At 37.6% G+C, this 144,179-nt stretch overlaps 3 protein-coding genes across 7 annotated transcripts; all 3 read left to right on the plus strand.

Moving 5' to 3' along the window:
- Window positions 1–18,598: 18,598 nt before the first annotated feature.
- LOC139966697 (KAT8 regulatory NSL complex subunit 1-like) lies at window positions 18,599–33,432 on the plus strand. 2 transcript variants are annotated; one of them, XM_071969981.1, is made up of 8 exons: window positions 18,599–19,346; window positions 19,997–21,349; window positions 24,856–25,631; window positions 26,545–26,620; window positions 27,568–27,737; window positions 28,613–28,759; window positions 31,041–31,402; window positions 32,554–33,432. In XM_071969981.1, the coding sequence occupies exons 2-8, from the start codon at window positions 20,004–20,006 to the stop codon at window positions 33,286–33,288; spliced, it is 3,612 nt and encodes a 1,203-aa protein (XP_071826082.1). In that variant the 5' UTR covers window positions 18,599–19,346; window positions 19,997–20,003; the 3' UTR covers window positions 33,289–33,432. The 2 variants fall into 2 exon arrangements, with proteins under 2 accessions (XP_071826082.1, XP_071826083.1); XM_071969982.1 differs by having other exon boundaries at window positions 18,599–18,831.
- A 4,391-nt stretch (window positions 33,433–37,823) lies between these two features.
- On the plus strand, window positions 37,824–70,709 carry LOC139966699 (probable N-acetyl-LL-diaminopimelate aminotransferase). 3 transcript variants are annotated; one of them, XM_071969984.1, is made up of 14 exons: window positions 37,824–37,998; window positions 39,718–39,783; window positions 48,491–48,772; window positions 49,944–50,081; window positions 51,175–51,302; window positions 55,498–55,561; window positions 56,604–56,643; window positions 61,683–61,773; window positions 62,944–63,009; window positions 63,521–63,634; window positions 64,752–64,834; window positions 65,314–65,467; window positions 68,215–68,391; window positions 69,188–70,709. In XM_071969984.1, the coding sequence occupies exons 3-14, from the start codon at window positions 48,514–48,516 to the stop codon at window positions 69,236–69,238; spliced, it is 1,365 nt and encodes a 454-aa protein (XP_071826085.1). In that variant the 5' UTR covers window positions 37,824–37,998; window positions 39,718–39,783; window positions 48,491–48,513; the 3' UTR covers window positions 69,239–70,709. The 3 variants fall into 3 exon arrangements, with proteins under 3 accessions (XP_071826085.1, XP_071826084.1, XP_071826086.1); XM_071969983.1 differs by having other exon boundaries at window positions 37,825–37,997; window positions 39,714–39,783; XM_071969985.1 differs by lacking the exon at window positions 37,824–37,998 and adding an exon at window positions 39,439–39,460.
- Window positions 70,710–78,122: 7,413 nt separating this feature from the next.
- LOC139966700 (uncharacterized) lies at window positions 78,123–113,119 on the plus strand. Of its 2 annotated transcripts, none has more exons than XM_071969987.1 (4): window positions 78,123–78,405; window positions 102,270–105,566; window positions 106,046–106,707; window positions 107,045–113,119. In XM_071969987.1, exons 2-4 carry the CDS (start codon window positions 102,371–102,373, stop codon window positions 108,023–108,025), a joined length of 4,839 nt encoding a protein of 1,612 aa, XP_071826088.1. In that variant the 5' UTR covers window positions 78,123–78,405; window positions 102,270–102,370; the 3' UTR covers window positions 108,026–113,119. The 2 variants fall into 2 exon arrangements, with proteins under 2 accessions (XP_071826088.1, XP_071826089.1); XM_071969988.1 differs by lacking the exon at window positions 78,123–78,405 and adding an exon at window positions 92,514–92,975.
- The last annotated feature ends 31,060 nt before the right edge of the window (window positions 113,120–144,179 follow it).

The following is a 144,179-nucleotide window of genomic DNA, read 5'->3' on the forward strand; positions in this document are numbered from 1 at the left end:
GTATATAAGGCGCCTTTTGGTTATATTTTTCAACTATCACAATCCAGTGTAGCAACGATCTTTATCTTTATGGTTCAAATGATCCTGATTCACATATGCACTTTATACCTAATTCCTGTCTTTTGTTACCTTCTTTAGTGTACACACTTACCTTTATACACATGTGTGATACGTGGAAAAGTTATTTGATCACCTTTACCATCTTTATATTCCATATGGTGTATATCTCATATAGAGTAGGTTTATTGTGGTTGTTTACTATGCATGGATTTGTCGCACACTAAGGGTAATTGTTATATAGAGGCTGGGAATCGGTATTGTTAACCTTTGTAGGTTGTAGATTTTACAAGCGTAGGCGTAATTATAAAGTTCTTTCACTATGTAGTCACCACAGACTCAATTGTACATAATCTGAAATGGGGATTAGATCATAACTATACAGCAAACATAAACGGTAATTAGGCTAATGGTGTAGTCCGTTGTCACAACTATAATTAACGTTGGGTGATATGCGTCATGGGGAGGGGGTACGAGGGTTCCCCTCCCGTTAAGAATATATGTATATATACATAAATATATATATATATATATATATATATATATATATATATATATATATATATATATATATATATATATATATATATATTCAAAGTATCTCTTTCGAGATCCGGCTTTAGGAATCACAAATGATTTCGAGTTGGTCAGCATCATGTTTGATCTCTAGAGTAAGGCAAAATATGTCACCAAAAACACAACTAGTATTGTTCGATACAGGTGACAAACGCCTACAGTGGAATTACGACCTTCCTTACCGGTTTCGAACCTCTGGACATACAATCAGCGTCCATAGCCTTGTGGTTAGGGTGTCCGCGTACAGAGCGGAAGGCCCGTGGTTCGAATCCCGGTGGAGGCTGAAAGTTTTTTCACTGTTCTTGATTTTCCAACTCATTACGATTTTCATTTATATATATATATATATATATATTCGAACCCGGGGCCTCCCGCTATATATATAGATATATATTAGTGCAGTAAAGGCTTTCATTTTTAGCTTGTGTTATTCAATATGAGCTATTTGGAAGAAAGTATGAAATTTCCGATGTCTCTGTTTGTCACCAAAGTATACATTTTCTTTTATGGTAGTTCTTGGATATATTTTGACTTAACGACTTCCATATGTTCTTCCCTACGCCGCAGTAACCCTCTTGCAGTTTTCGCGTAGACAGACCATGTTGGATGGGATTCATTGATACCCTGGCTATTGTATTTGGGGATTTTCTTTTTCTTTCAAGAGTTTAAATTAAAAGAACTTCAACTCCCTAGTTAATATAGTAGCCTACGTCATAAGTATAGTTAAAGAGATTACCTACTATACAACGCTTATATACTGATTACAATGATCGAAACATCACGTGGATTTCGAAACCACGCCGTTCGATGTATCATCCTCGTTACCAGTCTATTTAAATATGACGTCATCTATTTGAATAAAGGTTGGCTGAGCACTGAAGTGAGTTCGTCGTGCAGGTTATTGATTTACCAATAGAGAGCGCACAAAGCACTCCCATCCAATATGGTCTGTCGACGCGATACTATAATTAGTGTAGCATACGTACGCTGTACCTTAATAAATAAATAAGTTTGACCGTACGAAACACGTTACATCCGGCTGAAAAGCAATATATTGTGTAAATTTTCCACTGTTGTGTGTACACGTGCACTATACGTTGCATTTACCTGGCACTAGGTTAAACTGCGCGCCATAATGAAGTTCTCTTCTGCATTCGATATCCAGTATTTTCCATAAAACCTTCCTAGGTGGTTTGGGAAGTAAAGAATTTCGATTAAGAATACACATCGCTTTAATGAAGAAGGCTACACATATATAGGCCTACAAAGCGCGGCAGACGATGCTGCAGTGTATGACTACATTCGCTACAGTAAATTAATGACAATTCAAGGAGAATCAATCAACATTATACATGCTATAAGTGTAAGTCACTAAAGCGATAGTATAACAGACTGAACGGGAAACGACACTGATCGTTGTGTATAGCCTAATGAGCGGCCTAGCTATTAAGTATTACGTCATGTAGTGTTAATTTGGCTATAGTATTTGGAGATAAGACCGTACAACTTAACTTACAAATGAATTGCAACCTGCATGCATGCCCATGTATATATTTGTTTAGGTGGATAGGCTTAGTATATAAAGCACGGATCTTGACAAACCACGCCGTGATATATACTTAGTTATATATAGCTCATACATGCTACTCACTTGAAAACTACCACTCGCGCAGGGTGGGTACCAACAGGAAAAATGAATATCTACTGTAATAACTCTGTTTCCAAAACAAGATTGTCACACCTAAGTTAATATCACCTTGACCACTACGGTACCCCTTCGCTTCATTTCCAATTCCATAGAACTGATAATTGAGACATAAAACTATTTTGTGTCCGTATCGATCGGTCTTATGCATATTCAAATGTATAAACACAAAAATATGCCAGTAACCACTTCGTCCCCCTTCCACTCTCCCTCTATTCCCCTTTCTACCCACTCCCTTTTCCATCCTCCCATGTTGTCCCTCACCTTCCTCTATCCCTCTTCCTCCTCTTTTCCTTCCTCACACCACCTCTCCCTTTACTTACGCCTCAACCGTGATTCCTCTTTCAGACGAGCGCGGCATTGCAGCAAAATAGTTCCCCCCCCCCCCCCATCTTGTTTATGTACTGCCCTCACCGTGATCAGTGTACAATATTTACCCATCACTCATATAGTAAGCACTCATCATTTCCCGTACCGTCCTTTGTTGGTGTCGTCCTTTGTGTTAAACATATAAAATCTTTTAACAAAGCTTTAAATATTGCCAGAGTATATATGTCTGACGCGTTGTTTACGGCCCATTGTTTGATTGTAACAAAATGTCTACCAGCATATAAACTAATGAATGTTGATTGATGTCAGCATATAGGTTACAACGTGTATCATTGTAGAACTTTCTTCTGTTTTGGATATAAAACATCTCAGGCTGAATTTCATGTGAAAAGATACATACATCACTGATCTGTCCACTAGTCCACTCAATCGCACCAGCAAACGGGGACACTTTAGGCTACAATAACTTACTATAAACAGATTAAAATTTTCCATGTATGTATCAACAAATCATAATAGGAGTTGTGATTCTCGCAGTTTTCAGTGTTGGTTTAACTTCACGCAATTGTTAGTAGAAATAATGGGTTGTAACTATGTTGTATTAATATTATTATATTATGTCCAATCCAGTAGATGACTAAAGCATGCCATGGCTTCGTCAAAGTAATATTATTAGCTTTATAAATATTAACCCAAAGTCAGGCCATGAGGCCATTTTTCTTCATTCCCATACCACCTTGCGTTATCGAGAACTGTATAAGTCACGTTTATAATGTTATGATGATGTCATAGTTAAGCTTAGATCTCACTTGCAAACGCATACCTGCGGTTGAAACTCTGCCACTGCTTTGTCTCATGAATATTAATCACCTTTTGCTGGTATTGAGAATATTTCTCCTTTTTTTGTTTGTGTGTCACGGTGTCATGCGGCAATACAGTTTATATGCAAGCGCAAACGTGGCCTCGTAACTTGTATAGTACATATCATATACATTACTATGTGAGTCCTCGTTTTATGCAAATGAACACAGGTACTCACACAAGCTCTGGCATAGAAAGTGACTTCTCTTAAATACGCGTGCGTTCATAATGTGTATCAAATGGAATAATTCTGCAAGCAGCATTGTCAGGTTGTATAAGATATATGTTACATTAGTTTCAAAACGACATGAAGGGGATGAATGGTGATCAGAGATTCGGAAGCCAAGGTTTAGGTGTACTTAAAGTCCGTTTTGTATGCTAGTGTTTTCTTTTCTTCTATTTTTCTCCTTCTTCTACTTCTTCTTCTTTAACCCTATTTCTCATCAACAGGACTTAGTGCGTACAGAGGAAGGCCGCATGTTAGTGATTCATGTTCTGTGCGTGATCTCTACACTCATCTGAAAGATTTGCGGAAGCCGAGTATTTCGTACTACGTTTGTCACTATATAATTATGATAGAGTGCGTGTGCCATCACGAGTGCGTTTGTCACAATCCTGATTGTAGCTAATCCACTGCAACTATTTAGTGCACCTGCACGCATTGTGACGAAGCCACTGATTGTTGGCGAATGCATTTATTATTGTATACCCCAGATCCTCTCGGCCGCCGTATTGTATTGATCTCGTTGCATGAGAAACATATAGACTGTCGTTTACATTACGTCGCAACTATGTATATGTATGTGACTCAGTCGAGCCACGCAGGCAATAATGTCGTTGTACTCATAGTACGTAGGCCAATACTATATAAAGGCCCTATACACCACAACTAGCACATTTCTAAAAATTACAGTATTTGACCTATGAATTCATAGGTCAAGTGCTGTAATTTTTTTGTAGAAATGTGCACTTCGTTTACAGAATCTCTCGGAGGGGTCGATAAATACAGGGTAGCCTAAATGGTTTTCGATAGTTTAAAATTCAATGCCATATGTCGTTGGAGTATCGGAATACATAACTTGCTGACATCACGCACAGTCGCGGAACTCACCCTCGGTCTCTCACAAACCAATACATCAACGACATGACGGGATTGCAAAAATGGTGTGTAGACCACGTGTTTAGGTCTCTTAAGTGTCACAAATATGGTATATATCAATATGCATGGGGCAGGGTTACATGATTTTATAGGTCTATCGTTGCCACAAACGTGTAACACGCTAAATAATTAGCAGCATTTTATCAAACGTACTTTTCTTAGAAGTCTGAGTCTCTCCCAGATTCTAAAAAAGTACATGGTTCTGAAGGGACAGACGAGTTGCAGACTCAGCGTGTTCGTATAACACGACAACACGTCAAAAAATATATGATTTCTGTCGAGTTGACAAGTGACGTCAAGTCGGAAATACTCGCCAAGGTAAAACATGATCGTAACTTGTAAACTGGACAAAACTCATAATTTTGACGTGTTATGAAGTAACGCGCAACTCGACAATTTAATCATTTTTCGTCAAGATGTAACGTTAGCGTAATTCGTCAACTCGGATTTTTTTGTGCTGTGTTATACGAATGCGCTAAGTCTACAACTCGCCTGTCCTGTCAGAACCACGGTAAGAAAAAGGGATAAAATGTCATGACTTGAAAGAGGGAAAGTTTTTTGTTCGGATAAGAGATTTGTTCGATTTCATATATTAGTGACTATAAGTTTCCCTTCTCTCCCTTCTGTTACTGTAAAAGTCCCTTCTGTTACTGTTACCGTACTTGTCATTCAGCCTCTGGAGAAGATCCTTCTAGTATCGAAACGTCAGGCCCTCTTCATTTTACACATTCTCTTACACATGCTCTTTAGTGGTATACACAGTTTGCTATTATAAAAGTTTTGTTTTATTTTGACTATAATAGTGTCCTCTTCTAATAATTACCGTCTCCGTAATGAACTTTAAAGCGACGCGAATTGCGTTCTTCGCTACCATGGTTTGTATATACCCCATACTTCATACGTCTACCCAACATAAAGCGTGCACGGGCACGAAAAAAACCCAGACAAATTGATCATCTCTTAACTCCTGCAGTCCCATAACATCGAGACTGTATAACCCATGTGACCACGCCGGTCACACTTCAGGTGAAGTGGCCTATCTCGCGTCCCTTAGGAAAGTTAATAAATACTGCACATGAGGCTGCTTCCAGTTTGTAGGTCTGTGGTAGGTCCATAGCATAGAATGCTAAGCTGGATCGAAGCGCATCAGTAGTCCCGTGTGAGCATCTATATATAGAGAGATATACACCTCAGTATTTCTGCAATGAGGTGTAACAATGGTGTGATTAACAACAAATGTCCATTGAGAAGTTTTCCAGCGCAAATCGATATCCGGTCCACGCCGTGCACGTGGTGGATTTAATACGGTACATTGGGGTTACTTAAGCCTTTATACACACTGCACAAGGCAGCGTGGTCAATAATTCTCTGTGAAATGCTAAAAGTGTATACCACTCGACATGATGCCTGTATGTGATAATTATATCATCCGTATATTGGGGAAAGTATATGGGAACTGCGATATAGGGTTACATTGAATAAGTTCACTCCATAGGTGTAACAAATAAGTGAATAAATTAAACACATGCATGATAAATTAATCTCTAAATTGAAATGCAAAATTTCATTTTGGTCTTAAGATGGAACTACTTTTCTTTTAACCCTCTTTTTGTGGACTGGTATGTTCTTTGCCGAAATCGCCGACAGTGAACGGCAAACCTTAAAGTTTGTGTTCTTAACTAATATTCCAGAACAAAATGCACGGGTTGTTACAATCACGCATGTACCTCAGTGCCTGCACGTAGACCATATATATGTTATATACTGTTTAAGAAAAATTCGCCCTGGAAAGAACCTGGGCACGAAAACCAAACTACCGAACGCCTGATCCGCTCTCAACCCCAGTCCCCTTGCATCGGGACTGTGACTGTGTGATCATCGTCGGGTGTGTATCACCATTCCCCTCGAAAAGGAACAGATACAACACATACTACAGATACTACCATATATGTTATATACATATAGCCTACCTGAACAATAGTGATACTGTAGAAAAGTTGCGTGATTTCCCAGGTTCTCAATTTGCATGCTTTGGTGAACACACTATACCCCGGTGACCGTACAGGTTGTCTGATCTATATGCTTCGTTGATTCACAATGATGGCACTCAGAGTCACCGTCTGTAACGTCACGCCGATAAAGTATAGCCGGGAGTCTAGGTCCTTTCAAGTATAGACTTATGATGTCACTTCATTGTTTGAGTTTAGGCTCACAAAGGTTTATATAAATCGCGGAGAAAATTTCACCTTCACGACTTCGTTGTTACGATCAATTTTCACTTTTTTTTTTCTTTTTTTTTTCCTGAAAATCCTGACCAACGTCCAGGCTCGTTTAAATGTTCACTCAGTGTTGGAAAAAAGTTTTGATATCCAACGTGAAGGCTTTCCGTTCTGGAACTTGGGAAATTACCCTTACGTTTGATGCTGGTCGTCTCGTACACAATATCGTGAGTGACATGTAATGCCATGTGACAGGAAGTAATAAAGAATGAAACCAAAACAGGCTAAATAAACAAGCAATGCGGTACATCTTAATAACAATATTCTGGAATATAACCTTTCCCGTCTTATAAACAGCAATTATATCCTGTCTATCGTTTACTTAGTGTTGTTATTATCCTTCCATACGCCAAACGTGCAAGATATATGAACACAAGAGTTGATCACGGCGATCTCACCAAATATCGCTATTCAAAACTATATACGTATACATAAAGTTAAGGAGGTATTCCGCATACATCAGTCATATGAGTTAATTTTGGACAGAACGAGAGGCTTACGAAATAAACCCAAACAATCTATAATGATCATATTTATATATCCAGCTTTGTATAGTAGATGACAGGGGTAACAGTGAAGAATGCCCCGATCCCTCCCCGCGCGGCCCCGAGACCCCGCAACCCCGCGGCCCCGAGACCCCGCGGCCCGCGCTGTATATTTTATCTTGGGGATGTTTTCAACCAAAGTGACTGAAAAGCAATGACAATTGATTCATTGTCTACCAAAGTCAAAGAATTTCTCAGGTCGGAAACCTTGTCATTAACAGTGTTATATAGATACATCTTATGTGGAATACTATATGAGAAACGTTTCATGCATACCGGATACACTTTTATAGATGCAAAAATTGTAGGCTACAATTGTCCATCAAAATACCAATCATATGTATTCTGTAGAAATACAAAGATATCGAGAAGTCTATAAGTCATATGGAAATACCATCGGGACTGCATATGTTAAAATCACAGCACGTCATATGCAGCAAATACCATGAAACATTTTGCATACTGTGGACATACTGAGTGGACAGTGTAGCACATGAAGTACCGTACGTTTGCGACCATACATACCATGTGGACTTCATGTATATAATATATTTTTGTCAACTTTGTGAAAGTGAAAGAGATAACGCGGGGAATATTTGTGTATTTATAGACTGACCGCCTTTCATGCATGCTCTTATAGTGAGCTTAAAGTACATGATAGTTTATTCGATGGAAGACCGCCATTTTATATAGTCACATGGTTACTGCCTCAGCCTATAGTACGGGCATATTATATAAGGAGACATGCATGAGGCTGAGCCGTGTATCGTGTGGTTTAGCTTTCGTGTCTGAATGGCTATAGTCTTGGATCTATTTTCAACAAACCCCATTTTGTTTATAGGCATACAGGGTGCGGCATCCCACAATATACGTATACAGTTGCGGTTCATAACTAACATTGCATGTATAATTTAACCCACTTCCCACAACACAAATACCATATGTATACCTCTGTATCTATAACAAAATTCAATTTCACTACGAAAATTCTCAATTTCAGCGCATCCACTTGACCTTACCAGCTTTGATATTAACGATTCTCGCACGATAGCTATAGTTACGATTCAAGGGTGACGTTTTTGGCAGAAAATTATTTTTTTTCAAATATTGTATTCGTTTAAAGAACACTGCTGCCAGTCCGGTTTTTTTTTAAATATATACGGTAGATTGTCAGAATGGCCAGACCCTTTAAAGTTTAAACAGCTAATTTAGTCACATCCGATAATGTATAAGTGACAGGTTTTGCTCACACAGAGACCCGTTAGGTCTGAGTTCCTCCAGATGTGACATGAAACTCAACTCGGAAAAACATAAGAATTTTTATGATGGTCTCATGTAATATTTCGACAATTCAATACAACTTTGTCAAGGGCAAGTGTTGAATGTCATTACCCCCGATGCTTACTGTGCTGTTCAATTTATCTTAGCAGTTGGGGAGGATTGTTCTCCATATAAAGATCTGTGTCATATATAAGCCAAAGATATGTTGGTTGGGAAGATGTGTCTCCTTTAACCACTTCGCGCACTCTTAAAACAACCTCCGGGTGAGATATTCACAGGATCTGTGTTTATATGCCACCCACTATATCGTATCCTGGTTGCTGTTCATCAGGTTTCCTGGTGAATGAGAAGTTAACATCAATGAATGCGGTAGCACGAGATTATAGTGCAAACTTATAGACAATGGATAAGAGCAAAAGAACTTAACGGCTGAAAGCGGGATTCGAACCAGTGACGTCTGGTTCGACTATCGTTCTAATTTCTTTGTTCTTTTCCATTGTTTATAATTTCCCAGTCAGTTTTCCGACTTGTGTATTTACTGTGATATAAATTTGATAAATGATGAAATTAAACACAAAAGGATTGGTTGCGAAGGTTACCTTTTGCCGAGTAAATGTGCGTCGTACAAGTTGATCTGTTTTCCACTTTGTGTTTTTTTTTTCCAAGCCCACTTGTCTCCTCGTCCCTTACAGGCCCTCTCTCTGCAGGCCTACCTCCCTCCCCCCCTTCTCTGCCTCCCTCCCCCTGCCTGCCTCCCTCTGACTCCGTTAGTGTCCCGTCAAACTTAGTTGCATTGTTTTTAATTCGTCATATTACCTCGAAAATTGTTACCGATAGTTTTTTCCCGCTCAGCGTGTTAAACATGTATATACTAGAACTTCAATACCATTCCCAGCACATTCATGACTGTCGTTCGCAAGCCTATAGTTCATGAAGCTGGAAAGAATCGTATACAGAAAACATGCTATAGCTAGCCGGTAGTGGGCGTATACACTATAACAGCACACTGAGAACGTGGTAATGCATTCCATTGATCGTTACGTAGAAGTACACTATAGTCAATTCATTACTATGTAAATAGTCAACGGTATATGCATATTCACGAACCGGCTTCGTCATTAACGACACGTTGGAAGGTAAACTATTATCTTGGCGCGCTCAAAGGAATATATTGAATGTGTTGTCTAGACGCCCTGTGGACATTTATTTTTATCGTGATTCTCGACCCTTAGGGCTAAGATCATGTGTAAACTAGTAAGTATAGTAGTAGTATAGTAGTGTGTAAAGAGTATACTGAAGATAGCTGACCAACCTTAATCATGTGAAGAATCTAATCCCAGTTCCATGTGACTCGATGTAAGGTGCACGATTGGGGTTGAGAGTGTTGGGTCAGTCGGTCAGTCAGTCAGTCAGTAAAGCACATTTTAAAGGTGACTTTCTTGCAGACCAGAACAACTGACAGCGCTCAAAGTTCTCTCTTTTTCTTCTTGTATATTATAACATATGAAAGCTAGAATTCTGTTTAGAATCATAATCCTTTAATGTTTGAAACCTTGACATACTTTTGCAAGTTTAACATCACCGACTTCTATTTATAGAGACCTTCCTATGTGTTGAGCCTGTATTTGTAGTCGCTAATGCTTTCTTCGTATTTGTTTGTTTGTTTATTTATTTATTTATATACTTTTAAATGGCAGTTACCTGAACTGAAGACAAATTAAATTGTCAAAGAGAGTTTCTGTTACAGGCATGATTACTGTGCATCATAGGACAAAGTTTCATAATTCATCTAAATGGCTTGAAGCCAAGTTACGAAAAGGTCAGTTTACTCTGCGGCATGATTCAGCATATAATATGTAGTACAAAAGTACGGTATATATAGGTACGATTATATGAACCTATATCTGCATTATATACGTATCCAGGTGAAGGTTTGTATAAATTCAATAAACCATGCATGAGTGCAATCCAGAACGTTTTCAATTACATATATATATATATATATATATATATATATATAGGCTATATATATAGGCTATATATATAGGCTATATATATAGGCTATATATATATATATATATATACACTCACACACACACACATATATATATATATATATATATATATATACATATATATATATGTATATATATATATATTTATATTTATATTTATATTTATATATATATATATATATATATATACATATATATATATATATATATATATATATATATATATATATATATATATATATATATATATATATATATATATATATACATATATATATATATTTCGCGGTTCGCGGTCCGCAGTGATTATATACGTACCCAGTCTCAAGTCTCACATAATGCAGTTGCTATTCTACATATTCAAGTCGCTCTGTTATTATAGTAAATGTTCTCTTCCTTTACGGCAGCTAATCCATCTCATTTGATTTCCTGTGTATTGCATCAATACAGAAATGCCTAGTTATGTCTAGTTATGAACAGCTGTTTGCGTTCAAAGGTCTTAAATGATACCGAACCGAATATTAAAACTCAAATTTCCATATTAGACCTAAGTATTTACCATCGATATACAAAACTTAAAAGTAAGCTCGAAAATTGTAAAGGATTTATACTTTCTCACCGTAATTTATTGAAATACAAATTGATTAGCTAAGCTATAATCAATGTTTTTGTAGGTCAGTAATAAACAAGCATACGTTTCACGTACAAACTATCCTATCATATAATTTTCTGCTGATGTAAGGCACAAACTGATTTCGATATGTCGTATGACCGTTCAAAACCAATCCTTTTACTCCGGGTTTCATTTTTATCTCTTTTAAGCTGTGGGCAATGAGTCACTCTTTTAAACAGCTGAGCCTTCAGTCAATGCAAGAGTCTGGAATATAGGCTATATATATAATGTAATACACAGACAATTAATTGTATTCCTTACATAATTATGTAACATAAATCAATGGGAAATCAAAAACATTTTTATGGATGGCCCTCAAAATAATGTTTACAACGTGCTACAAATTAGTTTGTAACGGGACAAATTGTGTTGAAAACCATCTTATACAAGAATACTCTGTTGTTTATATGAAGTTAAACAGCATGTCTTGGTTGAGTTCTGCAGAATGTATAAAACAATGGCTTAGGAGCCGACGTCATCATCAATTAAGCCTTAAAGGAGCATTCCATGTTATTAATATCTCTTAAATGGTGAACTTCATGACAACCGAAGGAGGTTTATTGGAATAATATACTAACACCCAAATTGTTCCTCTTTTATTTTCTCTTGGTCTACAACATATCAAGACTGTGATTCTGCATAAATTAGGCCTTGTCCTTTAACTTACAATAAAGAACTGAACTATATTTAGTTTTGATGATTTTTAGAGCTTTTATTTCCTGCGAATCTCCTGCGAAAACCAAGTATATGTGCTTTATATATACCATACTGCATTCATATTCACTTGTTGCAAGTTTTACCTTTAAAAAAAATACGTTAATCAACTCAAAGAAAATTTTCTTTTTTTACGTTTACCAAAAGTGCCCAAATCTTTCTCGCCACAATCTCAATGGCCTAAATCGAAGGTATGAGGACGAGTGAGTGGGTGAGTGACTCATAAGTTAGTCATCCGGTAGTATACGTATACAAGATATGCCTGCAACTATAATATAAACTATATAATGGTTGGAAACATTTCGCAAAACAAAGAGCCGAGCAGCTGGTCAATTTAAGTTGACTATATAGTATACAAACCTTCAGATCTGCATGCACGCATCTAAGAACAAAAGATCTCATTGGTAATTAAATCACTGTTGTAGTGATATAATCGCTTTAATTACGTCAATATTATAATTATACGGTATTTTCAACATCGTTGCATATAGTCATATTTCAAAGTACAATGCCAAACTAATAACTTTCGGGGAAAGGAATACAATATCTACTTTTTCACCGGACCAGAGAGGATGAGTGCATGTATTATTCACGGAGATATGTCATTCTTAAAATTCAGTCAGAGGTTTATTTATTTAGAATTAGCGATATCTTTTTCCCCATTAGAGCTATCATTTATTCGAAATAGAACTATATTAGTTGGAAGTATAGATATCTCTTTAAGTATTGCAGATATTTCTAAATGAATTGAAGAATTATTTTGAAAATATTTTAAAGATAATCTAATTCACGATAAATAAAAAAGAGAGAAAGAAAGAAATAAACCTGACAAACTCTAGCCATCTGAAGATATTTTAAACCATTTACAGATATACCCAGCCCTGGTCATTGAAGATAATCTAAGTAATTGAAAAAAATATCTTTAATACTATTTAAGTTGTCTATAAATAAATGAAGAAATTTGTAATTAATTGTATACTCTGAAATATTTCACGATATATATATGTTTATTGTTAACGAATGGACGATATTTTCAATTACATGCATTATCAGACACCTTGAACGTTACAATGTATATGTATATATATATATTAAAAGTTGTATGGATTATCTTGACTCTACAGGAATAAACACACACGCATAGCTGCAGTTGGCTTATAAAGGGGTTCTAAGTTGATAATTAATATATTTACCATTGCAATTGGTAATTGCACAATGTGGTTACGGTTCACGTGCACGGTCGACAACGCAATGCAATGCACACTACATGCACACACACACACACGCACACACCCATCTTTGTCTCGTACATGTCTAATAACTTATTAACCGTCTTTACAACATGATCTGATAACGATATGCATATCATGTTTTAGACTATAAATTGCAGTATGGTATCTCTCTAATGTGCTAATTTTTCACAACGAGCCACAGTTTTATACAACGTACGTCTTTTAAGCATGCAGGATGACGCGTACCAGGATATGTTTGCATTGACAATACTCATTACTGCGTATACAACGAACGGGTCGGCCGTGTATACATATATATATATATATATATATATATATATATATATATATATATATATATATATATATTTATACATAGATATATATTTATATATATATATTATATATATATATATATATATATATATATATATATATATATATATATATATATATATATATATAAATATATAAATACATGGACGACCCGTTCGTAATAGTGACTATATGACGTTATCCATTGATATGATATATACCTTTAACGTAATTTAACAAAAAATGAAGGCTTTTGATGTACAAACTGATAGGCAGCCACGGTACCACTTATATGAAAATAAATATACATAGCATACAATAAATAAACAGTAGCGTGCACAAGCAATCCGTGGTAATTACATGTGGTCTTATTTTTCTAGACTACTCCTTGTTATTCCTGTCGATACTGATTAGTTTTAGTGTTAGTTTTTGAGAGGAGGGGGGGGGGGGGACGTCTGCGCACCATATAGGCCCTATGTCACTTGTAACTAAAAAAGTGTCCTGGTTTATTTAAGAAAGTGCTCTTTTGCTGAAAGTTAAATAAAATTGGACTTGTAATTGAAACGAGCCCTTTTGTTGAAAAACCTGCATTTAAATGCAGGAATTCATGGTACGGAATTCACAGAGAATCCATTTTTATCGAGGTTTTTGAGGTAAATTGTCGGTTTATCCCTCACATCAATGCGCACACCCACTGCTCCTCCCCACCCTCATCCCCACCCCACGCCTCTCTCCCTCATAATGTTGAAGCTCCTTTTCACAAAATAAAGACGTCAATTTTTAATCCCCCACCTTTGAAATCCTGTAGTGCACACCACTGATCACTGATCCCTTTGATTTACTTCTTCGTAGTCGGGGGACGTAAATTTAACAAAAAGCAAAGGGATCAGCACCCCCCCCCTTCCCCAACCCCTTGGCAGACAAAGTATCAGTCACAAGATATATCATCGAGTTCAGCCCGTACATATATACAACATATGTTAGACCTATGTCCAGTACAACCTATAGTCGAAATTGAATACCAAAAGTTGCAAAATATATAGCACCATTTTGCATCTATGTATATATCATCCATTTCACCAAAACTTCTGACACCCCTCCCTTTACACCCTTCGCTTACGTCCTTCCCATTACACCCCTCTCCTGCATGAACAACGTAACATCATCTTAATCATCCCTCCCCCCCCCCCCCCCCAGATAAAAGTTATATGATCGCCAACAGTTTAACTACGTCTTGGTGCGATATTCTGATCATAATTAGGCCTATGCTTGGAAACATTGACACTCTTCTGTGAATGGAGCATCTATATTGAATACGGTAGCCTACCATGGCTAAAGGAATGGGCGATTGCTGGAAAAAGTGCGGCCTGCTATGTGGAAATGCGCCAATAGACCAGGGAGTTGATATGGAACAACTCCCTGAATAGACCAACCCTGTAATGTATGACAGAGTATGACAACTATACGCATGTGTATGACATAATCCCTGTAACCCTATACACTGGTACACGCAATTGCACGGTGGATTGCATCAGCATTGCGCAATACACCAATTGCGTCTCGTGCAATACCTATATACACGTCGGTACTGTTTATAATATAAACAACATATCACGCAGCAGAATGATGAGCGTGTGTGTGTGTGTGTGTGTTTTGCGTAAGTCTGCATTCGTTTAACTTAAAGGTGATGATGGAGATGTACAGATGCCACTCATCAATATTCATTTATTATTCCCTATTTTGTAAGGGGCAGGAAAGAGGGGGGGTCAAAGTTCACCCAACTGATTTAGGTACAGGGGCATGGACCATTATGGAAGAGCCAGCGGCAAAGCAAGGATTTATAAGTAGGGTGTGTGGCACTTGGGCCATTGAAACCGAATCCTGTAATTGAGGGTATGGGGTTCTTCCCCAGAAAACATGAAAAGTTTAGCCGTCAATTGATGTACAATATGAGGCATATTTAGGCTACATGTAAGTAACCCTAAGCGCAGGATTGAGCTAATAAATACCTTGTGTAAAATTGAAAAAAAAAAGGGGGCCGGACGGGGTACACCCGTATAGCAGCGTGCTAGTCTTCCCGGCTGAATGTCAAATATCCCTCAAGTTTGCCCCGATTGACGAGATGTGAGATGTGTGTGTGGGGGGGGGGGGGTGGGGGGGGGGGTTACACACGTCACTGCACCTTTTGTTGAAAAGCAGGTATACTGAAATTTGTGGTATGTACAATGCAGAGTTTCCACTTTGACAGAGAGTTTTGAGGTATAATAGCTTTTGGGTGCACCCACTTTAAACAAAAGTTCCGTATTTCACTCACGTCTTTGCCCCTCCCCCCCCCTCACCTCCCCTCACCTCTCCAGATTGAAACGTCTAAAACATGAACATGTGTAACTGAAAAAAACGGATTAACATGAACGTTTAGACCTATACACCGAGGAGCTGATTTATCACATCATTCCAGAGATTTAGCAATTTACAAGTAAATATATTGAAGTTATTGAACGATACCGTTAAAATATGAAGACTAAAACATTTTATGTGAGGGCCTGTATATAAAAACCTGATCTGCCATTTTACCTTTGTGCATTGGTGAAAGTTTCATCACGCTCGACCGGTTGAACTACATGCCACGAAGCCGGAGGCAGAAATTTAGTCTCGGTATATCATGGTCCAAAGAAATTGGACTAATATTAATAACTCTCAATATTCAAGCTGTTTCAGTTTTAACTTTAAATATCTCGCATTGTCGCAGAGGGACATTTTGACTGATGTAATACACGGAAGATATTCTATATGCACAAGGTTGGTGAAAATGTCCTTACTGAACGTAGTAGCGATTTCAAGATATTAGCATTTGAAGTTGACACGTTTTGTATGACCCAATGTGAACTTGAAGCAAGCTGGTGTGATGTCATATAGCTGCACACTGGCAGTAAAAAGTTTTGCTTCTTCTTTCTTTCACTTAATTGTTTTGATCTTGGATTAGATATGCTTATATAGGCCTACTTCCAACTTTTTCTTTTCTTTCTAAATGTGATGTGAATGTATATAGCAACATGCATACCAATTACTGTATAAGTATATGTACATATCGAGATGTATATACGTATATTTTGAAGTAGCAATTTGGATGTAAATTTAATAAAAAAAATAGCAGAAATAATTTTGTCAGTGTACTTTTATGACATCACACCTGTTTGCTTCAAGTAGTTCACTTATGGAACAATCTGTGATAAATTCAATTTTCTGAAAATCTCGATAACGAGGTCGAGTATGTCGGATTTGCTTGCAGAGTTCACCATGCACAGGATGCTTAAAATATGTTCCTCTTTTATCTGTCGAAAATAAATTCTCCTCCGGACTATGTATAGGGGTGTGGTGTTCAAATTGGTTTCAAACGTCACATGGTGTAGGCATTCTGAGTTATACCTTGACTATAAATTATCAGGTCTATATAATTAGGTCTAAATAACTAGGTCTAAATAACTATCACGTACGGTAGGCCTATACGGTTTCTATGATATGTGGATCCGCGCCTGAGGGAGAAGGGAGCCATGCAGGGTGAAGGGGGTCGCCGAAGTCGTCACTTAGTGTTTGTGCAACATAGGTCAAATATGGAAGACCAGCACACCGTGTGGATAAAATGCCAGCCCCCCCCCCCCGTTTCCCGTGACTCCGTCGTCCCTGTTGTGCGTAGGTACGCCGCAGTTGCAGGTAGTTAATTGTCTGCGGTACCGATACAAGTGTGTGTAAAATACTCAATTTAGGCCTGTTGAAAGTTTGACTGATTTTAGCCTGTTGGTATTAGTTTTCTATGGTTTTTTTCCCCCCTTCAAAGCAAGTTTTTACACTTTGTACCTCCCACTCCCCTTCTACAACGTTACACCCATTGTTCATAATCCGTCATTTCACTATCGAGGCTTATAAACTCTTTCACAGAATCAGTGCGGCAAGCCTTGTGAACTCGCATTCTCAAATGACCTTTGACATCAAACATTTCATTCCATACAATCAATTAAAGGATTCTTGATTTCAATTTTAATGGTTGCTGATTTCATGCTCCGTTAGTTGGGATTATTTTACTATCGTATGTTGTGTGTTGTGTAGCACGTCTCTGTAAATTTACAATTAGCTCGTAACAACTCCCTGGTAGAACAATGAGACAGTAATCAGGGAGTTGGAACACAGCTCTTTGCAACGATACACATACAAATGAAGGTCATTGCTAGGATTCGGGACAAGTTGAACTTATCATCTTCAGTGAACTAGGACGAAACAAGCTGAATGATACGTTGTAAGAATAAAATATGAAATATTTGTTGATTTCCTGAAACGTACAACTTTTCAACAGAGTTGTATTACCTAGCCACATTGATATCGGTGTATAAGCTTCGTAATCTCTCAGTGGTTGTATCAACATTCTCGAAGCTAGGTGACTACTACGCAGGCCAGATGTGTTACAACTGCAGTGTTGCTTCAGTCAAAACTTCTCTTGTGGCGCGAAGTTTTTCCATTTTCGATTGAAAATACCTACTCCACATGTGTAAATAGGCATTGAATACATCTTTACATCCAATTGTCACATTAAAAATGGCTCAAACAATTTATAAATAATATCAATCACAGTATCCAGTAAACCATCGTATTTTTCATTGCAAAATATCGAACAATTTGATGAAAATATAAGACTTTACTCTTGCATAAGCGCAATTCTGCGTTACAATACTGGGAGTAAATAAACTAGAATGAACAGCTAAAATAAACCAATCAATGTATTTCTCCGGGAGGGTGTCCTATAATTGAGCTTCTCGATATGCTAATAGCTTTGCATCGGTAGTTTGTTGTGTTCATCTTTTCCACCATGTTTTTTTACAGAGCGCCATTTTATCCGGCTACACCTTCCACAACGATAGCATCGCCTGACTATTTTGAAGGATTAATAGTGGATTTATACCGTTTTGACGCACATAAGTAACGCATATCAATCCCATCAATGTGTGTTTTTTATTTACGTGGGATTGAAATCTTTTCTAGCTTGAATTTGTGGAAATATACGAATGAAGGGAGCGGTCGACGTTAACGTGGAGTGAAGGTCACGTGGTTACATTTTTTTTCTGTTTTTGTGAACCGCATGTGGGTCTGCTTCCCGTAACGTGAAAAGAACGATATTCTGATAGATTTTTTTTACAAATTCCTGGTCACACGAATAGCGAGTATTTTGAGTGGACGCATGGTCCATTATTTTATATTTGTCACCTATAGTAGCGGTTGTTTTTCATTGGGAACGATATTTTCCTACTCTTGAATACGAGCTTTCTTATGTTGTCGGCAGTGTCGTCACGTGCTAACGTATCGTTTATGCTTAAATGGTAGACATGACTGAATGTTTTGATTTTGGCATGCTTGTTGTAACGTTAGGCCTACGTTGTTACAATGTGTCCACTACTCTGTAGTCCGTGAATTGCATTAGGCCGAGGAAAGGCAACGAAATACATCATATCATAACCCGTCTTGTCGATTATGCAACCAAGTGGATTTCATAATTAAAGAACTGGACATAAGAAGTACTAATTAGACAACTCACTGTTAGACAACAGAACCATTTGGGTAAATCAGCTGAGCAAATTTTATTATGAATTTATGACTTAGTGTTACATAACATGCTATTTCTACCTGTTACCACTTAATGGTTATAACCTGGAAGTTACATTGTAAACACTACCCAATAATTCACTTGAGGAGATACTGAAGCCTTTACTGCAAGTGTAAATGTCACTGTCTGTAGGTGAGAGTCTGAAGCAGTTACTACTCACTGGCCATTACTTTGCAACTTTTTGTCAAGTCTTGAAGACTGTTTACCTGGCCTGATGTTATCAACTTAGGAAGATGAGGGCTGTGGATATACCATGAGTACTGTAACTTGACTCAATGAAAGTATTCACCCTGTGCCTTAGAATAAATGGCTCAGGGTGATTATGCAAACATAACATACACAGTTGGATACAGAATCCCTGCAGTATCAACTATCATGGGACACTTTTGAGATTCATATAACCTGTGTGCCACTCCAGGAGCGACTTAAGTTGACTATTTCTTTTTTCTTTCTTTCTTTCTTTTCAATTGAAAGTAACGGTAAAGAACAGCCTCTCATCATAGTTGACAATGTCATATATATTGAACTTGATGTGTGAAATGTAGTCACTGTTTTGTTTACATTGATGGCACTGAAATCACGTATTGTACCAATTTTTAATCAGGTTGTGCATGGCTGCCATGGCACCCGCTTTGACTGACACTGCTGCTCAATCAGCCAACTTCAAGCTCCCGGCGTCACCGGCCAATCCTGGTTTTGAAGGCTTGTTTTCTGCCTCAAGCCCAGATTTACCTGAGCAACATCTTCTCTCGGGGTCCAAATTGCTGTCAGATACTGTGACTGACCAATCAGCCTTGCTGGATGGTGTTACTTCATATGAAAAAATTATCTCTGCAAATTTACCTGGGATTGACTTTGGCAGTAACGGCAAGCACGGGTTGAACGGTCACTCAAACGGCTTCTACCATCTCGAAAATCTGACCCAGCTCATGAAAGGCAAAGATACCAGTAGTGTAATAGAACTAATCAAAGGTCTCAATGGTAACCACAGGACTTTGGAGGATTCCGCAAGAACGCGGTCTACAATGAATGGTACTGAGTTGAGTTCTTCTGATAAGGTGAATGGCACTGAGATCAGTACAAATGTTTCTTTTTCGGCACATATTGACAGTCTTCGTAGTAACGAGAACCTTGAAGATGCCTCAAAACTTGTTAATGAGAGAGAAGGTTGCAATGAATCAAACATTTTTATGATAGATGACAGTAAAGGTTTAAGCATTGATGAAAAGTCAGGAACTACTGACCTTGATTCAGATATGGTTCTAGATTCAGGATCTTTGTTGTCCCTGGATTCAGAATTATTGCTGGAGAGAAAAAGCTTTGAGAAAGAGCTATTCCCAGATGACAAAGTTTTGAACATTGCTGACGATCTATTAACCGAAATATCTGAAAGTAGTAATCCACCAACGGCATCGTCCTTTGATGAAACTAAATGGGAATTACAAGATTTTAGTCAAGAGTCATTAGCAGATCTGACATCAAAACAGCAAACACTTGAAGAACGGAATAGACATTTGATTGAGAGGTTACGTCAGTTGCAGTTAACTCAGCTAAGCTCATTTACTAAGGATGAGATTGGATGGTTCGTGACACATGTGCAAAATGACAAAGTCGCAGAACCTCCAGTCGGCTGCACAGAGTGTAGGCAAAAACAATTACAAGTTAGTGGACAAACAGTTTTCTTGCCCTGTGAAAAGCATGCCCAAGGTAATTGTCGGACCACAAAACCGACCCCTCACGCCTCAGTTTTACAGAGGATCCTGCAACGAGGGGATGGTAAAGAGGTCTTTCGTAAAATTGATGGCATCCAGCGAAGGCTTGGATCAAACGTTGAACATATTCAAACCTCGATGGACTCTGAAGCCACAGACAGCAGCTCCGATGAAAGTGATGAAGAAGCAGAATTCAAGGTTGCACCAAATGAGGGCCCATCAAGGGGCTATCACCGATTGCCCTTGTAAGTTGACCTCTATTTGAAAGTTCACGTTCAAATTAACAACGATTGGAAGCCTTACATACGTTAACCATTACTTGGGCTATCCCTGTTGTCATGTTATTTGAATTTAAAGTGTGAGAAAATGAATGATGAATTGAAAAAACGAAACAAAATCTCTTTTTGTTTTTTGTGAAGGTCAAATGTAACTTGAGACAGACATGTAATCATGGTAACTCAAAATTAAAATATTGAATTAACTTCATACTTGGTCAGTGGATCCAACTGAGAGAATTCAAATCCCATTGTTTTTTTATGTTGGTCAAAGGTGAGTTTGAAAACTTTGTCCTAGTCAAAAAGGTTGGAAAGCATCATAAAATCAATTTCAATTTCACAATGAGCTTTTACAAACTGACCAATACTCTGACCTCTTGTTAGAGGTCTGCTCCATCAAAGTAGTGAAATCATCATCTGGTATTATACTGTAGCTATCAAAGGGCGACCCGTTAAATTAAAATATACATAAGAAATTGAAGTATGTTTTATAGTAAAACTATGTTTCTACATGTATGGGGATTTAGTGTAAGGGGAAGTAAAATGAAAATATTGCTTTATACGTAATATTGTTTCTATACTGAACACAAGACTACTATACTATTTCTTATTATTACTGGTAGTAATGTGTTTATGTGGATCACATGATTTACTTAGAGCAGCCTCCAAAGCTACATAATAATAGATAAAAATGAAGATTCATCAGGCCTTTAAATGGGCATGAGTACTGTACTTCATACATAACATTACATGCAGTAATTCAGTATAAGCACAGAAGGCTATATATAGTTAACCTTGGATTGACCTATGCCCTACACAGCCTGCTGAACTTACAACACGCTTGTCAAGAGAGCTTGCCTTAACGCACAATCTCCATTGTAAATCTAAAACTATTCGACTATATTTTGCTTTCAATAATTTTTCCACATAATAGCGAATGCTGAGCCAAAAATTCTCTCTGATATTGTCCACTCTTTCATATTTGTTGCTTTGTCCTAACTTTTGTCCGATGAAGGTACAGTAAGTAGCATATGCCCAGTAACAGCCTCATTGACTTACACACTAAATCACAAGTAATGTGGTCTCTTATGCCTAGATAGTTCTCACTAGCTAAATGCTAACCATCATCACTGGATAGCTGACAAGTTAGCCATACATGGCACCATCAATTTTCTGTATCTTGACTGCAGATAGTTTGATATGAGAGCCTGAAGTTTGTGTCACTTGTAAACAAACCTCTTTACCCTGTAGTAAACAATACTTGTAGCTGCTCCTGGGAGGCCAAGAGGGGTCTAAAATTGCCTCAGTTGACCCAATGTTTGTACCACATGTACTTCCATTTATGTTCATCAACATGTAAGCCATAGAAAACCAAATCCTGATTCATAGCATATCAAAAAGCTGTTCTCATACTTCTTTTTGGCACTGTTCCTGAAGGTGAACAACTCGGTCGGATTGATATAGACTTTAATAGGAGTATGCCACCTGTGATGGGCTTCGTTAGCTAGCTTTGAATCTGCTGTAGTAATCTTGTACAGTAAAGAAGTACTGTAGTCTAACATATACATAGCACACACTCATGGAGTAGTCTACACAGATGGTGCAAGCTGTAGGAGTGATGTACTGTATGGAGTAATATGGCTCTTGACTGGTGTATCAGATGTTAGAGTTTGACCACTTTTGCTACATATGATTGACAGACCTGTGGCATGTTTCAATTTGAGTTGACAGTAGTGAAAGAATTGTTCGCACCAGAGGTAACCTCTGTCTGGCATGTTGCTTGAGTGTTTTATTGTTATTGTTTTTTACCCTGTTAGGATAATGCTTGAAGTAATGTAGGACACTTCCTAGTTCTAGAAACAAAACAGTGTGTGTAGAGAAACAAATAGGAACATTATGTACAGTTGGTTCAAACATATTGTTCATTGAATGAGAATTAACTATTCCCTACAAATGGCGAGATAGAAGGTTAGAAGCATACAGTACCTGTTAAAATGAAGGCACGCAGTGCAGTGCTTATGGTACTGTAGTTAAAGGCCAAAGAACCAGCAAGCCATGTAGCACAGTAAGCACACAGTACAAGATATAGAATATTGTGAACAATGAAGATGCCATTTGGTTTGAAATTAGGAATGCCAGAAGTCATAATATTACTACAGTACATGTATTCTGGGGTTATAACAGCAATGCAATTGAATGAGGATTAGAGTTCTTAGTGTATAAGCAGCCACTGTACATTTAAATGGACCTACTGTAGGGATGGATTCTGCCCTACATGAAGCTGCCTTTGGTTTCTTGTTTTTTATTGGATCCAATTTGAAAAAATCAAAAGATATGCTGAAGTGGAGGCTGAACTTGTAATAAAGGTCACAACCATGTAGTTGCCAGAAGATTGCCATGTGAAATCAGTACTGATTTTAACCCTTTGATTACCAAACTTCACTTAAATTAGGCATATAAAGGCAGTACTTTCATGTAGCAGTTTTTGGTTACGATGCCGAAGGCTCAGTAATCGTGTTGGCCTGTGTGCGTGTGTATATGATGGTATCTCAAGGTATCTCAAGAAGCGCAAGCGGAGTCAATGTCATGCTTACTACTGTAGGAAGATGCCCCATGATGTGTAGATGTGCTCTATTGTTGGTGGTTCCCATTCATGCATATTGATTAGTGCGGGGGAGGCCTAACAAAAACGGCAATATCTCTTCAACCGTATGTCCGATTTAGTGAAAACGTGGTATGGTGATGTCAGTTGATTGGTACATGGTCATATAATCAAGAAATTCATTCTCATTATTATTCATGCATGGGCATGGCTAGATTGTTATCACAGTGAAAAGTTTGGAAACACGATATCTCAAGACCAACAAATTGAATCAATGTACTGGGTAGGTAGATGCCCCATGATGCGTAGAAGTGCCCTATTGTTTGTGGTTTCCATCTCGTGAATATTAATGAGTGGGGCCGGGCTTATAAAATTCTTGAAAAGTCAGTATCTCTTCATCAGTATATCTGATGTAGTTCTTACTGTACTTATGGTGACATAACTACATAGTAAATAAATGCTTTTTGCAAAAACAACTTGACCTCATTAATATTCATGAGTTGGTGGGGCTGAATGGTAGATAGCAACAAAAAGCTTGTAGACGTGATATCTCAACAAACACAGTTGAATCAATGTCATACATGGTAAGTAACACACCTGAAAGTGATTTGCATTAATAGGAACTGGTATAACAATTATATACTGTAGAATTACTGTACCTGTGAATGAAATGGTCGATGCTTTGTCAACATGATAACTGATACCTTCCTTTATATGTTGTTGCAAAAGTCAATAGATAATCCTCTTCATTTTGGTGTGCACAAGTTCATTTGTATTAACATACAGGTATGGCTTACCACACTATAATATGTTAAGGCATCAAACCACTAAACGTTTTCTTGTTTAATTGTTGCCTCCTTTTCTACACTGACAGGAACAGACGAGCAATCTGGAAATGGGCGGTGCACCGTGCTGGGGTAGCAAGGCGATGGACATGGTTGCAGGCTCAAGTTTCAGATTTGGAGTATCGTATTCGACAACACAGTGACATTTACAAACAGATTAAAGCTGCTAAGGGAACAGTGACACTTGGTACACACCCCACCTCTGAGGAAATTCTTAGGCTTCAGTCCCTTTCTAGGTCAGGGAAGAGACATTCACCTAATGCTTCCAAAATTGCCAGGTTGGAAAAAACTAAAACTGTCTCTCCTGTTCCTCTTTCATCTGTTTTATCAAATGTTGACCATCAAAGTGCCAGACTGCATCAGTCTCTATCAAACTGTTTATCCCCTCCACCACACACGGATGGTGACAAGTCGTCACCCCTGCAGCTGAATGGATGTGTCTATGGAAGGTCGTCAGGCAACACAGCAACAGTAATGTTTACGCACAACCACAGATCCTCTGGTCATGTGTTAGGATTTAGTGATTCGGTAGCCCTTTCACCCGAGGAGCAATATTGTGCAAGAACTAGGCCGGTTAGATTCTATCGTAAACGGCGACTTGTAAGACCAAGAGACCTCTATCATTATAATCCCAAAGCTAAAAGGCTGTCATCAGTACGTTGTGGGTGCTGCCCTCCTAGTATGTGTGTGATGTGTGGTGGAAGGTTCAACAACTTAAAGCCACTCAACCCAGATGCAATGCCAACCCAAGCAAAGGTTGCTCATCTCGACTCTGGGTACCATCCTGTTTTATCCTTTCCATATGGTGAGTCAAGATAATTATTGTAACCTTCTTGTTGGCATGTATAGAGGGGGGGAACCCATTTTATTTCACTTTATTGTAAACAAAGGATAATTCAGAAGCAAGGTTTCCCTATTCCTCTGTTGCTCAATTTCAGTTAAGTAAGAATTATCATCCCATATACTGCCTTCCAGAAGGTTGGTTGCTCAATTTTGTTTGGTTTTCATTAGATTGCACAGTAATGCATTTATCAGATTTCTTGTTTTATGTTTCCAAAATTAACTTATGAGTGTTTGGTCACCCAGAAGAGCCTTGAACCAACTCTTGACATCTGTGATTTTCCCCAAAATGTGGTGAAACTTACAAAATCTTTCTTGGGGTTTGTTACATTTTTGTTGAAAGCATTGAAGTATATGAAGAAAGAGAAGGTCCTAAACACATTTAAGCTGCTCAAGCAATTCAGCTTAAAGTTGATGGGATCATTTTGGACCATTCCATGACAAAACACAAAATGCTTCCCTTGCACAGAGGATGAACCTGCACCTAAGTTGTTCATAATTATTGTGGATTTCTGGTCATGACTCATCACAAAAGCAAATTCACAAATTAATTGCATTGTGTGTGCATGGAGTAGATGGAATTGTGCTATGTGACTAGTTTGGATTGTTTATATAAAGTAATGAGAAAATCCAAGTCCAATAGTTCAATGACCTCCATAGTTTCCTTGTCTCCAGAGTTTGGTTCATTGGTTGTGTCAACAAATGCTGATAAAGTAGGCCACTGAATATACTATGTACTAATTTTGGAACAGTTAAATTATTCTTCTACTCTAGTTTGGTCTTGGACTGGCTGGTATTTTCTTAGGAGTCTTGCAGTTTCACAACCCTATATATTTAATATTTAGGTAACAACCATCTTTAAATCTTTTCCTTTTTAGACATTCCTCTGCCAGTTCACTTTGAATCTCTTTTGAGTAAAGGCGAAAATGAGAGAAGGGTGAAGACATCTAAGAAGTAAGTGCAGAGGTTATTCTTTCTCTCTCTAGACTTCTAAAACAAATATATGGACCATGTGATTCTACACTGGAACTTGGTTGAGAAGTCCTCTCTTGGTTTGGTATTCTACACATAACATATAACCATTGTGAAGGTTGCAAATCTAAGCAAAGAGAAGAAATGAACATTGTTAAATATCAAACTTGGGATATTCTCAAAACTTGCCCCCAATGATGTAGATCGTAGAATAAGATCGAATGAAATGTCGGAACAATATTGTATATGTTTGATCATTTCCAGTGTTTTCCTCATTACTGCCAGTAATAAATTAATAATGAATCATATTTATATAGCGCTTAATACAGCCTTTCAAACCGCATTACAAAGTAGGATAGAGACAAAGGAAACCAAGGAAAATAGGAACTAGGAATCAACAGAAATATTTTAAGTTGTCTCCTGCAAAAAAAAAGTGACTTAAATTTCTTCACGAATCGAAACTAGTACCCTTCTGCTATTTGGCTGCATGCACAATCAAATTTTTAACAATAACAAACAATGAGAAGTTGTTGATGAACAATTTGGTGTTTGAGTGTGAAGCAAAAGTAATCTTATTTAAACTTGGTAATAAAGGAATATAGTTTCCATGTTGTAAGAAGTTTGGTTACTTCTTTTCAAACATTTCAGGAAGTTCTGTAGCTGCGAAGGTGACTTGTGTCACGGCACTCCCTAAGAAGTAGCAGAGAACTAATGTTCAGTATTGACCGTAAATTCTTAGTTGTAATCTCTGTATGGCTCCTTTACAGAAGTTATGATAGCAACAGCAGGGGTGGTGTTCCACGCCCTAGGGTATTATGTTGCATTAATATTATTGGCATGACTTTATTTGCCTGTTCTTTCTGCTCATGGATTATGAACATCACTTAGCTAGAACATCCTACTGATGTTACACCCCATTTCTCTTACAGACGAGTCAAACCTGTCGCTGCCCAACTGAAAGGGAAGAAACGGAACATCAAGAGGTTGCACAAACTCAGGCATAAAGGAAAGTTTGCAATGTTGAGCAGATCGCTGGATGGCCATATCTACGACAAGAAAGAAAAGTGCATCCAACTGAAAAACGATCGCAAGATCAAAGGTATTAGATACGATAAAGTAGTGAATTATGATTGAAATGATTGAAAACTGCAAAAATGGCATTAATGTGTGGTTAAACCTTAGTCTTATTCCTCACAATTACTGTATTTTATTCTTTGAGACTGGTTTGAAACCTCTCACATCTGAAGGTGGGTAGAATTCAAAATCATGAGACAATTCACTCCCATGCTAGTTTAAACCTTGGCCTTTCCAGTTATTGTCAAGATATGGAATAAAGTGCATGGACATTTACTGCCTTCTGTCTTGTGTACATTGGAGTTTATTGTTAGATTTGTTGCTATTGAAACAGATTTGTCTGTGCGTGACTAATTGGTAGTGACATGTATTGTTGGTAGCATGCACTGCTAAATCTTGATTAGCAAATGTGATGAATGACATCCATGAAACCTTAGTTTAGAGATCAAGGATTTTCAGCAGTTTCTCAAGTATTGCATAAAGAAGTATATACAAATGATAGTATCAGACTAAGTATGCCAGTGACAGGAATCTTGAAAAGTAAGTGAAGAATTGAAGAAACTTAGGTCATGTGTCAATACAGTAGGTTTCTTGAAATCCTGTTTTAATGGGTGCCAAACATCCAAACCATTGGTTTTATTCTGTACTGCTTTCTCCAAAGGTAAAAAAAATTGTTGTTGCAATAGATGTTAAGACTAAATACCCAGAAAAGCTTTCATATCATAGTCAATTGGGAATCAAGCACCTAAATCTTGCTTTAATGAGGTATATGTAATAGTGAAGAAACTCAATCTTGCATGCATTTGTTAACTGCTATAGCTGATACAGTAGATTATCCTGGTTTGGATCAGACAAATAATTCATGTTCCAACTGTGTTTATTTATTATCCATTCCATTAGATGAAGATCTCAGGTTTTTCTCCAGGAGTAAGTCTGACTCTTGCTCTCTGCCGTCGACGCCTAAGAGTGAAGCCACAACTACCTCAGAGGAAGAACTGAGAATTTGTAGGACAGATATCAAGAAGAAGAGAACTCAAGCATATATAGGTATGTTGTTTGACATATAGTTATCAGTTACTGCTTGGGAAATTGGGAATGTGAATATTGCTGCAAAGTCGCTTATAAGGAAGTCAGTCCTGTTCTTAAACCATTTAAATTGGTGCTGCCTATGTACCAGCATTATGTGCAGTTGGATTGCATTGAGCCATTTTGATGGTATTCAGTAAATTAATTATCCAGTATCACATTGCAAAATGGTCACAAAGTCCAAAGATGTAAAACAGTTTTTAGTTACAATGCAAAAGGCTCGGTAACCTTTGCAATCGTGCTGGCGCGTTTGTATGTGACAGCTAGCTTGTAAACACGTTATCTCAACAACCACAAATTGAATCAATGTCATACTTGATAGGTAGATGCCCTATGGTGCCGTATTGTTTGTGGTTCCCATCTCATGAATATTAATTCTTTAAAAAGTCAATACCTCTTCAACTATATGCCCTACTTGGTTCATTCTTGGTATGGTGATGTAACTAAACAGTAAGAACGTGTTCTTTCCAACAACAATTGTAAACATTAACATTCATGAGTGGGTGGGTGGGGCGTAATAGGAAATTGTCAAAGACAGCATGTAAACAGGATATCTCAAAAAGCACAAGTTGAATCAATGTGATACTTGGTTCTTAGCTGCTCCATAATAAATATACTTGGTTGTCATCTCATGTATATTAATGAGTGGGTGGGGCCTAATGTAAAATTTGGTTTATACTGGTATGGTAATGTTGGTAGAAAAAAGCACATTTTCTGAAATAGTGTGTTTAATTAGCTTTATACATATACTTTCGTGATACAACGTTAGTATATAGGTCGTTGCTTATGAAATCATAACATTTTACCTTATTTATATTCATGCATGTATCTGTCCTTAACTCTGTCATGGTGCATTTGTGTATATGTATGTGACATTTGCTTGTAAACTCAATGAAAGCTGGAGATCTCTCATCTTTTCTGGTTGTCACTTAATTCTTGAACAAATATAACTCACATGCTCTACATTAGTCAGATAGTTATGTGGAATTTTGAGCAAGTTGTACGGCAAGGAATCACAGAGCCAACTGGCTGTCTGGTTATTATATGTCACTTAGCAGACTTTGTCAATATGATAACTGATTCCTGGTACCTTTCCTTTATATGTTGTCGTATTAGTCAGTAGATAATCCTCATCATTTTGTCGTGCACAAGTTCATACAGTAAATGTTAACATGTATGGCTTACCATTGTTTAGGCATCGGGACCACTAAATGTTTTGGTTTTCTGGGGGATTTTATGCATAAACAACATAGTATTTTACAAGAGACAAAGTTCAGAGAACTCAACACTGCTACACAAAATATGAACATTAAATTCTTCCCAGGTATTGCATTTGTCTATATAGCAAATTAAATTGTTAGAAGCTATTTTAGAGGGTTTGAAGATCTTGTGTTTGGTAATCAATGCCTTTCTCAGATTTACACTTTGCCAACTCCTTGAAACACACAAAGACTACTTGCAGCTGTTGAAGCTACTCCCCCCCCCCCCCCCCCCCTTGCCCAATATGTGGTGCAAGAACTGAATGTCTCATGTGTAAGACGTACATGGATATTGTGAGAATATCCTTTAAGTCAACTTAGATTTCCCAGTTTGGGGCCTTTTTGTTACTCGGCAGGTAACTGCTCCCTTAATTTATGAATAACTTCAAACTATGCTGACAGTTAATTATGAAACCCCCAAGTGTAATGGTATAGAAAGTGGCACTGAATTGCTAAGGTTGATGTCTGATTTTGTCTCATTTAATTCCATTTGACAATTCCTTGGCTCGAACCAGCTGTCTTTTAGTTCTCTGCGTGACATCGTCAGTAATTACATTGTAGAGAAATTTACCTTTACATTCCACTGGTGATTCTGATGATGCTTTTGGATAAAAATCATTCAGATCAATGCAAGTTGTTAGTTTTTCTGACAGGCAAAAGTTTTAAATAGAGCAGGTAGCATCTGCTAAAAATAATTCAGAATGGCTGCATAATTTATGTAATGAGTTTATTAAGTTTGATAGCAATTTGGGAATGTAAAATGCCAAGGCAAAAGAAAGTTTCTTCCCAAGTTTTCACATCATGCGCACCTGAAGTTAAAGAGTCAAGCATGGTGTCTGTAGGAAAGAAAGGGCCTGCATAGTTGTATTGAGGTTGCAGTCTTGATTGCAACAATGTCATGGAGATTCCATTGCTCTTTGCACACCCGCATAGTTTTGACATTTTCCATCAATTCACGTTATCGTCCTTTTATCTCCTTACAGAGAGAAAGAGCAGAGAGAGGAGCATATCCTTGCCCAACATTGGTGTCCGCCCTCAATCTGCAGCTTCGACTCCCCCCGACAGCAAACCATCCACTCCGACTGCCCAGCTCGGTTGCTCCCTCCCATCTTCTACACTGCAGAGCATGAACAAGAAGAAGGCAGTCGCAGGGGGCGATGCATACGACATAGACAATATCGTCATTCCGTACTCGATGTTGGCATCGACTAGAGTGGAGAAACTTCACTACAAAGAGATTGACACTCCGGGATGGAGGATGGTTATCAATGGTGTGATGACTGACCTCAGTCATCATCCGGAGGAACCAATCAATCTTCCCCAGCCAGAGGATGTTGTCGAAGAGGTAGGATTTACAAGGATTCATTACTACTACCCAGTGGCTCTGTTGCTCAGAAGAAATTTAAGTTTACTATAGAAAATGGAAGAAGCAGAAATTTTGCTATCATATCAAGCACTGCTCAATTAGTTGCTAGTTTGTCTCTCTTCAGTGCCATTGTTTGAACAGAAGTAGCCAAAATAAACAGCCAGATGGTCAGAGACTACAACCAGTTCTGGTAAATTTAAGAGAGGTTCGTCTGGACTTCAAAAAAAAAATCTCGATTGACCATATTGACTTTGCTAACATATCAAAGTGCAATCAATCACTTAAAGCAAATACATGGTTTCAAGTCTAATATCTAGTGTTGGTTGAATGATTTTAACAGACTGGCTTAATTATTTCTCCTTTATTAACTTTGTTTCTTCTTCCTCCGGCAAGTTTTTGACTGTGGTCAGGTTGAAATATTTCAACAGTGAAGCGATGTGGTGTTTGTCTTAATGACAAGCTCATAAACAGATCAAACAATCTTTCTGCACATCTGTGGACTTTCTACAAAATATTCTGTTTGTGCAAACATCATACTGAAAACAATATCAATTATAATTTCAGAGACAATGTGTTCAATCGTTGACGAAAAGACTTTCACTTTCGTCCCAACCAGCTATCTGCGGCTGCTGCTGCTGGACATTCTCTGTTACATGCTCATGGACATACATATCTAAACACAGTAGAACTTAGATGATATGTGTATGGCACACAGAAAGTCTGTACATGCAATGGTGCAATCAATTTAGGAACCAGCAATAAAATGAACTGTTAGTGGATGGTGTGGAACTCCTTTCAATTGTCTGTCATCATTGTGTTAATTTGGATGTGAGTTAGCCAGTTAAGTCTGTCCATTGTCACCCCCCCCACCACCAAAGAAAAGGGGGAACAAAATTAGAAAATGTCTATGTAGTTTTGCAAGCTCACTAGTGTTGTGTTATATTTGATCAGTTGAATAGCTCTATTACAAGCTGTGTGGGTTAGTAGCAGCTCATCCTTATTTCAATGGCAACAATACAATGAACTAGTTTTGATCAATTCAACATGATGGAAATGATTGTTTGAATGAATCTTTTGTTTGTCTTTTTCTTTTACCTGATAGTAAGCATTTTTCTTTATCCTCATTCCAGGACGAGAGCACAGCCGACGGCGACTACACTATTCGTCACCTGCAGTATGAGATCACAGAGAAGAAGAAATTCTTGGCCATATTGGCGAATCAGGGCAACGCAGCCTCTGGTGCTGGCAGACGTTCAAGGAGGACTAGAAATAACAGTTCTAATAGCACCCCGGACCCCCTGTCACCGAATGGGAGTATCTCAGAACACTCTCTTCATTCGAACTTTGATTCGCCAATGAGTCCTTCACCCTTGGCTACTCCTAACCACACCGCTACTCCAAATGCTGCTCCTCCTCCTCCTCCTTCCACTACTCCAGCAGCAGCAGATTCATCGATCCCAAGACAACTCAGGAGTACTTCATCAGACAAGAGGAGGATATCATTTGGAAGCGACTCTCAGTCTTCGTTCGACGAGGGGGTCTCGGACCCGGTTCACGGATGGTCCAGACGTGCCTTCCCTCTGACAGATGAGGAAGTGTCGGAAATCAGTATCAGTACTCAGCAGGAGCCTCACAAGCCACTGTTCAATTACAGGACTCGGCCCCCCAGCATTTCCCTGGGTGTCCCACCCTTTGAATCGGAAGATGATAGCTCTGGTAGTGACAAGGAGGTGGATGACCCAAATGACCCAGAATGGACGGTAGTCGCAAAAAGAAAACAACCCAAAGCAGAGTCCCCTACCGATGATGATCCCCTGGTGTTGCATCTGGCCGTCAAGAAAGAGGGGGTTTCTAGCCCATCATGATACCATCACTGTTATGCATCCATAACTTTCAATTTAAGTTTAAACCCCCCTCGCCCTCTGTCAGTTGATCCAATTGGTTTTCTTTAGTAGATTTATTGATTTCAAACATGATTTCATCATTCACAGAAATAACTAGCACCTGAAGTGACACTCATTACTGCATAATTTAGGTATGGATCATGTAAAGTGGAATAGACCAGTCAAATATTGTGATTTCTTGTGTAGCCGTCTCTGTGTTTAATCAGCTTTTCCTTAAGTCGATGTAGTGTGGGAAGCCCTTGCCATGAATTCATTGTTGTTAGATCATAGAACTGAAGAAAGCAGAGAGGCTAGAAGGAATGGCTGTTATGTAACCATGGTGTCATGCGTGCATCTGTATTCCTTGTTCTAATTTACTCTGATGAAGAGGATGCAGGCGAGTGCTAGCAACAAAACTCGCCAAGACTGCCTGCACAGAAACTGAACAAGTATTATGAATATTTTATTCAGTGAGTAACATAGCAGTATGGTTAGGTAAGGTTCTTGGGATGATTTAAGAGATAGAAATAGGAGGTAACAAGAAGATTATTCCATCGGTAGAAAATTGTACTTGGTTGAGAAAAGGTGGTCAAAGCAACAAGTCTAAACCACACCTTCAAATCTAATATGCTCACATTGATGAAACATTGAGAAAAGTCACCATGTAAGCAACTGTTACATTGTAAACAAATGTAAATATGTTTGACTTATGTAAACTGAATATGTTTAGTTAGACTTTTGTTTATATTGTTGTGACTGGTTTAAAACCTGGGAATAACTCCGTTTTTTTTTTTTTCATAATTTTTTCTTTATGGTACGTAGAATTCGTCATTATGATTTATGAAGGGTTTTTGTTTTGCCCTGATTTCTTTTGCCAAGTTTCCATAAAAATGAAAAATAATAATGAAAAAAAGTATTTCGTTTTCAATATTTTATTACATTTCTTAGGTAACATCAGACAAGTATTAAGCAATATGAGGCGCATCTTGTATTGACTTGATTAGTTGATTGTTATTACTAGACGATTCACTCAGAAAGTTGTGCTTTACTTTGCTGTCCAGATATGATGAGGTCGGGGCCATTGTAAAGAAGCAGAAAAGTTTGTCCTGTTCTAAGGATTGGTGGAGCATATACTAGAAAAGTTAGACAATTTCACATATTTCACAAAGTAATTGGGTAATCTTTGTTTTTGCTGTATTCCATTATTAAATGTTCTCTTTAAGGTCAAGGAGAACAGTTGCTTTTCACACTGTTTTGAAGTAGCATTGTTGTCTATCATTGAGGGAGAACCTTCTTGAATATGTAAATTTAAACTCTCATGTCATGAATTAAGTAACAGATGGTTGTGTACAGTTGTTTGTGAAGAGAATTTTAACTTTTGGTAATATTTAGGCCCTCTGTATAAAAAAGGGTTTAAGGACATGTTAACTGATGATGTAGTTCAGAGCATTTGAGATTGTATACAGTGTATCATAGGAAATAAAAACCAACTTCCATTGTAGTTTGCACTATTGTTCATATCTTGTATATAGCCTTTTCAGAGAAAATTGAAAAAAAAGTACAAAAACTGGAATAAAAACTAATGGTTTTCCTCTCAGATTTCTTGCTTTGTTTTGAGTTTGTAAATGCATTTAGAAATTGCAAATTGAATAAGAAGTTAGTGTAAAGTTGAACCCTTCTTCAAGTAGGATCACCATCCCTAAATCTTCCCTGCTCCCTAAATCTTCCCCTCCCCTGCCCGACCCCCTCCCTCTCCTGCGAAATCTGACCTACTATTGCAGTTTTTGCAGGAAGTTTTAGTCAGTAGTACCAATTTTGTCTACTAGGACTACGTTCCTCACTTTCACAACTGGGGGAACCGAAGGGCAAAGTACTAACTATTTGGTTAGCATCAAAAGTGGAGGGGGGGGGGGGGGGGATTCACATGCCTAATATTTCCAGCACTTCCAAATGGCTTGATTCCAAACAGTATTGAGAGGTCCTGACCAGCCAGCCAATACATCACTTAAAACTAAATGAAAATGCTGTCCATATGTCAAAATATACAAAACTAACTTCTGTGACTTAGAGGCCTCATCAAGTCCATACCCCTCTCCTCATTTCCTGATACCATTTAGAACAAGGGGCTCAGGTACGGCCGTAACCCCCCCCCCCCCCTCCCCTCAAGAAAGCAAATGACACAAAGAGGATATTTCAGGATAGTTGAAGTATTGTTGAAATTGTTGCATTTCAATCATGGATGTGATAAGAATCTCCGCTGCCAAAGTTACCCACGTTACCCAATTTTTTTTTCTCCGGACCGAAAGTACGTTACGGGGGGTGATGGGGGGGGGTGAAAAAAAGCTAATAAACCAGATTGACTACGTTGTTGACCTGCTTTGTATGCTCGATACAGAGAATCTATACAAAATATATCGCTTTGAATCCAGATACGAATAGCGCCATCTTTAAGGTTACATACATATTTGTTGAAGAAGGGCTTTACATTAGCGCCCTCAGTTTTTCGCTCTTTTTTGTTTTCTTGATGGCAATTAACTCGTCAATTTTAACATTTATTTAGTGTCTGGTAAAAAAAGATTGCAATTCAGATTCGATAAGTGTAAACAAAGAAATGTCGCAAGGAGCTGAAGTGACGGTGTTTGATCACATCGGAGACGATTGAGAGTTGCATAGCACCGGTAACATTTGGAAGGCTGCGTATTCAAGTACCGGATCGCGTATAACAATCTGAAGGCTTTCCTGACCAGCCATTGTCTATAAATATGTGACATGTAAGGCTAACTAATTTATTATTGCATAGAATTGATACTAGTTACCATTACTACTTGAATAATACAACATGATTGTGCTTAACTCAAAACCCACCCTCTTCAAAGAAGCTAACATAAATCGGAGAGATTGACGCATCTATAAAATTCCTTTTCGCTAAGCCGCAGCTGTAATTTATAAGAACGTGTTGCCTATAGCTATAGGTTGCTGAATAATTTCTCTCCGTGACATGCCATACTGTTTCGCAGAAATATTTTTGTAAGAGTTTGACATTAATGACATAATGTATGTTGCTCTTCAGACTAAATACCAACATACACACGCATATACGTTCACCTTTTTTTCGAATGGATGGTCATCGCTGTAATGGTTTGATATCTGTAGTAGATCCTTGGTAAACCAATTGGGAATTTGTAGGTGCCATTATAGGCCAAGCCATTAGTTATCATTTGGTGTGGGTATGGCGATATACCAACTGAAAACTGTTATTTATCCTCTATGGGGCTGAGTTGAAAGTGCCGCATTTAGTAAATGAAAGTCAATGGAAAGGTTAATTGTGGTAGGACACTCACACTCACATAGCAGCAGTAGCCTACGAATAACCTAGCCTTTATAGCTAATCGCCGACCGGCAGGAGCTTTTATCGTTAGTGCATCGATACCTTTGCTAACGTTAATATCGGCTAATAATGGCCCACACCGTCCGGGCCATGGATGGATGGCCTTCACCTGTATCGTTAGTCGATTCGAAAAATTATTCGGATGTACAGTTGAGAAGAAATATTTATTCTCACGAAAATTGAACTTTGAGTAAATCTGAATTACAGACGTAATTGGCGACGATTTGTTTTCGCATAAAATCATCCACATTGAATTTCTACGTTATGGTTAAATTAAGTTGCGTCTAGGCCTGTATTTGGCTGGGAAATATATAGGAAAGTGCCTTAATTAGATAAATTTTACTATATCCAGTGCAACCGAAGCTAAAACAGATGCTTCTGTATAGTCTGTAACATAGCAAACTGCATTTTGTGTTAGCAGTGATCAGAGTATAGACATACCAGTGAACTTTTAAAAGAATGACAATGTACGTGAAAGAATAATTTGGTAATGTAGTACACAATCGCAACTGAAGAAACATGTCGTGAGGTTTCCATTAAAGCAAAACAATGTCGAGGTTGGTGGGACACAACAATTTTTTAAAGTACAACATGTAGCTAACTTAGGAACACACACATGCAGATTGTTACCACATATCATTTGAATGAGGGGTTTCCATACGTAACATGCGTGATCCGTGTGGCATATAGTTGCAACGCAATACACTAAACGAAGATGTATTCGGCCCTAAACAGCTGCCTTGTTCTTAAAATTAAAACTCAACACAGAACGATAATTTAACACTGGGTTGAGAGTGGATCAGTCGTTCGGTTTGGGTTTTTTCGTGCCTATAGGTTCTATCTTGGGTGACTTTTCTTTAAAAGTATTAACGCCAAATTTTAACTTATTCATCTCACGACAGAATGGGTACAAAAGAGAAGGTGAAAAGAAAGAGAAAAGAAAACATGTCGTGGAAAAAGAAAGAAAAATATATTTAGAGAAGACAAGTACATCGACTGCTTGCAGAAAGTCACCACGCATAGAATAAATTTATCATTGTAACCTGAAGTGGAAGTCCGCTCTCTATTTTTGCAAATTATTACACTTTGAGCTATCCTCAGCGAATCGCTACTGAATATTTTACTGCATGCAGCAGCAGTGAGTCATTGCCTTTCGTCGGCATGTTCGATGATGGAGATAATCTTGTGCAGGATTTATGTCCAATGGACTTGTTTATTGAGTTCTAAGCGGTGACTGCGTGAGATATCCAAGGTATACACCTGGAATTTTATCGATAGAAGAAGAGCATGAACAACTGTGAACACAGGGTAGGCCTATGAGTGATAATTTTGGCAAATATGAACGGAACTTTTTAGTTAAGTTGATTCTAGTTCTACCATTTCACAACATACAACAACAACAACAAAAAGTCGAAGTTGCAATATATAATACTACTTTACGTTCGTGCATAGATAAGACATGGTTTGGATCGTTTGCTCAGACTCACCCTGATGTACAGGACTAGGTATATTATATAATTATTAGGCCTGTCAGGCAGTAACGTTATACATAGTAATTAAGGGCCTTCATGTATGATGTAGCATGATGGACCCATCGGAACAAGGCTAGGCCTACTGTAGTATGTAGGCCCACGTATTATATCTAACCCGGGCAATGCCTGGACAGCAGAGAGCATGTTACTTACTTTACGAACATTAACGTAAGTGCTACCTTTTGTTTTAGGCTATGTCACTGTTAAATATTATAATGCATCAAATTTCAGGATTTACCATAGCTCCTCAACGGATAGTAGCTAGGCCAAAGCCCAACTTGCATTGTTACTTAAAAATTCCCCAATGTCACTCCAAATCATCACTAGCCTATCCAAATTACATCTTTGTTTTATCATAAAGATCAGCTCAAATAGTTATTTGTGTCCAAAGTAAAGAATTAAAACCGTAGGCAGATTTCCAGCATTCTTTTGAGAACTTTCATACAGTGGACCTATGCATTAAAACAAAGGATAGCCTAGTACTATTAATAAATTTATGTGACCCACTTTAAGGTCATCATGTATAGACCCCAAAAAGAACTTAGACACCCTAATGATCCATGCAGCGCTTACTATATTTTTCTCTCTCTAATTCCCATACAAGACACCACTGGTCACGCGACTCACTGGCAGTACGTACCATGGTACAATTAAATGACCATGGCCGGCCGGCAGCTTTGAGCTCTGCTTTACATTCCTGGAAGATAAGCTTGCCAACAAGATTAGAATTATGTTCAGGTTAAAGTAGCTGCTTAATTAGTGCATTACACCTAGGCTCAGAGATTAATTAGTATAGATTACACAGATACACAGACAACACAGGATTACAGATATAACAGTGTTGCAATAACTGCAATATCCCTACAATGTCAATGAATTCTAGGCATCGACCTATTTTCCACTAATTAATTACTTTAAGGATTACACTAACTAGTGTCTTAATTGTCAGCAAAGATATTTCTCCTGAAATATTAACAAATAGGTGTGCATGTTGCTAAATGTAACATAAACTTGTAAAAGCTATACAGAAGCTACATGATGAAAGTTGAGAAATAAATTTGACAATGAGTAAAATTTGATATTCTATTTAAATTTAATGTGTGTCATAATTTGCAGCATCAATTCACTGAGCACTGAAGGACCATGTACATCAGTAGCCTACTGTACATACGTACCATTAGGGTCTACGACTGTTCAATCTCACAATTATACCCTTGCAGCTGATACAGTTAAGGTAACTATAAGATTACCCATGGATTTGGTAACTGGTCAGTTCATGAAATTTACAGATATAGTCACCTCAAGTTGTATTTTATAGAAAGTGTTTCTAAAATGGGTGGGGGGGGGGGAGGGAGGGGAGTATCTGAGGGGAGCACATGGTAACACCTCTCCATTGAGAAACCTTTTGTTTGGGTAAGGGAGATTATTTAATATGTAACTTCCACCAGACACACTGGTATCAATTGATTCCTTTTTTTTGTATAATTACAGCAGACATTGATAAATAAAGGAACAGAAAAGAAAGAACAACTGATACTCCATTTGACATCACTCCTGGTAGGTCAAATTTTTACAAATTTTTGTCATGAATGTCATCCCTCGGACAACCATATGCCTTAATTACTTACAGCAAATTTGGGTTGCTCCAAAAAGTATAGCAACATAAATGTGCAGATCATTATGTACACTGGAGTAGAGGTGTGAATAGAGCCGCAGCTTTGGAGGTGGTAGCAATATGTCATAATTTGACCTATATATTTGAGGGTATTCATGTTGTAATACAATGCAACCATCACGGCTGATGTTGGTTGTGTAGTGGTGTGAAGAGAGCCCTGGGCAGCTTTGGAGGTGGTACCAATCTATCATTTCACCTATTTGAGGGTATTCATGTTATACCACAATGCAACCTCCATGGCTGATGTTGGTTTTCCGGGCAGAAATTTTGTAGTCTCAAACAACTGTACCGTTTAAAATTTGCACTGATATTTATATAGTGCGTTGCAAACAAAGGTAAGTTATCATGCAGTATATACTGCACCTGTATACAGCAGGGAGTTGTTATGGAACATAACAACTCCCTGCTGTATACAGTAGGTTGAGGCTCTACTGTACTGTCCAAACTGTTTGCATAATTGGCATCATTTACTAAACATATCAGGTTGCAATGTCAGACCATGTTAAGAAGACACTCTCATATTATTACTTTTCTTTGTCATGACTGCGAACCATGCAGAGAGTAACATTGCCACAACAAAGGCATCAAAATCATTATCTTCACATCTATATTAGGCCTACTGTAAACGAATGTACAGTCAGTTTATATATCAATATAGATAAATGAATGTTAAACTTGCATTGCCCATGAAAGTCGACTAACTGTGTAAATTTTGATGTGTCAGTGCCATGCATTTGTTTGCCTTTTAAGTTTCAGAATTATGACTGCTTTATTATGTAGTTAATTACAGCAGCTAGCACACTCTTAAATTACTATGTTATGCGGCAATCATATTTACTCTTTTGTTACAAGCAATACAATGTTGTTGCAATTATAACCTGAAATAATTAGCCTAAATTCAAGTTCATGGGCAATTAATGCACACACCTGCAGTAGGCCTGTAGACACATATTTTATGCTAGCTTGGGCCTGGGGACTGACTATCTGCTTATACTGTCTGTGAGGGAGCTACTGTATGTACAGTACTGTATATGCAGAGCAGTAAACTCAGTGTTTTGTTCTCTTAGTTAGGTAACGAACGGAGTCATTGAAACCTACTGTACCGTAATTACTTACTGGGGCCTATGCAGTAGATAATGGAGTGCCAGAATTTGAATAGGGTTGAATTTGTGTCTTTATAATAGGTAATGGTTCTCAGATCTTAGAACACTTGGATTGGCCTTCTCTGTAGTTAATTGCATCTAGTGGCAACCAGTTATTTATTTGATTTCATGATGATGAAATTTGTTTATATTTCAGTACTGTACATGTATGTTTGGAGTTCATCTTGGATCCATATGGTACACTTTCATTTAGCTCTGTAACTTTCAAAATGGCTGCGTAATATGGATCAAACCCTCCATATACAGTACACATGTAGCGACATGATCCTATTTATCATCCTATTTAACGTAAAGTGTAACTATACAAACAGTTTACCCCGATTTCCCTTCACAAACAAACACTTTGGAAGAAATTTTTTGAAAACGAGAGTATGATTGGATGGCAAATAGTGTTAACTTGATCCTACTGTGGCGGTAACCTCTGTGCCAACTATTCACCCATATTTTGATAATTGTAAAATTAGCTAAATAAATCATCCCAAAAAGTACCGGGCGGAAATGTTTAAAGTACTGCTTGTGCTGGGCGGCATTCAGAACTGCCGCTCCCCGTCGCCCGGCGTGAGCACATCCCTGTAATGACTTTACATACATGTACAAACTTATCTGTTACGTCTGCTGAAATTAAGCTGTGCTGCTGTTGTGTACTTAGTAGGTCTATGTAACTTTTGTAGATCTTGCATCAGTTTTGCAATGCAATCTACAATCCCACATGGTGAGGGTGGTGCATGTCGTAATTGGTTATTGTTTATAACATAGTTTCTTTTAAAGTAAGTGCTGCTGCCTCTCAAAGTAGCTGTAAGGAGTGGTGGCAGGTCTTACTTGGGTAAAGGTGATGTGATCAGCAGACTTGGAAATCAAGAGGCCAAGAATTGTCCATGATACCAGTTTCAGAAGCTTACTGACAGGTTGAGTTTATCTTACCCCAAAAAGACCCAAAAATAAAACCAAAAACAAATACCACATCCTGATAGCATTTTGTATTGTGTAGATCTATCTAAGTATGGACTTTTCAAGTGTGATATTTTGTGAGTGTATCTAGCTGGCACTAGCAGAATGCATGAGGTAAACATGACAACTGAACTGGATTCAAGTTTTGTGCCCCTCCCCCCCCCCCAAAAAAGCAAACAAAATCCATGCAGATAGGGAATGGCATGGACACATCAACGTATACTTCTGGGGGAATTATGCGGGAAGCCAGAATATTACAATGATTTCTCAAGTACAGTAAAACTGGCAATATGTAGCACTATTTTGCATCCAAGCACCCTCCATTGTTACTAAATACTATATCTCAACCACTTAGCAACTTTATACCCTCACAGAAAAGGGTAGAGCCATATCTTGACATTTCATTTCATTTATTTGTTTTTCACAACATGCATTTAAACGTTTACAAATGAACAAGTAACATGAAGTAGTAGTAGTGGATAATACATGAAGTGAAGGAAGCGGAACAAAAAACCCTTGCGGGCTTGACGGGTGCTTCGCTCCCTAAATTATAGAGAAAGAGACCAATCAAAGTACAACAAAGCAAAATACACAATTTCATACAATAGGACAATAAGACCATAACAAAACAATAACGCCCCCCCCCCCCCCGGAAAAAAAAAATCCAGTGCATCTGAACACTTGAGTTTGTCCATACAACAAGTTGGAGTCATTCAATTACTTGTCAAGAGTTAGTATTTGTTTAAATAATAATTACTTAAGTTAAATAATAATTACATGAAAAGTCATCAATACAGACATTAATTAGAAGCTTAAATCTCTGACTCAAAAATGGGGACACAAATTTGGCCCCCCCCCTCCCACCCAACCTAACAGCATGAAGTATACCACAACATACAACTGCATGCCCTCTATACCCTACCCTGGATGACATGTATTCTATCCCCAAGAAATCAGTTATCTCCCCCCCCCATCCTCCCGGAAAATTACAGCTCTAACACTTACTGTGTGATCCTGCAGTTTTGGAGCTTTAGCCAGCGAAAAGTAGGTAACATTCAATCAACAATTTATCCTGAGTTTACGGACAAGACAGTTATTCTACATGTTGGCTGATGCCATTACATACTACAGTTATCAGTCTGTACATGCTAATTATTGGATGATAGGAATCTGCAATGTACCCCACCTAGACCCTCAAGATTATCTTGCAAAGTTACAAAGAGTTGAAATAATGAAGCCAGGATCTATCTGCGCTATGTAATTGCTGCTATACAGTTGTTAACAATATGCCAATAGTTTGTTGATTAAAGGTTAATTGAATTTTTCTAATTATCAAATCTTGGAATTAGCTTATCTGAAAGAGTATTTGCTGTAAATGTTTAGCCTACACAAGTCCTTTTCACGTTGCTCCGTAGAGATTTTGAGCTATTTTGATATTCTCATCTAAATTTGCAGTGAGTTAATATTGTTGACCATGTAGGATAAAGTATACTGTACCAAAGCTAGCCATTAGTTATATTATAAACATATAAACCAACACAAAATTCATTGTCATGAAATCCTTTCATTTGTAACCTACAATAGTAATATACATTTTGATGAAAACCTAATGAAAATGATGATTATTTATAGTTATGATACAATTACTGTACATGTTTAGATACATGTCATGTACATGTATATGTTGCATCTTCTAGCAAGACTCTTCAATACATTAACGATGCATGCTGTCCAGAACGGTATACACATACAGAATGACACAGTAGCTGGATGCATTGATACAGTATGCATAAATACAGCAACCTGGGATTTGAATACAGCCGGTTGGGACAGTTTCCTAACTGTGCAAATACCTCTCTAGACTGAATATAAGTCTCAATTTCTGAATATTAAAATTTGAATCAAAAGAGATGGAAATATTTGAAAAGACTTTAATAATTAGCTTCAAGTTTTTATTAAAATTTCAAATATTGTGGAAAGTGAAATGTATCATATATTTCTACCATTCATTTGCACAAGAATTATTAGGTTCCAAGTCCCGAAGCAACACGAAAATGAGCATATTTGTTTAGGAAGAGAAAAGTCCATATACATACATGATCAGTAGATACTGGTCTTTCATAAATATATTTCTCAGATGTTCAGTATTGACAAGCAGTGACCCTGAATGTCATGTTTTGTGAACATGAATATCAAAATCCTAAAGGATTGGTTCAGGTGTTTGACATGTCTATTTTGTATGAAAGAGCACAAAAAGACAAAAAGAACAGTGAAGTAACTACCATGATAGCATGCTCTGTTAAGGAGATATATGACACTTTGAAGATATCAAAATTTCTTTGAAAAAATGACTGATGTAGAAAGACTTACTGTGAGGGTGTGATGTCACATCCTCACTCCCTTAACATTTGTGAATATATTTAAAATTATTTACATTTTTGAAACACATTTGAAAATAATATATAATAAAAAATTCTTCAGATGTTTAATCTCAAATACTTCCTTTGACAAATATGAGATCTCCTGACATATCTTTTGGTTGGAAAGTCATGAAATCTCACAAAATATTTAGAGAAAAAAACAAAGACTTTTCAAGAATGTGAGGATGTGACATCACAGCTAGTCAGATTTCAGCAGTTTCTACACTGTCATCTGATAAAACTTTACTCTTGAATATATATCTTTTTAACCGATAAAGATATTTGAACAGTTTTTTTCACCATTGTGTTTCTTTTATTGTCCTCTTTCATATAACATATAGTCATGTATGACAACTGGACCAATCCTAATGTAGTGTCTGGGTCCCGAGTATGATGATGCTGGTAACATGCAGTAGACAGCGTAATAATGCAGGATATGTATATACTGTAGGGAAGGAAACGTTTAATAGTGCGTGGGTCATCGATCGTAAAGGTTTAGTCTCATTAAATGATGAAAGATGAGACAGTTGAATTAAGGATCATGTCATGCAAAATAAGATCATTAATAAAACCATGGCTCGAAATTGGCCCAACTTGTGCACTATCACCAGACACAGTTGACACCATATACAGTAGAGATATATGGTACGTACGAAATGGCCCAACTTGTGCACTATCACCAGACACAGTTGACACCATATACAGTAGAGATATATGGTACATACAAATTGGCCCAACTTGTGCACTATCACCAGACACAGTTGACACCATATACAGTAGAGATATATGGTACGTACGAAATGGCCCAACTTGTGCACTATCACCAGACACAGTTGACACCATATACAGTAGAGATATATGGTACGTACAAATTGGCCCAACTTGTGCACTATCACCAGACACAGTTGACACCATATACAGTAGAGATATATGGTACGTACAAATTGGCCCAACTTGTGCACTATCACCAGACACAGTTGACACCATATACAGTAGAGATATATGGTATGTACGAATTGGCCCAACTAGTGCACTATCACCAGACAGTATTTGACACCATATACAGTAGAGATATATGGTACGTATGAATTGGCCCAACTTGTGTACTATCGACAGACACAGTTGACACCATATATATATAGATATATGGTATGTATGAATTGGCCCAACTTGTGCACTATCACCAGCCATTGTTGGCACCATGTATGTTATGGTATACATGACGAATTGGCCCAACTTGTACACTATCACCAGACACTGTTGACACCATATATATGGTATGTACTATGTACGGTAGGTAGTTCATTGAAGACGTAATTTACAGACACATTGCCTCAAAGTATCATGTAGGAATCATCATGGGGTATAGACACATACAGTAAGAGTTACAAAAAGAAAGCAGAACAGATTAGACATCAAAAATTTGCTTAGAAAGATAAGTTTTAAGTTTACATACATTTAGAAAGATCAACCGAGGAGAACATTTTGAGATTAGTAGGAAGAGAATTCCACAGGGGGGGTGGGGGGACCAGCAACAGCAAAAGCCCGCTCACCAAACGTGGTCTGATAACAAGGGACTATAAGAATGTAACCTGATTTGGAGCAGCTAAGTTTCTGGTTTACTCCTTCCTGGGTAAGAAGCAAGGAAGATAGGTCATCAGGGGTCATGTAATGGAGTGCCTTATAAATTAGGAAAAAATACTTTAAAACATATGCTATTTAAGCAGCAGGAAACTAGTGAAGGACATTAAACCTGCAGAAATATGGCAATATTTAGGGCTAAGAGTAAACAGTCTAGAAGCAGCATTTGAATCCTTTGTAAACTATTAAAAAGACATTTGGTCTGTACTACACAGTGTACTGTACTGCTATAGCCAAGCTACTGTAAACATGTACTGTGTTGCTATGGTATTTTAGTGTGCAGAAGTTCAGTGTAAAAAACAAAAAGTACCATCACCACCAAATACTTTGCTTTAGGTAAAGGTGAAATAATAGCTGTACTTATTCGTGTAAAGCATCAGTACATTACAGTATGTCTTATCTCATAGATTTGGTACGGGAAGGAACCATGTGAAGATGTTTTAAGAAAAGAATCCCAAAAACTTAAAAATAATATGATGCTTTTAATTTTACCTCAAGTGGTAGATGTAGACTAAAGACAACAGAGTATTTTGTCTAAAGATGACATCACAGAGCTCCAAAGTACATATACAATATATATCTCAATTTTTCTCTAAATTCTTTAAAGCCATTTTTGATGTCAGGGCAAACTATTTGCAACTGTCGGTGGTAAAACTTGGTGATGAAATTTCCGTAATAATAATGCAATTCTTTTGCAGTTCATGACAGTATAAAAGCAAAACCAAATTTCAAAGGACAAGTAAGAGATTTTCATCACCTATAGCCATGTGCAGGCATTTCACACATTAACAACAACACTGCAGCAGGACATTTTAATGAGGATACTTCCTCAACTGTTGTTTATTTATATCCCTGTTGAGGGATTTGTGCATCACTTGATCTGGGCTCTGAACTTTGCCCTTCTTTACTTCTTTATCATCTGTGACATCCACACATTTACAACACTGCAACAGGACATGTATATGAGGGTACTATTATTCCCAAATGTTGTCTATTAAAGGAATTGAAGTTTCTGCTTGTCGCTACAAAATGCTGACAGTAATGAAACGTGATACCTTGTTATCTTTAGACCTGAGATGTCCATCGCTCTATCGTTTGTACACTGTGCTCTGGGTATTGACCGCAGCTGTATGTACTGACTGTACACTAACTAGTGCCTAATTACAGAAGGTAGCAAGCTGTGTGTGTATTTTCTGGGATCGATGGTGGTGTCTAACCCTTCTGTGACACCTCATTCGATACTAGGTCAGATTACTGGCATGAGACATTTCTCTTTGCACGAGTCTTCACACCCTTTAATATCCTTGTTGGGGATTTGTACATCATTTGCTCTGGGCTTTGAATTTTGACCTTTCTTTATCAGCTGAGATTTGGTTAAAATCTGTACACAGTATGTCCTCATGATGTTCAAGCAAAAATGCCTTTGAACAAGTACTTAAACAATTTACTTTAAATAATTTGATTAGCTGCTGGCATATATGTTCTAATTGTAAACCAACAGTTAAATCCATTATGATCTTATTGATAACATTTTGAGCCAATTCTGTTTTAATATACCTCTCTGGTACAGGTGGGCTGTTTGAGGAATCAGTCGGTATAGTTTGAAAAATATTCATTAGCAGGGAAATTTGCTGGGAAAATTGATTCAGAAGTGTGTAATGAAATAAGGGTAAAAAGTAGTGTTTTTGTGCTTAAAATCTGCAGTTTTACCAAACTTAACCTGGATGTTAATTCAAAATAAGATGTTTTGGATCAGTCCACAGTAATAACAACCCTGCTAGGTTTCTGCATATCTAAATAAGGTTAATAAACAAGGAATTTATGAATTTTATTGGATCATCCTCAAAATTTATTGACCTGGCACTATTCAGATGAGTAATCATTATTAAAAGCAAATTATAGAAAACTTTCACTGTACCGCTGCATGTTCATTATTCAAAATGAAACTTAACTAGTCACTCCAACAACTTCATTTATCATTCATTCATGAGATTTATATTATATAGGGGGAAGGGGGGGGGTTGACATATATGGTTGGGGGGTAGTGGGAAAACATCAAATATTTATTAAAGTCACCTTATAGTTGATGAAAAATACTTTAGACTATTCCAAAAGATATCATCAGTGTAGGCAATTGGAATTGTTGGAACTACTGTAAATATGTTTTCATATTTTTTTTTGGGGGGGGGGGGTGGGAATGTTGTCAGGAATTTATGTCATATATTTATGCCTTTGAAGGATGATTAAATCATTAAAAAATAAATGCATGAAGATCAATTGTATCTTAGACAAAATTTTAGTTAAATTTATTGCATGTCAGGTATATTTTACCTGATATGATTATTCCTCTGTAATACTGAGAGGAAACTTGACCACTTAAATGTTATTACCACACTTTTACTCTTCTTTCCAAATAGTGACTAAACAGGCTTTTAACAAAATGATGTCCACACATAACAACAAAGAACAGACTGGAGATTCCACATCTTCCACTGATAAAGCCATGTTATTGCTTCCCCATCTCCGTGGTTACGAGGGTGCCTCGAATCTGGCATTTAACGAACTCGTGAACAAAAGACGCGAGGCCGGAGAGGAGATACATCATCTGGCATTTGGTCAGTCTCCATTCCCAGTGATGGCCAAAGCTCAGGAGGCACTCCGTGAGAATGCTGGACAAACTGCTTACCTTCAAGTGGCAGGTATGATAAGTCAAAAATAGCTATCGAGGAAGAAGGGGAGGGGTCAGGGGGGGATGGGGTGGGCATGGAAAGAAGTATGGGTAGTTAGGAAGAGATACAGCCTGAACAATTGGAAGGAGTAGCTGGTGCTCCAAGAGAATTCTGGTCAAGCTGCTTACCTCCAAGTGGCAGCCATGACTATATGAAAAGACTGCAGTTGTGGGAGTAAGAACTACCGAGGTAGAAGGGGAGGGGGGGGGTGGGTTGGAAAGAAGGATGGGGAGTTAGGAAGAGATATATAGCCTGAAAAATTGGAATGAGTACAGTAGCTGGTGTTCCAAGAGAATTCTGGTCACATATTAAAAGGCTGCAGTTGTGGGAGGGAGAGTGTAAAACAGGGAGGAGTAGTGAGTGCTTCAAGAAAACTCTGTTCAATCTGCTCATCTCAAGCCAAGTGGCAGATATATGAGAAACATGTTAAAAGGCTCAACATGAAGTAAGATGGGGGAGGGGGCGTGGAGAGGGGGAGTGGAGGGGGGGAGTGGATTGGGAATTGGGAAGATGTAGAAGGGCCGAAATACAGAGAGGAGTGGCTAGGAGTTAATATTGGTGAAAAGAGACTTGTTGAAGAATACTCACCCAGAATAATCTTAGTGTAAAGAAATGGAGGGAGAGAGGAGAGGTGGGGCCGGGGGGGGGGCAGGGGAGGGACTTGGGGATGGTCATTTGTAGATTGACTTAATTGTAGATTATATCACTTATGTCACTCAGTTGAATGTGTGTGTGTTCTTTAGTATGTAATAATTATATTTATAGTTGGGTTTTTAGTCTGAAATTTGCTGTCCTTGACTGCAATGACTATAACTATAATTGTCATAATGTATCTTAATTTAGGGTCATCACTATACTGTCCCCAAGTATTCTAGGAAAGCAAATCATGTTCACTCTTTATTAGAATTTAACAAATGTTAACAGACGTTCAGAGCATATATTGCTCAGCTCTGAGACGACTGTCTAGCTGCAGGTTGAACTTGAATGTACTAACCTAGCTCTGCAGAGTCAGGATTACCCCCTGGAAGTAATATTGAATCATTTTCGTAAACCAAACAGGATATATCAAAGTTTTAGTGCCAATCATGATTACCTCCACTGGGTAAAATGGTATAAAAGATGTTCCCTCTTTCGTCTGCAGGGTTGCTGAAGCTACGAGAAGCTGTGTGTCGTTTCCACAAGAAGTCCAATGACCTGAGCCATTTTTCAGCTAACGATATCATTGTGGGCCCAGGCACCAAAGAGCTTATCTTCCTCCTGTTAAATGTTTTCAATGGAGGTATATATATGTGCATGCATGGGTGCATCCTCTCCCACATCTGCTTGGTTAATTTGCACATTAATGACTTGACCCTGCTGGAGACAAGTTCCGTTACGTCGGTACCATTAGAAATAGATGATCACATTAGATTAGATTATCCTTAGAATCAGTACTCTGCTAGCTGTCCAGCTCCTCATATTAGTGGTCTGCAGTACCAGCTTGAGATACTAAGAATATAGATAGATATACACAATTGGTAAGGGTGTCCGCATATAAAACTGGAGGCCCGAATTGGAATTGCAGAGGAGTTAATGATATGATGAAGCCTATTTTTTTTTTAAAGTGGTGGTCAGAGGTCATATACTTTATGAGCATGATTAAAACATGGCTCTAATTGGAAAAACAAAAATACTTAATCTTGTACAGATTAGCCCACAATACCAGGTTTAATAAAATCACCAAGTACATGAGTACAAATCAGTGATATCATCAAACTGAGCTAGATTGCACAATATGGCAGGACGGCCAATTATGAAAGAGCTAGCAGGAAAATACACTCCACATATTTTGGATACTGAGTTGAATATTACACTAACCTTGGAGTTGCAAATGTTACTGTTTTTTTTTTGGGGGGGGGGGGTTGGTTTGTAAATTTTTTCCAATCCATCAAAGAATTACTCAAAGACTGCTGCAAAATTTTGTAAAACTAATATGTACTCTACCACCAGATCGTTGACTCTTTAAATTTTCATTTCCTGATTCCGACTAATGTATTCATTATTTTAATTTTTAATATTTCTTGTCTCTCTGTTTTAACCCAATTTACAAAAGTGAATTGTAAAAATACCCATTTTTTTTTTTTTTAAAACTTTTAAGATATTTGATATGACAATTGCCTATCTATATTCAAGCTGTAGACATGCACCTTCATTACAGTGGGATTTTTAGTACCGAATAAAATAGAAAAACGTCATTATATCAAAGTACAATCTAATATATAGCTGTTTTTTAAATTGAGAACAATTAAGTGACCAATCGAAATGCAAAATGTACTTAATACTAACTTGACTTTATAAAAAATTGTTCTATTGCATTGTTGTCTTTCTTTCAGATGTTCTGCTTTTGTCTCCAAGTTGGACCACTTACAGATCCCAAGTTTATTTTGCTCAAAGGAAAGTTCACATTATCTCAACAAACATTGAGAATGGATGGAAGCTGACTCCTCAACTATTGGAAAATGTATGTTAAAAAAAAAAAAAACCTCTTCTTTGATTCCCCATGAAATATGCAGGGGAGAAGTTAGTGTTAACATATTGCATACTGTAGCTGTTTTAAAGACTATATGTACAGTATGAACTCTGAATTCTCATTTACATGAAATACTATGGTCCTTGTGTTTACCAATACTGAGCACCACAATTTGCATCTGTGCGCACTCGTATAGCAATCTGCCCATTTTGCACAGTAGTTGGATATGCTGTAAGATATCAGATAAATTATTCACTGATGTGCTATTCCATACTTTGAACACCCTTTGGAACATGCTACTTAATCTTTAATGCACGTTCTTTACATTTCAGTAGTTGATAGAACCTTATTGATTAATATCCTCCAACATCTACTCAATCACTTGTGCATATATATATATATATATATATATATAGATATATATATATATGTATAAACACGCTGTTCCATCACGTTGCAACTCAGAGTTTCACGCACACATTGAGTTATTTTCACTGCGGCGATCGTCAGGCAACTGAATCTTGCAAGGACGACTTTTTCCTTTGGGGACAGCGGTCAGGGGGGTTTCTTTGAATGGGTGCCAAGATGACATTTGGACACAAATTCGCTATGCTTGTTGATCGAGTTGTAGCTTAATTTTGTGGGTTCTGCTTCTAATTAATATGAAGAACTGGAGGAACTGGAAGAATATGGAGTGTTAACTCAGTGGTTAACGCCGGTGTCTTCCAATCATAATGTCCCTGGTTCGAGTCACGCCAAGATTAATGTATGTAGCCCAGTTACAGAGTTGTTGACAATTGGTAATTCATAATCATGGACGTTAAATATGAATGTAAGAGACTGACTTCAGTCAGCTTGTGGCTTTGATAAGCCAATGATGGCATCTTTGCGAGTTCCTGCTTGCAGGAGGATCTAAAAAACATACATACAGTACATACATACAAATTTTCTGTTGTTCAGAGCTTACACTGGTCGGAGCTGCACTTATGTGTATCAGAGTGCTTTGGGATTTCCCAAGAATTTGAGCCGATCATTTTCTTTCTTTTTAAGTCCCAGATATGTTTTGAGAGCTCAGCTCAGAGATATGAACTGATCTGTCAGAGATATGAACAGATATATGTGAGAGTTAGTCTTCTTATGTGTGTGTACACACTGAATGTGTTTATTCACACTGAATATGTTTGACAGTGTTTATAAGAGGCACAGCAGCCTGATGTTAAAACCTTTTGTCTTGTCCAAGGCACTGCTATATATAGACTGTACAGGAACCGAGAAAGAGAAAATAATCGGTTTTAAACTCAATTCAAACAATTTGTTTGTATAAGATGACTGTCACATATTTAAAGACCCTGTATGCTTTTCCGATCCTTGAAGCTTGCTAGTAGGCTGAAGGCATACATCACTTTATGTAGATGTATGTATGATTTTTATTTTGAAGTCTGTATGTAAGCTAGTGCATTTAGTATGGGGTTTGTGTGGATTAAGTTATCTAAGGCCCCTTTAAGTTCCCTAAATGTAGGTCAAAGAGGGTGGGGGGGTGAGGGTGTTGTTTGGATTTAAGTGATGGTGAAGCATAACTTTGTTGTGATGATAGGAAAGATATTTTATTGCTCATGTATGACATCAAGTGGTCAGGTATCTATGAATTACTGATAAAAGCTGACCTAACTGACACTCATGTTTGCCATATGTTGAAGGCATATATCAAATGTATAGGCAACACATTATCATACCTACCAACATGGCTACCAACATGGCAACTATGTTGGGTATTTTCTTCTTGAATGAATGGAAAGGGGGGGAGGGGTGGGTACGGAATGGGGGATGGGACGGAGTCGGTGGGTAGGGACTGTTATTCTGAATAGGAACGCTAGCTCTGTTTTGATATACGGATGCGTTGGGTGGAAGCAGATCAAACCATAGAGCAATGTTATCTCAGTTTCTACTTTGCAAAGTACAGTTATTACAAAATGGACAAGTTGCTGAACACATTCATCTCAAGGTGTACCTGTAACAGGCAACAGTTTTTGAAATGTTGGAGGTTTTAGTCCATATACCTAATAAAAATCTCAACAAGACAAAGACCTGTTTCCTCTGTTATTTTAATACACAATGCTTGCAAACATGACCTGTTGCAATATATAATTTGGCTGAAAGATATGCCAGCAAAAATATTATCAGTGTTGCCTGAAACAACCATATGTTCTATGTATTAAAACAAGATACTGTATCTATTGAAATGCACATGGTAATAACTAACAAAATAGGATATTTACTTAAGTGTGAAAAGTACACATGGTTCTGGTGTAATAGTTAATTTGCTAAGGGCAATGTGTCAGGCTGTGAATGTTATAGAGAAAGCAGAGTTAAATTGCTTATCGAATATATATATATACGTTGAAAGCTTTGTCAAGTCTAAAGGTTCTCTTATAGAGCACTGAAAAGCTTCAAGATACAACAGATGGCTTCTCAAAAATTAATGCTTTCATTAGGTATCTGTAGTGCTCACAGCAAAACAAATTTCTTACACGAACAGTGGTAGATCTAACCAAGCTTATACTGCATATTAATTGATTTAATAAATTTTAACGACATTTTATGAAAGTAATATAGCTAGGAAACTTTGAGATTCATCTTTTAATTGAGTGTATATTCCCACATTCACCTGTAGAAAATGACTGCCTCGGCTGAAATTGTTGTAAAAAAGGTGAATTTCAAGATGATAACACTTAGCTACCTTAACAGAAGGATAATTTAAGTTAGTAATAAACAACAGTTAAGTAAATTACAAAATAATCTTCCACATTCATTTGCTTTTTTCTCTTTAATCCTCCTTAATCTCTTTCATCGCCTCATCCAGTCCATTGTTGCAGCAGCCCGCATCTTTGTTTTTACTCCTCCAATTAGGTTGACTGGCCTTTCATTTCCAGGAGTCCTTTCATCTCATCAAGTTTTCTGGCCCCATTGTCTATTCAACTTACTGTACATGTTCATTTACGGCACGTTATTAACTTACCTGTCTCCCCACAACAACTTCACTATTGCTGTACAGCGTCTACAGCATCTGGTAACCTTTTAACACTGCCCTCTACGGGTGACCGGCCCATTCCCGTCTACCCCCCTCTGTGTCATACCATCCAAAGGGTCAAAAGCTCTGGAATTACATTGTTTTTGTGTTTGTCTCACAACACCTCTGAAAGTTGACCCAGCTAGGGAGGAAACATTAGCACTTCTAAGTTTGTATGTATGAAAAATGTACAAAATAGCCATTGCATGAAATTTGATGGCGAGTAAATTTCATGTTGTTAAGGTAATATAGAGCTGAAACATTTAGGAGAGTATAAGCCAGGGGTTCCCTAACTGGGTTGCATGAACCACAGGGGTGCATGAGTCCATCCCAGTGGGTTCGTGAGACGTTTCTGAAAGTCAAAAGTAGAGTACTTTTTGTTGAACTAAAATCTGATATATCATATAATTTAGTAATGTACAAAAGTCGTACCTATCGACAAACTCTTTTCTTATGCATATGTTGCCATAGTTGTACCATACCGTGCATTTTTCATTACATTATTACACTACGAACTTGATCTTTTACAAAGCACTATATGCGTATTATAGTATAATAATGACTCAGATCATGTCTCGAAAGTTGGGGGTTCGTGGCCGGACAACTCTGACATCCACAAGGGGTTCATGGGGGGATAAAGTTAGGGAAACCCTGGTCTAAACAGTTTTCAAGGCTTCCTACAGTTATAGTATTCTTTTAATCAGTTACACTGGTGTATATATGGTTGTGTACATATTACATGGGCCAGCCTGTCATCATGGAAATTTACAACCCAACACATTTTGTTGAGTCAAATTTTTTGCCACATTACTTTGTCCACATGTCAGGTAACATAGCACATGTCAGTAAGTATTATTAGCAGTTCACTATTTAAGTAATTTAGGCACACAATTAAGGGTAAGAGGAATTTCTCAACTGAGACCACAAAACCTCCGACTCCCCCTCTTCCCTACCAGCATGCTTCGTCAACTGCTTCCAGATAAAATATGGTAACACTATGTATGACTGAGTTTCTGTGTCACTTCGGTTGTTAGCCTGTACAAGATTTATGCTCCAGTTTGATTTCAGCACAAAAATTAGATATCAATTTTTTATTTTGCATCTTTTTCATTTCTCTAGTTTTTGCAGAATAATGCCATCCACCAAAATCGGATTCTGATTCTGTGCAACCCCGATAATCCTAGTAAGTAATACCACTGTGTGTGCTGTGGAGTAGCACTCACTGTGACTTAAATATCCTTGGTGGTCATCCCAGTTAGAGTGGTGTAAATGTTGAAATAACAGGCGCGTAGCGAGGAATTTGCCAAGGGAGGGGTGAACCTGTAGGAAAACTATTGGAGTCGTAGATACGGCATTGCAAACTATCTAAGCGTAGCGCCACCATGAGTTGGCGCGAAGCGTACAAGAAAACTTTGGCCGAAAATGCCTCCCAGATTGCTGGAAATGGCACTTCCCAGGCCTTATGAGTTGCATCTTAGCATTTTCTCTTTGGAAATTACTAGCGATATCATAAAAACATAAAAAAAATGCTCAACGGGAGGGGGGGGGGCCGTCGCCCCCTTCGCCCCCCTTGGCTATGCGCCTGTGAAATAACCAGGAGAGGTATTTTGGAAAAGTACATATACGTACCCCCAACTGTTGATGTATCACGCTTTTGATGTTGTCGATATCAGTTATTATTATTATCATATATGTAATTGCCACTTGTTAATGGCACTTTTTTTTATTAAATTATGAATTATATTTAATGTTAATATATGGAAAGGAATGGACTGTTATCCTTTGGCATTGTGTAGCACTTTGGGCAATTTTGAATAGGATTCTGTTGTCTTAAATGCTGATGAATTGGATTTCATCATTGAATGAAACAATAATGTTACAAATATATACAATTTATGTAAGAAATTAATTAATGACCAAACCTTTTCATAACCTGTCATATTTTGGACAACTGTATGTTCATTAATATTCTGTTAGAAATTTAATCCATCGTGGGCTCTGTTAAGGTCATATATTCTTGCCTATTACATTATATGATAAAATTCTGTCGATATGATCAAAAATATGATAAATATATGATAAAGAACCACTTTCCGCAAAGAATGAACGCCTCTTTGCTCTTGCTGCGATTAATATTCTGTCTGTCGTATTATTATTAGTCTCACACCAATTTTGAATAATTTTACATTATTTGCCATACATTAAATTGTCTTTTTAATTTACAGCTGGTACCTCCTACACTTCCTCGGAATTGGAGTCTCTGAGGTAAGAGGCCTAGCTACATTATTCCAAAGAAATTATTATTCCGTTTCGCAGGGCCTGTATGCTTTCTGTTCCGTGGTTCATTAACTACGAAAAGTGCAGAGATAAAATTCTGTAGATAACTTTAATATAATATTAAAATGGATTTGGTTTGAATGAATATATTTATCGCTGATGATTATACCTTATCGTTCCGCATAATGGTCGAAGGTAAGATCTTGTGAACGGTGTCATTTTCATAAGGATTATGAGCAAGAGTCAACCTTTTTTAACTTCTCGGTGAATACAATCTAGAATTGATTGCAGTTTTGAATTACCTAGAATTGAGATCTCTAAAGACACTCTGATCATGAGCCATTGGTTTTTTTAGAGGGAACATTTTCACAAAGTTAAAAATAGATATTTAATAGCAACCTGCACTAACTGACAGTCTGCATGGATGTAAGCTTCTTTTTTTTTACTAAGAAGGCTGAAATAGTTGGTAACCTGGTAATTGTCTTCAGCACTTGATGATAAAACTAGCTGCAGACCCGAATCTTGTATGTAAATTATGTCATAGACTCTGTGCAGGAAGCTGGGTCTTGTTCATAATTGTATTAAAAGGAGGAAAATTTAATTGTCTTGACTTGTGGCATCTGATGAAAGAAAAGGAGGAGAATTAAATTGTCTTAACTTGTGGCATCTGATGAAATCATCATCATCATTATTTATGTAACAAAATAAAAATCTGTCTTTGTAGTGAAAATACATATTGAATGATAAGAAGCATAATGCTGCCCTTTAGAATACTAGGTTGTTTTCCTTTCCTCTCACCAAAACTCCACAATCACAGCACTCCCCCTCCCTCCCTCCCTCCGCCCACCCCCCCCCAAAAAAAAAAATCAAGATAAACAGAAAGAAGTCCTTTGTTATCATAACAATTTCCATTACATGCCTCATATATGAGTATAAATGAAATAGAATTTGAGTATTTGTCAAACGTGTTCCGCGAAACCTCTGCGATGTCTTTTGTCTGCTCCCCTAAAGGTATGGTATAATATTGTATATGTACATAGGCCTACTGTACTGAATAGTGCAATGTAGGTACTCATTCCCAAAGGTAAGATCTATATTAGCCACTTCCAAAACCTGTGGAAAGATCCAATTATATGGTATGACTGGTTATATAAAATAAGTGTGAGTGGTGTTGCCATTGTAGGTATTCACTGCAATCTGTGACAGCCTGTAATAGCTGAAAACACCTTTATCAGTTAATAAACAAAATTCACTGAAGCAGCACAGCTTTAAGCAAACTTGTAATGAACTCACCTCATAGTGAATAGGTATTCAAAGTTTTGGTTTCGTCAAAAGAAACTAGTCGCAGGGCCCCCTTCCCATTTTCATTTTTGTGATAGAAAATGAGTTTGCATTCAGTACTTTTAAATTTTGTACTGGCAATAGGCTCACTCTGCAGGCTGCAATGTTTTATTTAGCAGTTGTCCAACTTGAATTAAGTGATCTGTAAAAGCTCATATGGGACTAACTGAGACTGACTTGGATTTGAACGTAAGCCGCCTATTGGGGAAGAATTTCTTTTTTTCTTTCATTTCCTAAAGGTTTAAAATGAATCTATATATGCAGGGAGTTGTTATGGAACCCCCTGTTATATGCCAGCTGCTTGGTTTTTACAGTACTTGTAGTTCCTTAAGTAATGATTGCACTGCATTGTGATATCATGATAAACTGCTGTCTCAGCTGTTGAGGATTTATCATTAGTTCAAGGCATGATAGTAATAGGTGGAGTCCCTGTGTGTAGAAACCTGCACTGGTTTTGTTTTGGTTCCATTAATCTATATCCTATAGAGCTCCCAAGATATTTCATCTATGGCAGCAGTATATAGATCTACCTCAAGTCAGCTTCTAGTCTTGGCCAAGTTTCAAACTTGATTTTTTTTTGTTTCCCCTTCAAGAAATTAGACATTATATTATTTGAGCCACCAAAAGCTGATCGTACGTTCCCTATGATATCAGATTGGCTGAGAGATACGTATGACGTTTATATTTACATTTCTTATCTATCCGTATCAAAATTTGGACCCTGTTTTGATGTTTAATAAGACGATAACTGGTGAAATACAGTCTGTCATCCATATAACTCTTTGTATATATATTCATAACTGATGTGACTATAAATAATTTACATGTCACACCAAGTTTGTATAGTCTTGGTTTAATCATCCATTGTTTTAATTATGATTCATATTTCAATTGGTTTAACAATGACGTGGGTTAATCTGCTTGATATGACTCAATAAAAGAGTCATGTTGCATCATGAAATGCGTGGAGTGAGAAAATGTGTGGGACTGTAAATTAGTGAAGCAAAGGAAATCATTATTTGATATGGTACCAAAATTCACGGAAAGACTGTCTAATAACCTTTATGGTCACCATAACACGTATAGGACAAAACTGCTTTCTAGCTGGCAGGTGGCAGAGAATAATATTTAGCAGCGTTCAAAGAAATGCTCAAAGTGTGTGTCATATTTGCCATAGCAGTGTGGCATACATATATGTAATCATTTTGGGATTTCTTTAACCAAATAGGAATGGGTGAAAAAAAGTTTGGGTAAGAAAGAAGATTGGATTGGGGTGGATGACATAGGGTTATTGGTAGGGAAGGATGGGGAGGGATGAATGGATGGGATAGGGGTGGATGAGATAGGGGTGGATGGGATAGAGTTATTGGCAGGGATGGATGGGGAGGAATGTATATGATAGGGGTGGATGAGATAGGGTTATTGGTAGGGATGGATGGGGAGGGATGAATGGATGGGATAGGGGTGGATGGGATAGGGTTATTGGTAGGGATGGATAGGGAGGAATGGATGGGACAGGGTTATTGGTAGGGATAGATGGGAAGGAATGGATGGGATAGGGGTGGATGGGATAGAGTTATTGGTAGAGATGGATGGGGAGAGATGGATAGGATAGAGGTGGATGGGATAGGGTTATTGGTAGGGATGGATAGGGAGGAATGGATGGGATAGGGGTGGATGGGATAGAGTTATTGGTAGGGATGGATGGGGAGAGATGGATAGGATAGAGGTGGATGGGATAGGGGTGGATGTGATAGGGTTATTGGTAGGGATGGATGGGGAGGGATGAATGGATGGGATAGGGGTGGATGGGATGGGGTTATTGGTAGGGATGGATGGGGAGGGATGAATGGATGGGATAGGGGTGGATGGGATAGAGTTATTGGTAGAGATGGATGGGGAGGGATGAATGGATGGGATAGGGGTGGATGGGATGGGGTTATTGGTAGGGATGGATGGGGAGGGATGAATGGATGGGATAGGGGTGGATGGGATAGAGTTATTGGTAGAGATGGATGGGGAGGGATGAATGGATGGGATAGGGGTGGATGGGATAGGGTTATTGGTAGGGATGGATGGGGAGAGATGGATAGGATAGAGGTGGATGGGATAGGGGTGGATGGGATAGAGTTATTGGTAGGGATGGATGGGAGGAATGGATGGGATAAGGGTGGATGGGATAGAGTTATTGGTAGGGATGGATGGGGAGGAATGGATGGGATATGGGTGGATGGGATGGGGTTATTGGTAGGGATGGATGGGGAGGAATGGATGGGATAGTGGTGGATGGGATAGAGTTATTGGTAGGGATGGATGGGGAGGAATGGATGGGATATGGGTGGATGGGATGGGGTTATTGGTAGGGATGGATGGGGAGGAATGGATGGGATGGGTGGATAGGGTGGTACACGGTCAGGTGTTCAATTGATTTGGAAACTTGTACATAGGATGCATGAAATATCCTATGTATGCCATATATAAACAGGTTTCTCCAATAGTCCAGAAGCTATAAGTCTCTAGATTTACAGCAATTAAACCCTCGTACTGCAAAATCATTGCAAGCACCACTCCAGGGAAGTCGTCGCAAGCCCCTTTCCCTGCGAAGTCGCAGCAAGCCTCATTTGCATGTGAAAAGTCATGTGAAGTCACAGCGACTTCGGTGCGACCAGTTGCTGCGAAGTCGCTGCAACTGGTCACAGCGTGGACCTTTTTTTGACAGGGGTAAAGTGCAAATATCAGTCATATTGTAATCAAAGTGCTTGTATAATGATCGAAAGGTGTTTGTTAGATATTAGACAATGTGCAGTTTAGCCTGGTGCAATTTGACTAGCCTGCAGCTGATACTTTAATAGATCTAGAAATTTACTTCTCCGGGTCTCCCCTCAACATTAGCACCTCATTCTACCGTGTCTAGTATGCCCTGGTAATCTTTTAACACTGTGCACCCTTAGTGACCGGTTCCTTCCGGTCAATGCCCTTCCTTCTCATTCTACCATCCAAAGTGTTTACTCATGCATTTTCGTAGTGGATTTAAATCTTTCGAAAAACTGCCCGGATTACATTGGATTATTACCTTCTTTACATCCTATTGGATGCATACTAGACACGGTAGAATGAGGTGCTAATGTTCGGGGAGACAGGTAAGCGGGTCACTCGTAAATATATAAACCAGTTAGTTTTATAATATCCTTGATAGTCACACGGTATAGTTGCAATGGGTTGATGAGAGGTAACAGGAGGAGAGCTAATATGAGATGCAGTCAAGAAATGTTTCATATGTTAATACAGATTGACTCATTCTTCCTCATCTTGATCCTCCTAATTTCCTTCCTCTCCTCATTATCACCATTAAGTTTCTTTGATTAATTCATTTCTCCCCCTCCCTTCTCTAATCATGTATACCCTTGATCCCCTCCTGTCTTCCCCCTCCTAATTCCCCAATTCCCTCCCCTCCCCTTCCCACCCCTTCCTCTCCCCTTCCCCTCCCCTTCCCCTCCCACCCCTCCTCTCCCTTCCCTTCCCTCCCTCCCCCTCCCCTCTCCTCTCTATTTTATCATGATCATGATGCATCTTTACATGAGTAAATAAATATATATATACAAAAAGGTAAAGTAGCTGCACTTTCCAAACCTCTCAAGACCCACAATTTTCTTCTTACTTTCTTTCCCTCTTTCTTTCTTTTCCAGTTCTGCTTTTCGTGAACACAATATCCTTGTTCTGGCCGATGAAATTTATGCTGGCTTACACTTTGAAAACAGCCACAAGAGTCTCGCAAAGGTTTGTATAAATGAGAACACCGATTATAGAGTTAGTTTGTGTCTATCGATACCGTAACACTTACTCACTGATAGAGGTTTATATGGAAGACATAGAAAGAAGAACTGCCTTGAAGTTAGGGAACATGCTTTTCTCGACATGGCTCATTTCTTTGCAGAGGATTCTTACTGGAAACCTGAAGCAATCACTGCAAATTAGCAATAAATGCAGAAAAACCTTGATAATGCAAATGATCTTTTTTTTATGATCTCTATCTGTAATCTAACAGTTGTTCTGCTTTTCATTGCATGGTACGTGCCATGCTTATCACTTCCCAAATACACTGCACTGTAAACCACAACTGGCAGTGTACCGGTACTTTTTTCTCCTTATCTTAACCCTGTAGTATCTTTCCAAAGTTCCGGTTCTGTAGTTCACATTTTTTAGCAACAGTGCTTAAATATATGTAGACAATGAGTATGTCTCTTTAACCCCCCCTTTAAACTTTGTAATATGTACAGATAACTTCAATGACACACGTAATACACTGGAGTAAAAGAAACCCAGATCTATTTACAAATATCCTAACAACCCTGGTGTGGACACCTTCGGGATGGGTTGAAAGTAAATTGCGCTGCATGGCCACGGAAATTTTTCGTGGCCAATCCGAGAGCCTCATTACTTAAGGATCATGTTCCTACACCCCCGGTAACTGCCATGCTATCTCTCATCAAGAAGGAAGTTGATGCTGGTTTTATTTGTAAAGGACGGTGATAATTGGCCAAACTACAAATGTCAAAATTTATCTTGCAAATTTCTAAGAAATATGTGGAATCATAAGGATATAGATGGTTTTTTTGTAGCTTCAAAACTCCTCTACTCTGATATTTGATATGGGTGTATGCGGACTTTGGATATTTGAAGCAGTATAAGTGCCACTTGACACAGGTTTGTTCTATCAATGCTTGCCGTATCACTGACACTTTAGAACGTTTCTTTACCCACTTGAAATATCTCATACGTTTAAACAACTCCTAAAATCCCCCCCCCCCCCTTTCCCTTCCTGTTACACACACCTCCCCTTCCTCGATTCTCACCAGACCTGCCAAGTAAATTGGTGCAGTGTTATTTTATAGTGCAGCTATGAAGGAGAGTATACTTGTAATAAAGTTCCTGTTTCTTTGCTCATAGTTTTATCCAGAGGGCACGATCATCTCTTCAGGGATCTCTAAGTGGGCCAGTGCTGGTGGTTGGAGGGTAAGTTTACTGATGGAGGTAAAAGCAGATAGTTTACTGCAATTCATCAGTCAGGCTTTTGTTTTCTAAAGCTGTTCTGTCATGGTCATCGTCATCGTCATCATCATTTGAAAGAATAAACAAGAATTTGAAATAACATTTAAATCGCCTCAAAGAGTTGCAATAATTTTCTTCATCAATCAAAGATTGGAATCAGCTGCTTTATTACCCTTGGCAGCATATACCAGACGATTATAAACGAATATTTACAAATTTTATGTTTACTTTTTTTCGACACATTTTGAATCATCACTTCTGATTCCAAGTCTATCAACGATATAAATTTAGCTGTGTTTTCGCTGGGCATGGTTTTCTTGTTATGAAGCATCCAAATATGTCACTTTAGCTATCACAATATATTGCTACCTTAGGATATAATCATTTACAAAATTAAGAAAACAATTACAACTGCCATGAGGCTTACAATGTTGATCAGTGATTAATTATAACGTATCGATTTCTTCTTTCACAGCTTGGTTTCCACATGTACCCTAATGAATTAGCTATGTTACGCAAAACCGTTGCCAGTACGGCCAGCCAGACCTATTCCTGTGCCCCAGCACCGATACAGTATGCGGCTGTATGGGTATGTGTACATTAACGAGTTATTAATTAGACTAAAACTGAATGAAGAGAATGATGGACATTAATAAGGGACAGATTCTTTAAATATATCATTATAAATTTGCATATTGAATAAACAAAGCGAAAGTGGCTTATAAGTGTTTTATCTATTTAATTCGCTTTTCTGTTAGCTGTTGTTTGTATTCTCATGGCAATATGATTGATATTGTGAACTTTAAATAAATAAATAAATTTATTATTATTATTCAACTTCTTTCATATATACATATGTATGTGTGTATGCCTTTGTTTTGTATTCGGACCGAGGACTTGAACAAAAGAATTTCAGGTCCTCGGTTTCTAAAGAATCACCACGTCCTCTGAAGAATTCTATTGTATGGGGTATTGTTAAGGGTAGGGTACGTGGATTTGAACAATGGAAAATTCAATGGGGTCCTCGGTCAGTATGTAATACAAACATGTGTGTGTGTGTGTGTGTATACATTTGATTGTGACTTTATTTTTGAGCATTTTTAATTCAGGTACCATATCAGTACACATATCTTTAATAACACAATTTATGGGCGATCAAATCCTGGCTTCCTGGTTATACACCACCAGCGTGACTTGATCTATAGTGTGTGAAATGTTTGATATTGGTGAGTTAGAACAAGGCTTTTTTGCACTCCAATGTTGCATAGCAGCTGATATGTAAGGAGCATTTCAGTTTTAACATTAATGCAACTTTCATTTTATTTTTTTTCAAAATTTCACTGTGGGCCATTTGCTGTTCCATTAATCATTATGAAGTCTGACTATTTCAGTTTGCAGATTTCTTTCTGTTGGATAATAAAATTAGATATAATCTAAAAAAATTGGTGTAAGCTGAATGATCGCCAGTCATCGGTTGGTAAAGGTTAAAGGTACATATATTGTACAAGGATGGGGGGTCAATTAATGCATATGTTATCAGTCCCACCCTCACTCAATTCACCTATCAAGGTTAGCACCACTATTTGGCGATTAAAACATGACTTTGGAATAATAAGACTCAGTGGGCGCTTTGCTGTGCCACTCACGATGGGGTACGTGGGGTGTCTGAATGTCATCTAACATTGCTTCTTCTTGTATCCTTTCAGATGTACAGTAACGATACAGAAACCAGAGAATACATGGCCCACACTCAAAGAATCTTGGCCGCTGTGGCAAGCTATTGTCATCGGTAAGGAGTACATGCAGCTGGAGGAATCCAGTGGTTTTGTCTTGCGTATAGGATGATATATTAAGAACGGCTATGCAAGATCCCTATACTCTGTATCTTATTTCTAAATGTTTGTCATCTTGAGTAAGCCTTAAATAAATGTGTTTATTTAATGGATTGCCAATTTTTGGAGGGATAAATTGTGTTGGAATTAACACTGGATATATTCAGTGTGTTATATAGACCTTACAGCTAGGCTTGACACTTTTTTGCTCAAAAAGGCAAAAAAAGTTGTTAACATATACGTGACTGTAACACTGCAGGTACTATATTAACAATGTGTAGTAGGTTTTAGTTACTGGGTTACTAAGAAGGACAGGGAAAGATATATGTCTAAATTTCTTCCATGATTCTTTGGTACTTTCAATTCTTCTCTCAATATGCAACACAGGAACTGAATTATACAAAGTTTTTGATATCAAAAGACTTATATTTTACAGAAAGCTTGTAGCTACCGGTGTGAAAGCGGTGGCACCAACGGCCGGCTTCTACATGTTTCCCGACTTTGAGATCATCAGAGACGCCCTGAAGAGCAAGGGCATAGAGACGTGTCCGCAGATGTGCGACCACCTCCTGAACGAGGAAGGAATCGCTGTGAGTATGATGACGATGGAATCGAGCAAATTAAACAGTACAAATAATTCAGGTTTTGGTCACTTTTGTTTGTATTTGTATGTATGTATATTAGATCCTCCTGCAAGCAGGAACTCGCAAAGAAGCCTCCTTGGCTTATCAAAGCCGCAAGCTGACCAAAGTCAGTCTCTTACATTAATATTTAACGTCCATGATTATGAATTGTCAATTGTCAACAACTCTGTAACTGGACGACATACATTAATCTTGGAGTGACTCGAAAAAACCGGGGACCTTGTGATTGAAAGGCACCGATGTTAACCACTGAGCTAACACTCCACTTTTTGTTCGGAAATGTCAATTTTCTGCTTCTCTCATTCACTGCTTACACCAGATGATATTAGAGACCTGCAGGAATACTAATACTGTGAATTTACAACAATTTAAGTCTGTGGGATGTAATGAACCTACGTTTCTCATTCAGGGAGAAAAGTGCAACTCTATGTAGCTTTTGATAACAATGTCTGTTGCTTGAGGAAGCTGCTTACTGTCATCATGTGGTGTGGGGGAAGGTTGAGTTGGAAGGGTGAGGTACGTGGAAGGGGAGGGGTGGGGAGGCCGACAACGGTGGGGGAAGACTTACGAAAGAACTGGAATTTAGCAAACTCAAAAGAGTGACTAACTGCTGATTGGAAAACAATCTTTTAATATGTTGAGATATGATGCTTATGAGTTAGATTCCATAATTTTTAGTTTCAAGAGCGATGATGGTATGTAGGTATGCCACAGAATACTTTAATATACTTTCCGCCTGCCATTTTATCAATGTATCTGTCTGTCAGTCGGATGGATCATATGTTTTGCTTTGCCACTTGATGGCATTATAGATAACATTGTTCATGTACTATGGTTTTATCTGTTCATTGTGTGCATTGCGCTATTTACAACCAATATCACTCTATACTGTAAGTGTTTGCATTGAGTCTCCGATTACAATGCATTTTTGGTCTATCTTTTATGATGTGTGATTTCGGAAATAAACTTGGCACGCATTGTGCTGTTGTTACTGCAGGTAACTGTCAAGTTTAATAGAGATAATTTGAACAGGTGAACCATTCTCAGGCGTAATTAGGGTATGATGCCCTAAGAGTTTAAAGGTCCAATATAAAACACTGTGTTGCTGTGTATTGCAACAATTGTAGACAATTAATCATTGTTTTCCAGTTTAGCCATTAACACTTGTTACGTCTCCCATATGCCAATACTTTTCTAAGAAGTTGACTCACTATGACTCAGCGTTAATATACTGTACTCATATGCTCATGAAGAACAATTAAAAAAGGTATGCTGTTTTGGCCCAAATATGCTAGATATTCAAATATGGTCACCTTTGGTCAAAATTCTTAAACTGTTTTTATTACAACCTTGGAGGAAATTTGCCTCACTGGGAAATTCAGTCATCTTGTGTGTTCCTTAAAAATGTCTAAGAACAATTTGAAGAGTAAAGACCTACAAAGTACTTTTAAAAAACTTCTTGCAATTATAATGTGCTATAATTTGGGGCCTGTACTGACTACCTTTAAGAGTGAAACACGTACTGGTGTTTCAGCTAGAGAAAAATATAAACTTCACAATACCTGAATTCAATCACTCCTGTGTATTATTGTGATCTACTATCTCAGCTTCACGAGTATAGTAGAAGTAGCCCAGGATAGAGTACTTGTAGGTGATGCATACATGACAACATGCTCTGGTTAACAGATAAAGGATTTGTAAAAGCATAAGATGAACATGGGTATGTAATAAGACCTGATTAACTAGCCCATATAATATTAAAATTAGAAATAGTGAAAACAGATACCAAGCAACACTATATATTTATATTGTTCATCAAGAGACATGGAGGTGTTTCTATTACCATACAGGTTTACACTATGGTATTATATTGTTACATCAAGAGTCATATAGGTGTTTCTATTACCATACAGGTTTACACTATGGTATTATTGTTACATCAAGAGATGCGTACTGTTTCTTTTCATTCAAACACGACCAGATAGCTTTTCTTAATAATACTCTTGACTCTTTATTTACAATAACAATTCCTCTGTCTATATACACATTCAGTTAGTGTTGATATATATAAATATATCTATATCTATATATATATATATATAAGTCGATGTTTGCATTGCAATAGATCACCAAGTCTTCTCAGGGTTTTTCCCCTTCATGTGTAAATAACGTAATGGAAGTTTATTTACACTCCTATTATACTGTCATACCAGTGAAAATGTTGAAGGGTGTGAAGACTCGTGCAAAAAGAAACGTCTAATGCCGGTAATCTGACTAGTTTCGAATGAGGTGTAACAGAAGTGTTAGACACCACCATCGATCCCAGAAAATACGCACACAGCTTAATTGCTACCTTCGGTAATTAGACACTAGTGTACAGTCAGTACATATACAGGTGTGGTCAATACCCACAGCACAGTATACAAACAATACAGCGATGGACATCTCAGGTCCAGCTAAAGATAACAAGGTATCACGTTTCACTAAGTACGTACTGTCTGCATTTTGTAGCGACAAGCAGAAAACTAAACTTTTTCAGAGCGAGGCACACGTTTTAGGGCGAGTCTTCAATGCCTTTAGTGAGAGCCATATTGCCTCGGGAAATGTAAACCAGGCTGTTTTGAAATTGAAAGTCAATTATTTAGTCTTTCATAGAAGTCATTTCGGGTAAATAAAAAGTCTGTCTCTTACAGTTGATGTCTGGTGGTCCGGCCTTCTTGCGCCCCGAGACGGAGCTAACAGTTCGCCTCTGCTTCATCGACTTTGACGGAGCTAAGGCTTTGGAGGAAAGCACCAGGATGGGATTGAACAGACCACTGGATGACAAATTTGTCGCCCAACACTGCAGTTCAATGTACACCGCTATAAATGTAAGTACGCTATGTCAAAGGCAACCTTAAAATGTGCCATATATCAATGAGATCCTTTTCTCACATGATGGTGTTTGCATGTGTGTGTGTGTATTAGTGCTGTTAGTCGTAATCGATTAATCGCCAGCAGTCGCAATGTCAGTTTGGAAGTTTGACTAATCGTGCTCAAAACCTAAGTTGAGATTACTCGGCTACAAGCTAGCACTACACATAATCTGCTTTTGAAAAATAGCCTAACCTATCAAAAATGACTAAAGCAGTTTGTCAGGAAATATCGCAAAAGTACAGGTTCTCACAATGCTACACTAGCAATGTGCTGTGTTAAAAATCGGCAAGCACCTGCTCCGGTTGGATTCATACGTTTGCTTGTCAGTAATACGCTTCTGCAGTGCAACATTTGATTTGTTTTGACTGTATTTCTACAATGTCAAAAAATGACAGTGATGACGTCATAACTGTAACCGATTAATCGCGAGAAGTGCTGTGCGATTAATGGACTACAAAAGAAAGAGTCGACTATGATCAGAACTAGTGTGTATACATTGGTACATATCATTTTAGTTGATAATGGCTTGTATTGGCATACCTCAATAGGGGTATAAGTTGAATGAGTCCCTTAGATTTAGAGAGATTACCTTCCCCTTCCTTCCCCCCTCCCCTGTCCCCATTTTTCCTAATGAATTTGTGTCTGACTGATATTTTACCTCTGACAAGGCAAATCAGAATGAAGTATCTATCGGAAAGAGATCAGTAAGTTGTAGTATAGTTCATGTCTGTTTTTGTCCTCCGTTTTCAGAAACTTGCCAAGTGGGTGGAAGATACCAAGAATCTCATCATCACAAACTGATGAGGACAAACAAAGCTACCAAATATATTTATATAATATTATTAAATTATATATTAAATATATCTTGGAGACCATAGCAATAATACACTGAAAATTAATCTGTTTAAGATATTATTATTACCTTTATTCATGAGTTTTTTTATTCATTGCCGGAGGCAGAAGAAGTATATGCGATGGTGATGGCATGTGTGTGCGTGTGTAGATGACAACTTCTTGTAAAATTCAGCCTCTGAAGAAGATCTTACTAGGATCCAAACATCAGGCCCACTTACTTTTACACATTCTCATACACAGGCTCTTTAGTGGATATGTAGTTTTGCTAACAGTTTTCTATTATTTTGACCTTCTTGTAAACATGGTAAACTCAAAAATTTCATAGTGGATTAACTTGATACTGGGTATGCGGATCCGTCTAATTGAGTACAAGAGAATATCCTTTTTCTGTGAAGGTAAAAGATTATTTAAGGTCAAAAGTCTGACAACTTTGTAAACATGATAACTCAAAAAGCACATCTATTGTTGAATTTCATACTTGGTTTGTAGATCCAGCTTGGTGAGTGCAAGAACATAATTGAAATTGGGGGAGGTCAAAGGTCACATAAAGTCAAAGTATATAATCTTTGTAATCTTGCTAAATCCAAAATTAAAGCTACCATTAATCTGTGAGTTCTCCTATGATGTTATTTTCCTTTTGGTCAACATAGCTTGGTCGATTTAGTTTAGTTTGGTTTGGTGAAGGGGCTAAAGTACAGTAGGTCTTCAACAATACATAAATTCATCCAGGAAGTGAAATTTGCATCAAAGAGTTGATACTTTTTGTGTTGAGTGATTTAAACATACTCAAGTGGCTCTGATCAGCTTTCAAACTCGGAGCTTTGAGCTTACTTGCTCTACATTAGTCAGATAGTTAATATGTGGAATTTTGAGCAAATTATATGGCAAGGAATCACAAAGCCAACTGGCTTTCTGTTTTTATTTTTTTTCTTCTTTAAAGGTGATGTTACATTTCTCATGTCATACAACAATATATGACAAATGTTTAAACCAGGAAATTAGTTATAATTAGTGTTCAAATTTTGTGCAGCAGTTTTGAAGACTGATTGTTTTGTCTGTTATTAATGAAATATGGTTCCTATGTTAACAAGTGCTATACATATTTGGACTTGTTTTGTTGCAACTTGACCAGTTTGCTTAGCATTTTTCTGACATGATACCAGATAAAATATTTTATTTTTATTTTAAGTTATTCCAAGTCAGCTACTTTTTATGCAGCTGTTATATCTTCTCTTCATATAAAAGAGGTCTGAGTGATCTCCAATTATTTTCCTCTGCCGGTAACTATATTAATTCCTTTTCATTTTTTCTTGATTTGATAGAGTATTATGACTCCCATATTGGGATACAAATAGAAAATTGATAGTGTATTTATCTTTAATGAAATCATTAACAGTAGTAATTATTATTGTCTTTGAAATATATTGCCAACATGTATTTCTTATTAGATATCTTTGTAAATGATCTATTAAAGAACCAATACAAGCACAATAAAGGTATTCAAATTTAAGCCGAGCCAAGTTTTTTGTTTGAATACATTTCACATTTCACCATGGCTGTCTTGACATATTGAGCTTTGATCCTTTTCAAACTATTTCATAAAAAAAATTTCAAACAATACATTTCAACAAATACATTTCAAAAATACATACCAAAAAATTATATTAAAATTCAATTTTGATATTTGTTTGTCGCCAGCTCTGCTTTAAATAATATGTCAAAATTCTCAAATCATCTCAAAATTAAAACTTGTTATTTCTGTGTGCTATCAACTCTTGTACTTTGTTATTCTACTCTGTGCAATGTCATAAATAATAAGAAGCTTCATTTCATCTAGTGGCTGAAGTTAATGTTCTTAGTAGGTGGGAAGATTACGTTGAAAACATGATATGACTAGCAGATTATAAATTCATAGCTGAAATCTTTGCTTTTTCAGAGGTGGTTATTGAATACCCCTCAGTTTAATTAAGCAAATGATTTAAATTGGTCAATCACTTTGAATACTGACTACTCATTAGCTAGTTGCAAAACATCTAATCCAATACAGACAAACTTATATCCCAAATACTAAATGTAACATTACCAGACTGTAGCAGTTTCCACAGCAAAGTGCATCTTTTAGCCTTGTTTATATTTGAGAACACAAGAGGGATCTGATATCACCACAGCTAGGGGATCTACTTTGTAGTGTGAATGCTCACATACTCAGAATCATAAATTGCAATTGTGGCTTCCTATTAGGGAAGGATCACCTTTGAAGTGTGAATGCTTAATACTCACAATCAAACACTGCAATTATGACTTCCCTTTAGGGAAGGATCAACCTTGTAGTGTGCATGCTCACATACTCAGAATCAAACACAGTCGTGACTTCCCTTTAGGGCAGGGTCAACTTTGTAGTGTGAATGCTCCCAGAGTCAGAATCAGACACAGTCGTGACTTCCCTTTAGGGAAGGATCAACTTTGTAGTGTGAATGCTCCCAGAGTCAGAATCAGACACAGTCGTGACTTCCCTTTAGGGAAGGATCAACTTTGTAGTGTGAATGCTCACATACTCAGAATCACTAAACACTGCTTCCCTTTAGTGAAGGATCACCTTTGTAGTGTGAATGCTCACATACTCAGAATCACACACTGCAATTGTGATATCCCTTTAGGGAAGGATCAACTAACACTACTCGACAATACATAAGATTTCAGAATTTTGCTATTTTATGTTTGGTATGATGACGTCAACATGTCAATTTTTCATATTCGAGTCACCATGACGAGTTTTGACATTTTGACGATTTTCAACTTCTTGTCCTATTGACGAGTTGCAGCAGCCCATTCACACGTCAATTTACATGTACCTTCTACGCTCCCGTAGTGTTAGGATAGGTCAAGCCACCAGCTATCATGTGGAGGGTAGGATATTCTTTAAGGTGCCTTTGTAAGTGACGAATATATAATGTGCAAGTCAATGGAACAATTTAATTGTGTTACGACAAAATAATGAAAGGTACAGCAACTTGGTCCTATATTTCAGCATCTATGTAAATCCGTCCGTCTATAGCAAAGAGGAAATTCACTTCCATAACTTTCCTTCTTGTATATTGCAAACCATGTTGTTAAATCTCTGGATTGTTATTAAACATGTACCGTCAGTGGCGAAGGAACAAGGGCGGCGGAACCGGGGGGGGGGGCACAGGGGGCACGTGCCCCCACTTTTCCTCAGGTTAAAAATGTGCCCTTTTTCTACATAAAAATTTCTAAATAAAAAAAGAGTTTACAAACGAAACCCACGTCGAATGAAATATTTCGGGAAGTTTTAAATGTTTACTACCACAGGCATAGGAGCCCAATTTGATTTGGGGGGGGGGGGGGGGGCTGTAACGACTTGCTCGAAAAATATTACCAAATTTTTCGCGCGCTACGCGCGCGTTCAACATCTTAATGTGCATATCATATAGGCATGCGTTATTACATCGCATGCCAATAACATACATCATTTGCCGTGTTATAACCCTTCCAAATTGGTTATAATTATTCGGAAAGTCGTTACAATAATAATGATCATAATAAGATCACTTTAACCATTGAAAAACACATAGAAAATTATTTTTCTTTCAGTATTTTGACATATTTCATTTGCTTTCATGCATGTATCGATCGCGTGTGCAGGGACTTGGACTTTATAATGATTTCACCTCATTTTTAGCTCATACCAGCATGCTGGTGTGAGCTATTGTTACAGTGCGGCGTCTATCACTCTATCACTCTATCCGTCAACAATTGGTAAAACCGCTCCCACTCGCACAGTGTTTGATGGAATTTCATGAAACTTGGACACAAGGACCATTGGGTATAGGGCCATCAGAGATGGTCCAAAATTTGGGGTCAAAGGTCACCTGTGGGCCGTAATGGGCAATTTTGTGGAAATACGCAAAATGCTTCTTCTCCTACAGATTCCATGGTACAATGTTGAGGGTTTGCCACGATAGTACTATGGTAGTTTTACCTTCAGGGTGTTCATGAATTTGATATCAAAGATCAACTAGGGGTCTTTTGTGGCCCGGGCCGCGGCCCTATATTTTCAAATTGCTCCTGTTCGTACAGTGTATGGCCAATTATAATGAAACTTGGTCACAATGTTCCTCGGGATGAGAGTGTCGAGGGGTGTTCGGAAAATTGAGGTCAAATGTCATTTAGGGGGTCATCGGGGGTCATTCTTTGTAATATTTTCAAATATCTCAATCTCCTCAAGATTTTGATGGATCATATTCAAAGTTGAACTGATGATTGTTGGATTGTGTATGACTAAGGTGATGCCTAAAAATTTTTGGTCAAAAGTTAATTAATTACAATTAATTCCCATTGTTTAAAAAAAATCTGAGCCTTCACTTTTTGCCAAAGCTCCTTTAATTTGTCTCCCAGTATCTGCAGTGTTTGTTTACATTTGTTGTTAAGCTCCGCAGAGGCTGGTAGTGGAATTAAAGCAGGACTGGGAGTTGTTATTAACTGTTGAACTGTAAGCGTGAGAGCCCTACAGCCAATCAGCACTTGCCGATTCTTAGAAGTCTTTGAGCCTGAGGTATGTTGGCAGCCAGCCAAAATTTTTGCAAGGAGTGCTTCAGGTCTGCTCAGGTAGAGGGGAGAAAGTTTAATAGGGTAGGTCAGTGGTATTGTTTGAGAGAGTGGGTAAAATAGGATTTAAAGGGGGAAAATAGAAATTATAGCCAGTGGTGTGGCCAGGATTCTGCTACGGAGGGAGGGGGGTTATCCCTCATGGGCCCAAAATTGGTGGAATCTGAAAAATGGCCTGAAATTTGGTGGGCCATAAAGTTTTGTGGGCCATACATTTTTAAGCTCGAAAAGGTATGAGCTTCTGCACCATTGGTGCTCTAGTGTCTTTTTCCTTGTTTCCCAATTTGCACATTAGATATTGCAGTGCTAGTATGCATTGTTTCCTTGCGGAGGGGGGGGGGTGGCGTTGATGGAGTGATGTGTATACGCAAATAAGATAATACAATAAGAGTTATGGGTACTAAATATCAGGCTGCATCAGTCCAATCGAATTTCTGCAAAGTGCCCTTCGACGTTGGTGCCCCCCCCCAGATTAAAAGTGCTTCCGCCGCCCTTGCGTAGAAAGGTACTTTTGAGGGGGGGGGGGCTGAAGATTGATGGCCGGCCTGGGGGAGGGGTCTTTGGGAATTTTTTTTGGCCTCAGATGCAATTTGGTGCAATATAGCACACTTCAACACCCACTCCATTTTGTAAATAATTTTGCATTTTCACCTGGCCTTACGGATGCAATTTGGTGCTCCAAATGAGATTGTTTTCTCATTTGGAAATGAAAAAGGGGTTTTCTGACTTGCGAAGCGGGGGGCGGAATGATACTTCCGCCCCACCATATTTTTCACTGGGGGGGGGGGGGCTGGCGTCCCCCAGCCCCCCGGTTCCTACGCCCTTGTGTACCGTGTAAATGTCTCTTAAACCTCACTGAGGTGATATGGTGAAATACCCTGAACTGAAACTAAACTGAATGAAGAGCACGCATCATTGGTGTGGAACCAAAGAAGGTATATATATATATGGTAAGAATAGTATAGGCTAATTCAAATTACAGCAACAATAAGATGACTGATACAATCACAAAGTATAGGCTATGATCTATGCAAGTTTCGAATTCGGCTCAGATATCAATCAAGCCAAATTTTGCATCAGATCCAGTTCATTTGCACGTGTCTTAAAGGTGAATTATGTTACCCCCACCCCGCTCTCTGGTTTTCAAGTTCATGGAAGGGGAACGAAATGTCGCTATAGTGACTGCTTTGTTTTGGGTACCGTTCAAATAACCGAGCAACTGACGTTACTCGACGCATGTACTCTAGATATGACCAAAGTCGACGATGATGTGGATTAATGGCGCTATGCGTTTATATCCAGAATTTTCGTGTTACTTTCTTCAGATTTATGATAATATTGGTGTCAATGACACGCCACAACACGGGTTGGTTTGGGCGCCATAAGGCAGTGGAGATGCAGGTACTGGAGCAAAATGGATATCAACAAAGGTTAAGGATGGTCATAGGCAGGTGGTATGAGCCGGGGGGGGGGGGTGGTACTGGGGGAACGCCCCCACTTTTTTTCCAAAATAGCAAATGTGCCCTCCTGGCAAATAAAATGTGCCCATTTGACGAAGAACTGTCTTTTGGATCTCTTAAGCCTTTGTTAATTTTAATATTTTATTTTAATTATTTATGTTTAGTCTGTACATGCTATTTTTAAAATAGCATCCCACATCTTTTTGTAGCACGGTTAGCAAGAAACAATCTCAATAAATAGTATTGATAACATACTAGCACATCATATATATTTAAGTGATATGGCCGATGTGTATCGGTTGATAGCAAAACGAGTGGTGGTAGTGGAATGAGAAAGTGCCCCCCCCCCCCCCACATATTGGAAGCTTCCTATCCCTCTGGTTATAGGCCTGGTGTGGTCAGAGTCTTGTCAATGTATACACGACTGTAGGTGGGGAAAGGGATTAACCCCTCTTTTTCTTCTTTCGTCGAGTTAATCTGGCATGTTATTTGGTACCGATTTGCCTGTGATTACCTTATATGGGTTATAGTCTATTTTAAGTTGTAACGGGAGTGAAACCACACGGTATACACCAATTGTACGTACGTTATAGCCATTCCTGGCAAACTGATGTGGACGCCCGACGGTCTACAATTGTGCAAGTTGTAATTGTTGCATTTTGATATCTTATGATGAAACAGCCTCGTATTGTCATGTTTTACATATACTTTCTGTAGTGCACAATATCAATGGCTCAGGCGGTATTGAGTGCCAATGTTGAACCGGGGACTATTTCTTAACCAGGCTCCTTTATGAAGTCTCCATAACACTTGTTCTTTATCTTACTTTTCCTGGAACCCCCCACCCGCAGGTATATCCAAAACATTGGGACTTATATATGATGACACCAGTTTTCAGATTATCTTACACTGTTTCACTGAATAAAGTAACCTAAATTTTCCCAGGGAGCTGGAACACAGCTCCCTCCAAGGGCGTAGGAACCGGGCACTGGGGGCGCCAGCCCCCCCCCCAGTGAAAAATGTGGAGGGGCGGAAGTATCATTCCGCCCCCCCCCCCCCCCCCGCTTCGCAAGTCAGAAAACCCCTTTTTCATTTCCAAATGAGAAAAAAATCTCATTTGGAGCACCAAATTGCATCTAAGGCCAGGTGAAAATACAAAATTAAGTTTACAAAACGGAGTGGGTGTTGAAGTGTGCTATATTGCACCAAATTGCATCTGAGGCCACCTAGAAATGCAAAAAATTCCAAAAGACCCCTCCCCCAGGCCGGCCATCAATCTTCAGCCCCCCACTCAAAAGTACCTTCCTACGCCACTGGCTCCCTCATATTATTTCTAACATCTGTCAACATTCCAACAGAGTCGGAGGATTTTTACTCATCGTTATACTCACGGTGTAGTAACAATATGTGGGATTAGTGCGCTAGCTGCATGATTGCAACTGTCGTATTTTGAGCAATTTTGGTGGTTTTGGTAAACTTTTGGAACATTTTGAATAGGTCAAATATCGTAACTTCAGAATCCTACTAGGTGTTTACATTCACCGTTCATCAAATTTGTGGAAGTTACTACCTAGTGTTGTTCATGATAAGTTTACAATTGATCTAAGACACCCCTAGATTTGTTCATCTAACTGGAAAACTTCGTGAGTGGGTAATAAACAAGGGGTTCTGCCATGCCATACCGAAAATTTCGTCCATATCAGAGACTGATAACATAATGTAGTCTGAGATAGGGAACTTCTAAGTTTATTGACTTGTCGCTCCACATTTGAAAAAAAGAAGGGAAAATGGACATATCATCGAACATTATCTGCATTGCCACATGATTCTGGTATTGCCATACAGGGGCGTAGCGAAGGGTTTTTTGTTGGGGGGGTGTGGAGAATTTGATTTGCCGACGGATCTGGAAGTGGTGACTGAAATGGGGGAGGGGTCTAAGGGGAGGGGGTGTCCCCCTCCCCTTTGGCAATTTTTTAGTTTTGAAACGTCCTTAGATGCAATCTGGTGCATATTTTAAGTCAAATTTGATTTGCCGACGGATCTGGAAGTGGTGACTGAAATGGAGGAGGGGTCTAATTTTTAGTTTTGAAACGCCCTTAGATGCAATCTGATGTATATTTTAAGTCAAATTTGATTTGCCGACGGATCAGGAAGTGGTGACTGAAATGGGGGAGGGGTCTAAGGGGAGGGGGTGTCCCCCTCCCCTTTGGAAAATTTTTAGTTTTGAAACGTCCTCAGATGCAATCTAGTGCATATTTTAAGTCAAATTTGATTTGCCGACGGATCTGGAAGTGGTGACTGAAATGGGGGAGGGGTCTAAGGGTAGGAGGTCTACCCCTCCCCTTTGGAAAAATTAGTTTGAACGTCCTTAGATGCAATCTGGTGCATATTTTAAGTCAAATTTGGCACGGAAGAAGCTCCCGTTCTCCTTTTTCTATTCAGCTTTCCTTCTTTCTTCCCCTTCCGCTCTCTTCACCTTTTCTCCTTTTGCCGACAGACCCAAAATTTGCCGACAGCGACCAAATTATTGGGGGGTGTGACACCCCCCCACACCCCCCCCCCCCCGCTCGCTACGCCCCTGTTGCCATAGTGAATTTAAGCAACGCACGAAGGCGGGCCCTTTGGAAACAACTTTTCAAGTTACACGGAGAGTATAGGGCTTGCCGAATAGAATTAGAGGGCGCGGTTTTACAAAATCGAAATTTGCAAGGAGGGAAAGCAATAACAGCTGACTGATCTATTACATACACTATACTACAGACGATATGTACACAAATATGAACCAGTAATAATCGTGCTATGGTTATTTCATGCATGGTGTACATGAGTCAATCAAAATCATCACACAACGCGAAGTCAAGATTATGAGCCTAACGTTCAAACCAAGTGATCTGTTTACATTTAACTACACCGAGAAGTCGCCGAAGCCAATTTGGCTTAAAGTTTCGTGTAATCAGATAGACCTACTGTATGAAGCTGTTTTTTACAAAGGACTGAAGATGAAATCCACCGGGAGACTAAGCAAAGGTATGGCTTCAGTTGGTAACTAAGGATTGACGTGGGCAGGGTTCAAGTTGTTAAGTTGGAGGAACATGTTTGGCTTACACAAGTTTAGGCTAGGCTTATGCCAAAAAGCCTTAGGCCTACATTGTACCTAGACCTGTTGATAAACCTAGTTAAGGTAGGGTTTTGTGGGAGGCCAGGTTTAAGTAAGCAACAGTTTGTGTTCTGGACACTTCTTATGCTCAACTCCTTATCCATGCCATAGGTAATGTTGTGTCAGCCCATAGGCCAGCATGTCCCATAACTAAGTTTTTTATTTCCGGCACACACCAAGGTTTCTCTTTTCAATGAGTGTCAGGAGAGTTATGAGGCAGGCTTGTTATTGTCGCACCCATTCTTGCTGCCAGGATCACCACTTCACATTCCCATTCAACATATGTGAGTGTACCTCCAGCAGCTAACCACATTCTCGGATTTATACTGATCTGCCATGTAGCTTTGACAAAGTTGTTGAGTCTCCTTTTAGCGCACGGCATGCTTTTTAACTTAGTTGTATGCAGGTCTGTACTAACCTATTTACATTGCCTATGGAGTTCAATTTGTAACCTTCTAAGGATGGTCTTTGACATAACATCCTACGACTGATATTCAATAACTGTATCTTTGTAGACGGCAGCAGCTTTTCAAGAAGATGATCCACTTCCATTTCCCCTCAAAAGCTTGTGAGGCAATGTATGTTCTCTCACACATTGGTTTTTCTTTTCTTTACATAATTAATGTTCAGTTTCATTGAATACGTGTCAATTTCATGTGATCAGGTTTTCTGTTGTTCTAGAAATTTGCCTCCTTTGAGAAGGATGGGGAGGGCAGCATGGCCACATTCTTGCTTCTGTTGCTACAGTCCTCTTCTGTAAAGTTAAGCATGGGAGTCATGTTTGTATCTTAGTCATACTACAGTACATGTATAGTGAAAATGTGGATTGGATACAGAATGGTAAGGCAATCCTCAATGTCAAAGGATCAACACAAAGATTGATCATTGGACCTGTATACTCAGGTCACAAAGATGGAGAAAATTTATGCAAAATTTATCCAAATGTCAACATTGTTGACATTACATTAGTGACTTTAATAAATTAGGAACCAGTTTATATAGTACTGCAGTACAGGTTTCCATCATGTACAGTATATATGGTCTAGGAATGTTGGAATGTTGAGGTCAAGCGGTGTCAGAAAGCCACAATTATGGTTTAGTTTGCATAGTGTGATGGTCTGGTCTTGGATAAACCATATTTTCTTAACATATATATACTGTAGTTTGTTAGGTAGTACTGTAAGATGCATTGACAATAACCACTTGTCTTCCTAAAAAAGCTAACAAGACTGTTTGGTTTGATGGATTCAATTCACCTCTACATTTTCAAATGACAGTGTGACTCTTAATATGAAAAAGAAAGCTGCTACCTGTATGATTGATGGAACAAAATCTATTTGGTCTGGCTAAGCCTCGATTCTTCCCCGCAACGGATTAATTACAGCATGTACCTTACTTACAGTAGAAGCATTATTTTCATAAATTTGTGAATAAGTGAGTTAAGTATATTATAAGGCAAAACTGAACAGATTTCAACCACATTGCCATGATGACATTCAGTACAGAGCTGTTGTCAGATGTGCATTCACAAAATACCACCGAATTTGGGGGGGGGGGGGCCGGGGGGATCATATCCTTGTCATGCATGTAAAATGCTGAGAATGTGTGGTTTTCGACCTAAATAGATACAGAAACTTTCCAGCAGTTTCATGAAGCAGTTAATGTCAGCCCCATTGAAACTAGGCTGTTGAAACTTTGCATCTAGTGTGTACAGCAAGTCCTATATTTACTGTTGCTATACATGTAAACTAAAATGACAACCCCTACGTATAGTATGTGACTAGTTTATATGATAATGATGCATGCGTGACAAAATGTACACGTACAACGAATGGTAACACTACTGTATACATGCAAACAGTATTGACAGGTGTATATACATTACTGTACATTGATTGTGTCTTGATTGGTTGAATATATATTGTCTGCCTGTCCAGAAGCAAAGTTTTCAGCATACAAAACTGTGATAGGATGACTTCAAATAAACCTAGGCACTGTCATCTTCTATTAAATCTTATTCCTTGTCACCGAAGAAAGGCTAAATTAGAAAAAGAAGAAAAGTTTCTCAGTCACTGTGACATTCACAATGCTATTAAATCTACTGTATGCGCTTGAACACACATTTAGACTTTGAACATTTTACATCAATATGCAAAAAGTTTACCATGTCTGCACAGTTTCAAAATACTTGATTTTCATCTCAATAATTAGTGAGATTGTCTCTTTTGTTTAATACCGGTCAAGCACACATGTTCAAGCTCAGAAAGGAAAATTAAAAGGACACATGATGTATGTCAATGAAAAATTTGCCATACATGTAATTTATGATAATGGAGCCTATGTACAGGCTAGAAGACTTCAATTATATATAGACTGACCCAGATATGAGCTAGATATGTGTATGTCCGGTTTCCATGCAGGTATTTGGAGCTGTGACCTTTCGTCACTTCCATTTTGAATCATGAAGCAAAAAAAATGGTTTTGTCGTTGAGTCCTCATTTTCGTGAAATTCTTGGGACAGAGAGTGCCAGTTCGGAAGTGAAAACAGCTCATATTAAACAAGGGATGAATGTAAAATATTCAGAGGGTAACCTTTTGCTGGATTTCCTTATTGCGGTTCTAACCGGCAGATTGCATCCCTGAAAAAGGCCATCCTGAAGGGATTAACGGCAGGATTTGTCGCTGAACAGCTGAAAGATTGGTTCATGTTTGCATGCACAAGTGGTTATTAATTCTTCCAAGGGATATTATTTCAAGGACATAGAAAGGTGACAAGTCAGTATTTTCTTCGAAACGTTGGCAAAATAAGTGGTATTTATAGCGTCTACTGTTTTAGTAGCACGGTATATACACAGTCTTGTTTTTGTCGAAAGACGGCATCTTGGCACAGAGCCAATTAATTGGAACACTGAATATCAGTTGTATGTTGGTCAATGGTCAGGTGCGTGGTATAACTTGCAGCATTTGGATACGCTGGTAGGTGAAAGCAGTGGTTGAATGGAGAGGGAGGGTGCTGGAAGAGGGTCCGGGGATAGGGGGAGGGGGTGAGAGGCCCTTGACATTGTCCCTTGTGCCCATCACCATGTTGAGGTCTTTCTTTTGTGGCTTGACCTTTCCTTTTGAATCCATCCGGGGGGAAATATAATTCGAGGTACTGTAGGACTTTGCACTGTGAGCAGAATGAAGACCTCACCAGTAACAATAATATTGTCAGGTAAAATCAGATTTTATCTTTCAAGGCAAACCCAGATACAACTGCACTGGAAAAATGGACTATGCACATGTTTGATGTCTTAATGGAATTTTATCTTTGCTATTTAAAAACAATTTAGATCCAAACAAAGCTTTACAAAAACAGGATCCTTAAAACGTTTCCTAAAAATCGATCCTAATATCCTAAAACATTTCCTGCTCTTCTATACATAATACTGTAGGTGTACTGTAACTGCTTTATATGACTTTCAGATCCTAGCTCTGTTCTCTTGTGTAATTACATTAGTATGCATCACTATTACCTTATCATGAATGTTCAATGTGTTCTCGACATTAAAAGTTTCTTTCGATAGCTGTGAGCATATATTCTGTACGGTATAATTTACATACATAACGAAAGTTGATGTTAAGGTGGAGAATTCATCGTTGTTAAAGAAAACATTGAGCAGCACATATCTGTAGCAGAATAAATATTGTTTCGTGAAGCGTAAGGTTTCCCTTCTCCTAAAATAAACTTTCCATTTCATTTCTTGTAAAATAAACAAATTGTACAGTAGTTGGGAAGGGTTAGATTCGTGATATATGTTGAGGTCTCCTTTTACAGTATTATCCACTAATATCCACTCCCCACCCATTGTAACAGTACTGTACACTGGTAACAGTACTAGTAACAGTACTGTTAAGTAATAGTAACAGTAACAGTACTGTACACTGGTAACAGTACTAGTAACAGTACTGTTACTAGTAATAGTAACAGTACTAGTAACAGTACTGTTACTAGTAATAGTAACAGTACTAGTAACAGTACTGTTACTAGTACAATACTAGTAACAGTACTGTACTAGGAACAATACTAGTAACAGTACTGTTACTAGTAATAGTACTAGTAACAGTACTGTACTAGTAACAGTACTGTACTACAGTAGTAACAGTACTACTGTAGTAACAGTACTGCTACTAGTAACAGTACTAGTAACAGTACTGTTACTAGTAACAGTACCGATACTAGTAACAGTACTAAGTAACAGTACTGTGGGGAAGCAGATATTGACGGCAAAACAGCCACTAGATATTATGGTTGTATGGCTAAATTATGATCCTGTTCATGAGGATGGGTTTGTTAACTGTGTGGACTTTGTGCAGCATGTAATATTAGGACACTGTTTGGCAAATTATTGGAGCCAGGTGCCAGTCTATACTTTCACCTTTGCAGAAAAGTTCAGGCTTTCAAATTTGGGTTTGCAAATGCCTGTAAACCTCAATTTCGCTCCCCATATTTGTTTTCCCTATTTATATATATTAAAAATCTGATGTCAAGTGTCAGTGACCTACTGTAGGACAATTAAAATGGAGTGGAATTGCTGCCTACTGTAAGTGGTATATATTTATATTAGCTGGAAGTTTTTTCACTGATCTGGATTTTCCAACTACGATTTCAATTATATATTGTAGTACATTAGTGTAGCAGATATTAAAGTACTGTATTCTCAGGTAATTGTACTGTTGTAGTACGGTACTTTCATGTTTGAAGATGATGTTACTAGCCAGCAGAGCAGTTCACATACCCTTTAAGTTTAAAGCATAGAAGGTTCATCACAGAGCTTTATAATGTAACGAGCGGTAAAATAACACCTGGAGCTCTCATCAACAGGAAAACCAAAGCCCTTGTTGGAGTAGAGATATGACGATGGTTTCCCCGAGTCGTTTTGTAAGGGTACGACCTTACCGTAATTCAAGGCTTTGTTCAGATGAGGCACTGTGAGGTTTCCTGCTTGAAATAATGTGGATGTGGTACGGCTTTGTTTATATAGCGCTTTCTCATTTTACGGCGAAACGATAATGTACGATGTATTGCAGTATACAAGTTATATGTATGAACAGTATATGCATGTGTTTGTTGTTTGTTAAAAGTACAAGCGGTATCCAGATAATGAAATGGAGCCTGGAGGCAGGGTTAAAAAGCACCACCAGCATGGGCAGTGTCAGAATATCCTTTCTCAGGATACCTTTTAATGAAGAGCAATCAATACCAGTATGGGGCCTGTGGGCTTCCCTGTACCCCTTGCCTTTCCCACAACGTATTGGAGTCTTAATTTGCGTGAACTGAGAGCGTACTGTAGGTTACTGATGTGCATTAATACTTGATATCACTGTATATTCTATTACACATCTGTAAGTCTGAAGTGCAGATTTGGAAATAAAAGATTGTTGATTTGAAAATAAAGAATTTAAATAGAAACGTGTTCTATTATTTATAGGGTTTTACTAAAGTGTATCCACCCATCACACATCTGTGTAACCAGCTGCAGTACTTAACAATATTGAAGATATAGCTACTGTTTGTCTTTGGAGGTCCTAAGGGGACCTACTGTACTGTATGCCATCATGTTGAGTTAATTACTTTACAGGGGTTTTCCCTGGGATTTCGTGTGTGAAACTGATAAAGTTCTGGTTTTGACACTGGAGGGTGTGGGCGTACCTGTGGGAGAGGGGGGGGTCTGTGGTCATGGGGTTGCCGAGATAAATGTTGTTAACATCCTAATGTCAGTTATCCTAACAATAAATTAGATAAAAATACTATGTCAAATAGGCAGAAGAACTTGCCATAATTTAATGTTCACAGTCAATTTTTCAATGTCAGATGATGGTTGAAAATGGTTGAAAAGTTGGCTTGCAATCATTGTATTTTTTTTTTATTTCTCTCAAACAGTGATGCGGCCATTTTCGGTAATATTTTTGCAAGGCGTTTGCAAGAAACATATAGGTGGCGCCCTCACCGAAAGAATACCAGGGGAAACATGCTTTATATACCGCAGTATGCATTCAGTTTGTGCCTAATTACCTACATACATCTCCATTGAACATACAGTATACTACAGTACAGAATGTGCTTTTAATTTCCCATAAATCCTGGCCAAGCAAGCTTCTGGACAGAAGTCCTGTTTGTTAACTTGTTAAGAGTGCCTTTATCATATCATAACAATAATTATAACAAAGTCTGTACAATACTTTAGTGATTCATGTGTTTGCAGTGCAGTGTATGGGTATTTAAAGTTTATCTATCATCAAGCTTTGGGGGCATAAAGCTGTTTACATTTGACAGATCCAGCAGTAAGCAAACTTAAATCCCACTGATAAGAAGCTGCTTGTCTTGGATGACCATCGGTAAAGTTAGCTTTGCAAAGAATAAAGCAGGTTAATACAGATTCCAGGTTGACCTTATTTTGACTTGTCATCGTCAGAAATGACCATCATCTAAATAGATACATACAGTTGTTGACATTGGGAGGATTGACCCAGTTAGTGGTATTTACCTCGGATTTTGTTTTGTTTTGGGGGGTGGGGGGTTTCTTAGCATGGATCTTGTTCCTTGTAGAACTGTTTTTCAATTCTTTTATTCCTAGTAGCTCTTAAGGCAATCATTGTCAAGTGTCAATCTTACTAGTGACCACAGTTTGCATTCAGGGGGGAGGGAGAGGGGGGAGGGAGAGGGAGAAGGGAGAGGGGAATGAAGAGGGAGAGGGGGGACAGGGAGGGAAAGGGGGTGTAAGTTGTTAGAAGTTTATTAACACATTATGTATTGTAAGGCGAGCACACAGTTCTATATAACTATATAGCAAATTAATTTGTAAATATTCATCATGACCCTTTCAAGCTTGTGTAATTAACTGGATCTCAAATGTGCAAGAGTCCAGGGGGGGGGGGGGTTCATCTCTATTCCTGTATGTGAGGGAAAACACGATTCTCAATGTACTTCAAAAGTTCTCAATGATATTTATACACCTGTGCATGGGTGTAACATAAATTATTACTTTGTGTTTACACAGATGCTTGCAAAATTCATATCTAGACAAATAAGACATTTCAATTCCAATGTATTTTTCATAATAACTCTATGTAGAGAAATATAAGCACATGATTCCTGCTGTACAGTGTTGTGAAAATGTACAATGAAAAATTATGATTTCCTCTGCACAAAGAAAAGTAACATGGTTATCATATCTCCCTATTTTTTGGAAAACATCTTATAAAATTAATTTTATTGATAGTTTTACTTTGATGGAATTCCTACATCATAGAGTCTTTAAAACCTTTCATCAAACAGACTCTTCCGTCCTACATAGAACCTTCCAGCTAGATGGTGGTTTCTCTAGAGCTGTGTCCCTTTAAAAGGCGGCCATTTTGCTTAGAAAGATAACAACCACTTAAAATGCCAATAGAGTATTTTGATAGCAGCAAACATCTCCAGGCTACCAAGAGGGAGACATGATACAGACAGCAGCTCCCATGCTCTGTCCAGACCAACAATGCTTGGAATTTACTCTTTGAACCTGACCCTGAGTAGCCTCGCAGATGAAGGCCAGAGAGAGTTTGCTGTCTGATCAGTAGATTTATTTATTTACAATCTGAGCCAGTTTTTGACTGGAGGTCAAATGCAAGCTTTGTCCTTGCACTCTAGTCAACCTTAGACCATTCTTTTCTTCAAGGTTCGGTCAAATGGTTGTCAGTCTGACCGGTCAAGTGGCAGCCAGTTCCATAAAATTACAGTACATTGTGAGGAACTTTCATGTTGTTGAAATCTGCGATTTTGATACATGTTGAATATGACTTGTAAGTACTGTGGAAATTACTCATACATGTAGAGTAGTGCCTGTAGTAGGCCTGCTTTGTTGAATCCATTCATGTTCTGGTGTCTGCTTTTTCCAAACTTGTTGTGGTCGGATCTCTCCTGATAATATATCCTGCTTTGTGGTTAAAATATTTCATTGTTTGCTCATCTGGCCTTGAGTGGTTTGGGGTGAGTATTATCAAATATTTGTGTGATATGGGTTTGTTGACACATTCAACCAATTTTGGAAACCAGATGTTGTTATTTTTCATCCACTATATACTGTACTCTGTACATGTTCTAAGTATGTAGGGTGAAACTGGCCATGTCCAAATGCCAGAACTCGTACAGTAAATGATGTTGGGCAATGTCAGACTATGGCTTTAAAATTAGGCAGGTCCTTCCCTTTTATTTTGTGGTTAGAAATATTCAGCATAAATTTACCAAGGAAAACTGGTATCTCTTTACAATAATAAGAAGAACCATATATGATTTCAGGATAATTTTAGTAAAGACTAGAATTTAGTGTAAATGTGCAAAACTAAATACTGCACATGATGCAGTTACTTGTAACTTGTCTCTGTCAACGTATGTTACACATGTACACGCACACATATATTCCAATTCACTACGATTTCAGTTGTATAATGTGCAAGTAAATTGATACGCTATACGCATTAATTATGACTGCAGTTGGTCACAATTAATGTGGGTTTATGCAAGATTTAATACAGAAGTTGAAAAAAAAAAAATCAATCTAGTATTTGTATAGTGGGAACAAGGAACTTTGTGGATATGGGCAGAGTGTCGCCAGTTTGATTTGATCTGAATTCAGGGTCGGAAACTAAATTTTACTTTGTAACATAATATTTTTATATCATTTTATTGACACCCATTCAAGTTATCTTGCATACATGTAGTAAAACTGAACAGTGTTTTATCTGTGCAATGCATTTAGCGGTGCTTACACTGGATGTGGTCAATATCCACATACAATAATGTTTATGGCTTATTTGTGACCACATCCACCTTGGTTTCCATGTGTGCACTCTTCAAATGTACTGTTGGCTTATACTTGTAGATCATATTAAACCATCTTGTCTCACAAAAAAAAAAAACCCCTAATTCTCCCACACTCATGTTTCTGACAGTAATCGGACTCTAAGCTTACAGTAGTATATACATGACATTTATAGATGCACTTATATATATTACAGGAAGGAAATACATATTTCCTGCTAAAATTCTGAAGAGTGATTTACCAGAAAAGTAAACAAAACAAAGGTTCCTTCAATTCCACATTTACCTAGTACTGTATTTAGAATGCAAGCTTGCTGCTTTCAATTGTTATTCTTAGCATTGATTATGTAAACAGTAGTGCTTATTAATTATTTAATTGGTGACGAATATGGATCCTTTTTCTTTCTCTGAGAATATGAGATATTTCAAAGGTTTTTTTCTTCTTCAGGTTTGAATAATTCCCATGAAAGAGAAAGTACAGTATAAAGTTATGAATCTGTAAAAGTTATTTCTTTGAGTTTGTTTTGTGCAGTAGGTTCATTCAATCCTCATGGCTGTATGCACTATGCAGTACAGTTGGAGTGTACTTACTGTATGTATATAGTTCAATATTTATAAACATCACTTTTTAGCTTCTAAGATGCGTTGATAGCCCAATATCTATAAACATCACTGCTTAGCTTCTTAGACAAGTTTGTACTCTTCAGATCATTCACAATTAACCACCACTGTTAGTTCCTTCATCCTCGCAATAGGGGTACCCGTATATAGTGGTACCCATATAGTGGTACCCGCCATAGTGGTACCCTTATATAGTACCACTATACAGAAGATATATACACAGTAAATTGTGGGCTAGTTCATTGTAATGAAGTCATCAGGGTTTGTACTTTGTTGTACAACTGGTGATAAACATTTCATGAACACGCAGTAACTTTTAGCTTAAAAATTAAAACTTAGATATATGTCATACATACTGTATGTTTGTATTATACAGTACAGTACAGTACATGCCTAAAATATATTGTAAGCCCTCAGTATGACAGTTAATCCATATTCAAGGTAACTAGGATATTAAACTTGACAGGCCTGGTGTGATACCCTGCTGGTAGAGAATTGATCTGTAATATGATATTGTTACATTCAAGTGAGATTATACCATGGAGAGCTACAGGATATTACCTGAACACACACCACATGCAGTCACAGACCAGCAGCAATCTTGCTCTCTTCTGTGACAGTGTACTCATCTATAGATAACTTCCTATGGCTCGTGTTATCATACAGTTAGCACTGTTACTGTTATTATTAGCCCAGTGTAAATAGAAGAATTAAAATGTATGAACATAGTTTCTATTATTTAAGTTGTTTGGAAGGTTTTCTGAAAATTAAAATTAATTAGGAAAAATAGCCATCATTAAAATTAATTAAATATTCAGTGATCATGTGATGTGATGAACAGTCAGAGAGAGACAGACTACAAATCTTCCTCTTATGATAATAGATATGAATCAGGTAGCCAATGTCATCATTCATTTGAAAGCACTCAGTGGGATTACTCTGGACTAGAAATTAGGGGAAAAGAAGCTGTATGCCCTAGTGTAGTAGTGTGCATGATCAGCCAGAATAAAAGTCAGAAATATGTTTCTGAACTTTAGTCACAAATGTTTTTGAAGCCTAATTTGTTATATTCCTGTTCTATGGGATAGATTTTATAGGCATCTGTAATAGAAAGGTAGTAGGATGTTTAATTGCTGAGAAATGAGACCTCAAAAGTCAAGAAAATGCCAAAATGCCACGGTGGCGACAAATTGCGGAATTACCAAGTGTGATAAATCGGCCAATTGTAAAGCAATGCAACTGAAATTTTCAGAATATGCTTATTTCATGGTGTTCCAATCATATTATATAAATTTGGGAATTTGTGGAGAGGGTGCAGCAACAGCCATCTGTGATTTGACATGGAATGACCCAAAAAGGCAAACTATTACACCTATTTTCCTGTACTTAATGAGGTTAATGTTTATTCTCAAAGGTAACAACTAACATTTCTTTTTAATACGTCTATTGTTTGTCTATGCTGGACAATGGACCCTGATCTGCACAAAGCTCTTTTCTGATTAGTCAAAATAAAGAGAGTGGGTTGTCTGAATGACGTGTACACAGTAAGTCATGACTTGATCCACTACTAGGCTACTAGCAGTCTGGTAGGTGTTTATAATTTGTTGAATTGAGTAAACTAATGTACCCTTAGTTGTTACATTAAGGATTTATAGTGTGTGGATCGAATAATAAACTCTAACATCACCATAGCGACCGCACTCTGCAGTACCCATTGAACTTTCCATGTCTTGTGAAACAACGGGTCATATTGTTGTTTAATAAAAATCCAGAGAAAATTTTTTCTACAGCCAAAGGATGGACACAAGCTTCATGAATCTAGGCATTTACTTCTGTGTACTCAGACACTTGACCCAAATGACTGGTGTAATAATAGAAGTCTATAATTAGAGGTCCTTCTGCTATAATTAGTGGTGAGGCCTGGAGGAGTATGCATTGCCACGGAATTAGGACAAGTACAGAAACTGTCCACGTTTTTTCCTTCTCTACAGTGGAAGACAAAAGACAAAAGAATAATTATAATGTTAGTTCCAAACTGTTTACAGAACAGAACACAGAACAGTAGCATTAAGTTTGGGATTGGTGAAACTTTCTTTGTACATTCTCAGTTTATTGAAAAGTAAGTAAAAAATGAAGGGATTATTTTTAAGGTAGTCTGTATAGGCCCCAAATTATAGCTCATGCTATGATCGCTACAAGTTTTCAAAAAGTACTTTCCTGGAGCCTCTGGAGGTCTTTACTCTCCAAATTGTTCTCAGACATATTTAAGGAACACACTATAAGATGACTGAATGTTCCAGTGAGGAAAATTTCCTCAAAGCTCATATTACATAAAAACAGATTTCAGAATTTTGACCAAAGGTGACCATGTTTAAATATCTAGCATATTTGGGGCCAATACAACATACCTTAAGATTTAATTGAGGGTTCAGAATTTAAATGTTCACATTTAGTTGACTATTATTGAAGGTGACTACAGTAGCATACAAGGACCCAGGATTGGGGAACAATTTTAGTCTTCAAATTTGGGTAGCAGTTTTGATGGCTCTGAAGTTTGTCTGATATGAAAAGACTGTTTCCTATTTTCCTATTTAGCCGATTTTGCATAGCATTCTGCGATGCGATACTGTTAAAATTATTCCTACATGATGTGTGTGTGTGAGGTTTAATTGAAAAAAGCCCCTGCCGCCCTTTTTCAACCCCGCATTCAAATTTAGAAGTACAATAGAGCTGGGAAGATTCTCCTATCTGACCACTTTACATGTCCCAGGTCCTCACCCTGTTATTCATAAAATCCTGGATCCACCTTTGATTAGTGTGTACGGTTACCAATTACAGAATCAACTTTCTAGGATTTCACCCAAATTGTTTACCTGGACAGAACAAGGCTGGTAGCTGCTATGTAGAGATTAGAGTAATTTAGCTAACCATGGTTTGGTTATTTTGAAGTCTAAATCATGTACTGTACAGTATCTGTAACCAGTATTGTACACTTTGATCAATAGTTTAATCACTCTTGGCATATTGTACAGTAGTTATAAATTAGCACAAGTACAGGCTATATTCACTTGAAGTCGCGCATGTCCTTTTATGATGTATCTAGGTATTGTACAGTACTGTAGGTATACCTGCAGGCATATAACATGTTCAGTATGCAGGGCTAGGCCTTTAAACATCTGCATGGATGTGTCATAGTCTATTAATTGCTGTTGACTTCATTATATTATATTTTTACCCTCACATAGCAAATGTTGGATTCTGGAAGTCTGTTGTACCTGAATTTTCTTACCAGCACCTTTCCATTTACTATGTAGTATATTTCAATGCATGCATGTATGGCAAAAAAGGAAACAAAGAAAGAAAGAAAGGAGGGGTGGATTATTTTTAGACTTAGTTCAATAGGAACGGTTCCATAGGATCTTTGTTTGCCTTTAATAATGGGAAACAGGAGTAATAAATTCCTATTCGCTGCAGAATTCAACAACAAGTCATTTAAATGGTCCCTGACTTTACTGCCAGCTGTTTTGTCTGGCATAATTGCAGTGCAGTACAGAACCTCGTTAATATTTGAATGCCTGGAACTAGTGCATACACATAACAGTGAGTGTTGCCCTAAAGAATAGTGCAATTTTGTCAGCAAGGTCCTAGAAAACTCACAATTTGCTGTTAACAGACTCTGTGCCATATATATAGGAATAATTCTGAGTTAATTTTCACATACATGTAGGAGATATTGCACGGGAATTACAGCAGTGACTGATCCAGTAGGTGTAACTATGGCGACATACAGGGAAAGTTATATTAAACAATTGTGAGAGATGAGGGAAGTTATTAATTACTTGCTAAATTAATCTTCATTTTAATTACAGTTTGATCGAATACTGTACAATCTCATTTTATTTCATACCTGGAAGATTTGTAAAATTTGTTGGAAATAAAAAGCATAAAATAAAGTTTGTGTCCATCATTCAATGTCGTTAAGTTCATGCAGCTCTCTGAGTTTGGTTGCATTTGTTATGTAAACAATAACTTTGATCACTAAAGTAAAAGGTTGTGTCCTTCACTCCATGTGGCTAAGTACTGTATATTGATTCATGCAGCCAAGTTTGGTCTTGTTCGTTATGTAAACAATAACTTTGCTCGGAAAGAGGTCAATTTTGCGACCAGATTTTGGTTTTCCTATTAGCTCAAACCAATCTCTGGGATCATTAAACTTGTTTTTCCGTTTCTTAAATCCATTACTCCAATTCAACAGGCCATAATTTTATTTCAAAAGGAAATACTACACTTCCTTTGCCCCCCCTCTTCTGTTCCTCCTTTTACTCATGTTGGTCCTCTTTTTCCAAGTACTGTTTATTTAAATTCTTTAGGGTGCCAAGAATAACAGTAAACTACCTATTCCTAGTTACCAGGTTAATATTGACAATATTTGACAACAATACAGCAAAAGGGGAAAGAGAGAGAGAGAGATAAAGATAAAGATTATAAAAAAAAAGAGAGGTTTTTCCCTGACCTTTGACATGTCGATGGTACCTGGCTTGATAACTGGTGAGTCAGTGTACAGGTTCGCAGTCGATGAGAGAAGAGTCTGTCTGTTACACCACTTAACGTTTGCCAGGGTGTTTGTTCAAGATTTTGGAGATCAGTGATTCGCCAGGGAAGAATTGGTTTTAAAATATACAAATCGGGAACAAAGACTGTTTGCATGTGCAAATAAATATTACCTAAGTGTCAGAGTAGGGGGAAAAATAGGATACCAGCAGATAGAAGGAAGAAAGCTTTATACAGTTTATGAATCATTGGTTCCTGGTTGGAGTCATTAAGAGCAAGAGAGAGCCTGGAGATAGAGATAGGTTTGTCTTCCTGTGGTGATGCATCCTTGCACGATTTCCATTTAATGTGTGTTCTTGCATCTAGCGCCGAATGTTAATTTTGTCCAGAGGAGGACATTTCGTGCAACGACTGCCCCTTAATCTTGTGAGTTTCATCTTTCTTTTATTTATTTTTCTTTATTTTAACATAATTATTTCACATTTTACGGTCTATAGATAAGTTGACCATATTTTTGTCAGAAATTCTGGGGACATTCCACAGTGATGTTGATGTTGACATCACGCATCTGCTGTACATGCATGATTTAAGCATAATACAGTAAGTGATATGGGTGGGATTTTGAGATCTCAATGTTTGGTTTGAGTTGAAGAATGATGGTCAAATGGGTGTTTTTTTGCCCACATTTTTGTAATTATACATTCTTCGGTACAGGTAATTTTTTTCCCCTTCAAATTTACAGTATTCTGGGGCCTGTTCACAAATTTGGGAATCATTACTGACGGTACAGTACATGAAATTTGGAGACAATTCCCAGGACATTTTTTTCTTTAAAACAATGGCATCTTGATGGTGATAATCGTTCTCTTGTGTAGTAGCGCAGTTCTAATGTGATATGTATGGAAGATATGCCGTATTTGTTTCTCATCTTGCCTGAGAGGATGTGATAAGGTTTGTTGTGATTAAGTTACTGTCAAATCTATTAATATATAGAAGTTTTTAACAACTAACTTGTACAGTAGTACTCAGTTTTATAATGAGAAAAAAACCTGTTTTTAATTCCAGTATCTACAGTGTATAACATAAAATTGTATTTAATTGATCAAATTCTCATATCTAATCTGCTCTTACAATTATGACATTTTTGGAGTGATATGAATGCTTTCAGTGTGATTGAGAGAGAGAGACCTAATTTCGGTAAACTTAACTGATTGCGAGAGGGTGGGGTGGGGGGGGGGGTTGTGAGACGGAAAAAGTTTTAAAGAGTTTTTCAGTTTCGATCTGAACGAATCTCTTCATTTGATACCCTACTTTCATTTTCGTCACATAGTTTTGCTGACTTGTTGTAAATGATATGAGTGGTGCAGTAATTCTGTTTCTATGATCATCGTAAAAGGTATTATACAAAGTATATTGTCAAAAGTTTATCGGAATTTTCCAGAACTCTGCGTTGTTTTGTTTTTGTCTATGATGTTGTAGACATTGTGCCATGTAGTGAAACTGACATACAATACTGCATGTAATACTGTAGATTCCAAGTTCTTTCGAATCCCTACATGGCATGTACTGGGGATAAGATACCATACTCTATCAGCGATTTGTGCAAACACTATACTCCTACTGCAGGAGAAACGTCACATGCAGTCTGGTAGTCTTCGGACACTATATATGACTCCCATTTCTTCTGACCATTTATGTGTGTTAATCTTACCGTATTATAATTGGTAATCAGTTCTCAAGCCCTCAGAATCTTTGATGGCAGTACTTATAAGTTAGAAACTTTCGGCACTTGTTATACAGGCTCTAAATGTTAAGTTGGAGTTGGTGAAGGGAGGGGGAGGAGGGGGGGGGGTGCTGACAGGTACAAAGGTGTTGGACAGAAGTTTTGAAATAATAACTTTTTGTTTGGCTCCCTACTTAGTGAAATTGAAAACTCTTATATATATTGTAACCTGGATCAGGATATTTTGACCTTAATTGAAATTTGTTAGCTAGGTTACTATTTAACCACAATCACCAAGGGGTTATGAAAATCAAACTGGAGAGAATTATTCATGATTTTTTTCTTTGGGAAAAGTCAGGCATGCTGAACTTGTTAAAGTTATGGGGAGAGTTCAATAGCAGAGGAACTTTAACCGCAAGAATGGTCTGACCCCTAAGGGCATCCTTGAATGGCAGTTTACTATACAATGGATAGCCATGACACAATGTTGTTTTTTCAATCTTCCAGTGACCTGATGGGGTCTTTGGGATTGCAGCAGTGAAGGTTGGGTTCATTCTTTGATTTCCTTTCATGAGAGATTAGAGAATTCTATTCCTAGAACTAGAGATATTAACTTGTACTGATCAAATCAATACTGTATTTTAGTTCATGCAAATAGCATAGATCTGCAGTATTTAGTATTAAATTATTCTGTGTAGGATTCTTTCGGTTTCGTAAGTTGCCCCGGTGAGATTGCTTTATGTAAGTCTGTTTATGATATGATAAATTGATAATGAAGGACTTTGGTGAAATTTTGAACCCGGATTAATTTTTCAAACTGAGAATTTAAACCAAGTTTGAAGTTTAACATAAAATGGTGTAGAATAGAAGTACATTTGCCTGACATAAAAGTGCACAAATATGTCTCTCGTTGATATCACAGATTCTGGAAATTTCCAAAGATTTATCATGCATTATATTTAAGTAAGCAATGTATAGTACTGTAACTTAGGATTTCAGCAATAAGCTAGGGATAAGGTTTCTTCGCTAAAATTAGTTTTAAGTGAATAAGTTTGCTAAGTTGCCAAATGATATGCAGTCTATCACTATCCATCCCAATTTCCTCTTTCAGTTCTTTAAATTTGCTCATTCAGCTATAAAATTTGTTTTTACAACTGTTGTACATTGGGGCACATTCAGTATGTACAGTACCAACCATCCGGTAAATTTTTAATCTATCAGTTCAGTGAAAATTGTTTCTTCAAAATCAATCAATTTTGATTGCAGACGATTAAAAGATGATCAGATTGGTCCCAAAATTTTACCACTTGACTTTAATAATTACTAAAAGTAGTTTACTGGTGGTTGACCATTTGGGTATTTTCACCTGTACACACAGGAGGAATGTTTATATAGACAAAATAACAGTTTCAAATGAGGGGAAATGCTTGTTGAATGTTTAGCATGATCACATGACCATTATTTGACTTTCTAGCATATTTATGAACTCTACCGATGGTCAATGTTCAGATGCGATTGCACCCTGTAGTGATTAATAATAATTCAGTTAACAATCCTTTCAACATATATATTGCAAAGATGTGTGTAATACGTGGAAATTCTTTCGCATGCTACGTATGGAACTGTATGAATATAGATCATATCCGATGATCATAATTAAAACTGTAAGTTCACAGCGCATTGTTTCAGTTTGCTCGATACAGCGTATTGGGAATGATACCAACAGGGCTGACATGAATGCATGAAAAGGAAATTTCCTTTGTCATGGACATTTGATTTCTAATAGCATGGTACATTACAGTCATTGAGCAACAATGAATGTACTGTAGGGGACATACAATATATAACTGTCTCATACGGTACCCGACATACGTGACTCAGTGTCTGATTTGATAATTCTGTATATTGTGCAATATTGAATGGATTGTATAGTACAAGTTTACTGATTATATACTCAAGACTGTGATTTGTAACTCAGACACTTTTTGACATGGTTTCAAAATGTTATTAATATGTAACAGGTATCCAATGTTGAGTGACATCCTGTAGTCAAATTTGTATGTCACTCTAAAGAATTTTCAAGTCATTCAGCCAATATCTGGCACCATCTATTGTTATAGATTGCTTTGAACGAGTTTGAGCTTTATATATTATATCTATATGCTTCGATTCAGGTCTCTAATTTTGACACAACAGGTTACATATACATGAATAACTTTACAGGAAGTTTTTAATAGCCATACAGGAACTAAAGCTAACTAATTACTTCCCCACGCATCCATCCCCCTGTGTATTATATACCCATCTTACAAATCATTGTTCAGATAACACCTAGCCCTCACATCTGTTCAATGTTTTGAAATTAACCTTTGATCGTTAGACCAGCTTAATTAAGGCACCTAAATAAACAATATAAAATACAAGAAAAGGCTGCAGGAGCTGCAAAATCCTCCTGAGCAGTTATGATGAATCCATATCATACAATAGGGATTACCTGTGCAGACCTACAGTACAGTGTATATAATATTGTGCAACTGCAGAGCACAATTTAATAATATTTGTCCTACACATGCAGCCTTGCTGCATGATACTGCAGCCTCCTCCTCAGCATCAACTGTATGTCTGACATGGTACGTACCTTATCGAAACATTTTTTCAGGGGGTGTCACTACCCGACAAGCCCTATAGGGTTTTTTAGTACACTTACTTTCACAAGTGTTGTTTCTTATTTCCTTCTATGTCATACTGTATGTCATACTTATGTTGTGATAGAACAAAAATAAATAATGAAAATGAAATGAAAATGAAACTGGACTGTCTCTTGAGCTTATGAATCCATGTAATATGTAATTAAATTGCAATAAAGCTATTTGCTGGTGATGTTACCAAACATTAAATATTCGGCTTTCGAACATTTTGGTCAAGAGGGATATTGGAAGAGGGAGAAATAATATGTTCAAAGATGGGAGAATTAACATTAATTTGTTTTGTATTTTCTTTTGTTATGCCTTCTTTGACTTGATGTTGGAAAGTTGGACATGAAACAAATATTCCAGACAATCTCACAAAACTTATCTCTTGGAAGGTCTTTAGGTCATGTGTGTGCAGGTAAAAGATAAAGTACTCATGCTAAAAAAAGCACTATACATAGAGAGATACAACTTTCTATTATACTCTACAGGATCCTAATCTAATGTGCTTGGTTGATATTTTACTCTGAATTAATAAGTAAAAACAAACTGATAGATGGCTGGGCATCCATCATTATAAGATGATATAAAATGATGAAAGATCACAAGATGATATTGATGGCAAGCTGTTTACTTTGTAATAGCCCAAAACTGGTTAAATACTAACCAATATAGTGAATAGGACCAAATTGCCTTCTGAACTACATGAAGCAATGAGTGTGGTAGTTAGGTTACTTTGATGTTTGTTTTTATTAAATATTCTATCCAAAAAATTTTCAGATGGACTGATTTTTATTAAGCCACCTGGACAAATATTTCCTGCATTTGGTACCATTTGCTTTTTGAATCGATACTGACGTAATTTGGGTTCTACCGTACAAGATTCTGTGTTTGTCCTCACAAGGTTAAAATGAGCTCGTGACTGTTTCTGAGTCAGGATATAAATTTAAAACAGATGGCATTTAGTTCTAAGTTATTTTATGTTCAGGATGCTTTTTGATGTTGCAGTTAAGTACACGTTCCCACAGTACAGTACTGCTGTACTGTATATATGTGCCTGCTCTTGATTGGTTCTCTCACAGTCCTGAGGAGATGAATTGTTTAAGTTCCACCCACGTGACCCACCACACCCTTACAGCACCTTTTAGCCAAGATTCCCAGATTAACACTTCTAATACTTCATCCCACCTGCTTAACTTTAATACATACGGTACTGTAGGTTTCCATATAGTACTCAATATCATTCCCATTTTGCCAATTACCAACAGTCTACAGCTCTAGACATAATAACTTTATATGTGGCCAGGAAAGTTAGTTTACTTGATCTTGTTGGTGAAGTATCCAAGTTTTTAAAAACAGATATAGTACTTTTTTTTTTTTTTTTTAAATTTTTTGTACATTTTTGGCACATTCTGGAATCTCTTGTCTTTTGTGTATTAAAATTGATTTGGAGGCAACATTATTCAGAAACAAACCCATTGTCATGGTAACATCACAGCTGTGTTATGGTAAACTAGTCTGAACCCAAATATGTACATTGATGATGGAGTTATATGTCATACTGAGGCATCAATCTGTACAGGTATGTAAAATATAGGACCTCAAGACAGTATTATATATTGTAGGTACATGTGTTCTCGAGTATCATGCAGGGTTATGGAGTGCCATTTATACCATCAATAAAAGACCTGTGGGAACAGTTTATGCCTAGTCTGGAAAAGCTATTACCTTAAAGAGAAGGTACATTACAACATACAGCTTGGTACATGACAAGGTATCTTACTGTATATAGAAACTACATACGAGAACGTTAGTGCCTTGCAATCTGCATCGCAGATTGTTATATGCAAGGAAACATTCATGGAAAACAAATTAACTGTGAGAAAAAAGTTCATAGTACTGTGGATGTAAAGTACAGTATTTATAGCAGATTCTGAATTCTCAAACTTGCTATTTCAGTAATATATTATATTTGAATAAAAATTCAGAAATCTATCAGTTTGCTGTAAAACAATTTAAACCGCTTAATGTGCAGCAGGGGTCTTCAAAACTAGACATTATTTAGATATATGGTGAGTGATGTTGTTCAGTATATGATTTACAGTGCTATGCCTTATTTAGTTTTGTTGTATGTGTCATACAGGGTTACACATGTGTATGAGTAGGATTTGTCAAAAAGACTCTTTAGTGATATGTCCATGTTCATGCCAGTGATATTAACTGATATACAGAGCCCTGGCGTAAAAATGTACGCTGCTGCTACTAACAATGCAAATAAATGTTTGGTAATTATATTAATGAAAGTATTTCAGAGCATCCTATTTTATTGTGTGAGCCTTTGAGATTTGGTTGCTCATACAGAAGGCTGAAAAAAGAAAGAGAGAAACAAAAAATACTCAACATAGATGCAATGTTACTGTAAATGAATGACCAGTGGAGAATGTGTTCGATATTGTGTAAATGACACTTCATAAAGCAGCATGTGTACAGTGCAGTACCTCAGAGAGCTGGGTATATTACTTAATATTAATGTGCACATCTTACAGAGCATGAATATTTATATGTCAGAGTCCCATCATACAGTATCTGTGAAGAGTTTTGTTGTTCCATGTACTGTAACAGAGTGGTTGCACGCAGCCGTCACAGCCTGTCACATATATACCGCTCTTTCAGTATTGGTTTTCCATCAGAACCTGGGTCAATACATTGACTGTAGATATTTCATTTCCAGCTGTGTGTGCCTTGCATTTTAAATTGAATATCTTGTACAAATAAATTAGTTACTTCAGTCTATAGTACTGTGTTCATGTATACAACAACAACAAAAATTGCTGTTTTGGCCAGTAATTTGTTGCTTAGATGTACAGTTTACCTATGCACTACTGTAGATTCCCAGAATATATTTTAGTGTTCAGTTTTTCGTAACATTCAATTCGTTCAAATTAACATGTTGAAGAGAGCTAGCTGTGATGATCCTACAGGTAAATAATGACTCCATTTGAAAGAATTTTAGTGTCTGGTTCAATATACTGTACATGTCTGTAAAATGCAAAAGTGTTTCTATATATATAAAAGACCAGCATTTAATAGTACTTAATATGCCAAGTTGCTAAAAAACTGATCAATCACCATTACAAGGCGACTCATTACATCATCCATTTTATGTACTGTACATCAATTCTAGGAATGTACTTCCTGCAGGAATATAATGATGTCATTTGTACGTGTAACGATAATATATTTTCTGAATTGCTTCATTTGGAGTGGTATATTAGAAATTTATTTCTCATTTGTTTCTACAAGATGAATTCAGTATATTAACATTACAATAGGTAGGAGGTTAACAAATGAAGGACACTAGAAAAACTGCAATCTCAGCTAGTGACCAACAATATACTTTGTGGGGTGTATGTGCTTTTTATCACGTATAGTTAAGCTTTGTGTGTGACCTAAAATAGGTCGGGAATTAGGAAATTCCCATCTGACAGATTGTACATGTATTCAGATAAAGAGATGTTTGCCAACTATTGATGAAATAGTTTTACTGTATTTTGACATCAATTATCTTTGTGGGAAGTTCCTTAAATAGTGTATTAGCTGCAGAGCCTGTCATTGAGCAGAATGTTTTATTTAGCATTGACTATGGATACAGGAGAGGGTGGGGCATCGGGTGGGGTCCAGCCTAGTGTTCTCCCCCTTATCAGTGGATAAATTTATTCGCTGTGCCCCTTCTTAGCTTGTTATTTGACGAGTAGCCATTTTTGTATCTAACTATACTGTACAGTGCTTACAGTACCTACATAAACTTGTTCGGGAGTTGTGATTGGGTGCCCATACTGCTTAACCATTTTGCAGGTATGCTGACAAGAGAGGTGGCCTGCATACTGTACTTTTTTCTGCTATGTATATATATGAAGAGAGGAGTTTCAGTGAATAGGTATTCAATTAAAACATCAGAAAATTTCCCACAACATTTCTGGTTTTATCGAATACACTTTTGAGTTACAACAACAACAAATTGCAGGATGAAGCTTAAATGGGGGGTTAAGTTGCAGTATTTTCCTTGGCACTAGTAGTCTATTTCAGTATGATCTGTTTGATTTTCCACTCAACTTCTCCATTTTGTATCCAGGTTGATTCCAATCCATGGTAAAAGATCCACTTTATGCTTGCCCACATGATGCCAAAGTGATATCTCAATATTATCTTGACATACAGAATTTATCCAAAATCAGGCTCCTTCCCAAATTTGATGTGTTACAAAGACGCTCAATATTGCACTCTTCTGTAATTGGTAGTAGCCCTTTAAGCTGAAATTTTTATGCATAGTCCTTTGCAATGTTAAAGGCAATTGTGTCCAGGGTTATATCAAACTGACATTGCATTTCCTATGAGTCATCCCTGGTTGGGTAGGCAACATACACCACAAGCCATTGTATGGAAATACATCTCTGGGTGTTTACTGTTCAGCATGATCACATGAACCAGCTTTCAATGTAAGCATGGTTTGTTTGGTCTGAAAGCTTGTCACCACAAAGAACTTTCCTCCAGGAAAGGTTTTAGATGTAATTACCTTTCAAGATGTAGTTAAGACATATACAGCACCTACCCTGGGAGTCTGGGATAACTGCTGCCTGTAGGCTTTAGAGATTTGTACTTAAGTGGTGTCTGTTTGGTTTAATTTTCCGATGTGAAATTTCCAGGTTTGATCTACTGTAAGTCACCTCTCAAGATTCCTTGGTTCACTTTGAAAGATCTTCAAATAATTAGGATAGAGTACTCTGCTGATTGTGTGTTAATCAAAGATCAAAATGAAGTCCTTTGATACAATTTGATTTGCTCTTAGACTTTTGGTTAGTATGTAGTTTTATAGATGCTTTACTTGTCTCTTCCATACCGAGTTCCACACAGATCCAAAACAAACTTCAATGACACAACAGCTAACTTGTTGTTTGACATTAGTATGTTGTACAGTACAGTACTGTAGGTATATCTACAGACCACAACTTACACAAATTTAGTTATTGAGAAGAAAGTATTGATTACACATTGTTTATATCTCACAAAAAGCAGAAAAAAATGTATAAGCTGAGTGATGTGACAACCGACACTCTTCTCATATGTTCATGGCTCAAGAACATGATGCAGAGAAGATAAGCAACATGTTCACATACTGTAGCATTATGAAACAAATTAATATAAATTGTGTTTTTTTTTTAATTTTTTTTGTTTTTTTGCAACAGTTTCATGCCTTTTCAACAAGAGATCTGACCTTTGACAATTACTCTTCTTTCTTCTTTCTTTCAGAGCATTGTCTCACTAGTTTTATATTTTCAAGATGGAAGCTTTAAAGAGGATGCACTGCCAACCAAAGATTGGTACCATTGTCCTGAAAGATCTGTTTCAAGATGGGCTCCATCTCCAACAATTCCGGACAAGTGGTGTGTGATGCCTTCACTCCCCACTTTTTCAAACCAACTTACTGCATTCATTGTTTCAAATCAAAAGCTGTTCATTCCATCAAGATGCCTTCACAACAAAATACACTAAATGGCCACCATCATGAAATAATGGAGAATGAAAAGCCAATGCTTGGATCTGTCAATGCTGCTAAAGCAAATCTGTGGATAAAAAATGAAACTTCGAAAGAAACCAGTTTTGGAAGTTCGATTAGTCCCCTTAAAGCAGGGAGGAAACCAGTTTTGAGATCTCGTTTTGGCCGTCAGACCACACCTGCAGATAGCAAGCTATGTCATCCAAAAAGAAGCCCTGCTAATATCCAAAATGCCTACCAACCTTGCCCAGTGATACAAAATCATCAGTATTCGAAAGGAGCAGTGAGCAATAAGAATGCGGATTGGAATGGAATCATTGTTGATGGTACCTCCGCTAACTATGACCATGTATCTCTCCCTCCATCGAATGGTGAAATTGCAAGTTTGAATGGAGGTAACCCCTCTGATGAAAATCTTTATGAACCAATATTTCCATCAGATGGCAATATTGAAAACTTTGATAACCAGACTAATACAATCTTGGAGAGCAAAAAGATCAATCAGAGATCCCACTCGGATGCTGCTTCATACCGAAAGCAATGTAAGCATTCTTCAAGGCGCATCAGCACACCGACTACAATGATACCCGAGTCAGTACCATGCCGGAGCGTCTTGGAGTTTCAGAAAGTAGCTGGTCGATTAAAGCACACCGGCCGCAGAGATAGTTCTGGATCTCCTCCAGAGGGAGAGGTTGGAGTCCTCATTCATGCTTCCCAGCAGCAGAAGAAGATTTTTGCCCCTCGCTGTGGCTACTCGCAGGTTGATACACCTGGTTGTCTTCCAGACAGAGGCAGAAAAGTGGTACCACAGAGACGGCATAACAGAGGGCCATCCTCTTCACAAACTAAAACAAATGCCAACGTAAGCAAAACCCATAATGGATCACCATATCATGAAAAAGCTTGCCTGAAGTCGTCAGCATCATCTACTTCATCAGGAGAATTTGGCTGTGATGAAGCATCCAAAAGTCGTTCAAGCTCGGTTACTAGTTGCCCTACGGCACCAGCTGTTCCAGTCAGAACTGACTCAAGGAAAAAGAACAAGAAGAGCAGTGAAAAGCCAGGCTTTGTACTGGAATCTTTTCTACCAGAGAGCATAACCATAGTTTCTGCTGATGGCACCAGGGAGGTGCTAACAGCCAGTGGTACTTTTGAAACGAATGCAAAGGATGGTAAGCAACAGGATAAAGCAGTTAGCGAGGGTTTAGAAACCTCAACTAGAGATCAAACTTTAGAAAATGTCACTTCACAGACAAACATACCAAATGGTAGTAGAACAGATATTGGACAACCACTGTCATCTGCTGTATCCTCTTGTTCAGATGTTGCATATGAGGTGATAACTGTTGGGCCCATACATAATCATGAAAATGAACCACTTGAAGGTTATCAGCCAACCACCGAACCATGGTCAGAATACCCCACTGGGGGCAATACACCAGCTACAGAAGATGCTTCATGCAATGGATTATCTAACATAAATTCAAAGGGGGAGGTTGCAACATCTTGTGGAGGTGAAGACAGCATTCCACCTTTTCCAATCATTTTACATGATGATAATGAACACAAAACAAAGAATAGACACTCAGAAAATTACAAAGTACCCATCTTCATAAAGCAACAAGATTATGACAACTTAGGTACTGTTCAAGCGGATCAGGACTACGAGGCTATGCAACTTCTGCAACCAGATGGAGAGAGCAGAAAGGAAACATCATCGGTCCCTCATACATGCAAGGAAGTGGAGGAAGATCAGTACTACTTGCAACCTGCGGATATAAAGGAACCAAGCGGGGATGGAGAAAGTCATACCGATGCAGCAGTTAATGAAGACGAATATGAACTTGTCAGGCATGTCCCTAATCCAACAACCCCTTTAGCAGAAGAAGAGAAAGCTATGAAGGAGAAAGATCTTCGAGGGCCTGACCCTAGAAGGTCTAGATCCAAGACGCATCCTATGTTTTGTAAAGAAGGGCACCTGGTCAGTGGCGTTATGCCACATGCTGCTGCTGTGAGTAAAAGCAAAATGAAAAGGACTGCTCCTAGGCCACCGGAGTTTTCAAAGGACTCCATGCCTCGAACTCCGCCTCCTCCCCCGCCAACTGATGTTTCTCACCGTATGTCCAAAGACTTACATGAAGGCATCCTGCGATACCATCGTTCAGCACACGCCGCAAAGGGTCTTCATGTCTTGAAGACGTCGGACTTTGAAAAGCGGATGAAATCCCAGATGCAGCTGTTAAAAACAGAAACAAAACCCAGCCAAATGTCCGTCGACGCAGAGAAGGAGAATGCTAATATAAGACAGGAACCTGAAATAGAGGACAGGAAAATTGTAGACAATGCAACCTGCTCAGAAAGGAGATACAAAGTTATACCAAACCTCCATGTGTCAGCAAGTAGAGGGAAGAGTGCTCCAAAGCCAATGGTCTCACCACCAAGGACTCACCTATTGCACCAGCTACATTTACAAAGTGAGAGTCCACCTTCCAGTGGCAGCCACGAAAGCAGGCAGAAGGAAAAGAAATCTCTGATGTTCTGGAAGAAGAGGAAGAGGAAGGATGAAGGTGGCAGTCCAGAGAGGGAATACAACACAGAGATTGTAACACAATGGTTGGAAAAATTAGATGAAGCAACTTCTGTTGACCAGAGGCATTCTTGGGAGCGAATGGAAGTGATCAACGCTTACAAAGGTCAGGAAACTGCTGTCATAGGATACAAAGATCAAGTGGATGGGCACGAAACAAAAAATACTGGCCAAGCAGATATCGCCTGTGGTGGGAAGAGGAAGGCTCCGAAGCCTCCGAGGGAAACCGTCTCTTCCAGCGATTCTACCTCACAACCTTCACCAAAGCCATTAGAGAGAAAAAACTCTACAGATATCGAGAAGTCAAATGACAAGTCTAGAGAAGCGAGTAGTGTCACTACCAGTGGCAGTGATCAGATCAATCAAGAGCTTGTCGATCTTCCTGTCAAACCTCCCCCAAGAACCAAATCACAAAGAAAGAGGAGGGAGACAATCCATGAAGCTCCAGAGTATGTCAACTTGGGTAAGTTTTGGAACTTTTCCTTCCTGTGTTTTCAATTTCTTCTTGTAATTCTAACCATGTTGCATTTTCTGTGTTTACAGACCTTTCATTTGATTTGTTTCTGTAAGCATGTGTGTCATGACTCTCATGAGGTATTTCAGAATGTGTCTGTACATTTCAAAGTATTGTTACAAACAACAAGGAGGTGTTATCCTTGGGTTATTTTTTGTAAGAAAATAATGGTTCTAACTCTAAGTCTGTGTCTTCAAAGTTGCTTTATTTGTCTCATGGCGTTACCTCTGTGCAACGGTGTCTTTTACCATTTGAGTTGACATTCACTCTGAGTTAGGGGATCTTCTGAAGTCAAATATTAAGAGTCCTGATACAAGCACAAAACTAATTCCTCATTTCTCCTCCAATTCCAAGCCTGTCTCCTGTTGGGGTGTAATCATAACTTGAAACTAAAATTTCAGCATATATTAATCCTTTTCTTACTACAGCGTTCTTGAAACATAGCAAGACTCCACCTGCTAAGCCTCGTCGACGTGTCCGTGCTACAAGAAGTCTGACCACAGGGTTTGAAAACCTTCCCTCTGCTACCAAGAGGATGGCCCCAAAGGCTCCCGATGAGGATGCAGCCAGCAATGGCAAAGCAGAGTTCCATTCAACCTCTGACCCAGAGTCAGCGATGAATGATTTAGACGAAGCTCTGAATGCCTTAGTGCCATTGAAGTCTGTGTTGAAAAAGAAAACATCAGAAAGTGTCACTGTTGCTGTCAGAGATGCAGAAACACCACCAAAGAGACCCGTCAGGCTAATTCATGCAGATGCTGAACCTCCTGAGAGCCACCAATATGGACTTCCGAAGAGCGGCTATGTTAATTTGGAGGTGAAGCAAATCAATTGTGGAAGGACTCCTGACGAAATCTCTGGAGCTCAGGAAAAAGATGCATCTATCTTGCGTCAGATTCAATCCATGCAAAGTCAGACTCTTGCCCATCTCGGTCAACTTTATCCAATGAACAATCTGACCAAGGAATTGTTTCAGGAGAGATCCTGGCAAGACTTTATCATTCACGAGAGGACCTTGTCATTTGCTGATGAGAAGACGTTTTGTTTCAGGGCCGAGCTGAAGGAACACTCAGAGGAGTTTGGCATTATGGTAAGTTTGTGTGCACATACATTACACAGTGTTTAATTGTTTCCCCCCAGTGCTTAGAGCTGGCCTTGCTTCAGGAATTTCTGAGAACCAATGGTTATTTGCATATTTTCACTTAGTTGAAGTTTAAGCTGACCAATGGTATGTTGTTCTACATTGATGCATGATTTTCAATCGGCAACGGGAAAATTCCACAGAATTTTACAGATTTTGGTAGATGAGATTGATGCAGACTTGATTGATCAGCTACTATGATCTCTTATTACTCTTGCTTGTTTGCCTCATCGACATGTCATCAGCTCTTCATGTTTGTCTTTACTGTTTCATATCTTTTTACCAGGTATTTCTTCACCAAAGTAACTTGGACAAGGTCTATGAGGCTGCCAAAGAACTAGAAGCATTCCCACCACATCCAAACGTGCTCAGTGTGGTCCATACCTTTAGAGCAGAAGTACCCCTGTACCTCTTCACTAACTCCGAAGATGAAGCCAGTCAATCTGAGACCAGAGCTTCCCTGCCCGGCCAATCAGATGCGGTGGTCGTCGTCACCAGACAGGTACCTACATCTACAGCAGCTCATTTTATAGAGGAATCCAGGAGCCGAGATGGAGAGAACACCAAACGCTACGAGGCTCAGGTCTGGGGCATGGTTCTACAAGTTTGCAGAGGGTTGTCTCATGCACAGAAATGTGAACCGGCAAACACTTTGGAAGGCTTGAAACAAGAATCAGTACTTCAGAGGGGTAAAGGATCTGGAGTTTGGTTATTCAACCCCCTCCTTGTGGAAACTCTCTCCACGTCGGTTCCCGGCCGTAGGAATTCCGTGGTAAGCCATCTAACCGACAAATGTTGCGAATTCGACCTTGGCATTTTGATCTATGAACTCCTCCACCAGCCGAATCCCTTCGCGGTGCGAACGAGTCTAATGAGTCGTAACTACACTCCAGAGGAACTGCCGGCATTACCGAATGAATCTTCATTTTCTGCCAAGCTGCAGAGTTTAGTCTCTGAACTCTTGCGGCGATGTCCAGAGCAGAGGGCATCTGCCGATCAGGCGCAGGGGATCATTTACGCTCAGAAATTTTGTCAAATTTTGTCTTCAAGTGCATCCGAATTGAAGGGAATGTTTGACGGTAAAGGACTCGGTCAGTTGATCGCAGTGAAACAGACGGAAGTGATGTGCAACCTTACTGAAAGGCTCTGCAGAGGCTCATCCATCGAATTCAGCGTCTGGGAGAAGTTAGACCTAATATTTTGGAGTGAGGTGGACTGCTCTATGCTAGAGAAAGCACTGACTATATTAACTGATAATACTCAATGATTTAGTTGAATCATCAGAAATAGTACCGTAACACTCGGACTAGTTACTGTTGAATTCATAGAATGGATACCAGACTGAAAGTGTGAAAAATGATGACACTGGTTGACCTGTAGATTCTTGTAGAATCTTACAGGCCTTTAATATTGCTTCTCACTCACTATAAAAAAAATACCGAAATGTTCATCACAAGATTCCTCTGCATTTGCTGATAATGTGTTTGCTAGAAAGGGTTTTAAAGTGATCAGTGTTATATTAATGGGGCCACCCATTCAAATCCTGCTCTGGCCGATAATTTCTGTTTTCAATGTTTTACTCAGCAATATGCAGATGGTTGTGACTGCATTTAGGAATGTTCTCTGTAGGAATGTTTTAATCTTGATAAAATTACAAATGTGAAATGCAGTGTTCTTACAATGTTCACCAACCTGTGGCAATGCAAGTTTTAGATGAGAAGGAGCAATGGGCCTCCTACATGATGATCCTAAGATTGAATGGAGATCTTGTGTACAAAGCTCTCTCATTTGCCAGAGATCCTCAGATGATGCAGTGTTCTTACAATGTTCAACGACCTGTGGCAATGCAAGTTTTAGATGAGAAGGAGCAATGGGCCTCCTACATGATGATCCTAAGATTGAATGGAGATCTTGTGTACAAAGCTCTCTCATTTGCCAGTTCCTCAGATGATGCAGTGTTCTTACAATGTTCAACGACCTGTGGCAATGCAAGTTTTAGATGAGAAGGAGCATGATGATCCTAAGATTGAATGGAGATCTCTCATTTGCCAGAGTTCCTCAGATGATTTCTGCAATGCCAACGAGATCTGTTTCTTGATAAAAAATAACAGGGTTAGATTCCAAAAAAATGGAGGTAAATATTAAACTAGGATGTTCAGTCAATTTTGGAAGAGACTTTGTTTATTAAGTGCCTGATTGAATATAATGTATCTAAATATTGTGCAGATGTATAAAATTATCATATATAATTTATATTCAGGTTCATCATTTTTCAATGTCTTCATTTATTATAATTCTAACGACTAGCTTGTATGCAAGAAAATATACATGACAATGAAGGTAATATGAGAACTGACGTCAATTATGTTTGTGACATTGAAAAATTTTGCCGTAGGTTTTAAAAAAAAAAAAACAATTTTCTGACTTTTGAAATTATACACATTGTAGATCAAATCATTGCTGAAGTGTGTTGATTCTTTCTCTCCTTTTTAATGATATTCAGGGTGAAGCAGTTGTGCCTTTAAAGATTTTAGAAAAACAAAATATTGCTTATTATTGTTTATACATTGTGGTTCTCCTTATGGAGACATTTTTCTGTCAAAATTCAAAATTTTCTCTTTGTCTGGAAAGTCGTCGTAAAGTACATTTGGAATATTTTACTGAGTTTATAATGCTAAAAATTGACAGACATTAAACCTCAAATTAATGAGATCTTAAAGTATTACATGAAACTGCTTACTTCACAAAATGGAAAGTTGTTTATTTTGTTGCTGAGATGTGTTTGTAATATATAAAGCAGTTTGATAAATCGACAATTTATGAAGTTTATGTTGCTATATTCAACGGGGTCTATGATTTCTGGATTCAAACTGCTTGTTTAGAATTTATTTAGAAGAAGACATATTTTTCTACGTAACTTAGTGCTTGCCACTTTTTAACAGGGTTCTTTCTTTCTTTTCTGTTTTTGTAATGAAAAGATCATTGAAAATCTAGTAAACCAATTAGTCTGGTTTGCTGAGTTTCAAGAAATGGGGGATATGCCGGGGAAGAATTCATTCTTTAGTAATAAGAATCCTGTTCTTTTATGTATTTAGCAATTTTAGTAGAATTCTTGGTAAAATGAAGTGCACTAATGTTGTTCTATTAAATGTTACATTCACCACATCCTGCTTGCTATTTTATTGTGGTTAAGATATGTCATGATGTAAAAATACATTGCTATTTGTAGTCTGCAAACTGTTGACTTATCTGCTGAATGTTTTCAAGTTTTGTTTGCAAGTCATTTCACATGTGTACATAAGTGTCTAGATTATTGTTAATGCTCGTTAATGTCTTTTAAGTAGTGCCTTCATTAAAAATGTTATAACATTAACAATAGCTGAGTGTTGACTAAATTTCCTCTTAGTCATGAAAAGTTTGAAGAAAGTGCTAGTAAGCTGTTTATAATATATATTTTTTTATTCTTTAAAAAAGGTTTATTCACTGCACTAGTGCTGGCTGTCAGATGACCTCTGACCTCGCACCATTTATAAACTCATTTCTGGAGAGTTCATGAAAGGGTTATCAGGGGAAGGGGGGGGGAGGGGAGGGGTTGTAGTATCTTTAAAGGGATTCTGGTGTAGAATATAAGATTAAAAAAATTACTTTGAAATGTGTGAATTTTATTTTCTTTGATACCAACTTAGGATTCTTTTGTGTGATTTGATACTGTATATCATAAACTTGCCATTTTGTAACCGTTTTTTTTAGTTTTAAATTTATGCAGAGCTGAAAGGTTTGTGGTGCAGTGGACTCGGTCTGATGTAAACTATATTTGAATATTCAAATAATATGTTGTAGAGAAACAAAAAACACTTGAGGTTTTTTTTCCATTCCCACAGTAAACATGTTTAATCAAGACACAATGATTCCACAGAGAGTTAACATTCTCGATTCATTTAAGCTTCTCTTTGAATACTACATATATTCATTATTTGGGTACTTTGATCAAAACAATTGTTGTAAATTGGAGTAACAGATTAGAAAATGCAAACATTGCAATCTATACCCCTTGATCTAAATAAGCATTTGGTTCATAGTGTGTCTCATACACTAGGAGGCAGTTGGCTCTATTAAAGCAGCCTGGTTCTGTTAACAAACAAAATATACACATACGTCTCGGAACACTCCCAGTTTGGTGACAGAAATGTTAATAAATAGTCTTTAGTGTGTGACAGCTAAGTTTTATACTGCCAAAAAGAGGGGAAGGTACTTTTCCAAAACCTATTTACCACACACAGTAGGTGTATCAAGTGCGGCTATCATGCTACATTTAAATACTTAGCCTAAACTAATATGCCTATAAGAATCCAGACAGATGGTGTCAGGGAGTGAGTTAGTGTCACAGTTTGCATAGCAGTTGGGAAGGCAATTAGAATGCCTCTTACAGTATACATTACTACTGTTCCTGTGTATGAAAACTGCTGTACTACTTTACACTTGTATAGCAATTTGCCGGTTTTGCGTAGCATTTTGCGTTGCGATACTGGATAAATTAATCTCTGGGTGTGAATGCAGGTAAAAGTGATTTAGCTGGTTACTAACTGCCATCTTTATTTTTTTGTTGAAATGGAACTTTTGTATATTCACATTTTTTTAGTCTCGAATCACTCAACTTTAAATTTGCTGAGTAACGAGAAGCCTCCACATGTTGTTTATCTGTAAATTACTCTGACTATACTGAACTACGTAACCAACAGCCGTGATGTCATGGGACTAAATCAGGGGAAGTTTCCCCGTACCATTCCAGTTAGATATTAAGTGTTCAAAGTCCAAAGTCTTGATGTAATGTATATATATATATTGTTGGTACCAACCAGTGCTGCCTGTTGACATCAGTTTATTTATTGATGCATCGTATAATTAGATTCTGTTTAAAAATTACCTTTTTGTTTTGATTAATATTATGTTTTTGTAAGGTAAACTTGATTCAAGTTAAAATTTCTCATAAACGCACCACCGCAAACAATGTGGTCTAGAGGTATATTTATCGAATAACATTTTGTTAAGGGGGAGGCGGGAAGAGGTGGAAGGTGTAAATTTAGGAATGACAGATTTTCAAATTAAGCTGAAGACAGTTGAACTTTGGAAAAAAAGGTCCTTGCCGAACACATCATATATCATTAGAGAGTTAGAGATTTGCATTGTAGAAAATAATTATAACAAGTAAATATTAAGGGACCACATTTCGGATCTATATAGCTTACAAAGAGGAGTTTCAATATGTTTCTTTTTTTTCCCGTTCTATTTGCAATACTTATGTCATTGCCATATTGTACCTTAAATGTGATAAGCCGATGTAAAAATTTGTCTTCATTTTGATCACTTTTATAGATATTGTGTGTGTGTGTGTGTGTGTGTGTGTATAACTCTTATTCAAATATAAGTTGATATATTCATTTTGTTTTTGTTTTTTGTGATGATGATTTAAAAAGAAAGTGGAACCAATAGCAAAAGTGACATATTTTGTGACAAGAGAAAAATATTCTATTGTTTTACATTTAAAAATCTTTAAACGATTGAAAGTATGAAAACCGATAAGATTTAAGGAGGGTAATGTTCGTCACTCTTTATTGAACTGAAGTGCTTCAATCTCTCTGTGTTTACCCATTTTTCTTTATAGTTTTTTTGTTGTCTTATTTGGTTTTTCTTGAAATGCGAACAGAAATTTGTACATACCTTACTAATTAATTTGATTTTAACACACTTTCTACACCATTTGATGTGATTGAACACTCAGCGCTAGAAATTGCAATAATTGCTTATGTTTCCAGCGACTCTTTTAATATTTTTTGTTTATTATTATTCCAAGATAACCATCGGAGGACTTTGTCCAGACTTTGTTTCCTAATTTTAGAGATGCCCCACCTGTGAAAGAAAAAAAAAGAGAGTAAATAAGTAGGATTGAATGAATAAATGAATGTAGCATAAACTAGTTGTTAAATATATTCTGTATAGTAAAATGTAAACGTATATATATTACAAGCTTTGTAAATTTGAAATGCCTGCTTTGCCAAATAATGCTTTTTGTTTGTAGGTTTTAGTTGTTCATGTTTACTACTCAAATGCAATTGGTCCATGAGGTCGACCTTTCACCTATGACCTTTCTTCTTGTGCTTTGTTTTTTTTATTTTTTTTTATTGGAGTTATATACAATGTATTGTATACTATCAAAGTAATATCTTCTTCTTTGTTTAAAGTTAAAACCAACCACTGCTGCTGGTATTGAATAAATAAAACAAAAAACAGAAACACATGTCTTATGCAGAATTCTTGGCAGAGAGAGTATTTTTAATAAAATGTTCTAAGGATACTGTAAAAATCTTGTCTGTTTTTTTTTTTTCATTTTTGAACTTCTTGTTCAAGTGCTTCGCCCAATATTTATATTGTAATGTGATATTTATGTAAATGGTTGAAATATCACCAGTGCATATCGCTATAGAGAGGCAAACCAAAGTATTAGAAGATAAATAAACAACCTGAGATAAATTTCCATTTATATTTTGTCTCAGTGTCCTGGTCTGATAGCAATGGAGTAGGTTCTTAAGTATCTATCTCATTATCATGTTTAAAATATATATAGTTTAAAATTCCTGGACAGGAGTAATGTGCCCTGCCGTTAAATTGTTGGTGCCCCCCTCCCCACCCCCAATTCAGCATTCCTGTAGAGCAGCAGCAACCCATAGGGTTACATTACCCATCTATGATCTTCGCTAAAAGAAACAAAAGCAGTCAGATTTGTAGGCTAATTCCCGATGTTGGTACCGCGATTGTACTTGCGGTATAAACAAACTTGTGATATTATATGCTGCGTGAATTTGGTGATAATCTTCACAGCGCAAGCCCAGTACATCCTTCAGCACGTGACTAAAACTTTAGTATAAATTGGGGATGCTGTTTCGTTTTTCAATGAAAATATGTGGAAATTCTTTTTTTTTTAAACATGTGGCGCACTTCCAGTTTATCAAGTGTCTATGATTTCGATAACAGCTTTTATTCTTTTCTAGACCAGTTCACCAAAATCGAAATCAGTTTTCAGAAATTCACCAAAACAAACCGAATTGACTTGGAAAATGTACACGATTAAATCAACGGTGGTCCCTCATAAAACTAAAGAGAAATAAAAAGTATATGTTTTGTTCCCTGCTGTTTTTTTTTAACTAAGATTGTTTATATAGAGTCGGATTCCTTCCAAGATACAATCTGATATTATCAAGCTTAGTTTTAGGGTTCAGCTTTACCTAGTCGTAAAATGGATTCCAATCATGCATGAAACTTTTTTTTTTATTAAATAGTTAGTATAATTAAGTTTATGCTAATAATTAAAAAACAAAACTTATACTGAAAAGGAGATTAGCGAATGCTGCGGGCTTTCATTATCTGTTGGCTTAGCAGATAGCCACAGCATTGTACGGGCGCGGTAAATGAAATCCGTAATTCTTATTTTAACACAATTGAAAAGTTTTATTTTTCATCGGGAGGGGGGGGGGGGGGGTCGAGCAGATGAGAATAATATATATATATATATATATATATATATATATATATATATATATTACTAATCTCATAGCAAAATGTTTGAGCTCCTTTATGAGATACACGAGTCATTATGAGCCTGATAGGCCTAGCGTCTACACGAGTCAGTCATTAACCCTGGGGGGGGGGGGGATTTGGTATTGAAAGTGGGGGACATGCCCCCACCCCATGATTGACGCCTTTGTTGTACTTTGATGAATTGTGACTAATAATTCCCGCCAAGAACACTATCGCTAAAAACAGGGAAACATAAACTTCAAGTTGTTACCTTATTTGTATAAAGCACTCTTAAAACCATTGACAATTTTCGATAGCACAAACCATTACAGGCCATTCATTCGCATATCCTGAGAAATAGTTCTTAAGACCATTTGATCTTTTACATATTTTTACTTCATGTGAGTTAATTACCCATACCATGCATGGATAATCCCTTCGAAACTTCTAGGTAGTGAGATCGAGAGGAGGGAGGGTGTGGAGTTGTAGGGGATGGGGAGGGGTGCTACCAATCAAGCAAACCTCTCTCCGTCTAACTGGCCCGGGAAGGTTTAGTGTAGCTATAGGCTTGGGGTAGTAGGAAACACAGGAGAGTAAAAATTGAGTTCAAGGGGTGGGAGGGGGTAGGGGGGGGGGTTGGTGGGGTTTAGAATCAAATCAAGAAATCCTTCAACAAAATGTAAAGTCGTCACTCAGTCTGAGATTCAATGAATGTGGTTCAGTTTGTACTATACTGAAACAGTTGTAGTGCCTTTCACTTTAAATATTAATTTACCGCAGTATTCGATTTGTATTTTGAATCGCAACGAAATGATTTTAAGATCTCAGAGAACGATAGAACGATAATGAACCCTAAATTCCCCGGAGGAAAGAATACCTCTAAGAAAGATTCTCAGATGATACCATATTGGAACCCCTGCAGGGGTACCCTACCAACGTTTTTTGATAAAAATAAATAAATAAATAAAATCGATGTCACTTTTCCCCTCTCCATCATTTTTAAACTGCTAACAGCTAAGTTTATAGCCAAATTTAGCACGGGCTTTTTAAAGTTTTTTTGAAAGGTTTAATCGTTAAAAAGTAAGTTTCTTTCCGAATTATAATTGACTTTCATACTTACATTCATCATTCATTGCACTTTTTTCTTTAAAACGTTTGTTGCCGCGATACAGGATTTAGTGAGGTAAAAGTATAAATCAATTCGATTTTCAGGTAGCATTAACCGAGAATGAACCTTTTCTCAATGGAACTTGACGCTATGAACTTTTCTTCAGTGAATCGTAAAATAAAAGAAGTAGTTTTGAACGTTAAGATCACGCCGTCGTTGTTTCGAGTGCTTCTGTGCCTTCAAGCACTGGAAACCTGCACTGACTCGGAAAATTTAATTACCTTCTGCATATATCAAGGAACAAATGTTTTTATTAAAACATTATCTGTTTCAAATTTATCACAATTGGCAGTGACTTTCGCTCTCAGAACGATATGTGTGTATGCGTGTGCGTGTGTGTATGTGTGCATGGTATGTGTTTAATTATTTAGCTTTATATTTATGTATGTATGTATGTATATATATATATATATATATATATATATATATATATATAAATATATATATATATATTTATGTATATATGTATTTATCACGCCCCATTGCTGCTACGAAGGACCACACGGTATATGAATTAATATTATCATGGAACTATTATATAATTTCATTGTTAATTACTGTTCTTCTGTAAGATTGACAATCTTACTTGCGGTTGCCCCTCCAGTTATCCAGGAAAGTAGAACCTGTTATTTTCAAAGTAACATGTTTATACTGCCCTAGCAGTAGATATGAAGATAACTGTCATGCGTATAAGTGAATCTCTTTTCAGGTAGCAGCGAATGGGCTAATGGACCCCTGGCAATCACAGCCTGGGGAGGGGTTGGGGGTGGGGGCAAGGGGCCTCCGTGGTGATGAAGACAGTTTACCTAAGCTGCGTGAAGCTGTCATGCATGGCAGCTGAACATGTGCGCTTAACTTGGAAATTGATTTATTACTTTACACCATTTGGCATGTGTAGATGCCTGTATTATTTTGAACCGAGCGGCTAGTTTTCCAATGTCCGTGTTCCAATGAGCTTGGACTGAATCGCTTTTAATTATGTGGATCGCCGAAACAGCACCTCGCTGAATAGATCGGCAAAAAGTATCGACTTTCCTGATCGATGTTATTTTTTTTATCGGTCTTACGTGAAGACATTTTGAGACATGGCTTTTATATATTAGATATATTCTAAACCTTCATACAGTGGAGTCACAGGCAGATGTGTTTACTACTGAATAAAATCTCACCAGTTTGTTTAGCTACATGGATAGAATCTTCTGCTGAATTGTTTTTGTTTTTTTTTCCGGCCCAACCAGCTTCCAAACGGGATTAATATTGATTGTAAATTAATATGTCTAATCATGCATATTAAGCACATAACTATGCCCGTTGGATGTTCCGTTCTGAGAGATATCTTGTCGAAACTTACGCTGTTCCAGCTATGTCTCGTCTAACTGCACTATACGCTTCCCACTCCTTACGCCTTATCACTACGGGCAACTAAGACAAAACACTGTTTAGAATGCTATACACTTATTATAGTAGGCTCAGTGTAGTATAGGCTCCTTCAAACATCAAAGATCATTGCAACAACTTAATGGCATATAAATGGCTACGTCATAACTGGTGATCTTCCTTGGCTAGAACTGTTTTGGTTCGCTAAAAGACAAGTCATGACTGCAAACTGTATACTTATTACGATAATGGTATTAAATGTAAACGTGTTATTGCTAAAAACAAAACGACATGCTTAAGCATTTGATTGATTTGTTGACTAAAACCCGAGTTGAACGTCATCGGCATGGACTTTAGACAACATTTACATACAACAGTGGATTCGCATATGCTGTATAGGGGCTACTGTACTAACCTACATACTGATCAATGAGTTCTAACGCATACTAATAATAACAATAAGTAAAGAAACACCAAAGCACGCCTACTAGTGATGTAGGCAGTCTAACAAAATCGAGTCATTTACAACTGACACTAAATGAATTACGATTCGAGTTTTTAGTTCCGAAGGAGAAATAGACCACGAACATGCAATGGCGCGCTTCTTGCGGGCAAACATTTTCCTTTGATGTATACCTGCTGTATCAGACAATGATATATGTGTTACCACGGGAGACTGAGTCTAATATCAACAATATCGAGTGTATAAAATATTCATCACCATTTGTAAATCTATAAACAGTTTTTTTTTTCTTCTTCTTCAGAAGCACTTAGTTTTCGAAGAGACACATAAATGAAGACAGCCTGCTGTAATTTATCGACTTAGAAAAAAAAAACCCACAGTAGATGAGGAAGCATAGACGCAAATAATGACACAGTACAATCCTAATAAGACATAGTGTAAACTGAAAGCGATACACACATTCTACCTTTTCACTGGGGCGGTATGTTAATGCAAGATAGCGCCATCTATTTTATTAAGTTTATTTCCAGGATCGAATGGACTGTGCGTGTAAATGACAAGGATCAATTTCAAGCTGTTTATCAGATGAAGATGAATAATTGTCACAGCGGCGCCCCCGTCATTTCCACTCGTCTGATTCGAGTACCTTTCCACTGGTTTCAACTGTCGTGCAATGCGAGGGCTGAAATATCAACTGGCATTTCTTTCTGACTTTCATCACTCTTCTTCAGGAAGACTATAAAAGGTCTAACGACGTCTGCGGCAGTGACGTACATATTTTTACAATCTCTTTTGAACATAGCGACTCGGATGTCAGGTAGGGTTGCCGTTGACATGACACTCAAAATGGAGGAACAGACAGAGGAGGTCGAAATGACAGGTCGTGTGATGGGGACAGTTATGTCTCCGGGATCCCCTTGTTTGCACTCATATTTTTCTGCTTAAGTACCGTATGTTATGAAAATGAGAACACACTAGGTACCCTTATCGCACATTGTCCCGGGCCCCTCCATTTTCCCGGGCCCATAGTCTTGACCTCCACTCATCCGGCCTGAGACACATCGACGACTCGAGCAGACATGATATGACATTGGCTGCTAGACACGAAACATGTTTCAATTGCCTTGCTGGCAACCATGAAGGCTACATAACTCATGCTTAGCTGACATACTTACAAACGATCAGAATAAATAATTATCTATTTCAATACGTAGCTTCAAATCCCTTTTATAAGAAGCACCGGTCATTCACGCATCTGGGCGGACGAGAGGCCTTATCAGATGGAGGATTGACCACTGAATTGCCGGACTGTCCGGCTAAAATGCGGCGGACGTCTGGGCACCCTATTACTGCTCGGCGATATAGTTATTTACGTTTCATTTAAATGTATCGTGTGCATAAATAAATATATATATATAATATATATATATATATATTATTATTATTATTATTGACGCTATTATAGGCATAATTCAGTGAGAGGTTGTGAAGACGGTTCAAGGTTTGTGATACCAAGTGTTGAATTATGTGTGACTATAGGATAGGTTTGTACACTTATTACTGTTGTCATTGAGTCTGCTTTAGTCGCATCGATGTTCCTCGAGCTTCGTTGATACTGAATATGCATTACAGTGCGTACTCTCATTGGCTAGTTTAAATCAAGAGGCATGGCGTAGCAGAATACGTGAATGAAATCTGTCTTTAGAGGATATTTTTTTTTTGATACTTTCGGTCATTCATTTCTTGAGTAATGAATTTGTTTTTTGTCAAAATTAGCTTGGTGAAATCTTCTCTTCTTTTATAGCTCGTCAGATAAGCAGCTTAAACGAAGTTTCATTTTTGTGAAAATGAACATATTGATGTATTTCCTATTTCCTATTTCCAAACGCACAGAATCACTTTAAGTGTTTTTCTACATATATTTTTTTTTGACTCGTGACTCGTCCTGTACCTGAATGTGTCATCAGTTTTTAAATGTCATCCTTTTTAGCAGATGATGCCGTTACAGGATTTATCAGAGTCAACTATACAACGTGTAGTCTCAGAAAAATAAATGATCGTGGCAGGAATAGAATTCTTCTTATTCGACAAAAAAAAAAAAGTTTGTTTAAACAAGAAAACGAATCGTTTTACAACTTCTTTAAGAAACATCCCATACACCTAGATTGCTCTATCCATTAGCGATAATCCTAGTATATAATGTGTCGGCACGTTTTAACCGTAAAATGATGATAAGTCCCACGTGAGTTTGGTGGTATTTGCAAGCTTGATGATGGATGTACTGCTCTCTACGCGATTAGTTCGTGCTTTCATTCTCAGGTATGTTTCTAAAATAGAAAACATTGACAGAAGAACAGTTGACAAAGGCGGTGCAGGTTCCTTTGTGAGAGATTATAAAGAGACGGTTGCCTTAGTAACCTCGATGGCGATATAGGGGTATAGTGTTTCGTATAATACTGTTATTACTGCTGTATATGTGCACATTGAACCGGTAAAAACAAATAGCTGAAAAAGTGCCTGTTTTAGTTTATTCCCTGGCAAAAAGTTCAACTCGAACTTTTTTTCACAACAGAATAAGAGAGAGAGGTGGAGGAGGGACAGGGAGAGGTGGGGAGATTGACGGGGAGGGGTAGAGAGGGAGATGGGTGGAGAGAGATGGGGAGACAGATCCAGAGAGGGGTGGAGGGAGGGGGGGGGGAGGTGGGGAGAGAGAGAGAGAGAGAGGGAAAGAAAGAGAGAGATTAATTTTGTGAGAATTACATGTTTCTATGTCGACCTATTTGGTTAATTGTACAGGTATAACATATTACGTAACTTGTAACCATTTTCATTGATGGAAATTCACTTAATTTTAAATATTACATTCCTTGGACAACATTACCAAGTGTTACAACAGAAGACAGCTTTAAACTTATGCATTATGACAGATTAAATTGAAAAATTGCGATACATAATCAACATGATGAAGGGCAAAATGTCAACTTTTAAAGAAAAGAAAACTGCAACATATTTTTATCAAATAGATAGGAACACACATTTCCCCCCAAAAAACATATATCAAATAACACGTATATGGTATATGATATACAATTTATCATATAGCAGGCATCGTATATTATATCATATATCACATATCAGAAATCGTATATCATATATAATACATCATAGCCTATATAATACAATCACATAATATATATCACATATCTTATAGCACATATCAGAAATCGTATATCATATATACTACATATATATAAATATATATCACACATCACATAAGATACACATCACAAGGAGTGTTAGCTCAGTGATTAACACCGGTGCCTTTCAATCATAAGGTCCCGGTTCGAGTCACTCCAAGATTAATGTATGTCGTCCAGTTACAGAGTTGTTGACAATTGACAATTCATAATCATGGACGTTAAATATGAATGTAAGAGACTGACTTCGGTCAGCTTGCGGCTTTCATAAGCCAATGAGGCTCCTTCGCGAGTTCCTGCTTGCAGGAGGATCTAAAATACATACAAAATATATCATATAGCACATATCATATAACACATTTCAGAAATTGTATATCATATATAATACATCATATGTAAAACATCATATATCGCACATCACATAAGATATATCACATATCTTATAGCACATATCAGATATCGTAAATCATATATAATACATCATGTATCACACATCACATAAGATATATCACATATCATATAGCACATATCATATAGCACATGTTAGAAATCGTTTATCATAAATAGTACATCATATATTATACATCATATATCACACATCACATCATGATATATCACATATCGCATATCACATATCGCATATCATATATCGTTCATGATATACCGTATGTCGTATAACACATAACAGCTGATATTAATACCTGAAAGGTCGTTTAACAGTATATATCCCATTTATCATATATAATATATAACGTTGATGAATCCGAGACATGTATGAGATGCATGGTATACTAAGAGACTATACACATGATAAGCCTGATGACATCAATGCCGACATTTAATAATGCCGTTGATTTAAATAATTTCACCCACTTAGTCTGTGGGCCTCATCCATCCTCCCAGGCAGGAGTGGATATAGCTTTCACGTGTATAGAACAGCTGATCAATTTTGAAGACACATGCACGCCACATACATTCTGACATGATCCTGGTAATTCTTAACATCTCTGTGAATTAATGTTCCAGTGCTTCATCACAGCCTAGGGCGGTAGCTGTCACATACACCTCTCTCTCACTCTCTCTCTCTCTCTATATATATATATTTTATTTTCTTGTTTGTCTAGTATTTTTTTTTATCGGAACTAAATAAACCCAGATTTAGAATAATCACACGTACATGACTATAACCCCGCGGCATTGCCTCAAATTAAGAGTCAGCAAAAACGCAATAGCCTTATCAGTGAAATGTAAAGGGCGAGTGAAGTGGGTTACCCTGGTTGGCCAGGCTTGAAAATGGGTGTTCCCCTGACGCTCTGTGACTATCTTCCTCTCTGATAAATATATATATATATATATATAAATGATGTAATCTCACACAGAACGCGACTCCGTGAGGCATGTAGGCCGGCGTATATGGCCATTTTGGGCCTATTTAGGAAGACATTTCGGTGAATTTCTTTTTCTAAGGGCGCTGAATGTATTTAGCTTAATTTTACATTGTTACAAAATACAAAGAATCCGTGTGCCTGCGTGTGGGTGTGTATGGGTCCCTCATTGGGTCCCTCATTGGGTCCTTGAGAAACTCTGATAAGGGGCAAGCGTGACGATGTTCATTCACCTGGTGTTTAATTCAAGTAAGTCCTATTCACAATCGCACGAACCCTTTTATAGTCACTATTTTAGTTTATAGCTTTAATCCAAATGTTTGATTATAAAATTGATTTCAAGAAATACAGTTTTGCCATATGGAAGTCATTTCAACTGAGCAAATAACTTTACCATTATATACAGGCCGCGTGAATAAGGCAAAATTACCTCCGGCTTTGTCGGAGGGTTTAAGATCATTTGAAGCGATATGTGATGCTTTTTGAGGCACCGTATAAGGCTATATCGCATTTCGAAATTTCGGCCCGACTTAACTCAGATAAGTATCAGTGCTTGTTGGAGAGAAAACTGGGCGGGTGCAATTTGGTTCTAGCTTATAGATTGCAGGCTGTATTTTCGTTGTTGACTATATTAGTATAGGCTCATTAACATAAAAGTAGACCTTGACTATAGCATACCAAAGTTTTCGAGTTTTCATGAGTCGTTTTTGTTTTGTATCTGTTTTAGCTTTTAACTGTGCTTACTAACCAAATTTGTTCGTCTTCTTATTAATTTCCTTCATATGGTCAGGTATTGTTGTCATTATAGTGGTCTCCTCAATTCGTCCCGGGTTGTCTTTGTCAGTCACCTAACGGTGTGCGATGCTTGAAGAGGGTACGAGGAGGGAGGGGGCGTAAGGGAGAGGGCATGTGGGGAGGATTTATAACTTCTACACATCTCCTTTTGCCTGGCTTAACGTTTGTTTATTTAGGGGAAACCGTTGCGTTGGTACCATAACAATAACACTTTGATTTGAAAGCAAATCCATCAAACGGGTTTGTTATTATACAGGAACACTCAATGTTAATGCCCAAAGCAAATGAGGCTAGAGTAAGGAATTCGGTGAAAGGTTGCAAATGTGACGGTACAAAGTACATTACCAATGTCAATTAATGGCTATTGCAATTAAGAATGATTAACACCAAAAGCTGAGAAATTAAGAAATTGGGAAGAATCGAGACTTTGTCAATATATCGAGTATAGAAGATACATGAAAAACTCCAAAACGCACCCAAGACACTTTCTAAACAGACTAAGTATTTAGGAGGAGGTGGTGGGGGGGGGGGGGGAGGGGCAATTATATAAGCTACAAAAGAACTGAAAACAGGTACTACCATACCATAGTTTTGGGTCATGTTTCCATAACGAAATCGACATACTTAACACCGGCTGCCGCAGTTATGATTAAAATATACAAGAGAATATGTCTGATGTTTACCCCCCCCCCCACCCTGACTACACATGCATTCATTACTACCGACATTTATAAAGTACACCAATTGTCATAGAAGGTTTATTTGCCAAATGGATAATAATAATATTTTATACTTCTGATAATATATTTTGACCATCTGTACATTATCTTTCATGCTTCTTGGTTAAACAATAGTGTAATTCGTAAATCACAAGCATCAGGTGATGGGAAATGCCAACCCTATGCATGGTTATGACTGGCACGGATTGCCCTATGCGGGTTTACTGGCTGGAAAACGGTGAGCCGCCTCTGTCTTAGGCGCCGAATCCGCTGATAACCCATTGGTCGCGCATGGTCCTACTTTTGTCCGCTGTGCCAAAAATACACCGCTTGTTTTGAGGGCCCAGCGCCATCGGGTGGATCGCTGAACCTATAGCAAGTTATGCTCCGGTCTGCCCCACTATCAGTACCATGATTTCACCAAATATTTCACATGGCTCGCGGAATGTGGTGATCGGGAAGAGGAATAGCGTCATCTTTCTTCATCGCATTGTATAATTATAGAGAAACTCTTGAAAACAGAAATTATGTTTAACATATAAAAGCAGTAATATGGAATTTACTCCTTTAAAGGGAAGAAAAAAAATATCGAGCATCGTGTGTTGTAACATTCATTCAGGACTGACTTGCTTAGTTGATTACGTCACAGGGAAACAAGATTGTGACCAAATTCTAAGTTTTCATTCCATCCACATGAAGATATTCCAAAAAAAAAACTCTCAAAGCAAGGGGTAAAAAGTACATTGTCATTACTTTTGAAAGCTTTGTGGAATTCGTTAAGCGCACTTAGCAGTTTTGAGCCACGATATCATAGTCCCTTTATAACTCACTTAAGGCCCCATTGAGTGTCACGTAGGCTTGACATGTACAAATCATTACTACCTCTGAGGGTAAATTTTATGACAGCGAAATGAAGTTGTTTTTAAAACCTTGTGCACTTGAATGTATCCTAATTAATGTGGAAGAGGTAAATTATGGGGTAAGTTAGCGTCAATTGATAATCCCGCTTTGATGTCCTTGAATAAAATAAAAGCAAGAAAAAGTAAGGGATAGAAACAAAACACTGAGGCGGGGATGGGGGTAAGTTTGGTTTCATTTTCTGTGCTAACTTTAAATAAAATTGCAGATTTTTACCTTGATTTGACAATTCTATTCCCCCCCCCCCCCTCCCTAAAAAATCTCTAATTTTTTTCCATTTAGTTTTGCATGCGATTTGCTAACTCTCAACCCTAAATCCTGCTTATTTTCGACAACATGTTACTTACGGCGTTCAATTTCGGTAACTTTTGTGTCCCAAACAAGTATTATACTAGAATTATACAAGTATTATACTATATACTAGTATTATGCGAGTATTATGTTTTCTAAATATTGACTGTTATTTCAATATTTTGACATGGAGTTTGAGTTCTCACACTTGTGAACTGCTATTAATTCTGGGATTTAGAGTATCATATTTTGTTTTTAGTTTTACGAGTGTGAGTCAGACTTGTAAAGCGAGTACCCCTTAGTGTGAGTACGAGTATCAATACAAGTCTTTAAGCACGAGTACCAGTTCATAATTGTGTACTAGTTCATATACCGTACTATTCAAGACGCCTCGAGTACGAATACAGGTACAAATCCAATAGGGAGAGAACGAGTACAAGTGTGTGTCACACTGTCTTGTACTGCGAGTACTCCTTAGTGTGAGTACCAGCACAAGGTTCTAAGCACGAGTACCAGTTCATAATCGTGTACTATAGTTCGTATACCGTACTATTCAAGAAGCCTCGAGTACGAATACAGGTACAAATCCAATAGGGAGAGAACGAGTACAAGTGTGTGTCACACTGTCTTGTACTGCGAGTACTCCTTAGTGTGAGTACCAGCACAAGGTTCTCAGCACGAGTACCAGTTCATAATTGTGTACTAGTTCATATACCGTACTATTCAAGACGCCTCGAGTACGAATACAGGTACAAATCCAATAGGGAGAGAACGAGTACAAGTGTGTGTCACACTGTCTTGTACTGCGAGTACTCCTTAGTGTGAGTACCAGCACAAGGTTCTAAGCACGAGTACCAGTTCATAATTGTGTACTATAGTTCATATACCGTACTATTCAAGAAGCCTCGAGTACGAATACAGGTACAAATCCAATAGGGAGAGAACGAGTACAAGTGTGTGTCACACTGTCTTGTACTGCGAGTACTCCTTAGTGTGAGTACCAGCACAAGGTTCTCAGCACGAGTACCAGTTCATAATTGTGTACTATAGTTCGTATACCGTACTATTCAAGACGCCTCGAGTACGAATACAGGTACAAATCCAATAGGGAGAGAACGAGTACAAGTGTGTGTCACATTGTCTTGTACTGCGAGTACTCCTTAGTGTGAGTACCAGCACAAGGTTCTCAGCACGAGTACCAGTTCATAATTGTGTACTATAGTTCATATACCGTACTATTCAAAACGCCTATAGTACGAATACAGGTACAAATCCAATATGGAGAGAACGAGTACAAGTGTGTGTCACACTGTCTTGTACTGCGAGTACTCCTTAGTGTGAGTACCAGCACAAGGTTCTCAGCACGAGTACCAGTTCATAATTGTGTACTATAGTTCATATACTTCTATTCAAAACGCCTATAGTACGAATACAGGTACAAATCCAATAGGGAGAGAACGAGTACAAGTGTGTGTCACACTGTCTTGTACTGCGAGTATTCCTTAGTGTGAGTACCAGCACAAGGTTCTCAGCACGAGTACCAGTTCATAATTGTGTACTATAGTTCATATACTTCTATTCAAAACGCCTATAGTACGAATACAGGTACAAATCCAATAGGATGAGAACGAGTACAAGTAACTATGCTAACTTACGAGTACAAGTTCTGTGTCTATCAATGACATTGACTGAGACAGCGATTGTCTGGGGCAAAAAAAAAAGGTAAAATACTCTTTTAAAGTTCCTACGTAATATCATACGTAATGCAATCCTTCGCAGTTAACTTAATTGGTGTTCCATGCGACACTTTATACAATTTGAACCATGATTAGTGTATCTTTAAAAAGAAATTTCCCAAGATTTCTCTTCACCAACCTGAGATTTGTTTTCAACCACGTGATCGTAAATATGTAAAGCGCATGGGTAAGGAATACCTTTGCTTCTAAATCAAATGCAATGCTCAGACAGAGACACCTATTTGCCATGATACTATTAATCACGTGTTGATAGCACAGGGATATTTAAATGAGAAATGTGAAATTTGCTCTCTCCTTTTCGAGATTATAGGTGGACTATAATGAATGAAGCTTTCAGTACTTAACCTCAAAGAAACTGTTTAAAAGAACCATGGAAAATGTCAACTTTGTGTACTGAAAGACTTACCTTAAGAACCTAACGCATATATTCTATACGATCAATGTTACCAGGGAGTTGTTATGGAACAACTCCCTGATGTTACCGTGTATGTATAGAGCCATTTCAATTTGGCGTATTTGAGGTCACTGTTAGTAATCTAACCTTGAGATACATTAGAAAGTCACGAGATTTAGAAGAAAAAAATCAAATACCTTTAACGATGACTTTCAGAATAAAATATATAGCAAATCACAACCCAAAAAATAAAAAAAAACTGTAAAATACCTTCTAAATTTTTTGGTCTTCAAGTTTATTTAAAATCGCCTAAAGAAAGAATGTTCTCGCAGTTTTGTTAAAATTCATTATTAAGTAAAGACTCTCTGTGGTTATCCTTAATGTCAGCGATTTGAACCTATTTTGAGTAGATAATAATGGTTGCCACTCCGTACCGTATGCTTACACCCACACAAATCTTGACAGACACAGTTTATCACAATTTTCGTAGCAGTCAGTTGATGATTTACTCATTTCAAATGTCTTTCATTTGCGCAACACGATCTGTAAGATCCGTTTTAATCAGCTGGTCAGGAGAAGATCATATATGGGCGATTACATATATTTATATATATATATATATATATATATATATATATATATATATATATATATATATATATTTATACATAAATATATATATATATATATATATATATATATATTATTAGAGAAAACCAGAGAAATAAGATATGACTCATAATTGACAAATAAGGATATATATATATATATATATTTATATATATTTATGCGTGTAAAGGGGTCTTTCAAAGCGGAGTCCCCTACAACAAGAGATGCGGCCGTATAATCCCAACAGCTCCATAGTTTAACCAAATGCGTTCGCACTTGAAATACCTTCTCATCCAAGGACGGTGAAATTCGAGGTTAAGTGGTTAATTAACCAACAACAGACCGAGACAAAGATTTGCCTTTGCTTTGCTGAGCTGCACCATTTTTGCCCCCAAAATATAAAAATACAGACAATCGTTTTTCTCCAGGTTCTCACTATACTTGAAAATAGATTTAGTAAAAAATTGTCGTAGTTGTACTTGTTTTAGGGACATAACGTTACCCAGCGTTCGTTGGCTACACATATACGCTGTGTTGAGTAAAAATATTTGCTCAACTTTTGCTTAGATTGTAAACAGGGATGTTTACAGGGAGGAAGGGAAGAATAATCCAAAAGAGAAATATCCCGAGTTAGTTGTAGTTAAACTTGTAACCTTTTGTCTACTACAGGAAAATAAAATCCTACAAAACATCCTCATAATAGGCTATACGTTGTTTCAAGTTTAGTGCAACGCGGCAACTCGAGAATTTGGCCAATCTTTTGATCAAGATGTTTAAATTAAATTTGAATTGATGTGGTGTTGTGCTAACACAGTAAGTCTTAATAATATCTGTCTCTTCAAGACTGCAGCAGTTAGATTATACGATTACTATTCATAAAAGAATATAATCACATATTTCTATTGGCTATTCCAAGTATGCATATTCAACGACATTGAAAATTGTATTCTAGTAAAGAGCGATGGTGAGGCAATGTTCTCTTCGAAGCAAAAACGGTATTAACTTAATCGTTTGTATAGTTCTGTTTCCACAACCGACTCACGCAGAGATTACAAGTAACTACTTTAAGTACCACAATAGAAAATGGATCGTGCTGATAAATCTGATAAATCGGTAGCACGTGCTATTAGGATTACATTAAGAACTGAGGATATGTGTAATCCCAACAAATCCAGTTTGATGTATTTTGTGTTCTCTGTGTGTATCGGATGATTTCCAAGGGAATCAAAATGAATGAAGGAATGAAAAATCATCTAATTGATATAACTCTATAATCCTGAGATGTAATCCTGCTAATCCTAGACATGCAAAAACCTAGCAGGGTGCCATCTTAAGCTTTAGCTTAGAGACAAACTGAAAAGGCGAATTCTATGTATTAATAAAATATGAATATAACAAAATTAGGAATCGAATATAATCTTTTATTCAGAAATAATGGATGTTGTCTGATCGTTCTGATAAGTCCTCCCAAGCTACAGAACGCTGAGAGAAACCAAAGGGCAATGGGATTATGGGATTGATATATATATATATATAGCCAGCTGGCTAGATAGATAGATAGATAGATAGATAGATAGATAGATAGATAGATGGATGGATGGATGGATGGATGGATGGATGGATGGATGGATGGATGGATGGATGGATGGATGGATGGATGGATGGATGGATGGATGGATGGATGGATGGATGGATGGATGGATGGATGGATGGATGGATGGATGGATGGATGGATGGATGGATGGATGGATGGATGGATGGATGGATGGATGGATGGATGGATGGATGGATGGATGGATGGATGGATGGATGGATGGATGGATGGATGGATGGATGGATGGATGGATGGATGGATGGATGGATGGATGGATGGATGGATGGATGGATGGATGGATGGATGGATGGATGGATGGATGGATGGATGGATGGATGGATGGATGGATGGATGGATGGATGGATGGATGGATGGATGGATGGATGGATGGATGGATGGATGGATGGATGGATGGATGGATGGATGGATGGATGGATGGATGGATGGATGGATGGATGGATGGATGGATGGATGGATGGATGGATGGATGGATGGATGGATGGATGGATGGATGGATGGATGGATGGATGGATGGATGGATGGATGGATGGATGGATGGATGGATGGATGGATGGATGGATGGATGGATGGATGGATGGATGGATGGATGGATGGATGGATGGATGGATGGATGGATGGATGGATGGATGGATGGATGGATGGATGGATGGATGGATGGATGGATGGATGGATGGATGGATGGATGGATGGATGGATGGATGGATGGATGGATGGATGGATGGATGGATGGATGGATGGATGGATGGATGGATGGATGGATGGATGGATGGATGGATGGATGGATGGATGGATGGATGGATCGATAGATCGATGGATGGATAGATGGATAGATAGATGGATAGATAGATAGATAAATACGTATAATACCGTCTTCCATCCAGGGAAGTTGAATTCAAGGTTCAGTGCATGGTTAATTAGCCAACAACAGACTGAGACAAAGATTTGCCTAGAGCTATAGATACATGACTTTTGATTGAACTTACAGCTGAGCCTAAAACATATAAAAACACAGACAATGTTTTCTACATATATATAGAACTGATAAGGGCAGATTTGAAACCTCATACGATGTAAATGTAGCCATCAGTTGCTTTTTGCATACTACTTGTACGTGACCTCAGCTTTATATGTGTCTCAAGTTTCTGGAAGCGGTATGAAAGGTGTTCAAGACGGTTGACAAAACGATCACATTTCGTTCATTTCTATAGGGTGATTTCTGTGTTGATTATGTTGGTCGCATATTTGATCAAGTATGCATGATACCAAACTGTCTCTGAATGACTTGTCGACTACCATGTAGCTAGGTTATATGTAAATAAGGGAGATACGTGGAAGTATTTTGAAAGATCGCAGTGCAGGGATTTGATCTACATCGTAGCACAGTTAAAAATACATTTTCGTTTTCAGCAAGGGGCCGAATGTTGAACTAATTCCAACTAAGTTATTTCGAAAGATATTCACGAAGGAACCAAAAAAAAAAGTGATAAAAAGAGGGAAAAATCCGGTAGAATATTAAGTATTAAAAGGGATGAAAATACGTAACAGCATGAATAACGTAAACAATGTAAATATTCAAATGATGCTGGCAAGAAATGGTGAATGGACTCAGGATGCGATTAAGATCTCGTGTATAGCGCGCTACATTCAGTGAGTTAAATTGAGTGAGTTGAGTGAGTTACAAGGAGTGTTAGCTCAGTGGTTAACGCCGGTGCCTTCCAATCATAAGGTCCCCGGTTCGAATCACTCCAAGATTAATGTATGTCGTCCAGTTACAGAATTGTTGACAAATGACAATTCATAAACATGGACGTTAAATATGAATCTAAGAGACTGACTTCGGTCAGTTTGTGGCTTTGATAAGCCAATGAGGCTTCTTCGCGAGTTCCTGCTTGCAGGAGTATATAAAATACATACATACATACATGTGTGAGCCATGCATTAAAATTCGTTGATAAAAAAAACCCCGTCCAATGCATACGCTTATCCTTCTCCATTTCTCACTAGATCCAATCGTCCTGTCCAGATCCTCAAGGATTAATGAATTACGCGGTACGTTGAGAAATAAGGTATTAAACCCTTTTTTTATACCTTCGTTCTTTGTTCAAATGCACACACACACCCACACGAAACATCTTTCTTTTCATTTCTTTTATTTTTTAGCGCAGAAACTGTGTGAACTAGGCCAGCGTGCAACGAAGTAAATGAATCGATTTAAGTCTGGTGAGTTATGATTCATCTACCTAAGATGTATACACACAGAATAAATCAATGATAAATAATGAGTATAGAAAATGGATTCACATATTGTGGATAAATTCGTTATAAGTGAGAGTATTTATAGATATTTGTAACTCGCAAACCTGACATGATGGCGATAGAGTTATGTTGAATATACTAGTACTTGTGAAATAAACGAGCTTAAGATGTACCATAGAATATCCGATTGCGACTTTTTAGTAATCAAATTGAACAAGATGGCGCCCATGTATGAACGTTGTACCAGATACCTGAATGCAAATGTTAATGAAACGGTTACATTTATGTTAGTAATTCATACTTTAGTAATGATAGAAAACCAGATGGCGCCCATATGAACAATATACACTACTTTGCCTCATTGCATCTGGTAGCGATATGGTTATATTATGTTAGTAATTTTACTAATAAGTAAACAGAACCAAATGGGCCCGTCTCTATATGTACCGTCAGTTACCTGACTGTGATTGTTGGTGTTATGGTCACGTGATGTTATGGTTATGTGAGTATATATATTACTTTAGTTATCAGACAGAACCAGATGACTTCCAATTGGGAACATTGGCCTATAAATAACTCAACTTACTCGATGAAACATACATACATGTTCTATATATGTAACTAAAACTGTTTGGTTCTGACAAGTACCAGACTTTATTTACTGGATACGGTTATTGCACAAGCACAAGTTACAACAGGGAACATTTAGCCTACTGATTTACAAAGTATGTCAAGAATCAATGAAAAGCAGCTGTTATAATTTTTTTTTTTAATAAGATATTGATGTTTTTTTTTTCAGTTTCCATATCAACAACCTATGGAGACATTGATATAAACTGAGCTCCCGACACATTCACCGAAGAGGATCGTCTGGAAAGTGTCATCCGGCCGAATGAAATTCTTAAATACATTTGAAAAGAAAGAGAAAGAAAAATGATAAAAATGATTAAAAGCGATAAAAAAACTGGTTTCGTTCTTTTGATTAAATTCTGGCATATGTAACTTGCTCAGTAGTTCTGTTTAGGTTCATTACTTATGTACAGCACATGTAACAAATGAATGGAATATTCCAACGAAGGGGTTAACTATTTGATTCATAAATTCATATTTTAAGTGGGGTTGAGGGTATTCAATGCCAAAATTTCCATAGGATACGAGAATTTTTTGGTATTACAATGTCCTAAAAAAATGACAGAAATTTTTATATATTATTCGAATAATAATTTGTATTCATATATAATAATATTTATTTTCGTATATTGCAGAATTCCTTTTGATAGACGAATTAGAAAGTTAGCTCTATTGTTTTTTTTTATGAGTAAAAGAATGAAAAGTAATAGTATAGAAATGTATTGAAATGTGACAACTTGTCTTATCTTATCTTTGTACTTCGCTAAATTCCGTTGTTAGACTTAAGTGAAATTAAATTTTAATGTTCCGGTTTGATATTCTGTTATAATTGTGTGTTTGTGTTTCTTGGCGTGTAAATTTAAAATTCATTCAAACCCCAGACTCTTACTTTAACTAGAGCGACAAGTCTGACTTGATATTTCTCCCATTGAAGAACAAAAAAACCCTGCAATTTTCTCGATATTTGCAGTTATAACACGCATTGATGTAGAAAATGAAGCCTCGCCTGTAGGCCGTAAGTTGATATTTCAAACCCGGCAAGCTCCTTTTTGCCTTTCGATCAGGTATTAACAATCATGTTGAGGTAACTTTTAATTGTTTTTTTTTATTATAAACAGTTTTTACCCTGCATAGCCTCACATGACTACGAAAAGGAATCTATATGAACTTGGCTGTATATATACGGTTTCACGTTAAACGCCATTGGTGAGATTGACATTTCAAGACGTCAGTCAAAGTTACTCCATACCCTAACTTAGATATAACAGAGTCATGACAAGTAATCCATTGGTCACATATCTCGCCATTTGCTAGGTAGAAGCAAAATCAGATCGCTATGTTCGTTCTATATTGCAATTGGAATCGAATTTACGAAGGTGGTACAAGGTATACGCTAAGAAGCACGTAATCATTATCTGATCGTTCAATATCGTGAAAGGTTACAGGTTACTTTAATTACTTAAATTGCCGGTATCTGTGGTAAGAGCTCAGTCGAACGTTACCGTCCCTTTACTCCCCTCCCCTCCCTGTCCTCTCTACCCTCCCTGCCCTCCTTGCCCTCCCTCCCTCCCCTCCCCTCCCCTCCCTCCCCTCCCTCCCCTCCCCTCCCATTCCCTTCCTCCCTCCCCTCCCCTCCCCTCCCCTCCCCTCCCCTCCCCTCCCTCCCTCCCCTCCCTCCACTCCCTCCCATTCCCTTCCTCCCTCCCCCTTCCCTACCACATGGTTAACAATGAACACGAACTTGAATCTACTTGGTCGATATAGTTAGGTCCATTGGAGGCTATATTGAAATGAATTTTCAGATGACCTCGAAATACATGCTATTGGTAAACATAACGCTGTTTTTATTCCTTTATGTTACTAGGATAAAAAAGGGATCTAATATTTATAAAACACACGGTCGGTTCTGATCCTGTACGTATAAGCGACCCCACCCTTCGTTTTCACAACTTGACAGAAATCACTTGACCGTGCTTATCTGCTCCGTCTGTGGTAGAGAATGTGACGTTGCGAACGTTATTGTGACACGTCACAGTATATTGCTCTACAACTATTGACGTGTGGTCACAGACTACTATATACAAGAGTAGAAGATATGTCAATCTTCATTCTTCAAATTTCTCGTGACTGTAAGGACTGGAACAGTAATCTCTTATGACTATGTAGGCCTAACATCATTGCAGGAAGAAACATAAATGAAATACGTGAATATGAAGAGATGTTTCTGTTATAATACATAATATACACCAATACGTACACATCTATATGGCTGAGGTTCCCTTACGTAGGGCTTTTCCATTCCCTACAAGATACAATCAAGTTACTAAGACAACTTACTTATCTTTTATTTCTCTTCGAAACTAAACCCACCCATCCATTCACCCACACCAACACCCCCTCCCCCAACCGAACAAAAGTGGTAAACGTAACATATATCTAGCCTGGTTTAGCAATTCTTGACCACACGAACTTCTGCCCAACTCTTCGGCATAAGCTGTGCTAGGTACATCTACATGTTACGTGCAAAACATGTTGTACATCTATAGTCGTTCGTGATGTATTATAAGAAGCTTTATAAATTTGAGGCTGTCTTTTCAATTTTACAGTTTCTCGCCGGATTGCTGTTCATAATATAATCAAATTTGACCCACTAACCTAAAAACTGCCCAGGGTGTTTTCTCTTTTCTTCATGCTGGATGTAAGTCATACTCAGCTTATCAACTACGTGACCGTATGATTCAAATATTACCCATCATTTTGGTACGCGTAGGGCATGGGTTGGGTGGAAAAGGCAAGGGGGGGGGGGCGGCTAAGATGATATTTCGTCCCCGGGAAGGACCTAATAAGAGTTGATCCCCCTCCCATTTGAGAAACTGATTGGTAAAATGAGGGTTGCAAAATAGTGCTATTTTGCAAACGTTTGGAACAACGGGGGAAGCTTTTGCAATTGTTTAGATTTGTTTCGCAAAGTAGGATTTTTGGGTAATATTCTGTCTGCCGGTGGGGGATGAGATGATTTTAGTGGGGGAGGTGGGGGATGGGTGGGCACCTTTACATGGTTGAGCACTTGTACATTTAATGTTATGAAACATACAAGTAAGCGGGAATCACTAAAGGTGAACTTCGTATTGCGTCCATACTTGTATGTGTGTTTAGGAAATACACTTCATCCGTTTTTTGAATTGACTGAATAATTTTAAATTATGGCTGCTCAGTTTCCAGAAAATGAATGTATAATATATAACGAGTATGTATCACGTGTCGTGTGCCAAATATAAAGTAGCATACATGACACATCATAAACAGTTAAGAACAATCTTTAAGTTGCGAACAACTTAAGATAATGTTTGGCAGTGGCGTGCCCAAGAGGGAAGGGGGAGGGGGTTATACCAATTCCTCCGAGGCCGGTTCGCCCTTAGGAAGAGATCCATGGGATGTTGGAGGAGGGGGAGGGTGGGTTAACCCCTTTCGACCTACAAAAAGAAGAGAGAAATGAATCATTAGCACATCATAAGCACATCTTGCGTGCAGAGCCGCTTGTTAATATCTAAATTGACAGTGTAAATATTACCTCAGAATACACCATTTGACTTCTAAGCTTTCAATTCTCTCTGGATAGAGGACCTCAATATCCCTCTCAATATAATGATAGACCTGTGGCCCCCTACCTTAATCAATCGGAGAAATTTAGAATTGTCCCCAGGGGCCACCTTTAAAATTCTGTGCACAAAACAAAGCAGAAAAAAATACAGAACGAAACAAAAACCTAACATCAACAGCAAACATAGATAAAAAGAGACTGAGAAAATGGAAAAAAAAAATGGAAAATAAGAAATAAACAAATAGACAAAAAAACAGAAACAAAAAGGAAAGCAAGCAAAAGAAAACAATAAATAAAAGAATAAAAAACAAAGAAAAATTAAGCCAGGATATTAACTCTTAAACATCTCTATAGATATCTATATAACTTGCACAAACCATCATTATTGGGTCTGAGAGATTCGTTTGTTATCCTGTTCCGAGTGACAAGGATCAAAAATATATTTCCCGTAATCCATATCGTTGAAATAAACTCAAACAGACAGGATTAAAAAATATCCAGCAGAGAAGTGCACATTGGTATGTATGTATATATATATATATATATATATATATATGTATCTATATTTATATATATATGTATATATATATACATATATATATATATATATATATATGTATCTATATATATATCTATAGATATATATATATATATATGCATATATATATATATACATATATATATATATATATATATATATATATATATATATATATATATATATATATATATATATATATATATATATATATATATTAATGCAATGGAGGTAAACGACAAAGGCAAATGAATATATATAAATGAAAATCGTAATGAGTTGGAAAATCAAGAACAGTGAAAAAACTTTCAGCCTCCACCGGGATTCGAACCACGGGCCTCCCGCTATATATATATATATATATATATATATATATATATATATATATATATATATATACCCCAGTTGTTCATCTGTTTCCTAAAACGAGATATTTGTCATAAGGCAGTAACTGTTTCCTCTCTGCACGTTTGTATCAAATCATGATAATTAAAAAAAGAGTGTTAGATGGAATGTATGTCGAGGCCAAATGTCGATATAGGTCGGTGTGTTGTCAATAAAAAATTGTTTCTTTATCACGATTGTAACTGGTGGCTAGTGTTACCGTTAGTATTATCATGATTGTCAACACAGTATTACTTTTTTGGAGGAATAGATCGACTTAAGCTGACAATTGCCTGCAGTTGCGGTATATCAGTTGATGAGGTAGCATACAACCTTTTTGTTTCTGTATGGTCTCGAAACAACGTTTTCTAATTAAAAACGGAATATTGAAGAGTTATATATTTTGCTGCATTTTTTTTTTAAGGCAGGTCATTAAACCAACTGATGAAGTGTCCTTAAAAAAGAATACGAAAAGAAGAAAAACTTAGAGGAATAGAAGGGAAGACACCCCCTCCCAACCCCCCCCCCCCCAAAAAAAAAAGATGGAAAAAAAAGAAGAAGGATTAATTTTGCTTCATTAGTAGGAGGTCTTTGGCTATAACGTATATACTCACGTTGAAAAAAAAGTATATCATATTCATTGTGGCCTCATTGAAGAGCAAAATAAAATATCATTTAAGATCTTGTCACAATTAAGCTATAACATATCAACGTAAAATAGCAGTACTTGGGGCATTGTAAATTCAGGTGTGCTTCCTCTGCAAATACTAATTAACTCCAAATGCATGTGCAAGATACATATTTAACTACTGGTGTGCGAATAATTGTGCAAGATACAAGTTTAACTACTGGTGTGCGAATAAATGTGCAAGATACAAGTTTAACTACTGGTGTGCTAATAAATGTGCAAGATACAGGTTAACCTACTCGCGTACTATGCAATGCAAATGCTGGTGTAAAATGCAAGGGGCAGGTGCTAGTGATGGTGATGGCAATGGTGGTAATGGTGCAACTTCAGGTGATGGTACAAGTGCAAATACATATGCAAGATACAGGTTTTAACTACTGGTGTAATATACAAAAACCATATGCTAGTATAAAATGCAAGGGGCAGGTCAGCAGGTGCTGGTGATGTTGCAAGTTCAGGTGATGGTGCAAGTGCTACCGCGTCAGTGCAAATACATGTGCAAGTGCTGGTGCACGATGCACTACAAGTGCAAGTGCTAGAGCAAGTGCATCTGTTCCTGCAAGTGCAAGGACAAATGCAATACATGTACGTGCAAATACTAATGTAACTTCAAATCAAGTTTGCAAGGTTATACGCATGCGCATTCACAGAAGGATAATCAGTCAAAGCATCAACTTTCTTCCAAAAAAAGGAAAATAATGAAAACCTAACCAAAAAGATTCGTTTACTTTTAGCAGTTCAATTTGGATGCCATTCTTGAAGCCAACGACCAAAACGATAAAAAATATCAATACTATCTTGTTTCAAGTTTTTGATTTTTTTCCGGCTCAAGTTATGCTTCCAATTATGACAGAACGCCACACAATTTTGCACTCATATCGGAACTTCGTTAGGTTTCTTATTTCTACCCTTAAAGCATGTCCTTCCTATGGGAAAATTTAATTGAAACTCTTTGGTGACGCTGAAAATCATCCACAGAGTTATATTTTCTTCCAGGGGAATACCTTTAAAAATGTTTAGCAATATATAGCTCAACTTTAACTAAGGGCCAGTATACCGTTCTCCTTTCAACTTGGATGCATACATTTTTTTTTCCGGGAAAAAAAAATCTTAGACTTTTAAGTTCATAGTCATTACCTTTCCAGACTTTTAAACCTGTAGGATGATAGGAAGTACAACAGTAAGCCCGCAGGCTTTATTTGCAATGATACCAGGAGTGCGAGCAAAAGGTCTAACACAGCGCTCTTATTATCTTCCACTTCATTAACTGCTTAGTCATCCTTAAAATCCCATTCGAATTTAGATATGGGCGAGCAAATTTCAAAGGCAATATTTCAAGTTTTAATCGTCTGAAAATTCAGCGCTTTTGACGGAGGAATGTTCATAACCTTGCATCGTTTGTTGCATAAACAATTTGATGAGTTAGGTTTGTTAAAATTATTACGCGGAGACCAGAGTACGAAGGCAGAGAGATGTTATTTGCTGTGCAACTAACTAACCAAATATATAACTATGTAAAATTAATAATATAGTATCACATAATTATGTCTACCTCGCCTTCAATGTTATTAAAAGCATAACAAACAATACTGTAAATTGCAAGCGCAATAAAATTAATTTCCATTTCAGCTGACATCTGGGTTGTTTTACCTTTTGGAATTAGGTATATGCATGGTTATATATATATATATATATATATATATGTTTATATATATATATATATAAATATACACACACACACACATATATATATATATATATAAATCACATATAATATTTATATATATATATATATATATATATATATAAATATTATATTTGATTTATGGGTCTAGTTACCATTGAAACTACTAAACTAAGTAAATAGGGCGCAGCCATAAAATAACAGTGTAGGCATTGACACTGACTTATTACTATTTCATCGACGATTTCGTTTACTGATGGGGAAGAGACGTAAATAAATCACACACATTTTCATTCTTTAAGGTTAGTCTACAAATCTTACCAGTGATCTGCCGCTCTTTGTATCTCATGTTGAAGACAGCTGATGGGAAATGAGATTGAAACTATATTTGCGGTCTTATCAAAAGGTTTATAATGTACTTTATCTGTATAGTTGTTTGAAGTTTAAAATAAACACTTTGGAGTAACAGTGTTGTAACCATCATATGGTGGCATATTCGGGACAATTCTATAGTCAGTGTGCTTTACGCCTGTTATCAATGTTTATATAAAGAGGGATCATTTGGAGATCTTATATTTACTTGTCGGATTAGTAAAGGTGGAATATTCTAGGAATATTCTGTCTATATGATACTAAACCTCTTTCTCTATCTTATATTACCGAGCTGTTTTACAAAAAGCTGATCTCCCTTGCTTATGATAAGCAGTTTAATCGTCGAATTATCTTGAATTATGTAGGAGCGGTGCAGTATTCAAGTTGATGGTGAATGGGAATTCACCAGAACTTAGATATCATAATTGCAATGGTATTTTATTCTACCTTTATTCTACCTATCTTAATTTGTAGACTTCAATGCAGGGTACCACATCAATCTTGCAAACATGTTTTTTTTGTTTTTACCTATAGAGCTATTCCGTTTGCTTCTCGATGAACATACCGACTGACGGAATAACTGAAAGACTGATGGTTACCGAGTAACATAAGGTTGCTGGTACCTTGACTGACTGACTGGCTGACAGTACTAACTAACTGACTGACTGTTGTGTGATTGACACACTATCTGACTGACTAACCCTCTATCTGAAAACCTGACCCTCTAACTGACGACATGACTCACTGACGTTCTATATGACTAACTGACTAATTTAGCGAGTTTGCTACGGTCTGTATTTCAGACGTACTATATATGATTTGCTGTCCGACTGACTTTCGTGATTTATTCCGTGTTGATTTTATAACTGACTGGATGACTAGCTTACTGGATGACTAGCTTACTGGATGACAATCTTAGTTGATGAATAACTTAGTTGATGACAAACTTAGTTGATGACAAGCTTATTTGATGACTAGCTTACTGGATGACTAGCTAACTGGATGACTAGCTAACTGGATGACTAGCTTAAGTTTACTGGATGACTAGCTTACTGGATAGCTAGCTTAAGTTTAATGGATGACTAGCTAACTGGATGACTAGCTTACTGGATGACTAGCTTACTGGATGACTAGTTTAAGTTTACTGGATGACTAGCTTACTGGATGACTAGCTAACTGGATGACTAGCTTACTGGATAGCTAGCTTAAGTTTAATGGATGACTAGCTAACTGGATGACTAGCTTACTGGATGACTAGCTTACTGGATGACTAGCTTACTGGATGACTAGCTTACTGGATGACTAGCTTACTGGATGACTAGCTTACTGGATGACTAGCTTACTGGATAGCTAGCTTAAGTTTAATGGATGACTAGCTAACTGGATGACTAGCTTACTGCATGACTATCTTACTGGATGACTAGCTTACTGGATGACTAGCTTACTGGATGACTAGTTTAAGTTTACTGGATGACTAGCTTACTGGATGACTAGCTTACTGTATGACTAGCTTACTGGATGACTAGCTTACTGGATGACTAGCTTACTGGATGACTAGCCTATACTGGATGACTAATATAATGACTTTCTGACCTTTCGTATGTAGCCATTTCCACCATGTGCAGGGAATGCCACATCCAGATGTTATTCACCTGAGGTAGTTAATGAAATAAATATTAATCGGAAAAAAAACTATTTTGACCTTTTGACATTCATCACTTCTAAGAACAATAAATATTCCATCTCAGATTAATTCTTCGATCTATGAGAGACAGTCCTCCACCCCCCCCCCCCCCCGTCTCTGATAGTAAAGATATACTTATCTATATACACCGATGTTGGCGCCTAATGTCTCCATCATCAGAGAGATTAAAGTAAATACATTCTGTATGCTCAGTCAAGACCAATCGAACTGCTCACATCCTCTCCAGACCTCCAGAGAGTGCAAGAATAGAAGACAGAGTGGCATCTATGGCAATCAATGCAAACATGGAGGTAGTTTTCATAACATTCTCGGATCGATCTTGACTAGATGAATAATTTTTCAATTTCCGCTTAATTGGTCATCAAACGAGCTCATCTTTACGGGTCATTACAAAGAGTAAATAAGACCTTGCATCCAGGGGAGTGATCCCTGTAGATTGTCAGATTAAACGAGGGTGTAATGCATTCGTTTACATCATAAATCCGTGCCTAGATCAGTATAGGATATCTGGCAGAGATCCATCACTCAATGTAAATCGAACGGTCTGGTAACCTCTGATAACTTATATAGTGACACTAATACTGAAGAAGCCCGCGGGATGCTTAAAGGAACGCAGTGAGATATCATTTACATTTGGCCTTCATAAAGGCTCGTGATATTGAGGTTATGTTCATATATATATATATATATATATATATATATATATATATATATATATATATATATATAACTTTACAGTATAAAATTCCGAACCTGTATCTAAATATATACACAGGATATTCGTAATGTCCCTACGAATTAATTGAAGCGTGTTGTGAAATATCTCTATAGACACAAATGTACCAAAAATGGCGAAGACGAAACAAACATACACACACGCACACACACATACACACGCAAACAAGACAACATCACTTTACATATTTTGCATATCAGCTTACGTCATTTACATTTTTTTCTCACAACTACCAAATCATTGTTAGACTGAAATGTTTGTCGAGCGTTCTGTATTCGTAGCAATGAATTTTCCAATTAAGATGGTCATGGTGCTCTAAATTTTGCTAAATTTGGTTATTTGATTCCAATAATGAACATCACATCCGAAGAACATAAGCAAAGAACAAGTTACAATGTAGACGTCATCTTAATGTACATGGCTTCGTCTGCGTCATTTCATCATGCGTTAAATCGATAATCATTATGACGTCTCATGCAGGGAGTTGTTTTCAGATTCTCATCAAACTCGGTGAACGGTTTATATGCCAGCTGAAAAGCTCGACCAGATGCGATGGCAGCCCAGTCGCTGATTTAACTTACAGTAAACTGATAGACGTTAATGAATATCATATATATATATATATATATATATATATATATATATATATATATATATATATATATATATATATATATATATATATATATATATATATATATATATATATATATATATATATATATATATATATAGATATATACCTTCGTACAATAGCAAAATAGTTGAAGACATCAGCAACAAGTAAGATAAATTTCTGTTACTGTACTATCTGAGGTGAACATACGTAGCAGGTGACGCCCGTTATACACAACATAACTCGTTAAGGAAACTATTACGTATCGTATGCTGATTGGTATAAACTTTCACAAAACTTACATTCACATGTACCCGTTAGTGAGTAGCTTTTGATATCGTCATTAGCACGTGATCATCGCCCTTATATTCGGCTACTGAAACTGAGTGTATACCATTTGTCTTTTGGCAGTGGGGGGGGGGGGGGCTGGTGGGAGGAGTTGGTGGGTAAAGGGCGGAATGAGGAGCCCTTAACTTCACTTTTTACATCTCATCCAAATGGAAGAGGATATTATCCAAACGTACGCTTACATTTTGATGAAATTCGAGATCCCTTAAATCAGGTGTCTGTCATGCATCACTTTCATTTTTGTTTTTATTACTATGGCATATCCGAAACATTGTCACCCGATACCACTCCTAGAGATCGGAATGAATCAATGCATATGACAAGAGCCGCTTCTGTTATGATTTGAACAATTTCTCAAGAAGGTCGACGGTCATACGATTCTATATGATTTAAGAAACGATAACATCAGAATATAGTTCCTCTTGACTTGTGCAATTTACACCTGTTCAAGTGAAATCTAGCTCCACCGGGTCTCCTTTTTGTAAAGAATCTTGGCACGTATCGAATTTATTAAGTATGTTATGGAACGGATGTAACATTAGCAGAAATTTTTTGAAGTGTTTATGTTGGTTGATCTGCAAGTCAAAATAACCAAAAACGATCTTCCTTGACGAAAAGTAGAAGAGGCAAAAGTAAAAAAAAAACTGTCCTTCTGCTTGTTTGGATGTTAAAGCTGTTTATACATATCTGTAATTGTCTATGATGAAAAACGACAACTGACACAGAGTGATAATTAGATATATGTCTGTGCTTGGTATTGTATTTGTCACTATCTAATAGTCTAATTCATTTGGGAGATAAGGTACCTGCACTCAGTAGGTCATGTCACTTTAATTCCAAAACAGTTGCAACAGGACGAAGATCTAAGATGCTACCTTCAAAGGTTTGGATAAGTGGCATTATCAGCGTCAATTTGCTTCTCAAAGCACGGAAGCGTAGTGAAGGGGGGGGTAGGGGGAGGTTGGGGAGGAGGTTGAGGGGTAGAGGTACTAGTAGCAGGAGTAGAAGGTAGAGTAGTAGCGGCAGTAATAGTAGTAGAACTAGTTGTGCCACAACTACTAGTAGTATAAGTAATAGTAGTAGTAATAGTAGGAAAGTTGTAGTAGCAGTATAAGTAGTAGCGGTATAAATAGTAGCAATAGTAGTAGTAGTAATAGTAGTGTAGTAGTTTACATAGGCGTAATAGTAGTAGTAGTAATGGTAGTAATAGTAGGGTAGTCGTATAGTAGCAGTAACAATAGTAGGAGTAATAATAGTAGTATGGTAGTAGCATTAGTAATAGTAGTACAGTAGTATTACAAGTAGAAGTCTGATACTATCACGACTACTGATACTACTATTAGTAGGCTTACTACTACTAGTAGCAGAAGTAGTAGTGGATGTAATACTACTGCTAGTAGTAGCAGTAGTAGTTTTAGTATAGCAGTAGTAGTGGCAGTATAAGTAGTAGGGGAAGTAGTGTTAGCAGTCGTACTAGTACAGTAGTAGTAGTACTACTACTATTAGTATTAAATGTCGCATGAGTAGTAGTAGTATTAGCACAACTATTAGTAGTAGGAGTATTAGTAATGGAGGTATATGTAGAAATATCAGTGGGCAGTGC

Source organism: Apostichopus japonicus, chromosome 4 (assembly GCF_037975245.1).
Source record: "Apostichopus japonicus isolate 1M-3 chromosome 4, ASM3797524v1, whole genome shotgun sequence".
Taxonomy (NCBI): domain Eukaryota; kingdom Metazoa; phylum Echinodermata; class Holothuroidea; order Aspidochirotida; family Stichopodidae; genus Apostichopus; species Apostichopus japonicus.

Coding starts and splice junctions, on each gene's coding strand:
- LOC139966697 (XM_071969981.1), top strand. CDS start 20,004: ATGGCTGCCATGGCACCCGCTTTGACTGACACTGCTGCTCAATCAGCC. Junction 21,350..24,855: donor GGCTATCACCGATTGCCCTT/GTAAGTTGACCT, acceptor CTACACTGACAG/GAACAGACGAGCAATCTGGA. Junction 27,738..28,612: donor AAACGATCGCAAGATCAAAG/GTATTAGATACG, acceptor CCATTCCATTAG/ATGAAGATCTCAGGTTTTTC.
- LOC139966699 (XM_071969984.1), top strand. CDS start 48,514: ATGATGTCCACACATAACAACAAAGAACAGACTGGAGATTCCACATCT. Junction 48,773..49,943: donor TGCTTACCTTCAAGTGGCAG/GTATGATAAGTC, acceptor TTTCGTCTGCAG/GGTTGCTGAAGCTACGAGAA. Junction 63,010..63,520: donor CCAGTGCTGGTGGTTGGAGG/GTAAGTTTACTG, acceptor CTTCTTTCACAG/CTTGGTTTCCACATGTACCC.
- LOC139966700 (XM_071969987.1), top strand. CDS start 102,371: ATGGGCTCCATCTCCAACAATTCCGGACAAGTGGTGTGTGATGCCTTC. Junction 105,567..106,045: donor TCCAGAGTATGTCAACTTGG/GTAAGTTTTGGA, acceptor TTCTTACTACAG/CGTTCTTGAAACATAGCAAG. Junction 106,708..107,044: donor CAGAGGAGTTTGGCATTATG/GTAAGTTTGTGT, acceptor TCTTTTTACCAG/GTATTTCTTCACCAAAGTAA.